Here is a 144179-nt window from a genome sequence, read left to right as displayed (position 1 = left end):
ATATTTTCCTTTAGGTGCTTTTGAAAGAGTATAGGATTTATTTACACTCTGGGAATAAGAATACTGGCTTAGAATGACTATCGTAATAAATACTCACCCATGAAGTCTATGACTTAAAATAAATCAGAATTGGCCAAAGATGAAATAATAGCTCCCAGGAAGAAAGGGTGATGAGAAAGGTAAGTTCATCTCCTACTTTTCTGTTAATTTATGGTGCACTTTTTGTGGGTAGTGATTTGCACATGACTTTTTAAGAAGTGTCTTCTCCAAGCAGATGCTTGAGTTGTCTAATCTTTTGATTTGGAAAGTAACAGATAATAAAACTATATCAGAAATACATGTGGAGAATCTAAGAAAATACTCAATCTGTTTTGTCCTAATTAAGTATGCCAAGTGTAAAGATACTGAAAATACTGTCGGTTTGGAACACCCAGCAAACAATAATATATCCTTATCTGTATAAATCATTTCCTGGCCTGAATTCTGAGGGGAACAATGAAATTTTACATATTTAAATCCTTGGTGGTACCTCCTCAAAATTTTAATATAACAAAAGAAAGAAAATCATGTTTTCATCCATTAAATGGAATATTTGAAAATCAGCTACAAATGATTTCATAAATCCTATCAGTTCAATTAACTGGTTGGAAAAAAATCATATTAACTTGAAAGCAAATGTTAATAATTTCAATAGCCAATTAGGACTAAAGAGGAGATGAGCCTTCTCTGAGTTTCCCCAGGATGCAAGAACAGTCATGCAAAGGCTGCGCCTCAACTTGGCCCACTGCATTTGTAAAGCAATAGTTTAGACCTAAGCCATACCATTTGGAGAATGCCTCTACATCTTACTTAGATATGTAAACAACTACCATCTGTCAGCACACCAGGAGACACAAATGGATGATTTGGTGCCAATAAATAATGACCTTGTCAAATATATCACATCACATCATCAATGCCAGGCATGAATTTATAGAACACAGTAGACTCAGCGATTCATGTAACTCCCTCCTCCTGGAATCATATGAAAGGAGAGGTACCTAGAACTGGGACATCTCTCTCTCTCTCTCTCTCTCTCTCTCTCTCTCTCTCTCTCTCTCTCTCTCTCTCTCTCTCTCTCTCTCTCTCTCTCTCTCTCTCTCTCTCTCTCTCTCTCTCACACACACACACACACCACACACACACACCACACACACACACACACACACACACACACACACACACACACACACCTGGCATCAGACCTGAGCAGGCACTAAGGACCTACAAGTGGCAAACTCCTAGCTCTGTCCCTGAGGCTACAGCTCATCCATTCGAATCACAGTCCATTTGGATCCAGCAGGATGCAACTCTGGAGCTGAAATCACCTCTGCACCTTGGATTCTCATGGTTTCTCAGAGCTCAGCAACTCTGCCTTTTGCCCTTACCTGCTTTAACCTCTCCCGTGTCATTGTGAAGTGGGATCTGAGAGTGGCCATTAATCCTTCGGATTGGGAGGAAGAACCTCTATTGCCATTGGCCGAAGCTGTCAAATGATCTCAGTGGCACTTGGCAAATTAATAACAAGGAAATGGGCAGAACTTTGTGGATGTGCTGTTATTTGATAAGGTCTGGCGTTGTGGGAAAACACAAACATGTCCCTCTATTTCTGACAGAGATCCCTCATAACAGAAACCATGATTGAAAATTAGTTGATCAGTTATAACCCAGGAGTGTGGGCTATATAGCCAAAGTTACACTTGTTACCTTGAGGGGAAAGAAATTAATTTATTCACTGGTATTTGAGATGGAATACTAAGTTAAATTTCGGGGGGGGGGGAAATAACTAGAATCTAAATTTCGCAGAGTTGGGCAGCACTTTTAATTTGATTATGTTCCATTTTTCATTTTCAGTCGCTCCCACTGAAATCCATTAAGACAGTAAATAATTGTATAAATGTAGCCAGTGTTGCAAAGTTAATGAGAATTTTTAAAGATAAATTCTAGCATATGCTTTCCCTACAATACCAATGGATTAATAACTAACTAGGGAAGTTACTCACAGTTTGGCTGTCAGGAAGAATTATATAAACTAATTAATAGAAGACCTTGAGGAACTTGGGCTCATTTACAATCTGGATGAAAAGAGGAGAGAAAAAGATAAATAGATGCTTCTATGTATTCATTTGTTTCTTTTTATTTAATAAAATATACAGAAATAAAGAGAGGAAGTCTAATGACATATTACCAAGACAACGCTTAATGCCGAAAAGTCTATGACTCCACCTCTAATTAACCATCAAAAAGCTGGACTGGAGGTATGGCTCAATGGTAGAGTGTCAGCCACACAAGCACAAGGTCTTTAGTCAAAAAACCCTAGTAGCCCCCCCAAAAAACCAAGATATCAGATTCAAAATATAAACCGAGCTGATACAAAGACAAATTAGTAACTAAAGCAATTTAAAAATTAAATTAGAAGTGTAAAATTCTAAAACATGTTATCTCTAACTTCAATTACATATATATATATATATATATATATATATATATATTCAAACTGATAATCACTTTAGAAATCATCTTTAAATTGTGCCAAAAATCATGAGGTAGTTATATCCTTTGATAGTATCATTTCATTCCCTGCAGTGTTTTTAGGAGAACACAGTCATGAAATCCAAGTTTAAGAAAAGTGAGGAAAGTAATGCGTGGGGAGAAATGAGGGAGAATGTGAAAGAAACAACATTGATCAAGGTGCATTGTATTCATATACTATTTCGTTGGATGCCACTACAACTACTTAAAGATAATATTATTTTATTAAAAGAAGCAATATCGATCTGCATTGCAGAATGCATTACTACTTAACAATGAAAATGATTGATTAAATTTTGACCTATTACTTGATGACATATTATTGAGCAGTAATTAAATGGTTATTTATGTGCATTCTATGGCAAGGTGTGAGAAATATTAAGGGAAAAACAATTTTCAAAAACTGCAGAAAAGCCAGGTGCTGGTTGCTCATATCTGAAATCTGAGCTATTCAGGATTTCAGCTGAGATCTGGAAATGGTAGTTCAAAGCTGGCCTGGGCTGGTATCATATCTTTCACCTGAGAATCTCATAGGTTAATAGATATTTGCCAGTCAATCTTAAATGAACACTGTGGTTTTTCATTTTAGAGATTATAAACCATGCGTGAAAAACACATAAAAGAAGAGGACATAATAATACAAATAAAACCATTGGTTTTTTCAAAGGCTTTGAATAGATTTATTAGATGAAAATTGCCTTTAATAGACAAAAGTTTGCATATGGTGTAGTCATTGAAAAAAAAGTACATTTCTACCTTGGGCCTTCTTTCATATCTAGATTCAAACAATGCAAAACACAAATAATGTACACACTAAATGAATTTGTTATTCATGCATTTTTAACTTTTTGGTGACATCTACTGCACAAAAAGGAAAATGCTAGGAATTCTCAGAAGTGAGAGTTGTACAGCCCACAAATATCCAAATTTCTATTTCTTTTATTTTTGTGTATACAAAATAATTGTATTTTATGTACAAAATTATTTTTATATTTCTCTCTAATGTTAGATAATTTTATTTTTAAGGTAATGTTATTTAAATAATCTCCACATGTGTTGCCTAAGCTGGCAAACCATACAAATTTTAAAGATTACTTCAGTATAATGACTTGGCCAACATTCTGATCAAATATTAGAAAAAATGTTAAAGTGCATGTTGTGATTGGCTTATATTTAAATACAGCTATTCTGAGGTTTAATTAAAATGCCATCAATATTATAATATTAATATTGACAGCAGCCTTTGATTTTTTTTCTTTTAAAGTTTGAAAGCTGGGCGCCGGTGGCTCATGCCTGTTATCCTAGCTACTCAGGAGGCTGAGATCTGAGGATCACGGTTCAAAGCCAGCCCAGGCAAGGAAAGTCCGTGAGACTCTTTTTTTTTTGGGGGGGGGGTCCAGTCTTGGGACCTGAACTCTGGGCCTGGGCGCTGTCCCTCAGCTTTTCAGCTCTTGAGCCACAGTGCCCACTTCCGGCTTTTTTTTCCTTTTTGCTTATGTGGTGCTGAGGAATTGAACCCAGGGCCTCATGCATGCAAGGCAAGCGCTCTACCACTGAGCCACCTTCCCAGCCCCAGGCTTTGATTTTTAATGGGCATCAAGCATCTAATATATTTTCAACTTTACTTTCTGTTCCCTGTTCTAGATATAAAAATATAAGAAAAATTACCTAGAATGCAAAAAGAGATGATCATCTTATGAAATGGAACTCCCCCAACAACACCTTAATAATTAACAATAAAATTTAATTTTTTTAAAAAGGGAAATAAGTCTCGTTTATACACTTCTAATTATACTCCTCTTGAATGCTATCAATGGATACTTTTATCATTTATCATTATTCGTCTACAGTACTAGCCTCACAGGACTAATAAAATTAAATCACCTTTTTATCTTTTTAGTTGTAGTCTCTAACTTCAAATGAATATAGAAAATGTTCGACTGAGAGAAGAAATAATGAGCATATTTCACATTTCTAATTTTGAAAATGTTGGTATAAATTTGGTGAGATTTCCAGCTCTGCAGAATTGGTAAGTAGAGACTAAAATGACAGGGATAGATCCATGCTGTGTGCTATGTACTTAGCCTGCAGTGCTGGTCTGGCCTAAGTGGCACCCTGAGCTTGTGGCTACTGCCATCTGCTGACAGTTTCTTGAACCTGACACCATTTAACAGTGATTTTTGACATTTGTTCCATCTGGGGTACTTTGGAGAATTAAAAGTATATGATTCTTTTCTTTTTACATAATGATTCTTAAAATATTATTTCTTTTCCTTAAAATGAAAATTGAGTTTCTGGGTGTAAACTTAAAAGAAATTGTAAACCTACTTATCTTTTCATTAAACTTTTACATAAATAATAGTGGCATCTAGTTCGAACACTACACCTCTGGAATGTTCACAGAAATGTATAAACAATTTCGTCAACTTCTTTAATTTTTGGCTTTATTTTTATTATAAGTATTACAATAAAAATATTTTTTGAGATAAGTAAAAGGGTGCTCACTATGTTGCTCAGGCTGGTCTCCTAAGGTCAAGTAATCCTCTCACCTCAGCCTTGAATTTCTCTCTCTCTCTCTCTCTCTCTCTCTCTCTCTCTCTCTCTCTCTCTCTCTCTCTCTCTCTCTCTCTCTCTCTCTCTTGGTTGGTTGTGGGGCTTGAACTCTGGGCCTGGGCGCTGTCCCTCAGCTCTTCAGCTCAAGGCAAGCGCTCTACCACTTGAGCCGCAGCGTCACTTCCTCAGCCTTGAATTCTTTTTTTGAGGTACTGTGGGTTTGAACTCAAGATCTCACACTTCCTAGGCAGGTGCTCTACTATTGCGCTGTGTCTCCAGCACTTTTGTTTGGTAGTACTGGGGTTTGAACTTTGTGCTTACTGGGCTTGCTCTACTATGGAGCTCGTTTTGAAATAGGGTCTTATTTTATGCCCCCAACATGCACTTGAACACAGTGATCCTCCTATTTTGTGCTTTTTTACATAGGTAGTATAACACAGACATACTGCCACATCCAGTTTCCTCCAATGATGTGGAGTCTCACAATTTGGGGGGAGGGCTTGGGGAAGAGCTGGAAAGCTGGCCTAGAAATGTGATTATCCCAGACAAACCCACACACACCCAGCCATTGGTGGATGGGATTTCATGAACTTGCCGCACAGCCGGGCACCAACCACTAGGTTGTGACCCAGTGGGGCCCAGTGAGGACCATAAGCTTTCTTATGGTTAACAAATCTGAGTTTGTCTTAGTTGGCACTCCACTATAAGACATAAGTAAGAAAATATTCCTTCGTGAATTCCAATCTACCAGAGATATAAAATAAATGATACCAAATAGTATCTTCTTAATCTTTTTCTCGGCATTCCAGTCCAGAAATCTAGTACTTATATTCATTTCAATTGAGTTATTGGTTTCCAGTCCATTAATAAAAGTAAATTGCTATTGGCTAAAATATTTTTCCAACAATGATGTTAGACAGAATACTTTTTTAGATGAATTGATCACTGCTGTGGTCTTGTGTAGTAACAGGCTTAGTTATGAAATCAATTAGCCTGGAATCGAATCAAATAATGTCTATGGATAACCATACAAGTTAATTGAGCTATATTTTGTTTGGATTCTCATAGCAATTCTGTGTCCTTTGAGTATATCTCCTTCTTTAAAATGTAATCTCATTTATGTGAAAGTATTTTTACCCTTACTTTGAGTTTTCTTATTAGATCAAAAATATATTTTGGAGGATAGAAACAGAAACAAAGAGAACTCCTATTAGAGATGCATGTGATGCACCACCGGAATGAATTTCCTTCAAAGTTTGGTATCAAATTATAGAATCGTAAAATACCAGTAATATTTCTCAAGACATCTTTTTTTTTTTAATTTTATTTGAGAACATACTGTACAGAGGGGTTACAATTACATTGGCAGGATAATGCATACATTTCTTACCAAGCATTGCAGCCTCCTCCTTTGTTTACCCTTCACCTCCCTTCCCAGCCTCCCCCCTCCCCCCCACCCATTCATACCCCCCTCCCCCCACACACACCGACATTGTAAAGTTGGTTTTGACATGACATTTTGTACTTCTCATTGTTGCAACAGGTCCACCTGAATCCTTAAACGACTTGTTTGTCCCCATCTCCTCCACATGTCATACTGACATCAAATATAGTGAAAGCGGGGGTTACACTGTGGGGGAGGGACATACAAAGCAACAAAGAAATAATCTTATAAATGCGTTAGAAACACATGCATGAAAGAAATGAAAACATTAAAATACATATTTAAGGGTTCATTTTCCTAACATCACATTATCTGACCTTTTCCACTTGACTCATACCTATACTAGATATTGCAAATAAGGGAAACCATGGGACCTATGCTTCTTTGGGCCTGGCTTACTTCACTTAATATAATTTTTTCCAAACCTTTCCATTTCCTAACAAATGGGGAAATGTCATTCTTTCTGATGGAGGCATAGAATTCCATTGTGTATATATACCACATTTTCTTGATCCATTCATCTACTGAGGGGCATCTGGGTTGGTTCCATATCTTAGCTATGGTAAATAATGCTGCAATAAACATAGTTGTGCTGGTAGCTTTAGTGTGGTCTTGTTTGTAAACATTTGGGTAAATGCCCAAAAGTGGGATTGCTGGATCATAGGGGAGATCTATGTGAAGTCTTTTGAGGAACCTCCATACTGCTTTCCAAAGTGGTTGAACAAGTTTACATTCCCACCAACAATGAAGTAAGGTTCCTTTCTGTCCACATCCCCTCCAGCATCTGTTGTTGTTAGAGTTCTTGATTTTTGCTGTTCTAACTGGAGTGAGGTGATATCTCAATGTTGTTTTGATTTGCATTTCTTTTATGGCTAGGGATGTTGAACATTTCTTCATGTGTCTATTGGCCATCCTTCTTTCTTCTTCAGAGAAGCTTCTCTTTAAGTCTTTCGCCCACTTATTTATTGGGCAGTTGTTTCTTTGAGGATTTGTTGTTGGGTGGTTTAATTTTTTGAGTTCCAAGTATATTTTAGATATGAGACCTTTGTCTCAAGACATCTTTAGAAGTCATCTACTTGATTTGGAATGTGCTATACAGAGATTGTGCTTTAGAACAGCAAGAGTTGTTGCAAAACTTGCCCACCAAAGCAGAAGTATCTGTGAGGACAAACTGGTTTCTAGCCAAAAGTGGATGCTGGAACCCTTAAACCAGACTTTAATGTATTCTCAGTACAGACAGCCTGCATGGTTGGTTTTGTATTTTAGGCACAATTTAGAGATTACTACCTTCATGCAATAACCCATTCTACTTTAAAGTAGTTATAAAAATGAACTCATAATGACTATAATATTAAAGTTTTTTTCAGTTGTGGAGCTTGAACTCAGGACCTGGGCATTGTCTCTGAGCTTTTTCTCTCAAGGCTAATGCTCCACCATTTGGGGCCATATTGCCACTTCGGTTTTTTGCCAGGGCTGGTTTTGAACTGTGATCCTCAGATCTCAGCCTCCTGTGTAGCTAAGATTGCAAGCATGAGCCACCAGTGCCCAGTTGATATTAAACTTTAAAGCACAGCAAGGATTTGGTATGATAGAATCTCTGTACAACACTTTCTATGTGGTTATTTGAATTCAAATTTTCTTCTGTCATCAGGTTGCTGAATTTTCATGTGGCCACTAGAGGTCTGCCGTGCCTAACCTCAGGCGGTGCTGGCCTTGGAGAGCTTTAGAACATTTTGGAGCCAGCGGGATGCAATCATCCTTTCCCGGTAAGGGGAGCTGCCATGTGCAAGTTAGGGTACTGTTTATAAAGAGAAGAGAGTGCTTACTTCTCCATCTCTCCTTGTACGTAAGACTCTCTGCCCATCCCTGGTTCTATCCGCTTTCTCCATCATTTCTTGTTGTCTCTGATTTCTGTCTTCTTATTGGCTTCCTCCCACTACCATTTTGGCTTGTTAGTTGGGTCTCTCATCCTTCACTCTAATCCTTTTCTGGCTGCTACTCTAAGTACACGGTACAGTGAAGGTGATACAGAGCCTGAACCTTCTCTGCTCACTGCTCATGCCTCCTCTCACAGCCCTGGAAGCTGCCCAAGCAAAAATAATAATAATAATTCCATCCTTCGTGCTCTTTCTTTCTCCTCTCATGGAATTGTTTACAGTGTCCAGGACCTGCCTCCAAGGTGGCTCTAGACTCTAACCATTCTCTTTCCTGCTTCACTTTCCTCTGGCCCTCATCTCTTCTCATTTCTGTCGCTGCTCAGGATGCTGAGATCTGAGGATCAAGGTTCACAGCTAACCTGGGCAAACCAATGTAAGAAATTCTTACCTCTCATTAACCAGCAAAAAGCCAGGACTGGAGGCAAGGCTCAAATGATAGAGCTTGATACCCTCGTTCAAGCTCTTAAATATTGACTAAGCATAGCAAAGTCCTTCTATGGATGCCTCTGGGAAAAGCCTTTCCGAGTCAAATTATTTCCAATGGAATGAACATCTGAAGAATGTTCTAGAAAAGACTCATTTTAACATATTACTTGATAGGGAAATTAAATTAATATCCTTGCTCTCCAAGTAACCCTAAACATTTTTAGGAACTTGGTGTGATGTGTGTATAAATATATAAAACATAGAGCTTTAATCAAAAGAAATCAAGATAAGCCAATATCCAGCTTCATAAAAAAAAACAACTATGAAAAGGACAGCATAGGTATCACAATTAAAGTATCCCAAACAGAGTCATGCCTCTGGTATAGTGTGAAAGTCCATTTTAGTCTTGGGTACACGTTTAAGAATGCTGTGGAAACATATCATTTCTCTTCTGTTGATAGTCTTTTATATAATAGGAGAAATAAAGATCCACTCTCTGATTGGGAACATATTTTTAAAAAAGGATTCTTTAATTTCTAAACTATTTCGGTCAAGTACCACTTGGCAAGTTCTTCTATGAATAAGGACTCCAACAAAATTAGGAAGTAAAAGTTCACATGCCAAATGAAGAGGAGAAATGGGAAATGCAATAAAAAAAAAAACCAATGAACCTACTACTACAAAATTAAGAAAAGTGAGAGAAGGGATAGGTTGCAGGTGGGGGGGGGAAGAATTTTGAAAGTTTGACACTGATAAAGATGCACTTGTATTCATAAACTGCTTTGTTAAGTGGCCATGCCTTTGTATAATTACTTAAAGACTATAAAAAGAAAGTTCACAGGAATTTCTTGAAGGACTTCCAACTTGCTAGCATCCTACTATCTAAAGTAAGACCATCAAAGTTTACTAAGGTAACAAATCGAATACTTGACTAATCATCTTAATCTTTTCTCAATTACCACTCAACTATAACAAATAGCAAGGATCAAAGTATACATTATATGGTGTAGAGAAATGTCATGGTGGGTCCCTTTTACTACATACAATTTTATACATTCTGATTTTTTTAAAAATCAAAGCCAGCATTGCTTGCCCAGGAGAACCACAAGCATTTGTTGGAAGCAAGAAGAGGCTGATTTTCATTTTCAATTCCTTTCAAGTGGCCAGAGGAAAATAGTCACAAATGGGCACCAACAGTGTGATTGCAGCTAACTAATGCTCTCCCCCCGGCAGTTGCCTTCCTGCTAATTCCCACGCTGCTTCTTTGTATCTGCTCTATGACCTAAAGCAACACCCAAGCATCTGTGAGATGTCAGCCTCGACCTAGACCAACAGGAAGAATGTCAAGGACTTGTGTTTTACAACGTAGTAATCCAGAGATTTTGTTGTGGTTGTTTCATTCAGAGATTCTATTGTTTTTTCCACCTGTAGCAAACCAGGGAAATGAGACTTTAAAATTATCAATGTTCAATGTAAACAAATCATTTGGGCTCTAGTGGCTCTGTGGTGTTTTGTGTGTACTTTACTCATGTAACCTTTGCACGCATTGGCCAGTTCTGGTGTGATAAATAAGATAATCTGCAAAAGTAAAGTATGACATCATCACAAACACGATATGATGGAAATGAATATAGTAATGGCAGGGAAGTGGACACCTGAATAGTTTCATTGAGCAAGAGTTATTGTACATAGATTATCAATTTTCCAGGAAATGGAGAGTAAATAGAATACAGTTAAACTATAGTAAGTACAAGTCAACTCATTTGGCTGACAACAGTTAACTATGCCACACTAGTAATTATGAATATTGGCTCCCATCATTTAAAAGTAGATCCAGTAAATGTAATGAATGTCAGCTCTCTGACATAACCCGAAAGTTGGTCATTCCCTCAAATTCTTTTTTTTAATTAATAAGGTTTTTATTATGAAAATACCATTCAGAAGGGTTACAATTACATGAGCAAGGTAATGAGTACATTTCTTATCAATCATTGTTGCCTTCTCTTTTGTTTCCCCTTACCATCCCAGCCCTCCCATCTCCCCCCCAACAAATTCTTGTTGTGCTATTATATCATTATTGTCTCTTTCTCATAAAAGAAGTATAAATGTAAATTTTTGTAAGTCTCATAACTTGTGCTTCTTAAATATTTTATATCAGAGAAAATAAAGTACAGAAAAAAATCAGCCTAGCAATAATTTTCATGCTGGCGTAGTAGAGGAAAAACACATTTTTTTCCAGATTACTTCTAATTACTATTATATGGTGTAAATATGAACTATGGCCTAACCCTTGTGGAAACAGGGTTTATTATTTATTATAGTTCACTAAGATTTCTCTTCTTCAACAAACTCACTGCCTTTGAAAGCATGATATCCTAAGACACCACGAGATGATTTTATGGTGTGATGGTAAATTCAAATGATAGACCCTTGTTGAGAAGTTTCTTTCTCAATGTCATGACTTCCATTCTTACCACTGAACTTCTCAGTGAGAAAGGGAGAAAGGAAGGCAAGTCATATATAATGCATAGATCCTGGTTCTGAACTCCTCAAGATTATAACTTGCAGCAATTGGAGTCTGACTGACATTTCAATAAAACAATTTTATCCAATCTGTGCCTGAACTAACTGCCCATAAGTCTCCAGCCAAAAGTGTCCTTTTACCATTCCACTAGACTGAATTCTGCCTTTCTGCCATCTTTGTAAGGTGGCAGTAAATTCAAGTATTCCGGTTCACCAAGGCTAAACAATAGAATTAACTTCAGCTCCTTTGTCATTGCTATAAGTCACCTGATCCTTTCTCCTAGGTATCCCTAAGGTTTGGCCTTTTTCTCCTCTACATGTGCAGTGTCTTACTGCCTCTCCTCAGATGTATTCCAATAGCCTACCTCCTACAGCTCCCAGATACAGCACATGTGTGATCCAATCACGAAAACTGCTCGGCAGAAATACAAGTTAAGTCACGGTATTTCCCCTGGGAAAAATAAATATTTCCTTGTTGCCTTTGTAATGAATACTCCATGCTCTTCCTTAGAGTAAGTGGGCTGGCATTAGCTGAAACTATTACTGTCCCTGAGTTTTCCTCTCACACTAGAATCACTTGTTCAGACTGAGTCAGGAGCATTGCACACTTCCTCAGCTTTCCCTACTCCCTCAACCTACAATTCCCTCTCTACAGATCCCATCTTGTCCATTAAATTCTGTCCCTTGGGTTGCCTAACCTGAATTTGGTACGTATTTCATGGACATCGGCAGCTCAATGTCAGAACTGCGTCTTACTCAACTTTGTCTTGATGGTCTTGTCCTTTAAAAAAAAAAAAAAAAACATGTTCACTTATTATTGTCTGAATCACAGAGTTTTATAGATTTTCTGTCTTGGACAATTAGAAAACCTGACTTCTAGACCTCAGCCTGATCCTCCTTAAATCTAAATTCCTAACTGTTTCCAGAATGGTCCACTAAGCTTTAAATAACCTTGTCATTCCAATTCTTAAAATGTTACAGTGATCCCTGTCATTCTTTCAAGTCCTCAAATTCTTGAAAGACTTTATGAGCGAGTATAAAAAGGCAGATGAGATAGGCACTATAGCTTGGCTTTAGAGTACAATGTAAGAGCCAATTAAAACCCACCTGCTTGCATATACTAAGTGCAAATTAGCTTATGCACTTTTTTTTTTTTTTTTTTTTTGTCGGTTGAGGGTCCTGACTTCTGGGTCTGGGCGCTGTCCCTCAGGTCTTCAGCTCAAGGCCAGTGCAATACCACTTGAGCCACAGCGCCACACTTACAGCTTTTTCTGCCTATCTGGTGCTGAGGAATTGAACCCAGGGCCTCATGCATGCGAGGGAAGCAATCTACTACTGAGCCACCTTCCCAGTCCTTAAGCAATTTTTTTTTAAAAAAAGAATATAGTAATAGGCATAAGGGCACATTCCTGTAACCCTGAACTCAGGAGGCAGAAGAAGGAGATAAATATTTCAAGGCCAGTCTGGGCTTCACATAGAAACTCTGTCTCTAAAGAAACAAAAAAGAACTACAAGATGAATAAAAGAAAATAAAAGATGTGAACCAAACAGAATTCTTCCTCTTTTGCTATTACACACCATCCAACAAATGTCAGGCCAACTATCCCAAGGTATGGTCATCCGGGCTTACGTCTTTGGTTCTTCAGAGAGAAAAACTTCTCAACACTGCTCAAGTGGCTACAGATGAATAAATCTTCTATGAAACAAGTCCTGCCAGATTCTTCCATCTTCTGGTGCCAATAATGAAGAATAAAATTAAATGGCATAATGAATCATTCAAGCAGGCATGATTTCCATAGATACTATAACCATATCTTAGAATTCTTTAGGACAACATAAATACTTGTTAAGTATAGCTTTGCAAGTTAGATAGTTTCTGTCAGAACCCATCAAATCATCAAGAACTCATAAACAGCCAGGCACCAGTGGCTCATGCCTGTAATCCTAACTACTCAGGAAACTGAGAGCTGAGGATTGCAGTTCAAAGCCAGCCTGGGCAGGAAAGCCCATGACACTCTCATTTCCAATTAACCACCAGAAAACCAGAAATGGTGCTGTGGCTCAAGTGGTAGAGCACTGGCCTTGAGCTGAAGAGCTGAGGGGCAGTACTCAGGCCCAGAGTTCAAGTCCCACAACTGACAAAAAAAAATGGTGAGACAAAAGACAAAGGGAGAGCCTATGTAACATTGATACTCACAAGACAATATGTTGGAAATGATCTGTATAACTGAGGGGGAATTAGAGGGTAGGAAAGAGGGAGAAAAATGAGGGCGGGGGTAACAAATTAGACAGAAATGTAATCACTACCTTACGTATATAACCTTATGTACATCACCTTGACAATGAAATTTTTAAAAAATAGAATGCATAAACAAGTGGGCACTGCTGTTGTTTCAATAAAATCTCATTCACAGACTAGCCTGCCACCTGTGGGCTATATTCTACCAACTCTTGTTTAAAAGTAAAGTGTTTCCCTAAATAGGACACACATATATTCACAATATTTTTGCAAATTAGCATGTGATTATTTGAGCTATATAATATGTCTTTTACCTTCATAAAGATAGATAAGATTCACTACACATTAACTTGTCTATAAAATAGGATGCATATTTTAACTATATTGTGATCTCCAGCCCTTTCTGTATTCTAAGAGGTATCTGATTCATATATTCATATATTCTAAGTTTCCCCTTTTTGGGGGATTCCCAGCTTTTAGTGATCTATGATTTGTGAGGGGTAGGGGGAGAACTTCATGGGGTTGTGGTAAGGGTTATGATGTGTTTGTGGAGGGGATGAGGAATATGCTGTGTATGTTTCTTATTAAACCAATCATTTTCCCCCACCATAGTTTAACTCTGTGGCTGCAGATAGTAATGTGGTTTATACAACCAAATCCAGTCACCTAATTCTTCAACATTACTGTTTTCACCATTGAGATTTGTGCCCAAGAGATAGACCAGTATTAATCTTATTTCCTGTACAAATGCATAATCTAGACATTTCCAGAATGATTACCTTCATTAGAAATATTGTCTATCCTTTTTCCAGATAGATTCAAGAGGAAGCATTTGTGTACTTAAGTGTCTTAATAAGAGCAACCACTGGCCACCATCATTGCAACTTCTATCCTTTGTGAGTACTGTGAATACTTCAGACAAAGTACTAGCAGTATTTTCAGTATCAGTATGTAGTTTCCAAGACTTACCTTGGTCCTGTAGCTGATTGACACAGCTGGACTGAAAGCCAAGCAAGGATACCTCCATGATAATAAAAATGAGGAGATATTTACAAGATGAAAGACAAAAGTGTGCACTGAGGAAAGGGAACAGGGAATTCTCTTCTCCCATCTACAGAAATCGGCACAGAGCCAAATTAATTTCTTCTAAAATTGAGGTGTATGTTACATGGTCATTAAGTCTGAGCTCAGAAATAAAGTTGACAGCTAAATTACAGGCCAGAGTCATGGCTAAGTACCTATTGCATAGCCTTTACTCACCAATCTATGTATAGAGCTATTTCTGTGTTTAATGCGTTAATCTGATCCTGGCAGCTCTACCCAGGAGGAGCTCCAGACGAAGCCTGAGAAATCAATGGGGGAATTGTACACAGACCAGGTCCAGGAGGTAGGAAACCAGGGTAGCGTCTAGGTTCCCAGCAAAGACAGCAAGCTTGAATTGGGCCTTTGATATGGCATCAATTAAACTCGACTAGCATGACAGCCAACAACATTCCAGTCCTGGATTTGTAGATTGACCTGTGTGTCCTCCAACCACAACTTGAGTGGGTACAGGCAGCCTTTTCTTCAACTTTTGCAAATACCTGGTTGATCAAGTTTAAAAAAAAACAACCTGATATACAAATAAGGGAGGATAGCATGACCTGACAATCTCTAAATTCAGCACTCAGACTAAATATACCACCGTTACTTTGGTTGTAAAATCTCCTTTCTGCTCACATTCTGATCAAGAATGCTAGAGTTGCTGCAGAGATATTTAGTAAAATTTGAATTTCAGGTAAACAGTCATGTAGAAGTATATTTCCTGCAATACGTAAGATACAGATTGGCGAAGGAATGACTCATTCTTAAACCTAAAATTCAAATTTAACTAGACATTCTGCATTTTTCTGGCATCTCTAACTCTTAGTCAAACACAAAAAATGGAAAAGGGTGAGATTTTGAAAGGAAATGTTAATTATTGGATGGATAAATTGTTACTAAAGTTTTCTAGGCTATGGCTCATCAACAACTGAATGAACTCAATTTATTGCATGTTATATAGACTCAAATTCCAATTCATAACAATTGGAAAAGGCCAGTTTAAAATAGTGAAATATTTTCATATGATGAATTTGTGGGAAAGATATCCTTACAGAATCTAGTAAAACCTCTAAGCACTCAAAAGTATTTCTGCGAAGAATGAGTAGGATCAATTGTCATAGTTGGCATGGTTGTTAATCTCACTTGAGGCAGATAGTGGCTTTTTTGACTAAAAGAGAGAAATAAGCATTTAATATTCTTTCAGGGAACATTGCTATCCAGCAATGGAGAAAAAATATAATGAAAAGTGATTAAACAAAGATAAACAAAACCAAACCCTTTTCTTACAATTGACATAAGATAATAATGCCTAATATTTCATTTAACACTTACCATTGATCATACCTTTGGATTGCCCATTTTGTTAAGTATTCTATATGCAGCATCTCTTTTTGTTTTCTAGTCTCCAGATTAAAGATACTCCTACTGTCTCCATTGTATAGTTGAAAAGTCACACAGAAGTAGAGCACAGAGATTTATCTACTAAATTAATCATTAGAACTATAAAATCCTATGTCCTAGCCAATATATGCTATCATCTTCTACAAGCAAAAGATCAATCTAATTTGTACTTAAAATAAGATCCTCTACAATTGATGCATGGATCATGAAAATGTGAAATATAGCTATACATGTGTATCTAGATATAGAAATGTATAGAGATAGATATATATGAATTTCATTTACTCATCAGGAAAAACAATGTGCTATTTACATGGAACCAGATGGACCTGGAATAAAATAGGCACATGTTTTCTTTCATATAAGTTGATCTATAATATCACCTTATATGAAAAACACACAGGACCCTATGCATATATACATGATGAAACTTACTAAACTATGGTATAAGTCCAAGTGGATTTCCATGGCTCATCTCTTTGAACAATTAATGTCAGTAAGCTGAAGCATGTTTTGTCTGGGGGAGGGGAGGAGAGGGGTTTAATGGAAGTGGGTTGGGCAAACAGAAAGAGGAATGAATACCGTCACACTACTCCATGTACATACGTGAAAATGGACCGGAAAGCTTGAGGATAGCGGAAGCTGGGCTAGATTGGAGCCAGAGGATGACAGATGGTCAAGATGCATTGTGTCCATAAATTGGCATGTCGAATTGAAATTATAACATAGAGTAACTAGTGGATGATAATAGCTATTGTTTATATAACTATTTAAAGATAATGAAATAGAAATAGGTTAGAATAACAGCAGAAGGCTGAAAAACTTACAGAGTCTTCTTCATTCATGTATAGGAAATACATAAAGGAGATAAACTAAGATTTTATAGGGTTTATTATTTATACTTGATTGGCGTTTGGTCTGACTATAACATGATAGAAAGGAAACTGCATCCTGTATAATCTGTCAATGACCTCAGAGGGACAGGCTCTCCCGGTGGAGAACCTCTGGTTTGGACAGATGCATCATTCTAATAGATACAAGTGATTCATTAGGCTGCCATATGTTGAGAATATTAATTGAGACTTAAGGTTCAATGCGATAGAAATGGCATTGTTGTCATTAATTACCACTGTGGAAACTGGCTTGTATTCCAGTGGTTACCAAGCACCCACCGGGCAGAGTTACAGTACATGTTAGAAAAACATCTTTATGTAAAACAAAAGACTTCATTCAAGTTGTCCGTGGTTTAGTCAGCAATACAATTTGGTATCCAAGAGGATCAAGGTACGTAGGAAATCAATAGACATCTTTGTGTGAATTTATGAAGCACTTACTACTTTGACATTAAGGCTTTCGTATCTAACATAATTTTAACCCCTGAATGTATAAAGTCACAAAACAAGACCCTCTTTCTCAGGCTGCTGGCTTCAAGATAATTGACAGACAAGTAGAAATCAGGGAGAGAATAATGAACCATCATGATCTTGAATGTAATGAATTTCTGATTAGGAGGCATGATCTGTCTTTAAGTTACAGCCACAACAACAGCATCTATTTTATGCCTGAATTAAGAATCTACAAAAAGCAGGGTGCCGGTGGCTCACACTTGTAATTCTAGCTACTCAGGAGGCCAAGTTCTGAGGATCATGGTTTAAAGCCAGCCAGGGCAAGAAAGTCTGTGAGACTCTTATGTCCAATTAGCCACCAGAAAACCGGAAGTGGCGCTGTGGCTCAAGTGGTAGAACTCTCACCTTGAGCTGAAGAGCTCAGGGACAGCACCTAGGCCCAGAGTTCAAGACCCACAACTGACAAAACAACAACAACAAAAAAGAATCTACAAAAATCCCTAGCCCACAACAGTTAGCTGCAAACAATCACCACAATGCCTTGCAAGTTTATAATACTAAAAAGCACAGAATTTATACTTCATTTAGGTAAGCTGGATCCAAAAGTGTAGAAGAGAGAGGACAGACGGTGTCTTCTAAGCTGCTTTTCCAGGCTCACTTTTTTCTTGAGAAGTACAGGGGAAAAAAAAACAACTTCAAATGGCCTCCAATTTTATATAAAAGGATTCGGGTCAGCAGAAGGGTTCAGTGTGAGTCAGGGATTATAAAAAGGTCTCAGGCAGCTAACTTTTAACTATTAGCAATTCAAGAAGTTGTCAGGGGATCAGATTTTAAAAGGCTTGCTGAGTAATAGTGAATGTTCATCTGATGCTAATGCAAAGTGACTTGACATCCCGTAGCTACATTTCTCATAAACTCTGGTATCCTTAGCACATGACCCCAAAAGTAGCACCCACAAGAGGACATGCAACAAAGCTGTAATATGTAGGGAGCACTACATCCTGAATATTTGTGTTCCTCCAAATTCCTATGTTGAAACCCAGCCCCCAAAGCAACAGTGTTAAAAGCTGAGACCTTTAGCACATTACTCTATCCTAATGCTGGTGTCTTTGTGAATGGAATCAGCACCTTTATAAAAGAAGCCTAGGTGGACTAGCTTGCCCCTTCCACCATGGTTAGACATACCCATAAGGGGCCATCTGTAAGAAAAAGGCTGTCACTACGCATCAGATCTGCTGGTACTTGATCATGAGCTTTCTAGCCTACCGAACTGTGAGAGATACATTTCTGTTGTTTATAAGCTATCCAGAATATTGTATTTTGTTATAGCAAGCCTAGCAGACTAAAAATACCTGCCTCATGACAGAAGAAGGGCACTGAAAGAATTGTCCATTGGGAGTCAGCTACCTAGCTGTTCACAATGAGAAAAAAAAAGAGAGAGAACCCTGAAAGAAAATATATATCATTTTTTAGAGACCAATACAGTTCGATCATACCAAAAAAGCACAGGGACTGAAGAGAAATGGTCAATCAAATATTAATATATTTTTTTTTCTGTCAGTCATGGGGCTTGAACTCTGGGCCTGGGCGCTGTCCCTGAGCTCTTCAGCTCAAGGTGAGAGTTCTATCACTTGAGCCACAGTGCCACTTCCAGTTTTCTGAGTGGTTTATTGGAAATAAGAGTCTCACAGACTTTCCTGCTCGGGCTGGCTTTGAACTGCGATCCTCAGATCTCAGCCTCCTGAGTTGCTAGGACTAAGGCATGAGCCACCAACGACCGACTTTAAAATATCTTTAATTAAATTAAATTTCTGGGTCCCGGTATTCCTTCAATAAGTGGATTATTAATGCAAGATTTATTGAATGTCAGACTATTAAATGACAGATCAGCATAGGTAGCAAAGGGACAAGGAAGGTTGAAAGGGGAAGTTAATTGTGATACATAGATTTCTCTATCTTCACTCTAAAGTACCTATAAGATATTTTGTTTTTTGTTACTTGACAATTGTTAGACTGATTAATTAAGGTATTTCTAATTTATTCAAAATAGCATTGATTAAATTTTGGAATAAGTCTTGAGAGGAACCCTGAAATAGTAACTGTTTAGTGTTCCACTCATAAAAATCATCTCAAAACTCGGTGATTTGAAACAAAAAGAAATCTTCAGTTGAGACAGAGCAGGTGGTGGGTAGTATCTTGATCTGCTTAGGTTAAGTAGACTCAGTTCAAAGACTGGATCTGAAATTGTCTAGATATGTGTTCACTTCCATAATTAACAGTCAGCACTAGCTGTGAGCTTGGACCTTACCTGAATTTTCAACCAGAATACAGACACTGTGTCAGGCATATAGCTCCAGCACACAGACACACAGTACTTCCCTAGCATTCCTGTGACCCTGGGTGAAATTCCAACCCTCCCCCCCACCACACACACACAGAGGAACTGACACACTGGCTTCTCTTTATGTCTTGAGCTCCCTTACAACATGGAGGCTCAATTCTAAGTTCAACTATCTAAGAAGTGAGTGAGTTGGGTGGAAGGCAGACAACCTTTAGTGATTGAGCATCAATACCCTTATTCTGTTTACTCATAGGGATGATCACCAATGCCTACCTAACCCAAATTGAATAGAGAAATAGACATTCTTAATTACCTGTACCACAATCCTTCCATCTGGGCACATCACAAGACCGGCCTAGTTAGAAAGGGAGGAGAGATAGACTCTTCCTGAGGAGAAAATAGTAAGGTTCTACAAGAAACTCCTGATCTTGGGAAACTTGCTTTGGCCATTTTAGGAGAATTCAGTCAGCTTGCCATGTTTAATAAACATCAAACATGGTAACATGTGAAGAGTAAAGTCCAATCTTATTTAGTAGTAGAGAAAACTTAAAATCTTTCCCAAGTGGAAGGAGGAGAAAGAAGTATTATTACCTTGCTTTTGTTGGTTTTCCAAGGTTTTACGTCAATGGGGATTTTGGTCTAGTGGTTAAAGGGAAAGTTTGACCCTTGAATATTATGGGTGCATCTCAAAACAGAAGATGAGAATATAAGTGAAATGCTCTTCTCTTTGAAGCTTATTTTAGAAATAAGTAACAGATGAATCACTTAATAGCTTTATGGTTATATTTTTATTGACTCATGACTCACCTTGAGCTTCTATTTTTCAGGAGGAAAAATAATGTCCTTCCTTATCAGTGATTTGCTCTATTAGTCCTCATGGGGAAAAAGAGGGTTTTTTTTTTTTTGCCTTATGCTTTATTCTGACAAGGTAAATAGCTCTTGGCCTGCTCTTTAGAAGTGACTCAGATACTCACTTGGGAAGATACATTATTTTTGCAAGCTGTATAGATTCCATCTGTGAGATTATGTCTACAGAGACATTATTATCTGAAAGAGTTAATGTTCTTTATCAGCACATGGAGCGTGTTGCCAAGGAACAATGTGATAACACACAGGGCACCACCCGAGGGACACCAGAGTCCATTCTGGGACTCAGAGTCCAGGATCCGAAAAATGAACGAGATGATATCTGAAGTACCTAAAGATCTGTGCCACTATCAAAAGAAAAGGATGATCCACACATATCATGACTTAGTTCTTTTTAGTCATAGCATTTCCTCCTCACTTATAGAACCCTATGTCCAGCTCAACATCATCACCTCTAGAAATGCTCCTGAGGCCTTGTCCTGCTTCTCCAACAATAGAAGTACTGATGTAATGACTCACTGCTCAATTCAACCTGGTGTTGATAAATAAATATGTAATGAATAGATATTACCTAGAATTCCTAAGTCACTAAAGATTCAACACCTAAGCAAGACAGAACTGCCTACTCGTTTTTAAATATACTCATTTGGCTATTGGTGACAAGAAATATGACAATAGATTCTGCTAGGAAAATCAAACTACCAGACCGGGACTTTTAAGTGTGCATTTTGGCATTTCAAAAAGGTTCCATTTTATGTAGCACTGTGTTTGCCCAGAAAACCAACTTCCTTGGTAGGAAGGTAACAATATCTTAGGTCAGATGGGAAATGCCATGAACCTGTGTATCTGCATAATAAACACGTTTAAAATTGGAGCTCACTGAAGTTCCTTCAAGTCTGTGATTCTGCAGATAGAAAGCCTGCCTGTCCGTGTCACATTTTAGAATCACTCAACCTCAGAACCTGGGCAGTTATATGGTGTGGAGAAGGGAACCCTTGCTTGTTCATCTTCTCTTCAGTGAGTCTTCTGAAGCTGCCAATACTTAGAGATTCTCTACAATGAACCTCTAAATAGGTCAATTAGGAGAGACAAACAACAACAACAAGGAACCATGACAGTGTTCTCCAACCACATCAACCCAAATAACTCTGCCCTTTCAGGGCTGTACTGTAATTACAGTATTACAGTAATGCAATAGCAGTAGGAGTATCTGGAGGAGATCATTAGAATTGGGTCTTGTATCCAAGTGTCCAGAGCTCGTCTTGACCCTGAAGGATAATATGTTTCAACTCCTTTTCTCAGGATGTCCCTCTCACTCTAAGGCCCATGAAGGCATCGCTGGCAATTCTGGGAAATGGAGAAGACAAGCTTCTCAACAGCCACCTCGGTACCGAAGGAGTAGCCACAGGAATACTGCCCAAAACCTCTTAGTGAAATCATATAGGAACCCTGTCTCAACCCACAAAAAAAAACTATTTTTAATTTAAAAAAAAACACATTGAGGACTGAGAATGGTGGCTCACACCTATAATCACCGCTACAAGGGAGGTAGAAATAGAAGGAGGGTGATTTGAGGCCAGCCCGAGCAAAAGATAGCTAGGTCCCATCTCAGAAAAACAAATGAGGTATAGTGGCCCATGCCTGTGATCCCAGCTAGGCAAACATGTGGGAACCTATCTGAAAAACAAAGAAAGAGAGCTGGAGGGCATGGTTTAAGTGGAAAAGCAGTTCAACAAACACACGCTTGAGTTTGCCCCAGTACTGCCAAAAGGAACAAAAGAAATGCATGTTGGTATTGACTAGGGAAGGGAGAGATGAATGAGCACCAGGTTTCAGTTGGATTCTGAGAGAATTAGAAACATTGGGCCCAGGATTTGCCCTTCCCTGGTGTAACAGAACTCAGCTCTTGAGTTGAGATGGCCACGGTCACATGACCTCAACAGTGAAATAAGGTGCTGGACAAGTTAAATAAGTTCTTCCATGTTTCCTTATCTGAAAATAGCAGGATGTTGTGTGCAGGTTCGTTGAAAAGGTCAAAAGAATTCATGCATGTAAAATGTACATAAGACAGTCTATGAGCACAATAAAGTGATCGACACGTGGCAGTTACCTTAGTAATTTCAATAATATCAGTTTAAAATTGTGCCACACTCATTACTAGTCGTAGATGAGTGCTAGCCTCTGTTTATTTGCATTTGCCCTTAGGGTCTTAACATTGCCACTGCTGTCTTTTAAATTCTTAAGGCCTGAGGTACAAAACAGCCAGATATCAAATAAGTAGATCAAAGTCTAGAAATAAAATAAAATTTATTTCTTTTCTGGGGGAAAGAAATATGACATGCATGCTTTTTTTTTTTTGAGAATAAATTCCTCTCTCTTCACATCTATCCCCCACATTTTTTTTCACTTCTCTTTTTCTTTGCAACCTGGCTTTGCCAGGTTGAATTCTATGGGCACTGGTTGGAAGTGTCAGCTCTTGTAGGAGAATCATTTGCCATGCACATGGTCCCTTCTGCAACCTCATGTGTGTGGAGTGACAGCAGACAACTCTCATTTGGGGGAGCTGAATCTTTGTTTTTAGTAACTCCAAAGACATCCAACACTCATGTTCTCTACATTTCTAACATGACTGTAGCAAAGCCGCAATGGCTACCGAGTTAGCTGGTGAGGTAAATTGGAAAACCCTTGTCCATAGAGGCTCTCGGCCAGTGAGAGGAACAACTCTCAGAAATCATTTTGCCAAAGTTGAAAATACACCCATGGAACAAGACTACCTGCCTTTTGCTCTACAGAATGTAATATGTTTAATCTTTCCATCATTTAGAAAGCAGACAATCTTTGAGTAGTCTTTGGATATTTTATTTAATAAACAAAACCATACCTGCCAGGGATTTTTTTTATCAATACTGACTGAGGGTATAGGACACAAGTCCTAATTTCCCAGAACATAGTTTATAATTGATGCACGTCATACTTCCATGAATTACAGCTCAGGAAGATTGTTTAGAAGGAAAGTTCTCAAGACATGGATTCTGAGAGAGCTGGTCTTTCTCATGGCTACCCATGACAGACACAGTTCACCCAGCACCCATATCCTGAAAAGCAGAGCCATAAGTAACCCAGGCAATTTGTGTTAAGAGAACATTTCCATTGAAGTCATTTCAAATGAAGAGGCCCACACAATGTACGTGAGCCTTCTACACACTACACACTTAATGAAGGAATACCGGTAAATGGGGAGTCTGGGAAGGACCATGTTATTGGGCAAGGTTGCACGAGATGTAAGTTGTGTGGTTATTTGGGCTGTTTCAGACAGGCCATCTTCCAGCTGTGACCAAATCTCTCAGGACTCCTCTGTACGTGTTCTGCCTCTTTCCCAAGCCCCTTGATACTCACCCAGCTGTTCAGTGAATAAGCCAACTGAATCAACATGAGCTATATTTACTGCAAAGTGAGAGACTATCAATGCTTGAGATAGCAGTTGGGAATTCTAACATCTGGTAGCACCAGATGATTAAGAAAGGCATTTGGCAAATCAAAATAGGTGAAGCTTAGGAAAGGCAGCTGGCTTTGTGGGAATCAGAATTCACCCAAGCTGGTGAGAGAAGGAGCAGTTTCGAGCAACGGCAGAATTGTCTTGATTATTTGCAACACTGCTCCTTCATCCTCCGAGGTGCAGATGCTAGACAAGGCAATTTGTGTTGCTGAGTGTGTATGAAGACATACCATGAGATGATCTTTCTCTGCCCGAAGCTGAAGATGAACCATCTCTTAGTTGTACTGAGAGCCTCTGAAGGGCTCTCCTCAAAATGGTTTCCTGTGAGAATTTCAGTTTCTCCTTTGAGGACAACTGGCAAAAATGAATGAAGTATTCAGCAGTCATATGAGATAGAAGGCAGCCTGCTCACGTGTGTCCTTTTGAATGACCCTGCTAGAAAACATAAAATTCCCACCTAATTCTCTCTTTTGGCTTAATGTATTTATGTTTGTTTGCAATGATCTCATACCAAGCAACACCAAACAGAGCTAAAAAGGGCTGGGAAGGTAGCTCAGTGGTAGAGTGCTTGCCTTGCATGCATGAGACCCTGGGTTCGATTCCTCAGCCCCACATAAATAGTGGTGTTGTGGCTCAAGTGGTAGAGCGCTATCCTTGAACTGAAGAGCTGAAGGACAGTGCCCAGGCCCAGAGTTCAGAGCCCACAACCACCACCACCACCACCACCAACAACAACAAAATGCACTTTCAGCAGGTTTCAGAGATCTCTCTAGTAGGAGTTAAAACTAGGGTCTGGGGAATTCAGCTATCTGATGAGAAAAGAGAAAAGGGTTGGAGAGAGGATTTTACTGTCATGATCTTAAGCTCACAGATTGGGATTTGCCTGCTCAGCCTTCTTTTCATGAGCAGCTGTCCTTCTAGTGCCCATAAAGTGCTGTCTTCAGGGTCTGACCATGGCTGGAGAAGTGATCAAAGCAATCTCTACATGGCACCCCACTCCCTTCTATTCTTCTCAAAGCTAGAACACTGGAATGGATGAATCACTACTTAGGAGAAGGAAGAAAGCAAATCTTAATCCACAAAGCCAACGTCACTCTGAAAGTTTCTGCCTTCTTGTCTTTATGCTAAAATCAAGAATTCACCCCCCAACAAGTTACATTAAAACTACATCCATTTATCATTTAAAAACTCAGATTAGGTCCATTAAATGATGGAACTATTCACTTCAGCTGTTTTGACTAAGGAAACTTTATGCCCTCAAAGCGTTTCAACCTGAAGCCCTGCAAGATTATTCATACAGTATTAGAGATGACTATTAAGGCTTCCAATTCCATTTCTTTGGCAAGAATATGGTTATTCATACATTATTAAGCATTTTGAATTTTTGCTGATGGATACTTTGTAAATGCATGTTATGCTGGGGTACTTATTTATGCTAAAAATGGCCTCATTGGTGATAGTTAGTAACCAGTTTTAAGAGTTCAGATATTTTTCCTTAGGTCTTATTTACCAAGATTTCGTGACACCTTTTACTGAAAAATCTCCGTAGAAATCTTTTTGAGGTTATCTCAACACCAAGGACGGAGGCATCCAAATGTGGCCATCTCCTTACACATGCTCTATGCTCTCTATCATCACAAATTCCAATTATTAATGACTGTAAGTACTTCCTGCTGACTGCTAGAAGTGGGCCAGTCCCTGTGTTAGATGTTGCATAACCATGGATTCATTATCCCATAAAACATTTCTGCCAAATAGGTTTCATTCTGCTGTAAACCAAGGCTTTAAAAGGTTGAGTAATTTGGCTAAGTTTAGCCAGAAAGCAAAGAGCCAGAATCAAACCAGAAGGAATGAGATTTCTACATTTATATCCATTCCCATATCCACTTCTCTGCATCAACAATCCACAGACTTCTCAAAAACTTGAATAATTTTTATGTATTTCAAACACATAAGACTATGACGTCTGCAAGATGAATAACTAACTAGACATGGATATGAATAATTCATCTGCTGATTTAGATATTCAAATTATTTTGATGCTTACTTCAGCTTCTTGGTCCATCAAATTCTCAAATAACAAAGGTGCTTGTTAGATCATTTAGTCAAAAAATACAAAATTTTGGTTCAGATTTCTTGCTTCTGAGTATTTCATGTTTTTGCTTTCTCTCTACCTGTTCTTTTTCTTCTTTCAAAACTGCCTATTTATCTGTAAACTGAATGCTTGAATCTAGCCCCTTCATCGATTATCTTTTAAATCACAATTTCCATTTTGTTTTTTTTTCTCCATGTTGTAGATTGTAGACCGATCTGATCTTTCAGATGATAACTCAGTTCAGCAAGGCCCTTTCTCTTTTCATGTCTGCTACTGTTTTCTGGTCACACATTCATTCAACAAAGGACTACTAAGCACCTACAGTGTGCCAGGGTCTTAAAAAAAATATCAATGAGAAAAACAAAGAACTTCCTTCCTAGGCAAGGCATAATTTCAGGCAAAAAGGCAGCAAATCAAAAGTAAGCCTTGTATGTTAATTGTATAATGCTAAGTAGTAAATGTTACAGAAGAGAAGCAAAAGAACTCAAGGAGAGCTTAACAAAGCAGGCAGGTGCTAGAGTGTGCAAGAGACTGAGATTGGAGGAACATAGTACCCAGCAAGTGATCACATCCCTAACTATCCTCATGACCAGATGTGTCCCTGTGACCCCTTTCTGGCCAGTGAAGAAGAAATAGTGAGTACAATCCAAGACTAAAAGGAGGTGGGATGACCTCTCTTCTCTCTGTCCCTCAGTTGAAATATGGATGGGGTCACTGCAAACCAGTAATTAGGGCAGAGAAAACAAATAAGTTGACTTTGTCCATAATGTGGGACAAGATTTGGTTTGGAAAGAAACATGGTTGGAGAAAATGAAACTGATGGGAAGTATTGTAAGAAATAAAGTATAAATACTGAGGAAGGGAAGGAGGGAATGATCTGAGGTAGGTAATCCCCTGGGTGGCTGCTATTCCCTGTGAAATAAGGACCTACAGCAGAATGGAGGCGCAAAGTCACACTACATGCTACGTGCTCTCATGGGCTCACTTTGTCTACAACGAAGTGGTTTTGACAGATGGAGACGCATTAGGTGGGTACTGTAGTAACTCAGATGAAAGAGGGAGGTTAGCTACAGGCAGAGAATGCAACTGGTGGAGGTGAGGCACACACTCACTCATTTTAGGTAAACCACTGGCACCCTGGCAAACTCACTATGGAGGCCATGAGGACTAACAGGCGTACGCGTGACTGCAAGCATTTGGGCTCGAATGCTTAGAAAAAAGAAGAATGAGCAGAGACAAGGAAGTCAGTAGGCAGCCCAGGTATTGCAAGGGAAGAAAACGAATTCCGTTTGGGTCATGCCAAGTTTAACACATCTATTGAATATTTAAACGGATGTCAACTCGGCAGTTGGATATTGTAACAGAATTACCATAAACTTAGTGGTTTAACACAACATCAATTTATTACTTTATGGCTCAGCAGGTCAGGTGTCCAATATGGATCTCACTGGGTAACATCAAAGTGATAGCAGGACTGAATTTCTTTTGGGAGGCTCCAGGGGAAAAGCAATTTCCTGCTAATTTATATGTTACCCAGTTTGTTTTCTGCATTCACAGGGCTGAGGTTTGCTTGCTGAGGAGAGCAATTCCCAACTACTGTGGCCACAGCAGGCTATCTCCCATATTGAAGCTCGGAAAGTGGCAACAATAGGTGAAATAGATAGTCTTTCTCATTCTTCATTTTTTCCCCCTTTTTTCTCCATTTTTTTTATTCCATAGAGTTCTTTCAGTAACTATATCTCCTTTTGAAATTTCATTCTTTAGGCATAGTTTTCTTGGTCCCACTAATTCTGCTTCAGTGGCTACTATCTGGTCTATAACTGTGCTTGGTCTACGTGTGTGTGCATGTGTGTGTGTGTGTGTGTGTGTGTGTGTGTGTTTGTGAGGTGGGGGGTGGCGGGGAATGTGTGTTTTCATTGTCTTTCTTCAGATTTCAGTTTATGTGACAACTAGTTGACTCACTCCATTCTGGTCTGGTCTGGTCTGGTTTAGTGTAGGATAACACAAGCAGGTAGCCCAAAACCATAGCCTCTTCTAAATTTTACATAACAGTTCTATTTGCATCCAACTTCAAATCTACTGCTAAACCAGCCCAAGTTGTTACTCAAGTAGACAGCTAGGAAGGAAAACAGATTTTAGTAAATTATAGTTTGCCCTAGCTTATAATATTAAAATAACAGCTTTCCTGGTTGCTCATTAAAGTGTTTTAAAAGGCCTCACACCTCAGCATAGCATTGCATAATACCCAGAAAAACTCACAGGGAAATTTGTCTTGATGATGGAGCACAGACATGGAGCTGGAATGTGGGTGGGAGGAAAATGCATACCCAAAAAGTAGAATAATTTATCTGCAAGAGATCATGACTACAGCAAAAATCATAACCTAGATCAGTTATGAATGAGGTAATTTATTTCACACTCTTCTGGAAACTGAAAAGTTCAAAATCAAAGCATCCAGCCAATGATCACATTCCTAACTATCCTGATAGTCGCGTGTGTCCCTGTGATCCCATTCAGATCAGTGAAGAAGAAATAGCAAGTACAATTCAAAGCAATATCTGTAAAAGGAGGTGGGATGACCTCTCTTCTCTCTGTCCCTCAGCTGAAATACAGAGATAGGTCATCTTGGATCAAGAATTGGAAATCTCAAGTTGAGAAAAACAAGCAAAAACAGAAGATAACATCAACCCTCCACTACCTACCTCAGATTTTATGTGGAAAAAAATGATTTATTCTATCTTATCTGTTAGTGACTTATGGGTTCATTTGTTTGTTTTATTATCATTTGTTCCCTAATAAACTTAGGAGGCCTTGGATATCACTGTTAAGAACCCAAAAATCCTTCCTTCAAAACAAAAACAGCAGCAACAATATTGGTGCTGGAGAAAACCTAAAATCCAGGTGAACAGGGTCTATGTCAGACTTTTCTTGGTTTTATTTTGATTATTTTACTAAAAAATATTGTGGTTACTGGTATTAAACCCAGGCCCTTGATAAATAGCTAGGTAAATGCTCTAACATTGAGCTACAGCCTTAGCCCTAGAATTAATTTTATTTAGAAAAATATAATGTGATATTTACATGCCTTAGTGTTATGGAATGTGTCATATTGCTTATACTATTTTGCCACTAGAGGTAAAAGTAAAATTGAGTATCTTGTCTTGGTAATTCTAGTCTTGAAAAATTTATCATTTTTCCCCCTGTATTCTAGCTAGGGTCTAGGTATTTGGTCATGCTTCCTCATTGGAATTTCTTGTTCATTGGAAGCTCTTCCATAATGAGTCTATTCTTGCTACATTCAAAGAAAGTATATAGACTTATTTTTAAGTGATAGTAACTTGTTTTGATGTCTAAATGTAACTATGATTTGTGGTTTGGTTACTTTGGATGGGATCCCAAGACTTACTCACAACAAACCTTTGAAAGAAAATAATTTACTGTCTCTCAATAATAAATTTAGGCAAGAGGACTTTCTTAGCCGCCCACTTTATCATGCAGTGATTTTTTAAATTCTTTTTTGTGAATTGCTCTAGCTGAAAAGATTTCCTACTTCTATTTTGAACATAGTGAAGAAGCCAAAAGAATGTCAAGGAGTTGGGAGAAGGCCAGAGTTCAGGTATAATTGAATGGTTGAAAACAGACCAAAACCGTAAAGTGAAAAATGCTTCCCATACTCTTTGAAAGGTCTGACTGTTCAAGCTTGATTCATACCCTAAATTATGTCTCTTTACTGGATCTTATTTTTTGATTGTTGGTCAAATAAGTTGAGTCTTATCCAGCCTGTTAACTTATCTTGGAATGTCTCTCCTGTATTTAATACCAACATGACCACACTCTATCCTGAGATGTTTTGTTTCAATACTATGTTCCCGAGAGATAACAAAATTCTAAGAATCCCCACGTTTCAATCTTCCTAGTTAGCAGCCCACCCCTAGTGTTCTATAATCTTGTCAAAGCATCAGCCTATGGATTCTACAGCCGTTCCACTATTATCCTCCATGTGGAGCTTAAATTTTATGGACTACCAACCAGATAATTTAATGCCAAAATCTCAACCATTTCTTCCTTTGTCTTCCACATCATTACCATGTAGTAAAAATCTAATTTTTGATTAAACTTGGCTAATACACTCAAGTGTCCTCCTACAACCAATTTTCTCTGGAGACAAGCAGAATTGTACTCTTATCACAAAACTCAATCAGCAAACAACACTGCCTAGAATGGTTCATTATACCATATATCCTATGCATGACAATCCCATCCTTTCCTCACTCATCCTACCTCTGCCATGAATTACTTCCATTTAGCTAAAATCTGTTCAGTTTTTCCAGACTTTCTAACATAACCTTTATATACTGACCCCTACCCTGCTCCAACTTCTGCTCCATTTCTCTGCTCTTCTCAAGCAAACTGTTACTCTTGAGTTGATAACTATTTACCAGATAGATATCTATTATTTCTGCTATTTCCAGATAATGATGAAGTCTCAGTCTTTGTTATAATTCTCTGCCTACAAGGAAGAGTATGCATAGCAATACAGTTTAGGTAAGTTAAGATGTGTGGTTCATAGCATGGACCATGAAGAATCTAGACATAGCCTCTTAGTATTATGTTAGGCTGTAGCATAACCAAGCAGACAATATACCTTAAAATATACAACAGAGGGTTTTGGAGGAAGCTTTTAGAATTCATGGTAAAAGGTAAATATGAGTCTCTCTAAGTTCTCTAAATCAGCCGTGGACAGTGGTATTATCTTACTCTATTGGCATCATAGAATGATGTTGGCACACACACACACAAAAATCACACTAGTTATCATTGGTTCTGTTGTGTCCCTCCCTAAAGAAGATTGAAGTCCTAATTCCAACACCTATGAATGGGACCTTATTGTGAACAAGCCTTTGCCAATAATCAAGTGAAGATGAGAATTGTTTTAATGTGGGTTCATGTCCAATAACCTGCGTCTAATAAATAGAAAGAGGACTTTTGTACACAAAGACAGACAGACACAGAGGGAAGAGGATACAGAGGCACACAGAGGGATGACAGTAGCCTACAAGTCAATAAGTGAACACCAACCATGGCTAGTAAGCTGCCAGACTGCAGGAGGGAAGAGTGGAGCTGCTTTGGTTTGCGTTTCCCACAATGTGCTGAAATTTCACTCATTCTGTGAGCAATTTAGAGAATGCAAAATGAATATGACTATGGCAGCTAGAGGAGAGGCTCTTGGAAATGATTAGGGTAAGACAAGGTCCTTAGAGTCCAGTCCCCCATGATTAAATCCTCCCAGCTTGACAAGAAGAAGGGAGGAAATCTCTCCCCACCTCCCTCTCTCTTGCTTTGTGATGCCCTGTACCACCAAAACCACCTGATGCAGTCCCTCAACCTCACAACTGCCAAACCACAAGGCAAGATAAACTTTGCTTTTGTTAGAACTTCATCTGTGCTAGGGTGTTCTTAGCAATATACAATGGACATATCAGAAACAAAGCGCCCCTCTCAACCCTTACAAAGAAAAGAATCAGCGCTACTGACAACTTCGATTCAGACTTTCTGCCTCGTAACTCAGATTATAAACTTGTGGTGAGTAAGCCTACAGATTTGTGCCTCCTTATTAGTGAAGCTCCAAAAAGCTAGTATAATAGTCTTCACGTATTCTTCACTATTTCAGGATCTCCAGGGCCAGAGTTCATGAGAAAGAGACAAAAATCAGTTATCAGTGACAAGGCATGGATTATAAAGAAAACAAAGAAGTCATTTAACACTGGAGGAAACAACATTTTTCTTTGCTTCACTTTCTCTGCTTCAGGTTTTGAAAGAAACCTTGCATTATTGTTATCATAAACCTTGCACTGTTGTTATCATAAAGTTAATCTTAACTTTAACCTTAGATATACCAGTCATGGGCCTCATTGCTATTTTCAGGTGGGAGAACCATTTTCCACCCATTTTCATTTTACGAGCATGCAATTTCATGTAATACTTGCTCTATGCCCCAGGATCATTTTTAAATGTGGTAAGTTTGTACAAGTTGAGAACAAAAAATCTATCTTTAAAGCTATTACAATTATTTGGAGGTCGTCAAAACCCAGATCAAACTTTAAAAAATAAAATCACGAGTAATGGCTAACAGATTTCTCTATCAAGGGAAACTGTAGGAAAACTGTCATGGCTTAAACTTACATATTAAAATATTCAAACATATAATATTCCCAAAGAGAAAGTCTTTGGATGTGTGTGAGAGAATGGGAAAGAAAGAGAGAGAGACAGAGAGACAGAGAGAGAGAGAGAGAGAGAGAGAGAGAGAGAGAGAGAGAGAGAGAGAGAGAGAGAGAGAGAGAGAGAGTACCCTATGTGCCAAAGCCAGTAGTAAAGATTGAACTTAGCACCTGGGAGCTGTACCTTGGTTTTGGTTTTTTTATCTTTTTTTTTATTGCTCAAAACCTGTACTCTGCCACTTCAGCTACATCTCTTCTCCTGGCATTTTCATGGTTAATTAAAGGTAAGAGTCTCATGAATGTTTTTGCCTGGGCTGGCTTCAAACCATGATCCTCAGATCTCAGCCTTTTGACTTGCTAGGATTACAGGCATGAGCCATTGGTGTCTAGGAGAAAGAAGCCTCTGAAATCAGGCTTGTTATGAAGGGTCTGTTCCCTTGCTCTGTCCACTAACCTCTTGACTGCAGGCCCAGTCTGGTTTGCTCACCTGTTAGGGTCTCTGGGGGAGATCTGACGCTGGACTCTGCACGAATCCAAATGGACCATTGAAAGCAGTAGAACCATAACATGAAATACCAACTACAAGTAGCTTTCTTCTTCCCAATAATCGATCATTGATAATTATGTTACTGTATTATATATTGGCAATTATATATGTGTGTGTCAAACCACAGATAACATACTTCTCTAGAAAAATCCTTGGAAGCAGAGTATCTCTTGCTCTCAGAATTTAAAACTTTCAAAAATATTTGAGCATGAACAAAATTCCCTTCTGGCTCTGACGTCACTAAGGAATACATTTACTCTTAGTCACATTGTTTTGGTGCAAAACATTCTTGCTTCTCTCTGTGTTCATCCATTTCTGTTGGTTCTCAGTCTGTGGTTCCTGTTCATCTCACCTGGCACCATTTAATGCGACATTATTGATTCCTTACATCAAATCCTTATAGTTTGCAGAAATTTCTAAATCTTCAGTAATGTAGCTGCTCAAAGTTTGCTCTAAGTACCCTTATGTGTTATTTGGGGAAGGATGGTATGCTAGTCCTTAGTATTTTACCAAAAAGTTGGCTTTTTTGGTTTTCTGGGGTTGTGCTTAGAGGGACAGGGGATGTTTTACATTTTGCAACTGCAAATCAGGACCCATCTAAAGTCGAGAAAATAACCCAGGAGGTTAATTTTAGATATTTTTGGAAAGCAGGAGGAGGAGAGAGGAGAAAAAGATGAAAGAAAAAGGAGAGAAGAGGAGAGGGAGGAGGGAAAGGGAAGAGAGAGGAGAAGAGGAAAGAGTAGGAAAGGAAGGGGAAGGGGAAAAGGGGGAGGAGAAGAGAATAAATGTATTATTATGTGTCAAAACTCAATAAGCTTTTGTCAAATTTTATTAAATTTAGTACTCATGTGATAGCACCGAACAAAAGGTTTGCCTAACATCCCAAAGCAGAAAGGTATATGACATGACTGGGTCCTGTACTGAGATGTCCTAAATATGTGGAGAGGAAGGTACCAGTAAGGAACCCAGGACTGGTGTCCAAAACTGCCGATGTGTTCAAGCTTTTGAGGACTTTGGCTCACGTGTGAGTTTGCAGTTCAAAACAGAGCAGGTATACTCAGTACTCACTACTAGTTGCTGGGGATGACACCTTAGATCCTAATGGTGTACTCTTTTGCACTAACCTAGTTCCATGGAGCCATCTTGCTCCAGAAGCATTTTGGGAAAGAAAGCATCAGGGCCCAGGGCTGCACAGCCTTAATCCTGATTATGCAGAGGCAGCAGGATTGTGTAGCTCAAGCCTGCGGGAAAAGTTAGCAAAGACCTACTTCAAAGAACAAGCTGGGCATGGGAATACACATCTACAGTCCTAGCTACACGGAAAACATTAAGAACAATTCCAGATGCCATGATTTATATATTGAAATGGGTGTTTGCTGAGGCAGAACAGCCTAGGGAAATCATAGACTCCAGGGTAATAAAGAAGAGTTTGGAGGCATAGAATTCCATTGTGTGTGTGTGTGTGTGTGTGTGTGTGTGTGTGTGTGTGTGTGTGTGTGTGTGTGTGTGTATAATTTTTCTTGATCCATTCATCTACTGAGGGGCATCTGGGTTGGTTCCATATCTTAGCTAAGGTAAATAGTGCTACAATAAACATAGTTGTGCTGGTAGATTTAGTATGGTCTTGTTTGTGATCATTTAGGTAAATGTCCAAAAAATGGGATTGCTGGGTCATAGGGGAGCTCTATGTGGAGTCTTTTGAGGAACCAATGGAATTCTATACCTCCATCAGAAAGAATGGCATTGCCCCATTTGTTAGGAAATGGAAAGACTTGAAAAAATTATATTAAGTGAAGTAAGCCAGGCTCAAAGAAACATAGGTCCTATGGTTTCCCTTATTTGCAATAACTAGTATATGTCTGGGACAAGCAGAAAAGGTCAAAAGCTATGTACATATAACCAGATAAGATGATGTTAAGCGAAATGAACCCTAAGATAGGGACACAAGTGGTTTTTTCTTTCTTGCTATTGTTCCTAATGTATTTATAATTACCATGTTGCTTTGTATATTCCTCCCCCATGGTGTAACCCCTGTTTTCACTGTATTTGATATTGGTGCCTTCTAGCTTGGGGAGGAGAAGGGAAAAAACAAAATGTTTAAATAGGAATACAGATTGACCCATTGTAACAATGAGATGTACAAGACACTACGTTGAAAAATCAATTTTACAATTTAGGCGGGGTAGTTGTGGAGGTGAGAAGGAAGGGAGGGTAGGGGAAAAACAAAGGAGCAGGTAACAATGCTTGGTAGGAAATGTACTCATTACCTTACTCATGTAATTGTAACCCTCTGTACAGTATTTTTACAATAAAAATCCTTATTTAAATAAAGAAGAGTCTGGTTGGGGACAGGACGCTTGCGATGCCTGAGCCGCAGGAAAGGGGCATGGAAGTGGAGGGTTGGAGGACAAGGGGAAAATGAACAAAACTTCAGTAGAGACTCTGCTGTATCCTGCCTGTCTCTGCTTCCCCATGTGGTTGACTTGAGCTCCAACCTCGCCCAAATTGAGGGTGGGGGTGGGGAGGGAAATGTGGTCCGCAAAAGGAAATTCAATATTTCATTTAATTGAATACTATAGCCTATGGCCTTTGACTTGGCAACTCCAAGGTGAGCTCCTGCCAAGTGCCATTTCCAATCCAGATAATGAGCTGCATCTATTGCCTAACACGTCTGCTTCCTGCTTGGCTGTAAGCAGAAACGTTGCTACAGGGTAGAACAGACCACTCCATAGAAAGGGAAGCAGATGGTACTGGCTGCTCCATAGTAAGACATCTAAGATGGGAAAGCCTGTGTAAGGTAACAGTGGGCCTCCCAGTTTTGGAAGAGTATTAGAGGAAAAGTAGAAAGACAGGAAAGGTGAAAGATAAGGAGTCAGAGACATCATGAACAATGGCACATGGAAAACTTCACCTGCCCTCCCATGCCTTCCCAGAGGCTGGGCTTTGGAGTTCGAAGCATCAGGCACCTCTCACACTGTTACTGGGGACAATCAAAGAGTGATCACAGAAAAGGTTCTCTTAGCCCTGGAGAACACGTGATTCTTCTCAATCCCTTGTTGTATAGAAGACTTTTCTCTGTGTTTGTTTATCCCTGAGGCAAACATCACTGCTTCTTAACATAAACGTATGCAACAAAAATGACATATATTGAAGAGCAGTGCAATAATCAGCTTTATAATATTTAGACGTATTATTAAAATAAATATAGAGGGTGGCTGGATCAATTATGAAGGAGAATCCAGGACTACGGAATACCAACTGATTTTTTTTCTGTTCAAATTCTCTTCACATCAAAAGCTGCAAGACAAATCAGAGATAGTTTGTTAGAGAGCAAAAGATGGAGAGGAGAGAAGGTTCATCAACTGAGCAGTCACGGAATAATGAAGCTCATTTTGATTCTGATAAAACTGGGGAGCTCTCAGGCAGAGACTGCAAATTGCAAGCGAAAGGTCGCTGAAGCCAGCCTCATTACAGAACACATGACACCAGTGCCTCTCCCCAGTGTGCGAGAGTTTCTCACACAATCATAGACCAAATGATCAAGACACTACCAGCCACCAAGAGAGTTTCTGTAGCATACTTCAGGGCCATTATAGATGTTTAATGATGTATCTTTTACATTTTCCTATAGTGATAGAGCTCTTTAACAACAAAAAAAAATGCTTCCATATTGTCTATTACTTCTAAGCTTTAAAAAAAAGTCTTCTATGAATCTCTCAGAATGAACTTTAGGAGTAAGTCAAACCCAAGTATCAGATACCATCAGAAGGAACTAGATCCAAACCACGTATTTACGTTCAGGCTCAGAATATTCTAACATGGAAGATAACATGGCCCATCTTCTCTAAGAGGGCCATAAATGACTCAGGGAAATTCATTGGAATAAATGACTACAGTTGCTGGTGTCCTCCTATAAATGTGAAGGGTGCACATTCAGAGGTGGTGGTGGTGAGCAAATTAGTCAAGCCTAGATGTTTTCTAGATTCCATTAATTTCATAAAGTCACCAGTTGCTGGGCACTGGATGGGCCCAGATCTGTAATCCTAGTTACTCAAAAAGATGAGAGCCAGAGGAATATGGTTTTAAGATCAGAGCAGGCAAAAACATTCAAGAGCTTCTATCTCCAAAATAACCATCCAAAAGCAGAGCTGGAGGCATGTCTCAAGTGTTAGAGCACCAGCCATGAGCAAACAAGCTAAGCAAACACAGTCCCTGAGTTCAAACCTAGTCCTGCCAAAAGAAGAACACACACACACACACACACACACACACAAAATCCCAGGTATGCATCTAAAAATAAATCCCCTCAAAGTTCATTTAAAATGCAAATCTTCATCATTTAGCAAAATAAATGCCATAATGTGATGTGTTTCCAGTGTGCAATGTGAATTAGAACTCAGAAAGTAGAACAGAGTCCCAAAACAGGGAACAGGAGTACCATAAAGGTGTAGGGGAGAGGAGACTTTCCTTTGAAGATCAAAGTGAAAGTAGGAAAGTAAGAAGGGCTGGTATGGACAGAGGCTTCAGAAAAGAAAGGAAAGTAGGCAGGCCCAGGAAGGCCCTTGTCTTAAGTTAGTACTGGCCTTGACTGCAGAATGGCTAGTTTAATTGGTGTCTTGATCCCACAACCCAGCCTGCATTTCCCAGTAGGAAACCATGCCGATGGTATTGCTTACTTGATAATAGGGGCCCTTTCATACAATCGTCTTCTCTGTCATCATGCTGCTTCATGATGGAAGCAATGAGATGCCCAGAAGAGATTAGAAAACCATCTTTAGTAACTGTATCTTCAGGTCCGAAACTGGAATACTTCTCACGAAAGGTGTTGACTGAGTTTCTTTGGATCATCCCGTCTGTTGCACATTCATCTCCTGCTGCAGTGCCACCAAGACCTACTGTAGAGGACGCCATCTCTCCAGGGAACCCTAGTCATTAGCAAACATCCTGGGGGCCCCAGCCATTCTGGTTCTCCTCTAACCAGTCTCCTGTGCTCCAGTTTCCCAATGGGCTGACCAGGACCCAGGTCCTGACCTGAACTTCACTTTAAAAGTGGTCCTTTCTCCTGTTCCCATTCCCTGTCGTTCACAAGCATCACCTCCCCATAAAGCTCTCTGCTCCAACCTCCCCCTTATCGTCCACCTCTCAGAGGATCCAATTAAACTGCAAAATGGACAAGCTTCATCTTACAGCTGGAAATGGAATGCTTCTTAGGAGAAGGAATATGGCCCTGTGGTAAACCACTCACAACATCCTGTCTGAAGACAGTATTTTGTTCTCTTTCACACATTGGTCCACACAACAAAGCCAGATGTTAAATAAGACACTATAGTTTCTAGAAAACATTCTAGGTATTCAGAGGGTTTTGAGAAGACAGAGCCTCTGTGGAGAAAAGGACATCACACTAAAAATGCAATGAGAAGACAAGTTTATAAGTCCCCAATGTAATCATAAATGTGAAATAGTAAATGTAAATAGTAAATTCTGACAAAGAGCAGAATGTTACATATAAAAATTGAATAACTCATAGCCACCATAACAATACCTGCATTATTATCAACTTAATGGAGAAAAAATACGCACCAGAGAAAATTAGGGAGAGCCCATCACAGACCACAGACCAACTATGAATCATTAGAAATTCAGCATTACTACAGGGTTGGAGAATAGTCCATTAGTAGCATATTTGCCTCAGATGTACAAGGCTCTGTATTTGGTCAATAGCATTGTCATGATGATGATGATGATGATGATGATGATGATGATTAATACATTAAAGCTTTGCTAAATTGCAGTAGCCTGAGTAGGCATAAGGAAAAGTTGCCTTATGTTCCATGTAAAATTAATTTGTACATAAAAGTTTACAGCCAAAGGCACAAAATGTGAAATGACAGGAGTCAGACCTAGTTTCAGCTCATTTACACACAACACAGTAAGCTGAAATAATGAAGAAATTCCAAGGCTTATCTTTGTCATATCTTACTGCCTTTCTCAGTTGCTTTCTTCAGTTGCTAGCTTGATAATGATATTCAAATTCAATCCAGTTCCCTAACCTGTCATGCTCAGACCACTGAGCCCCAAGGGACCGCATCAGCCCTCTCCCCAGTGCCTCCTGGGTATTTTCACTACAGCTTTGGGTCCAAGAGACCCACTGGCCTCCCCAGACCTCCCCAAATCCCTGCAGTCACTGGGTGGTTCTCTTTTCACCAAAGATCCCTGTCAGATGATGCTAACACTCCAAATATACCAAAATCAAAACACAAAGAAGGTCAGGTGACTATTTCTAGTTGTATGAAAAGCATAATCCATAGGAAAACTCCTAAAAATGCCACAGAAATGGGTTAGCTCTCAGAAAAATGCTTCACATAGTGCCTAATTGACATAAAATGTAATCACTTTACTAGTCATCAAAAATAACATCAAGCGACAAAGTCTTTAGTCGTGCTCTGCTCCAACGCTTTTAACAGCAATAAAAAGAAACACGGCAAGTATTCTCAAACCTGCTCTTGAAGGTGGATCTTATAGCAGTTTTTTTTAATTAATGTCATTTCATTCATCAGCACAATTTTATGCACTAATGCTTCTTCCAGCAATCATAGCTAATGAAAAAAATGTATAATACAACCCAATATTTAGACAGGAAGATGTCCATTATTAAGTTGTCACTGGAAAAAATGAGAATAATATCAACATCCAAATAAAAAAATGATCATCCATAATTACAGCAGAACTTCTAGAATATTATATATAAGGCATTTGAATAATAGGAAAATGCTTTAATTATTCAATCAATGTAAACACACACACATGCACATACACACATATATACATACAAGTGCATATATATGTATATACACATATATAACATATATATGCCTATATATGTGTATATAGTTTTATACTTGTATTTTTATCAGTCCTCATTGATCTTAACTATAAAAAATACCGAAATGTTATCTGTTGCAGGAACACAGATTGCTTATCTCTAATTTTTTATATTCTGAAACTTTTAAAATAAGCAAGTATTCACAATTTTTTAACTTTTAATTTTCTACTTATTTATTTAACATGATCTTTGGATATTTCAAAAAAGAAAACATTGGGAAGGACATGCTGAAAGTTAAAAACAAATGACTACAGATCTGTTTTCTTTGGCTAATGGCATGTTTGTGTAGATTGGTTTTGTTGCCAGTATTGAAATGTTAGAGAATTTCTTATAGTCTAAATGTTGTTGAATGTCTTGTAGTCTAAATATAGCCATGTAGTCTAAATGATCTAAATGTCTAGGCTTTTTCAAAAAATCAGGTCTCTTGATGCTGGACCCAAATTCCTACATGGTAATAATCATGGTTAAGGGTGAATAGTCACTGGTCTTTTTCATGAATCTTCCTGATCCAGCCTGCTCCAACCCTCATAGGCAAAATGACTTTGCTAGCAATCCCAAGGAGACGTAATGTTTTACGAACCTTTCTGTATTCCTCATGAAGAATGCCAGCAGTACCAGGCCTCCAGAGCGCTTCTGCTTGGCAGCCTGGAGAAGGACACATTAAGGCCTGCAATGTCTTGCTGGTAACAGGTGCTCTCTCTCTTTCTCAAGACGTCCAAGCCGTTCTACCATCTGCCTCTCTCTCCAATTCAGAGCTTGTTACACATGAGCCGAACAGCCACATTTAATCTGCCCCTAAGTCACCTCCATCATGGCTGAGCTCCGCCACCCTTGGAATCTCCTATTGCTTAACACTTTCTTGTTTGGGTTTCACAAGCTCCCAATTTCCTCCGAAAGGTTTTGCAATTTTTACATAAATCGTCTGCTTTTTCCGACATTTCACCAGCTCTTGAAGGCACATTTTTTTCATTTTTTGTATTAACCTGCTTTGTTATTAAGCAGAAATAATATAAAGCTAAGAAATAGCTGTATGGATACAGGCAAGCTTCAATAGCTATAAATATGATACCATAAATTATGATATAGATGAGATAATAATATCATATGCAATATCATATATTTGATACATTATATGGTAATAATATAACATATATAATCACTTATGATATATCATTTTATATATATATCAGTATATATTATATACACAATGGCTGAAAGAAATGATCATTTGTAAAACATACCTTTATTTTAGATATGTTAAAACCTAACTAATTCATGCATCTTAAAACTGATTATATAACTGTAGAAGGAAAATGTCTCAGTTAACAAAAATATGAAGAGGTGTAAGGTTGGATTTCACGTCACAATTTATCTTGCATCTACCATAAACTAATCTCTCTCTCTCCTTTCTCTCTCTCTCTCTCTCTCTCTCTCTCTCTCTCTCTCTCTCTCTCTCTCTCTCTCTCTCATACAAACACACACACACACACACACACACACACACACACACACGAATGGGAAAATCTGAAATAAGAAATGTGTTACTATAATTACCTTCAAATATTAGAAGGCCATTATTGTAAAAAGCATAGTTATTTTACTTTGCTCTGCTTTGTTTATTTTTTCCTGCTTCTTTGGAGGACAAAGTGAGTATCAGTGAATAACTTTGAAAGAATTTTCAAGCAGTTAGATATAGAGTTAGTGAAATTTATCCTATTAACGTATTTTAGTTAATGTTAATCTTTTATCAAGGATAATTTAATAAGATTCCAATGATACTGAGAGTGTTAAAGTTGTTGGATTAAATATTTATGTTTTATGAAATGATACATTCATGTGCTGTGAAATAATTCATAGCAGTCCCTGGATATATGGGGATTTACATTTATGGATTCAATTAACTACAGACCAAAAATATCCTTTAAAACTGCATAGGTACTGAACTTGTGCACTTAGTTCTTTGTCATTGCTCCTTACACAAATAGTGTAACAACTATTTCCACAGCACTTGTATTCCATTAGGATTACACATGATGTAGAGATGATTCTGAACATAAAGAAGAATACTCATAGCTTATGTGCAAACACTGTACCATTTTGTATCAGGGACTTGAGCATCCTTGAATTTTGGTATTTGCAAAGGGTCCTGAAAGCAATTCCTTGATGATATGTGGAGAAAACTATGTAGTTTCTAAAGTAGTATTGGGCATTATTATTTAAAAATACAAATGGAACTCAATTAGAAACAAACTTTTACCACATTCGTTTTACAATCCTTAAAGTTCGGTATTCTCTAATGTTGCTTTTTAGTACTTTTCCTACTCCCACACTCATCAGGTTTGATTATCCCCCCACCCCCACTAACACAATTTTAATGGAGTTCTTATGCACTGTGCTGTTTTATTGCCAAACATATTATGAGGCACTTACCAGGCACAAAGTACTCCGAGTTTATTTCAGAGAGGACACATTAAGGTCAGGAAGTAATCTATTTAATAGATGAACTTACACTAGAGTGTATTGACTTACAAATAGTATAGCAAGTATGGAGTGGGTTGGGTTTAGAACCTGTATCTTCAAGTCTACTCAGCAGCATCACCAATTTTGCCTACAGAGGAAGGCGTTTGGTTTACTGACTTGCCAGCTTTCAGAGCTTAGCAAAATGATAAAGTATTGGGAAAAAATGGTAGGAAAACTTCATTTATCAACTTTAAGAGATCGCATCTGGGGGACTCTGGAAGTAAACTTGTCATTCCACAAAAATAATAATAATAAAACAAAATTAAGATGTACTCAGAAATGAGGACATTTCATCTAACACAAACCGGAAGAACAGGATAAAAATGATGTATGTCTTAATTATCTCAAAGTGGGGGGTGGGGGAGCAGTGAATTGAAAGAATGCGGTGGAGTTAACAACACATTTCTCATTCACGTTCCCCTTTTATTACTCTGATGAAATGCAGCTTATAGAACCACACATGCCGGGCTGCAGAGAAAATTCTAGAAAGGGGTGCAATGTCACTTATAAATCTTGACATTTAAGACTATAAGCACAAAACATTGTGGGGCTTTCTTTCCAGGTTTCAGTTAATTGGGGAGAAATTCAAACTCCTCCTCACCAAGCTATGCCTGAAATGGAAAATAATAATACAGTGCACAAGAATCCCAATGCCTTGTTTAATAGGGAGAGGGAAATAGGTAATCAGGAAAAGAAGATTGTATCAATAAAATACGTAAAATACCTTCCACCAAGTTGACACACTGAAATTTTAGATTTATGAATTGTAGCCTGGAGATTGTTCCTCTTCAAACAAAAGTTCCCCTAGTATTTACTGGTTCTGATTTTTTTTATGTTGATAGAGAATCCCTTCCTTAATAGAAATACACCATCACTGTTGACTTGAAGAGCCACCATGAGACACTTAGGTCACTCCTACCCAAGGTAGCTTAGCCACAGCATCCATGATATAATTATGAATTTCAAACAGAATTAAACCTTAATAACATGCATCACACTGACACAAAGCTATACCTAGATGAAGGGTTCTCATTGTCCAGCAGCTGTAGGCCCTGTGGAGCAGCCTCCTGTCCCATTCTAGTAGTGGACACGGTAAGGCCCAAGGCACAGGGACATGAGGTTATTCTGCTGGCGTCATTTTCTAAGTGAGCTCCTTGGCTGCTTATGATTTTCACAGGGGCTCACAGTAAATCTTCGGAGCCCGAACGATAACTGATAAGAATGGCTGAGTCATATTTGTGTTTATTTTCAAAGCCATTACAATGATTTATATCTAGGGAAGAAAATATAATAAAGAGAGACTCTCTTAGTTCCCCATCTCCTCAGGACCATCCATTTTAATTGCTTGTTATTATTTTGATTCGAAATATAATGATAGAACTTTCAGACTTTCTCAAGGCTCAGTATACTTATCAAATGCTAAACTAATGTGTTGAAATATTCTCTGAGACAGATCTTTGTTGTAAATACACAGTTCAATGTGATTAAGTCAAGTTAATTAGCCAACCACCAACTCAGAAACGGAATGGCAACAGTAGGTGATTTTTTTTTCTTATGAGAATACTGAGATAGTAGAGCAGTTTAAACTTTTGTTTGGATATTCAAAATCCTGTTGTTTTTTACATCCTTCATCTGAGCCATTTGTACTTAGGATAGAAAAGTGTTTTAAAATATATGATTCAACCTGGAGCTGATGGTTTGTGCCTGTAATCCTAGTGACTCAGGAGGCTAAGATCTGAAAATTGCAGTTTGAAGCCAGATGGAGCAAGAAAGTCCCTGAGATTCTTATCTCCAATTAACCACCAAAATATGCTAGAAGTGGAGCTGTAGCTCACATTGTAGATCACTAGCCTTGAGAAAAAAGCCCAGCAGCAACAACAGGACCAGAATTATATATTTTTATACACACACACACACACACACACACACACACACACACACACACACACACGTGTGTGTGTGTGTGTATATATATATATATATATATATTCTACTCATTTATTGCACATTAATGAGTAACTGCTATCTATCAGAGATTATTCTTATATCATTAAGGATTAAACTGTAAATACCAGGAGATACAATATGAATATAACAAATATAAGCAATTCAAGAATAAATGTTCAAAAGGTGCTCAAAAATTAAATAAAATTAAAAGTACTAGGTACAGACTGATGATGAAACGATTCATTCGTGTCTCCATTTGGACCCCTAGATTAGAGGTGCCTTGATAACCATCTTGTGCCAGGACTACCCGGTGCTTATTGGCCTAGCACCTGGTATTAGAAGTTGAAAGAAAAAGTACTACATTGCAATCAAAGAGTTAAGCATGTTACTTAGTTGAGTATTTTGCAGCTTAGTTTAGGGAACAAAAAAAGACGACATCTGGAGAATTTTAGGCCAAAAAAAATCTATGTAAATACATTGTAAAAGAATAAATGCATTTTGCAACTTTTATGTAGATACTTTACCTAATGGAGGAGGAAGTGGTTTTAAAAGTGTTTACTGCACCATGTCCCATAGCGCCAAATAGAGGACATGATTTTTTTCAGTCCAGCGAACTGAATTTTAATGATGCACAGATCTCAATAGAAATGATGCATCACTCGGTTCTAAACTGTTGACTAAACGCTTCAAGATGTCTAGCTTCATCTCTCTGCATTAAAAAAAATCACATTGAAATGACATAAAGAAAACAAGTTCCGTGCAATCTTATCGGCCTGGGAAATACATCCTCAGCACTCTGGAGCTGAAATGCGTGTCTGACGAGGATGAACTGATGGAGAATGACAGAGCCGAATCATCAAGTGATAAATCTGAGGGCAATGGTGCCCAGAAAGGGAGAGCTAAGATTGTTCTTGCTAGCTCTGCCACTTTCCTGCTTCCAGAAACTGGTACTCAGCAGCTGCCTTCCAGCTACCATCACAGGGGAGCTCGTGAAAATGACAACCCAAGAAATGAAGAAGTACCATGATATGTAAGGCATATAATGTGTTCAGCCATAAAGGGCCAAAGCCCATGAAGGTGCAAAATATGTAAGAAGCATTCCCCAAAATGAAGTCAGCTTGACCATATTTCTGCTGTATGATCTCTCTCTTTCTCTCTCTCTCTTTCTCTCCCTCTTGCTCTACATCTATATTAATTTCCAAGGCAATATAAACTTTTCTTTTACCTTTGAGATATTCTTCTGTTACCAAGAGCAATGTAAAGAATCAACATAGAATAAACAGACAAGAAATGTTCAGCAACCTTGAGGACAATCAACATGAAAGAGAGCTCATAAAATTCATAGACAAATAATATTCCAGACAAAGACACAAAGACTGAACTTTTAAAGATAAGCCCAATGAAGTAACTTTCATAAGATTCAAAGGGATAAGTCATCTATTAAGCATGAAGCAGCTAAGGAAAAAAAATTACTAAAGCAATCAATAAGTAGAAAGAATAGAAAATGAAACACAGTTGACAAATCAATCTCAGATATTTTCCCCAGGATACCAGGAAAATATGAAAAAAGAAAATCAAAGTTAAATGATCAAAAGTATGAGACAGAGAGGTGGTTTCAAAGATCTATAAATTCTAACATTGATCGGTAACATGTTTCTCTGGAGAGGGAGACAGACAAAGGAGAAGAGGAGAGAAACACACACAAAAACAGTTAATCAAAAATCCTATTATTCAAAAACCTAGACTGTATTTTGACTGTATTTAACTATATTGACCTACCCAAGTCAATATAGTTAGTCAAGTGGATCCCAAAGTTTCCACAGAAAAGTAAAAGACCAAGAAAAATAAGCAATGTTAGAAATCATGTCAAGGAATTCCTTTCTTTTCTTAGATTGCAGGCCATAATAAGCTAGTGTCATTAAGATAGTGAGGTCCAGGACAAAGAAAGGCAAATAGGCTATGGAAAGTGGCAGAAGCTGGGCATTGATAGTTCACACTTGTAATCCTAGCTCTCAGGAGGTTGGGATCTGAGGAGGTTGGGATCTGAGGATCAAGAACGGTTGTTCAAAGCAACCTCAGGCAGAAAATACTATGAAACTCTTACCTCCAATTAACCACCCATAAGCCAGCAGTGATATATACCGTTGCTGTGGTTCAAGTGGTAGAGTACTAGCCCTGAGCACTTAAGCTCAGAGATAGCATCCAGGTTCCAAGCCCCAGTATTAGAACACACACACACACACACACACACACACACACACACACACACACACACATACACACACACACACACACACACGTGCACATGCACACACACACACACAGGAAACTAATAGAGAGCCCAGAAATCAAATTGGGCATTTAGGAAAACCTGGCACCTAACTAAAATGGTACAAATCAGTGGACAGGACCCGACTAGTCACTCAATGATAGAGATCATTAATAAACCATGAAGGAAATAGGATCCCAACCTCACTTCTTATAATAAATTGTGCTATATGTGTGTGTATGTGTGTATGTATATATGTATATATATATGTATATATGTATGTATATTCGTATCCATCTGTTAACACACTGTAGAATCTTACCCTGCATTAGAAAAAAAAATGATATTGCATCATTTGCAAAGAAATAGAAGGACCTGGGAAAAAATCATGTTAAGTGAAGTAAGTCAGGCCCAGAGAAATGAAGGCTGTATGTTTTCTCTCGTATGTAGAATCTAGAATTAACAATACATAAGTAAACACTTTAAAAAATAGGATACCTGTCTTATTTCCCACTTGGACAAAGACTTGAATGTAAAACTTAAAACGTTACATTTTCAAAGTGAGTTTAGAAATAATGTATAGACCTAGAAAGTTTATATCCTAGAGTTTTAAGTAGGAATTGGCTCCACCCTTTAGGGGATAAATCTGGCCACATATATTTAATATCTATGAAAAAAATCAAGTGAAAATTGTACATGTATCCTAAGATTCTATGTATAGATATTTACCTTCAAAAAAGTAACACATATTCTCAATAAGGTATTATGAAGTTATTTAAATAACAAAAAGAAACAACCATCAAAGGAAAAATAAACAGATTCTGATATATTCATAAATTGTGGTTTAACCATGAAAAAATATGTGAGAAATTAAAAAAATAGAACCATATGAATCAACATAAATAAGTGTAAAAAAACAAGCCATATAATGTATGTACTAGAATACTATCTGTTTGAAGACATAAAAATTGTGTCTGCATCTGCATCATATCATATAAAAATGTATATGAATAATGCACTTCATTTTGTGGTAGTAGTTATGAGAAGCAGAGAGAGTAGGATCCAAGTGGAATACAAAGGAAACTTCAATTTTTAAGTCTGTAATTTTTTCCCCATGTGTGTTGAAACTAAGACAAAATATCAAGATTTGACAAAATGGGCTTATTTTTTCTTATCTTTTTCCAAATGTGTCTTTATCTTTTGGCCATGTTTTCATATGTTTAAATTATGTCATACTAGTCAAATATCTCACACTTAACAAACTAATTTTATAATATCATAATAGCTATTTTATAATTAATTCAACAAAATTCAGTGTATATTTTTTGGGGGGGAAGGGGGGGTCCTGTCGTGGAGCCTGAACTCTAGGCCTGGGCGCTATCCCTCAGCTCTTCAGCTCAAGGCTAGCGCTCTACCACTTGAGCCACGGCGCCACTTCTGGTTTTTTTCTTTTTGCTTATGTGGTGCTGAGGAATCAAATCCAGGGCCTCATGCATGCAAGGCAAGTGCTCTACCACTGAGCCACCTTCCCAGCCCTCAGTGAATATTTAAAACAGCAAGCAAATCAATCAGCAAAACTTGCAGCTAGCTCCAAATAAGGTTGCAGTACAATTTTATGAACATTACAATCAGAAGAGTTGAATTGTCATTTCTTCATGTCTCGACATGTTCTTTAAAAAGAATTAATTTTCAAAATGTATGAAAGGCTTCAATTCAAAGAAAAACAATAAGAAAGCAAAGCACATGAAGAGACAATTAAGAAATTAGCAAGAGGAGGGGGATGTGTGTGTATAAAGAGAGAAAGAGAAAGCAATATCTCCCAAATAAAACAACAGCATATTTAAAGAATTTAAGCTGCTCCTCACTGTTGACCAAAGTATGGGTAAACACTTTACCATTATTGGGATGTTAAACATGCATGGTAAATTGTAGGCAAATAGACTTGTCCAGTACTGTTCCAAAGCAGGACCTTTCCCACACACACCCAAAACTTGATGGACAGTGTTACCTGAAAAAATAAATAAAAATTACAGGTATCCAAAATACTTAACACTGGCAAAGTATAGAAGATCTACCTGGCAGTTTACAGTACAACTACATTATAAATTATATGTTGGAAATATATATTTCATATAACAATTATACATTTTATATAAAAATAAGGACCTATGAGCATGTGTACTGACATGGAGTAGTCATTATAAAAAGCATTAAGGGCAATTCTCTTAACATAAAAAAGACAAAAAGATATATGTCACCTAATTATAATATCTAATCATGACATAAGAACATACATATTATAATATCTCACACACACACACACACACACACACACACACACACACTTCTCTAAAGAAAAATACCAAACCCACAGAGATCCCTGATCAAGAAAGTCAAAGGCAAAAGCTACTCTCTCATATGCTCTACACTGCATGTATATTTTACAGCTTATGACTTTGAATAGTTTTGTAATTAAACATGTGAAATGTTCAAAAATAAATGTCATGTTTTGATTATTCATAGGCAAATACACAATTAGCACTTTATTTGGCTTTACCTATGTGAATCTGACCTTAGTAGAAATATGCCAGAGAATTTTAAAGAAGCAATAAGGTTGACCTGTAACCTATTGTAGAATTCACCTTTCACTATTTTTTAACTTAGACTTCTCTGAGCAAAGGAACGCTCTCCAGGATAGCATGACAGTCTCTGGAGATGACTGAGAAGTTATGTTCCCTTTGAGAGAATGATGCCAACTACCTCTCACTTCTCACAACGGTTCTAATCATTGCTAATGTTTTTCCCATTTCACAAAGGCATCATATTCAGAGAGATTCAATAATGCTGAATTTAGAGACCAGGCCATTTGGGCCCTAGGATTTGGTTTATCAATGCTATTCTCTGTAGCTCTCCAGACTCAAATCTTACCTATATTTTTCTTTTTGGTGTCATGTGTGTGCCTTGGTAGCAGCTGGATTTACTCTCCACTAAATCATTGTGTGATCAAGGCACTTAAGCCCTTTAATAGACTGTGAAAATAAATTTAGAACCAACTGTCCATGCATGATATTGCTAATTTACTCACTGTACCAGAAATAGTTACTTTCAGCATCGGCTGCGCGCTACACCCTGCCGATTGTTATTTTGGTATTCTTTCATTCTATTGACTACCCTGGCAGCTACACTTCATTTGGAGTGACAGTAAGTAGTACCTGACTTTTCTCTTTTGTCATTGAGCATCAATATTGATCCCTTCCCGAGCTCAACACTCTTAATGTGATTGAGTATTTACTCCTAGTCTTCACTTGAGAGTATGATAAATGAGAATAACATTTACCAGATTCTAAAAACTCACAAATTCTGGTGAAGACAAAAATGGATGGAACGTAAGAGATGTTATTTCTGAGAACTATTTCCTTCCATTAAGCTGTGGTGCAAACGGTGGTGCCTCTCCTCCACTGTTAAACTCTACATCAGAAACAAGATTTGTCTCATCCATCTTCCAACTGAGGAAAAGCCAGAGGGGACAACTAGGCAGATAAAGATAGGTAGAAGCCTGGCAGAAGATTCTGGAAGACAGAAACCATGTCCAACACCACTGACCACCCTGAAGCAGGGGAAAGATGCCCCTTTCCCTCCCAGTAAGATAAAGATGCCCCTTTCCCTCCCAGTAAGATACCCCTCCCCTTGGGGTAAAGTGGTCAGAGATCCAAGCAGACACCAGACCGCTGATACTCACTCACCATAATCAGACTACCGGCTTCCCTTCTTGCCCCCAAGAAGTCTATACTCTCCTCCTTTTTGCCTGGGAAGCAGGTGGACGGGTTCTTACATGGCAGAAGGTGGCTCTCCACAGCCAGGAGTTCTAACTGGGGACTTATACCAACCTACCAATCGCCAAGAGGCTATTCTCTTGAGTGCCTTACTCTCACCTTCAAATAAATGTCACCCCTGTTCCTACTTTTCTTGCCTCATCATTCTTTACTAGTGGAGAGAAGAAAGGACCCCAAGCTTCTGGGCAGAATCACAACCAGCTAAGTGCTCGTCCATAATGCAGGTCTCTAGGCCAACTCTTTGAGACCACAGCTCAATCACTGACGAGCTGCCTTGAACTCCTGGGTTCTAAGAGAATCTTCCACATGTATATTGCCCATATACAGTGAGGTAGTAGTAAGTGCACCTCATTTTTAGCCACTGGTTATGATTTATGGTTCACATCACCATCAAAATTTAGCAACATCTGAGAACTTGTTGAATAGTAAAAGGGAAATTGTAACTCTCTGAATTTTTTTCCAAAACAAGCTAGTCCTTAACATCTGGCCTTCTGATTTCTCTGCCTTGTTCCCCTGAAGAATGGCAGATCACATGCGCATCTCCAAGCCATTATGAGGAAGTACACTCTAACTCCAGGTTGCTGTTGCTTTCAACGTTTCTCCATCCGCAAGGGAGTAATGAAAAACAGGTGTGTAGAACCACATCTCATCCCTGCATCTTGATTCTTTTATCAAGACTAACTACTGAACTTGAAGAGGATGTTCTAGACACTCCAGATGGCTTTGGTGCATTTGGTTGCTGAATAAAGGATGAAGGCATTCCCAAATCTTCTAGAAGCATCTTGAATCTTGCAAGTGTATGATTGTATCTCACCTAAAGATAAGCCTTTCTTTATATAGTCTAGATCCATACTCTAGAAAAAAATGGTGTCCTAAAGCAGCATAGGCTGTGTAGATCATGCACTCAGGAGCTGTCCAGCTTCACTCTTTTTTTTTTTTTTTTTGCCAGTCCTGGGCTTGAACTCTGAGGCTGGGCACTGTCCCTGAGCTTCTTTTGCTCAGGTCTAGCACTCTACCACTTGAGCCACAGCGCCATTTCCATCTTTTTCTGAGTATTTTGTTAGAGATAAAAGTCTCAGGGACTCTTGCCCAGGCTGGCTTTGAACCATGATCCTCAGATCTCAGCCTCCTGAGTAGCTAGGATTACAGGCGTGAGCCCCTGGAGCCTAGCCTACTAAATGGATTTTTAAGAATTAAAAGTGGGATGAAGAATTCTAGGAGCTTGATCTTCTTAAGATCAAGTTTTGACAGACTAAATTTAATTGTTCTTAAGAAAATCATTCTTCCTAAAATATTAAGGATTATAGAGCTAAAGACAAATAAAGCACAAGGGTATTTATTTTCTAACCCTTCTTCTGTTGGCCTAATGTCTCCTGACTGGAGACAGATATTATCAACCCAGAGATGGTACCAGCAGATGCCAGAGAATGAATGAGCAGACTTCCCCCATAAATTTACCTTACCATAGCCCCTGCCTTTGAGAGGTTGGAATTGCTTCTTCCTTTGGTTTATCACTGCTCTAGGATTTATGGCTCTTGTTAAAATAATATTTAAGCCAGGCTCCTAAGCTATTAGTTTAAGTGAGTTATTTTCTAGAGTTACTTTGTGCCCGTATGATGAATTTATTTCTCCTGTGTTAATCTGCCTTTGGGATACCTCAATTACCAACTTGAACAAATGTACATACTTCCTCCCTTTTTGCTCTTTCACAGAATATTTATCTTTTTAAAGGAGGAAGATGAAAATTGCATATTTTAGACATGGGCTTAATATATCCTCTTATAATCCCTCAGTGAGTAAACTCTGTGATTGCTAAACTGTACATTTCTTGAGAACAGAATTTGTGACATTTTGACTGTGCGTCATGCCTGGCTCTAATGCACTGTAAAAAGTCATCACCAATGGATGATTGCCAATTCAGTTAAGTTGGTTCTTATACAGCAATGTTTGATAAACATAGGGCTGGATTCAGGACTGGCTGATTAATAACCTGCAAGTTCAGACCACCTGTATGATTGACTTGTATGATTTGAGGGGCACAAGGCTTTTGTTTAGGGCTGAAACAGAATGAGATGTTAGAGGGACAGAGCTGGTTAAGACAGAACTGGTTTAAAGCTTTCATGCTCTCTCTCTCTGTCTCTCTCTCTGTCTCTCTGTCTCTCTGTCTCTCTCTTTCTCTCTCTATATATAATATATGTATACAAATATATATACATATATATATCCTATATCCTGTTTGAGGAAATAGATTTAGATTCTGGGACTCATGAAGAGAGGATTTACAAGGTTAGAAGGTATGTTCATAAAAAAATATCTGAAATGGTTGTAGGCACAAGCATTGGGTTTGTCTGGGTCAATGTAACCATCTCTCCTTAATCTTATTATTGGTCACTGAGTAGGTTTGGCATTACAAAGGCTTAGGGGAGCCATGTTGATGGATTCCCAGTGTACTGCAAAGAGTGCTGACAGCCAGAGGTCATAGTGATGTGACCCAGTAAAGAACACAAGCCCACAAGTAACACAGCCTGTTTCCCAGAAACAACAGTAGAGACTTAGTCAAAAAGCTGAGTCCTCCAGTATCAAAAACAGAGGTTAAGGCACCTGATTCAAACACTAATGTTAGTATGACTTCACTGTAACAGACTCTTAAGACCTCCAGAAAGTCCATCACATATAAATAGTAAATTATCATTTATAAAAAGCAATGAATTATTAAAATCTTAATGAATATCAAGTTCTTTAACACAGTCTTTATTGTTTAAACTTTTTGAAAGTCCTGCTGTTTTATTATGAATAAAGCTAGTTCTTTTTGCCCATATGCTTTTTTCCAAGTAAACACTGGAAACTTTAGTAAAGCTTTTAATAGTAATGTTATTTGGATTTTTATTTTGTTATTTTGCATATGAACTTATTTTCAAGAAAATATTTCTGCCGGGCGCTGGTGGCTCACGCCTGTAATCCTAGCTACTCAGGAGGCTGAGATCTGAGGATCGCGGTTCAAAGCCAGCCCGGGCAGGAAAGACCGTGAGACTCCTATCTCCAATAAACCACCAGAAAACCGGAAGTGGCGCTGTAGCTCAAGTGGTAGAGCGCTCGCCTTGAGCTGAAGAGCTGAGGGACAGCGCCCAGGCCCAGAGTTCAAGCCCACGACCGACAAAAAAAAAAAAAAAAAAAGAAAATATTTCTTACTGATTCAAATTCTTCATGTTTAGTACAAGACAATTCTCTTCAAGATATACTATTTGTTTATCTACAAAAACAATTTCTTAAAAAGTTTATTTCTAAGTTATGTCACATATTTTGATACTATTGTAAATGGGCTCTAGATTTATTATATTTTTCAAGTAAAGATAGTTAGAATAATACATATTTGTTGTTAAATGCTTTTCATACATGACGTTTTACTGAACATTTTATTGATGTATTTTAGCTTAGTTATATATATTTATATATATATATATATTCATACTTATATATAAATATATATTTCTGGTGTTTCTTCATCTAGAACAATGGTCATCACATTTCCAAAATTTATGTAACATTCACTTATAGGTAAATGTTATACAATAACAAGAACCTGTAAAACCTGTGGGAAAAAAAAGATGATTTGGCTGTGAGCAGATAAAACCATTCCACGTGGTAAAATAGAAATAATTTGGATGTTTTGTAACTTTCTCATAATGATATTGAACACTGGAGAAGAGAAATCGGAAGGAAGGAAGGAAGGAAGGAAGGAAGGAAGGAAGGAAGGAAGGAAGGAAGGAAGGAAGGAAGGAAGAGAGGGAGGGAGGGAGAGAGGGAGGGAGGGAGAGAGGGAGGGAGGAGAGAGACAGATTTATTAATTAATCTATATATGAGAAGCTGAGAGGAAAGATACATGGAAAAATGATGGGCCCTGGGACAGCACCATAATTGAGAATACCAGATCTTTTCCTGAAACCATATTCTGGAAAAGACACAAGCAATAAATGAACATGTTACCTGTAGTATCATGAGTGGAATATAAAGGCAAGATGTTGGGTGCTCAGAGAGAGTGGCTAATGGGAAAAAAGTAGTTTCCTTACCATTTCACTTGGAATCAAGCTTGAAAACATGACGTAAGGTATGGTGGTAATGTTCGACATCAGCCAAGGCAATGAGTTCATATATTTGATGTCTGTTTATCTATAAGAGCCAAATTTCACTGTCATGGTCTCAGGTACAGTTTAGTTCCTCATGGGAATGGGAGAACCATTATTGTTGAGGAATTGAGGCTGAAAATTAATGTAAGTCCTTAGAGCCAAAGCAACAAATAATAGGGGAGAAATTAATTTCAGTTTCTACAAAGATAGCTATAGTTCTTTAAGTAAAATCAACACATTGCCAATATTTATTGGAGTTGGAAGCTGATTAGAATTGACTATCTACACCTTTACATAGAGATGTCGAGCATATACATAGAACCAGCACCCAAGATTTGATTCTGATGAGCTTGCTCTTCTCACACAGAAACAGAAAAGGCTCCAAAGATTCAGGAAGAAGACTCTCACAATCTCCCAAATGATGATGAGAACTGCTTTTTACAGAAATAAAAAACAACACTGCTCTTTTCCAGTTAAAGACTTTTCCTTCAGAGAATTTAATTTTGGAGAGCGAGTAAAGGAATAAAGAGTCTGTCTTTTTGGAAGCAAGACATCAACTTGAATCAACCTATTCATTAATAGTTTGAGAAGTAATTTGAAAACTCTACACATCTTAGTTTACTCATCAGTAAAATAAACTAGTATGATTTTTGCAAAGATTAAACAATGTGTGTGATGTGGTAGATTGAAACTCTAAAATTTAGATTTAAGGAAAGCTAAATGTTGGCTCTCGTTTAAGGAGATCTTAAAAATGTTGATTTTTCCATAGGCTATTGACTCACATTATTTCATCTTTAGATATTTGTTCATGTTCTTCCTCTTAGGAACAATTACTGCAACACTTTCTTAGATTGAGCTCTGAGCAGGAGGTAGAATGGAAAAATAGGGATTTTTAGGTTGAGAATCACATCCATTTTGATAATAAAATGAAACGTGATTTTCACAGAGAGTATCCATGAAAGGAAGGCTCTCGAAAGGTTGTGTATTCTGTCTTGGGAAAGCTAGAGAAGCAGACAAAGCAACTCTTCTTCTGGAAAACTTCCCTGGATTCTAGAGGAGAAAACTTTGGGCCTGAAGTTGAGGTTGGTGATATGAGGACAGCACATATAAAGAAAGGACAGGAGAGGCCACAGAAATACAATCTAGGCAGGGGCCATAGGCTTACCAAAAAGCCAAGTATTTGTTTAGTTGTGTGTCACTGAGCAGTCATTAAGAAACATACACTTTTCATTATGCAATTTATTTATTTGTCAATGTCAAGTTGTTTTAATCTGTTGTAATATTTGTTTATTTATTAGTAACTTATTTTTAATTATCTTGAAGTAGTTGTACAAAGGAGTTGCCATAGAACAAAACAGTTTGTGACTATAATATATCTTGATCAATGTCAACCCTTTCAACATTCTCTCCTATCCCTGAAATGGTGTAATTCCTTGGAAAAGTGAAGTCAAAGTTCAGCAAAAAATAAAACACCAGGTAGCAGAGCTGGGAAGGTGGCTTGGTGGTAAAGTGCTTGCCTCACATGCATAAGGCCCTGGGTTCGATTCCTCAGCACCACATAAGCAGAAAAAGTCAGAAGTGGTGCTGTGGCTCAAATGGTAGAGCGCTAGCTTTGAGCTAAGAGCTGAGCCTTGGTAGATCAGAAAGCATTGATCTGTGGTAGAGATGCTTGCCACCTACTGGTACCTATGGCAGGAGTTTGCAGCAGGATGAGCAGTGGCAGTAGAAGAAAGATGTCAGAGCATTGAATGAGAGCAGCATTGGTAAATGGGCAGCAAGTGTGGATCTGAACTCCAGCCACTGAGAAACAACATGAAGTCTCCACGAACCCCACCATGAGGAAAGAATGAAGAATACTGGGGTCCCCGGATGGATGCTGGGGAAGAGACAGGCAAATCGAAGAGACATGGTTGCAATGATCACACAACTCTGAAATGCTCCCTGAGCACTGTGTAGTCCTGCAACATAAGGGCTCATGCATGCTGGTTTATATTTCTGAGGTACCTCTGAAGCTTCTGAATGAATTCCTGTCCATTTCTTCCAAGTTCTCGCTGCCCTGGTAATAATACCTAGGAGGCCTTGCATTCAAAAGGTGACGAGTCTCAGAATTCTGACTTTATGCTGTGATGCCCAGACCTCAAGATTGCCAATGTATAACTCATATAACTCACTTGTGGGAATTTGGCACAACAAAGAAAAGCCCCTGGGTATTTTGGAGAGGATGTGTTCTTCCACTTAATTTACCTGCATGGCTTCTGAAGGGAAGTAATCAGGAAGCCATTGAGACATGTATCTCTGAAGAAGGTATTCAAGAAAAAGACAAGCAGCTTATGAAGTGGAACTACATATTGAAAAAGATAGCCCTTTCTTCAATCAAGGAGAGGAGCATTTATTACAAAATCATCCAAGCCAGTTTTCTAAGTAAATTGCTTTTTCATCGTCTTTCTTTCTTATTTTTTTGTAATGGGCTAGCTTTATATTCTTAAAATGAATGGTTCTGTCTTCTGAGAGATCATTCTATATTTTAAAAACCCTAAGAACATTTGAATTATTCATTTAACTTTTTTGAAATACCAGAACTCTAATTTAAAGACACTTCTAGCTATTTGGATTTTAACATTTTATCAGTCAGGACAGAAGCCTCAGAAAAAAAATATATATTAATAATATTAGCAACAAAATGAATTCACAGAGTACTGAGAAATCATAAGGAATTCATAAAGAATAATAGCATATTTTAAAAAGTGAATCCAGCACATTCGTTCACATATCATCCTTCTTGTGAATACATAGTGACAATGCTTTTGTCTGTTAATGATTTACTCAAGTTGATCTCATATAATCTTTCAAATAGCAGCTAGATTTCTTACCAAAAATGCCACTTAAAAGAAAAAAAGCTCAGGGCTGGGAAAGTGGCTCAGTGGTAGAGCGCTTGCCTTGCATACATGAGGCCCTGGGTTTGATTCCTCAGCACCACATAAGCAGAAAAAAAAGCCGGAAGTGGTGTTGTGGCTTAAGTGGTAGAGCGCTAGCCTTGAGCTGAGGGGCAGCGCCCAGGCCCAGAGTTCAGGCCCCACAACCAGACCCAAAAAAAAAAAAAAAAAGAGGAAAAGAAAGAAGTCCAGTTTATACTGCTTACAGTGAATGAGCTTGGGAAATTTTAAGAAAACTAGAAAGAAGTTTTCTGTTTTTCTTCTGTGAAACTATATTTAGTTTTATTTGTTTATCTTCCTGGTTACTTAATTGAAATGTGCACATAAAATAATCTGATTTCTTGTTTACTGATTGATCTCCATCTATGAAACAGAAAACAAGGGCAGGCTCTCTCTACCCTTGGTATTCTCTGAGCTCTAAAGGACACTGAATTATATTCATATAAATTATCCAGTGGTAAATAATAGGGCATAGGCTTTCTGTGACCATTAAGATTTATTGTTATACCTAATTCTGAGAAATAGCAATCACTACAGTTAATAATATACAGTAACACAATGTGGGGTTTCTGCTACTGGTCTTTCTTAGCAAATAAGGAGAATTGGAAATAACATTAAGCAAGCATTGTGCCTTGAAAGTATGAGGAACACTTGAACAACAAAAAAGTTTGTCTAAATTCTGCTTTTCTATGAATTAGGGTTTGTTCCCCCTAGGGTTTATGAGGAGTCCTTGCTCACAATATCAGGAAATCGGATCTGAAAAATACCTTTTTAAGAAATGTTCTTCTTATTTTCACCAGTCTTTCTACTTGTCAAGAGCTGCTACCAAACACAGAAACCCCCAAAGTCCAATAAACAAAGCTAACAGAACAGAAAAATAGGAATTAAGATTCCATGAAATCCTCCTATTTCAGCTTTGGTTGGGTAGGGTAATGGTGGACCAAGTGTCCTAAGGAAATTCAGAGAATTTAGGAGGGAGAAAGAAATGTGACATTATAACTCTCTCTCTCTCTCTCTCTCTCTCTCTCTCTCTCTCTCTCTCTCTCTCTCTCTCTCTCTCTCTCTCTCTCTTTCTCTCTCTCTCTCTCTCTCTCTCCCTCTCTCCCTCTCTTTGTCCTCCCCACCCCCTGTATTCCAGTTCTCTGACAAGGGACATGCCTATAGTATATTCTAGAATAAGTTGAGGCTCAAATGCTGAGATGACCGTTAAAACATTCCAGTAGCCATGAATAGATCAGCACTCCTAACTTCCTGTTCACTTCTCATTTCCTGTATTTACAGTCCCGGGAGGACGTGAAAGGTCAGAACAATAACCTAAATAATGATGCTGATATGATATTAGGGTTAGAAGGAATGTGGTCATCTAGCCCAACTCCTGTTTTCCAGATGAAAATCACCAAACAGAGATAGAATGTAATTTGTCTTAGGTCAGACACAGGTCAAAGAAAAAGCAGGAGCCAGAGATGTTGTAATCATTTGTGTTTCCTACTGGAGCCTGGAAGGTTGAGGTCAGATTCTGGAACCACACTGACTCTTTGTCTATCCTCGAGAAGCTTTGTGTAGGTAAACTTGCCCCAAATGGGATGGATAAAACTCTTCCAAAGGTCTGAATAATGAATATGTTCAAGATATTTCTGAAGTACTCATATTAATGACAACTGCCTTTGGAAAGAAACCAGAGTCACCAAGACTCCAGCTTCTCTTCTCTTGCTGTATTTCAAGGAATAGAACCACCCATCTGCCCTAACTCAAGCAGTATAATTAGATACTAGATACAAGGTATACAGATAGTTACATACCAATAGAAAATAGCATTTATGAGATGCATTGCAGCATGCCTCCAATACATCACCCTTTATCTAAATAAAAAAAAATAGATCCTAGTTGGTCATCAATGCTTAAGGATTAAGAAAAGGAGAATAGTTTAATGATACATAGTAGACACATTACATATGACTCTCACGTGTATTTCCTTGATGCTCCAGAATCCAGAATTCCTAGGCCTCTGAACCCTTTATATTTTTTCTCAAGCCAGTTTGCACACTCTAGTTCCTCTGAAGTGAGTTCCATTAAGTGAGTTCTACCTCTCTGCTGGGGACCACACTGTATGCCAGAAACACATTGTGCCCCATCACCACACTGTATGCCAGAAACACATTGTGTCCCACCTCATGGCACACAGGTAAGTCCTCTGCTGCTCACCTTACAGACCATGAATCTGAAAAGCTCAGAATTTTCCCACAGCCATAGAGGTAAGAACAAGGATTGCTTCCCTTCGTGTCTCTACTGACTCAAGTGTTCTTTACAGATCTCTCTTCTCTTCAAACCATACTCTGGCTTACAAAACTCCATCCTCTGTTTCTATCGCATCTAAATTGAGGACTTATGAAAAGATGCCCATCCTCAGAGAGAAAATCTTGGCCTGGCGCTGGAGCTGGGTTGTTTCGTTCCCATTTGTTTAGATCTCAATAACAATGAATTGGAAAAAGTCAAAATACAATTGTGTTTGTATCTGTGCATTTTTACTTAACTTCTATTCTACATTTATGGGGCGGGGAGAGTAAAATCCGCATTACTAGACTCTCAAACTTGGCAGGTCGTGTGGGGATCTTGGTGAGATAAGCATTTGAGGGGGCTGAAGAAGACATTTGAGCAAAGGAAAACTTGGAGATTGAAGCTTGACACTTTTTTAATAAGAATAATATTCAAATCCAAAAAAGTGGAGCAAAAATAAGTACTAACTTTGGGCTAGAGTGGGAGAAGGAAACAATAAGATTAAAAAGGTTTTAGAAATACTAAGTAAGATAGAAGGAATGTAGGAGGTGATGAGGGTGATAGTGTGTTTGACAGGGTGGAGTTTGGGTATAATTATGAGTGTATATTTAATAAGATTTAAACGTGAGCTGTCAGAAGAGTGGTTTCTAGGTTAGAATAAGGTATATGCAGAGACTGAAAGAATTAGAGATTTATTTCTGTCTCTTAACTCCTTGTAAAACCTTATATAATAGTGCCAACAGACCAGCAATAAACATCGGCCTGCCCTTCACAATAAAATGGAAGTTGATCTCATCCAGGGCTATCCAACTTTCACGTAACATTGAGAAATGGACTAAGAGGAATTGGGCTTTGTGTTCTGGTTGAGAATAATGATTGAGTTGATAGTCCCACATTTAAAATGTGTGAAAATAGTATTGCAATCCAGTATTACCTTTCTCTGATTCAGTGATAAAAAGTAACTCCTATCTTTACCTTAGTACGAGTGGCCTTATTTATTTCTTATTTATTCTCAAAGGCAAGTAATGGAACAGAATGAACTAAACCTTGCACAGTGCAAGCATTCATACCTGTCAGTCAAACAAATGTTATCTCCAGGCTCCAACTATAATGTTACATACCAAAGACATAGCATAGGCTTTATTGATATTTTAATTGCAGTGTGAAAACTATTGATAACAACAGCCCTGAAATTTTGATGCAGAGTTCTAGGAGGCAAATAGGTAAGACAGACACATAAGTATCTGTGGAACAATACAATCTTGATTAAGCAAAATACTTTCAGACTACGGAAATTTTGAATATCCTTTTCCAAGCTCATCTTCGAATATTTGTGATCATTAGAGTTTTCTGATGAATTTTTCTTATAGATCATAAAATTAACAGTTGGAAAAGGAAACATGCAAAGAATAAAAGTAAGCAATTCTCTTGCCCTTGATCCCTCCATTCCTACCAACCAGCCCTACCTCGAGGTCCCTACAACAGCCTTTCACCTGTTTGCATTGCAGCTCATGTATGGTATGAATCCACTTATCTGAAGGCACCTGACAATTTTAATGCTATTTTCCAACCCTCAGGTGGCTATGTATTCCACAATATTTCATGTACTGTGCCTTCATAATTTTCTGAGATTAAACACCAAAGAGATCCCTTTGCATTTCAGAAAAACCCTAAGAAAGTTTAAATTTCTCTTTCATGAGATCAATAGAATGTATGAGGAAAGTAGTCTAACTTTTGTCCACTGACAACACGAGTATGAAATCAATCCTTCTTCCTATGGATAGAATCTACAAAGGGTCCTAAAACTGAAACAGAAAACTCTTGGTGCCATCTATCTTAACCTCTGTGGGTTAATATTGCTATTAAACCAGTCCAGAATAAAGCATGTCTTTTCAGTACCTTTTGTCTGTCTGTGTGCTGGTAATGGGAGTTGAGCTGTCCCTTCACTTTTTTGTTTGAGGCTGGCACTCTACTATTTGAGCCACAGTTCCACTTTCGGCATTGAGGTGGTTAACTGGAGATAAGAGTCTCTCGGACTTTCTTGAGCTGGCTTCAAATCAGGAACCTCAGAGCTCAGCCTCTTGAGTAGCTAGGATTATAGGCATGAGCTACCCACACCTGGCATTAAACATTTATTTTAATATTTTTGGTGGGACTTAAACTCAGGACCTGGGTACTTCCCCTTAGATTTTTCACTGAAAGCTAGAGGTCTACCACTTGAGCCAGACTTTCACTTCAGCTTTTTGGTGGTTATTGGATAAGCATCTCACAGGCTTTCCTACCAGGGCTGTCTTTGAACCATGATCCTCAGATCTCAGCCTCTTAAGAAGCTAGGATTAAAGATGTGAGAAACTGATGCCTGGTTTTATATTAGCAGTTTATAGATTTTTTTTTACTTTAGTGGTGAATTTTGAGACATAAAATAGCACTCTGTGTTACATAGACTTTCCTTCCCCTCTTATTATTATTTCATTCCTAGGCAATAGAGTCTAAAACTACTAACAGTGCCACAGGAAAACGATGGTATTTTATTCTTATGCTTTTTTTCTGAGTTTCCCACAGTGCCATCACTGGGTTTGTTGCTGGAGCAAAGTCTCTGCTTCCATTAGCACTGGAGCATCAGGGCTTGTGTAGCAGCTACAGTGCAATCCAGGTAACATTTGGTAAAGAACAATGCTATGTTCTTGTTCTCTCTCATAGGCAGAATCAAGACTTAAGAAATGATTTGCATAAATGTAAAGCAGGGACTATCTGTGGGTGGAAGCCAGCAGGAAGGGGAACAAGAGGAAAGAGTAGAGGAGAGAGGATGAAATTATGTACATGTATGAAAATAGACAAATAATGAAACCCACCAGCATTGTTTGAAGGAAGGGATAAGAAGAGTTATAGAGCGAGTGGATTTGATTTTTAAAAAACACATAATGCATATATACAGAAATATCACAATGAAGCACTTTGTATAATTAATATATGCTAATTGTTAGTTCAATGAGCTCCTTTCCCATAGCTTAGCACGCCCCTTCCCCTCTCCACAGCTTAGCATGCTCCTTTCCTAGGCAACACTAGGCCCATGTAGCACAGGCAGTAAATAATCAGCCTCCAATCCCCCTTTGCCTTGAGCTGGCACTGCTCTAGGGAAGCTACCACCATAGAAGGCAGCAGAGCCCCGTAGAGTGACCTTCAGCTCTGAGCAGCTGCAAGATCCCTTATCTACTACTTGGGCAGCAGCCATCAATCCTAATCCACCATGATGAAGCCCCTGGTCCACACATCCACACCGGGGTCTCTGCCTCCTAGCCCCTTCTAGCCCCGCTAGCCTCAGTAGCTTATATAGGTCACTTCCAACAATAGCCAGCACTTCTCACTCCTCTCTGTGAGAAGGGGTCTTGCCGGCCCCTTTACCAGCAATAAACCTTTTCTTTGTTCTTTGTACCTGGATGTCTGCATGGTTTTCAGGCAAAGTCTAAAATACTCTAACACTAATCATCAAAGACTCTTCTGTATTGTGTGATTTACCTATGAAAGCCTAGAGCATCACAAAAACAGCAAAGCCTGACAACACACTCCACACAAGCAACAACTGTAGAGCTGAGGATGTAAGACAAATAGGACGTAGTTTCTGCCCTTGAGGGCTCACAACGATTACTCCTGACCAATGAAGAGGTCAATAATATGATCACACAGTCTAATAAAGTAGATGTTAGGAGTGAGTTGGGGGTTGGGGGAAACAGGAAGTCAGGAAATAGACTCCATATTTAAGAAAGCAACATGGACAGAAATCCTGGCCATCCCAAAGAAAAAGCCAGGCATCCATAAGAACTTGGTGAACACTTTCTGTGGAGAGTGAAATTGCCTTGCAGCATTTCTCCTGAAGGAAAACTGTGAGCGAAAGCTCTTTACTTTATATAATATCCAGCCTCAGGTATCTTAGCATAGCAATACAAACGGACTAAAACAGAAGCAGTGGTCCTTCCAGAGAGACTTTGTACAGCCTGTTCCAAGTGTCCACAAAGATGTTCCTAGATAATCACCCTGTCTACAACGTTCAAGCGTTTCCTGGTACAAAATAAAATACCCACCAAGCATCTGGTTGAGTGGATCCTTCCTTACTAAGCGATCAGATACACAAAACATTACAATCGCCTGATTTTATTGTGTCCCAGTCTTGTGCACAACCCTTTTTACCACCACTTCTGTTCTCTCTCCTTCTTCATTCCACTAACACCTGTCCACCTTAAAGATGTCTCAAGAATCCTTGCTTTTCCCCAAACTACAGCTGTCCCATGTCCCACAAGGCTTTGTGCATAGCCCATGTGTGTTTGGAAACCAAATGCTTATGTTTCTTTCTTTCCACAGAATTGCAGAAGGCTGTGTATCACGGTACCAACTTTATATCCTCATTGTCCAGCACAATCTGTCATGCCACAGAATCTTAAGAAAATCATTTACCCAGGATTTGCAATGATGAGAAGACTTCTTCTTGCTTCATGAAAATCAAAAGGAAAAAATTGATCCACTCAAAGTTTTCTGGGCAATTTTAATGAGAATTTGGCAAATCACTTTGTTCTCACAACTGTTTCTGAATCATAAGAATGCAAACAAAATTATTCCTTGAATCATGCATAATTAATAAAATGGCTATTAGAGTTGGATTATTTTATTTAAATAAATCATGAGATACAGCACCTTTAAAATTCTTGTGTAATGTTTGTGCCCTATAGTACATTGGAAACCTTGAATAATTGATGTATACGTCTTAGTTGCATCATTTATAAAATTTAGAACATAATTTTATTTCAAATAGGATGTTAGTATTTGTTTTTAGAACATAATTTTAATTCTTAAACTCTGAGTCATTTTATTGCTAAATTCATGATCAGATAAGCCTGGTCTAATTACAACATTATTACTATAGGGAGAAAAGCTCCACTTAATACTGTGTGCTTTATAATACACCCACTACTAAAGACTTACGAGCAACATGGAGATTCCCTCTAGTAAACAAATAATTAGACAAGTTATTCCTGGAAGTAACTAATTGAAGCAAGTACCCACGAAGTGATTACAAAAATCAACTTTTTTGTTAACTAGACATTTTCTGCAATCACCTTTCATGTGTATTAGATTTCCATAAAATCTGGATGCATTTTGACAAAGATAATTCTAGAGATAACCTTCTGTTTATAAAAATAGAAACATACACAGATCTTACAGATCTTATATACCTGTGCATATTTTTGATGTAACAGGTAACAGAAGAATAGAACAAGAAGAACCATTGTTCTCTGAAGATTCAGCATCCCCTATCATGCTAGAGAGCTACTGGATGAGTGGCACTTTCTGTTCCCTACAATGAAGGAAATGTCATTTACATAAGGTGTAAGTTAACAAACATGCACACTTGTATATACTGAGTTGCACAATTTTATTACAACCAGCTAGACTTCACCAATATTACACTCTAAGCCTCTCTAAAAGAAAGAGCTAGAAGCTGGTTGACTATTTTAGGCAGGCTTTGGGGGAATGAAATACCTGTGCTGTGTTTACATAAACCCATGTTTCATTTTGTGGTTTGTTTAAAACCAATTTTGTTAGTTGATCTGCAGTGTAGCCAAAGTCTAGAAGTAATTTGGATTAGAAAAAAAATGTGCAAGAAATGAACATGAAAACCAGAGTATTTAGAAACAAAAAGCACAATAGATAGTAAGGGGGGTACTAAGACTTGAATTTGTGCCCCATGGAGGTTTATGTGTTGAAGACTTGGTTCCCAGGTTGGCACTACTGGGGATGATGAACTTTTGGTAGGTAGAACCTTATGGTAGGTCCACAAAAGATGCTCTCCCCCTTCTCCTCTCCATCCGCACCCCCTCCTCTTTCTCTCTTCTTCCTTGACTTGTTCCAACACAGGCCTTTAACATAGTCATCTACCACCTTCATCCAAGACCCAACCAACAGCATCACTTGAACATGGATTTGAAACTCCAAGCTGTTAGCTAAATAAACCTTTTCTCTTTCTGTGTTATATATCTTCATCTAGTAATATAAAGCTGACTGATACAGAGGAAGAAAAAGATAGGAGAGAAAGGAAAGAAGGGAAGGAAGGAGGAAAGGAGGAAGGGGAAAAGGACAGAGGGAGGGAAGGAGAGAGGGAAAAGATGAATAGAGTAGAAAGCAGAAAAATAAGCAGATGTCTAATTTCTATGCTTGTTATAATTTCCCAAAAATCCAGATGCAGTCAGGCAGAATCCAAATGAACCTTGTTTCTCTTTTCAGTCAATGATATTTGTGAATAATATATTATATATTATCCATGTGAATATAAATGTGTCAATGTGGTTAAATACATGTGTATCACATGTGAACTACATTATAACAGGATGTTCATACACCTACTTTATGTTCCTTTACCATCAGAAGCTCAGTATTAGTTGTGGCGATAAGCCTAAAAACAAACTGAGCAAACCCACCTCATAGTATGTGTTGATGTTTACATCCTTGCTCAGAGATTTACTGACTAAATTCTGACCACTAACTTGGGGATAGAAAAGTTGATTCTAAAAAATATTGCACAAAGAAAAGTGGCAGAGCTTCCTTTTTCTGCTGTGATTCTTTTCTTCCTGTCCTGAGTATGGTTTGTAAAGATATGATTTGGGAGAAACAGCTGCCATTTTGTAATTGTGTGGCAACAATTCCATTGTGAGCCCAGTAATGAGTAAAATTCAAGGATATAAAAGAAAGAGAAGTTATGGTCTCGGAGCCCAATGAGCAGCCTATCATAGAAAAGCAATAAGAGATACACCTGAATTAACCTGAGAACAATTGCAAAACGTCTTACAGTGGTACTCAGTGCCAAATATCAGACCCAGTGGCAGTCTTCCAGAATCTACTGTTGGTAATTCAGCCTGTCAATGACTCTTGCCAATCCAGCTAAACAGAAGAAGTTTTTAGGAAACACATGACATTCAGAGAAGGTTCTAAAATTCTTGTGCATTTAAAACACATTGTTCCCTTGTTTAATACCAGGAACAAATTTCTCTTGGGAAAAAAATGCACAATAGTGATGGAGTATTGTGTCGGACATTGGGATTTTTTAATAAGTTTTTTATTGTGAAAATACTGTACAGAGGGTTTCGTTACATGAGCAAGGTAATGAGTACATTTCTTATCAAGGATTATTGCCTCCTCCTTTGTTTTTCCCCTACTATCCCTTCCCTCCCACCTCCACAACTAAATTCCCCTCCCCCTCCTAAATTGTAAAGTTCGTTTTTCAACATAGTGTCTTGTACATCTCATTGTTACAATGGTCAACCTGTATTCCTATTTAAACATTTTGTTTTTTCCCTTTCCCTCCCCAAATTATACCAACATCAAATGAAAACAGGGGTTATACTGTGGGGGAGAGACATACAAAGCAACAAAAAAAACACATGGTACCTTATAAATACGTTAGAAACAATAGCAAGCAAGAAAAAAACACTTGTGTCCCTATCTTGGGGTTCATTTCGCCTAACTTCACCTTATCTGGTCATCGGACATTGGATTTTAATTTTGGTAAAGCCAGCCGTGAGCTGTGTAAAAGTTCCTTAACCATTTGAGAGTTTGATTTCCTAATGTGTAAATTGGATATTGATTTCAATAAGTACTTTCAGGGCATATAAGAAGCTTTTGAGACAGTTTTAGATGATAGAAAATATAGCAATGAATGAAAGATACAAAACTGTTGACAAAGAAAGCAGACATACAATTTTTAAGAAGTAGATTAATTTATCAAGGAATAGTAAATTGACAGAGAAAAGAATGTGAAGCAAGGAAGAAAATATGACTGTGAGAAGACATGGCTAATTTGATAAATTACTAAGATGTAAACCTAACATTACTATCCTGTTGTAGATTACCAAATCAAAACCCCTTGGTTTGACATTTACGATCCTTCCAATTTACCTTTGAATGTTATGTCTGCTCACCTGTAGAAGCCTCGCTTCCAGATAAAAGGTCACTTCAGCAGATTCACTCAGCAACTCACCATGCACTTTCCTTGGTTTTTGCTCTTTAAATCCTGTCCGAGTTTATTATTTTTAGTAAATTCTATGTCCTTGATGAAATCATAAACTTCTGTATTGCCAGCATCTTCCTAGAAAGATTTTGAGCAAAGAACAGAACTGTGTCCAATTGTGTTTATTGATGCTGTTTGATGCACGTGTTGAATGTTCATCCCTCTGAACACTACCACTGCAAAAACTGGGTGCCAGACTCAATTTTGCACAAGTTTTAATTGCTTCATCTATCACACATGGTGCATAATGGAGTCACAGGATTTCCAAAGCCTGTTGCATTGCTTAAGAAGACTTCTAGTTATACCTAGAACTTCCCTTAAAAATCAACTCCATGTAGAGCAGACAAAAAAGAAAAAATACATAGCCCTCAAATCCTGTGTGTCCACACAACCTTGAGAGTAGTCTTGCTGATATGCACGTGTCATTGTTGTTTCTTGAATGACTTTCAGGTGATAGCTTTAGCTGAAAGAATTTTCCAGCACTTTGAAAAAATGAGGCAGAAGAGAAGGATGAGCAAAATGTAGCAAAAGCTATGGGATCAGCACTAAGTGTAGTTGGGATAGGCAGATTGGTGGTGCTACAATGACACTGACTTCCTAATCCTTGCAATTTGGAAAATATTTTGCCTTAGATGAGAGAAAGGGCTTTGCAAATATGGTTGAGCCAAGACTGTTGAGATGAGGACATTATTCTAGATTATTCCAGTGGACCTAATCACAAATGTCCTTCTAAGAGAGATGCAGGAGGATCAAAGTCAAGGAGACGAGACAATAGAAGTAGATGTTGGAGTGATGTGGCCACAAGCCAAAGAATTCAGGCCACCTCTATGGACTAGAAGAGAGAAGGAAGGAATGGTTTTTCCTCACACAAGTCACCAGGAGTGCAAAACCCTGGGCTGGATGACACCTTGATTTTTAGCCCTACAAGATCCACTATTAGACTTCTACCTTGCAGACTGTAAAATGACATGTATGGTGGTGCATTAAGTTTGTGGTAATTTGTTTCATCAACAGCAGGAAACTAATACAGTAATATAGTAAAAACAGCTATCAAGTAGAACTTGTTACAGCTTGAATAATCTCAGAAAAGTCACTATTTCCACTTCTTGTGACATAAAGAGAAATTATATCTGCTTTACTGTCTTGATATGAGAGCAAATCAAATTCATGAGAGCACTTTGTAAAGAATTGAATATATAGATACAAGATATAAAACTCTTGCTTACACTTTAAGTTTTCTTAATAAAGGCATCAGCCCTTAACACTCTGATACCATAACTATTACACCATAGCCACGCGAGCAATAAAGCTGTTGTTTTAGAAGTGGCCTAGGCAGGGGAGATCACCCATCACAGTCACAACCTTCTCGCATCATCTTGAACTGATTTGCAATCATGTTCAAAGACCAAGATACAGTCTGCATAGCATCCTCTTTGTGTGTGTGTGGGGGGGGGGAAGGAGGGAATAAGGAAGAGAAGAGGTAGTACTAGGGCTTAAATTTAGGAGCTGGGCACCTAGCATTTTTGCTCAAGGTTATCTCTCCACTTACAGCTGTACTTCCAATGTGTTGGTGGTTAATTGGAGATGAGACTCTCATGGGCTTTCCTGCCTAGGCTGACTTTGAACGGTTATCTTCAGATCTCAGCCTCCTGAGTAGCTAAGATGCCACCTTCAGGAAGTAGCTGTCAAGCAACAGCAACCCATGAAAGAAGCTTATTTAACAACCCTGTCCTAGTCTAAGAAAGTTTGGCCCACTGGCCAAACTGTAAGCCAGTTCAAAACACAGATCTTCAGGCCACCTTCAATCAGCATTTCCACAAGAGCCCTAGGTAAGTCCTGGGTGTCCACTGGTATTTCTTGGAGAGGTTCAAACCCCAGCTGTGCAGGTTACAACTCCTAACCTCAAGACAAGTGTCTAAAGCCTCCATTACTTCATCATCTAAGGGAACAAAACACAGCTCAATAGGTGTTGCGGGACTTAAAAGGCTGCATAGAAAGCATCCTTCTACCATGGCAAAATATTCAGTTAATAACAGAAGTTCTCCTTGTATTATTTAACATCTCCAATAATGCTGAAACCACTCTACTGTTCCATGGAGTGTTGCCAATAGGGATGCTTTCCAACGCCATCCCCTCAGATGCAGACTGGGAGAGGAGTGTGGGAAAGGTGAAGGGCACTTTCAGCAGGCCAACCCCAGACACCCAGGAGATTGTACATTTGCAACAACAGGTATTCTCCTGTCTTTCAGATCTTCCTTGCACACGACTTCATTAGAAACAAACTATGATCTGGGCGCCAGGGGTTCATGCCTGTAATCCTAGCTACCCAGGAGGCTGAAATCTAAGTATCTACCATTGGAAGCCAGCCCAGGCTGGAGAGTCTGTTAGACTCTTATCACCACTTAGCCATCCAAAAAGCTGGAAGTGAGGCTGTGATTCAAGGGGTACAGTGCCAGCTCTGAAGGAGTGGGGGGGCAGGACTAAAGATCAGCACCCAGGTTGTGAGTTCAAGCCCAGGACCAGAAGCAAGCAAATAAGGAAACAGAAAGAAAGAAAGAAAGAAAGAAAGAAAGAAAGAAAGAAAGAAAGAAAGAAAGAAAGAAAGAAAGAAAGAAAGAAAGAAAGAAAGAAAGAAAGAAAGGAAGGAAGGAAGGAAGGAAGGAAGGAAGGGGAAGGAAGAAGGAAGGAAGGAAGGAAGGAAGGAAGGAAGGAAGGAAGGAAGGAAGGAAGGAAGGAAGGAAGGAAGGAAGGAAGGAAGGAAGGGAGGGAGGGAGGGAGGGAGGGAAGGAGGGAGGGCGAGCTGCTGGAGTCTAGACCGTTTGGCGTGCGGTGACCCGCGGGAAGCAAGGGCCAGATTCCTGCGGAGTCGCCCCCCCCCCGCCCCCCACCCCACCCCCAGGTCTCTTCCTAAATCCCTTCCTTAACTTTCCATCTGTCACCGGTGTTCTTGTAGCCGAACCCCAACCTGCCAGGCCCCGGCCCAGCTCCCCCAGCCGGCGCGCAGCAGCCTTCGCAGCCAGCCCTCCTCCCGGCTCCCGGCGCCCCCAAAACACACCCACCCCCGGATTAGGTCAGGCCGGGGAGGGGGCTGGGGGGCGGAGCTCAGCCCGCACCCAGCCGCGGCGGCCGCCGGGGAGGCTGCGGCGCGCGGCGGCCAGGCTGGGGCTCCTCCGCCGGAGGGCGCACCCAGGGCCTGGGGCGGGGCGGGGGGGGTCCGCAGCCCGGCGGTGAACCCCGGCCGGCCGCGCGGGCTCCGCGCCCCGCAGCAGTCCCCGCCCCGCCCGCTCCAGCGCGCCGCCTCGGCTCCGTGCGCCACGATTTCGGATCTCGATCGCGCCCAGCGGTCTCCGGGACCCGAGAGGGACTAGGACCCCAGCTCGCTCTCGGCCGGCGAGGGGGGCCGCTCCCCCCCCACCCCACCTCCGAGAGCCGGGGACCCGAGCTACGCGACGGGAAGCCCGCGCCGCAGCCAGCGCCGCGGCGGCCCCGCGGCCCCCGGGGAACGGCGCAGGTAGGCGACCCGCGGCCACCGGCGCGCGGGGACGGCGCCCCCCGGGCCACCTCCGCCCGGCGCCGGCCCGGGGTGGGGGTGGGGACGCGGGGTGCCGGGGGAGATGGCCCGCAGGGACTCGGTCCCGCATTTTGCGCGGGGATCCTTTGCCTGTTGCTCGATTCCCCATCCCATCCGGTGCCCGGGAATGGGGGGGGGGGCTGGGGGGAGGGAGGGGCCGTCTGCGCCCCCCTCGCAGGTGGATGATTTCTCGGCAAGGTCATTGCTTCCTTAAACTCTGCCTTTGAAGGTAAACCGGGGGAGATGCGGGTGATCTCCAGCTCTGTCAATAATCTAATCTGCACACTGAATATTCCTAGAGGGGCGTGCATGTGCGTGCGTGTGTGTGTGTGTGTGTGTGTGTGTGTGTGTGTGTGTGTGTGTGTGTGTTCTCTCGTTTTTCCCAATGCGTTTCCCTTTAAGGTCAAAACACTAGTCATACACAATGTCTGTGCATTTCCATGTGTGTGTGCGTGTGTGTGTGCATTTGCATGTGGAATGGGAGTTCTTGGAGGTGGGTGGGAAGAGGAGAGGAAGGGCGGCGGGCAAAGGTTGGTAAAGAAAAATAAATGCAGAGAGTCGAGCCCTGTTCAGGACCCGGGGGTGAACTTTGGAACCACGTTAAATCAAGGGTAGAGACGGAAGGTAATAAACACTCCACTGCAAGCAGGTGTATTAGGAAAGGTTGGAAGAAAACTGTCATCTGATCCACAGGGCAGATCTTCACACTACCCCAGCGAATGGCAACAATCTCAGTCGCAACAATGGACAGCCGCACGGAGGGGGAAAGGAGGGGTAGCTGAGAGGCACTGGGAGATACATCTGGGGAGGTAGAAGGCATCATCAGGGGCCCAGGTTTCCAGGCCTTCCTTGGGGTGGGGGGGGAGGACGCTGTGAGACTTGGGATGGTAGGGAGTTCAAGGTTAATTTGCTGTGAAAGTCCAGAACGCATCAGAAAAGCTGGAAGAAAGGCAAGGGCTGGGAGAGGGAGGAGGGCCAGAGCAAGCAAGCCTTGAGTGACCACCCAAGTGGCAGTCATCGCTTAAGAAGGTGTCGCTTGCTCCACTGAAAGCTATGTGTGTGTGTCTGTGAAATATTTTTTTTCCCAGCGCGTTTGTGAAAGATTCGTTGGTCCGTGTTTTTATTTCATTTTTGCAAGGAATCTGGGTCATGGTGGAACTGGAAGAAGTGTTTGCCACACCAGAAAGCTGGGGAGTGAGAGTTGATTAAGGCTTAGCTTCATGAAATATTTACACATCGCATGCGTGGGCTTTTGTTTGCCTCTGTTGGTACTGGTGCACATTTTACTTTGATAATGCTCTGAATGTACTTCTTCCCCAACAGAGCTTTTTTTCCAGTTCAATACTAATTTTTGTTTTGTTTTGCTTTTCCATTGTGTTCACCATTTGGCCTGCCCTGCGCAGCCATTGTAAGTAAGAATAAAGATACCAGAATCACAACACAAAAAGGAAAATCTCTATTGCTACCGTCAGATCCCTGGAGATCTCATGAGAATTTTTCTTTCGTTCTTTCTTTTTAAAATAGAATCACAAAGAACATTTTTTGGTCAAAGGTGTGGGTATGTATGTGTGTTGTGTTCAATGGGAGACCATATTGATTCATAAACGGGGGGGAAAGTAGTAATTACGATCCTTGTAAGTCTGGATGTTAAATCAATCAAATTTATTTTGGAAACAGAATGGAGGAACTCATGGGAAAAAACAAGTACCAGGGTGTTGTGGTTAGGGTGAGTCTTCACCTAATAGCTAACTAGACTGTTAGGAAAATGAGTAGGGTAAAGTCATGAGGACACAGCTTCACATAGGGGAAAATGACAAGACTGGAGTATTGTATGAATCATGCCAGTTTCAATTGGAAAAAGGGGGGATTCCAGCAAGCTGTTTAGAAATGAGTGTTCTGATTGCCTCAGAAGACTTGCTCGATGTAGTTAATTATTTGTTCCTGCAATCTTTTTCTTGATTATGCCTCAAAGCCTCTTGAAAGAATCTATTTAGATACAGCTATCCCTCATTTCCAGGCACAAAGATCTGCAGCCTGCAGGAAAAAGCACTAAAATATCAGTGGTTAAAAAAAAAAATCCCAGCATCGTAAAATCTTGGACTCAGACAGTGAGGATGCATGGCTTCAGTCCCAGCATGCTCTGGGCTTCTCTCACAGACAGCTGCTTCTGCTCTTTATGTACTCATTCATTCAGTCAGTCACTTGTTCATTCATGCATTCAGCATTGAAGTAGACATGTCCTCGAGGGTGGAATAGAAGAATGAATGAGAAGGACTGGTCTCAGCCTACAAAACCTAAAAGGGAGATGGACAGTAACTGCTAGTGAGACCGAGTTGTAAAAGAGGCAGGAGTCGGGCAAGTTTTGCTTGGACCTCAAGGATGAGGGGAACTCACCTGACAGAGAGGAGAGGAAAGGGCCTCCTGGTATATGAAACCAAATACACAAAGAGCCTGATATAGGGATCAAAGTATTCAGAGGCCAAGGAAGACAATTGTGTGGACATGTAAAGGTGGAAAGATAGAGACACCAAGGGACACAGGACCCAGCCACAAGCTCGTCTAAAAGAGCCGCTACCTCATCTTATCACTAAGCCATTGCATCTGGAGAGGTCAAGTCAGCGCACTCATTTTGAAGCTCTACATGATACTGGTTGCCCACATTTATTTCCAACAAATACCTGAATACTATCATGAGCTTGGTTGACATCTACTTAGAAGAGAGAGAAAAGTCATATTTCACTGTGCCTGGATTCTTTCATCGATGAAATATCTACCACCTACTTTGCATATTGTGCAAGTAAAGAGAGTGGGTCAGTAGACATTGACATTTTAGAAGTGACTTATAGAAATGTATGGAAATTTTTTAGAGAAGGACACGATCTTGCTATATAGTCCAGGCTGGTCTCAAATCTTCATCCCCTAGGCTCAGCCTTCCAAGTTCTGGGATTACAGGCTTGTGCTACACTCTGCTAGAGAATCTTATTCTTTATGATAATGGTGCTCAAGAGAAAACAGAATGGAAAATAATGAGTATACCAAGCTTCTAAATGTCCTAGATGATTCTAGAAGGCCATGTGATGGTACCAAAACCTGAATGAACAAATAAATAACTCTATAACACAGACTAGCAAAATCCTATAGACTCATATAATGTTTAGATGATTTTGTTTGCCAGTCCTAGAGCTTGAACTCAGGGCCTGAGCACTGCCCCTGAGCTTCCTTTGCTCAAGGCTAGCACTCTACCACTTGAGCCACAGTGCCACTTCAGGCTTTTTCTGTGTATGTGGTACTGAGGAATTGAACCCAGGGCTTCATGCATGTTAGGCAAGCACTCTACCCCTGAGCCACATTCCCAGCCCCATGTTTAGATGATTTTTAAGTGAGAGAAATAGTTGTAGCGACCCCATAGTAATTAGTAAATGCCCTTCTAGAAATAAACGTTTCAAACTGTGGGTCCCAACTAATCATCAACTCATTGTAGTCCATCTGATCAGCAATTTTTTTACAGTACTGGGGCCTTGTGCTTGCTTGGTTAGCACTGTTCCACTTGAGCCACAATTTCAGTCTGGCTTTTTAACAGTTCTTTTGGAGATGGAGTCTTTCACACTCTATGCCCAGGCTTTGAACTGTGATCCTCCAAATATCAGTGTCCTGAATAGCTGGGATTACAGGGATGATATACTGGCAGCTGACAGCATGTTTATTTTTTGAAAAACAGAATAGAACAGCCTAGCATAGTAGGATAATCATTGTTCGGTTTTTTTTTCCCCTTGGTGATACTAGGTATTGAACCTTGGACCTTACTCTTGCTTGGCAAGCTCTTTGCCACTTGAGTCACCCACCCCTAATCCTTTTGGCTTTTAGTTTGATTTGCAGATAGGTCTCCTGCTTTTGCCTGCACTGGCCTCAGACTACAGTTCTCTTATTTATGCCTACTGAATAGCTGGTATAGAGACACACATCACCACACTCAGTCTTGGAACTTGTCTGTTTGTTTGTAGGTAGGTACGTAAAGGACTATGATGGAAAACAAATCTCCTTCTGGACCCATCATGTTCTTAAAAATCCCAGGAGCCACTGCTTGAAGTGATAGTACAAAGAGAAGCTTCCAGATTGTAGGAGGCCAGCAGTTGGCTTCAGAGGATTGATACACAACTGCTCATGAAGTATTCTGAGCAGTGGAATGGCCTCATTATAAAGGCAAGACTTGTGGCTTACCAAATATGTGGCAGAAAAGAAGGCAGAGAGCCAAAGTCCTTGGGGACTGAAGTGGTCAGGAAGGCTTCAGGAGAAAGAGGGAACTTGGGCTAGTTTATGAGCAACCCTGGTGGGTTGTGAAGATGAACCAGTTACATAGAAGGAGGAAACCAAGAATAGGGCCATGGGAGGTTTGTCTAGGAATCATCTAGCAAAGAAAAAAAGGAAGCCAAGTGGAGAGGACATAATGATAATGGAATTTCTGATTACATTGAAATATTACTCAAGTTGTTCATTATTTCTATGAGTTTTATTGCATCTGTTAAAGGGAATTTTAAATATAAGCATGTGTGTAGCTCATAATACCAGATTATGAGTTGTTCACCTCCTATCCCCACCCCACCATACCGTCCATGGCAAGAGCAGCCTCTATTCATTGAGCAAAAATCCTTACTACAGTGCACGGTCATTAACTATAATCCTCCCGACGTACAAAGATCTATGGACTCGTTCATCTGGTCTATCTGCTGTCTTATCTCCCGTATCTCTTCATTTCCTCCTCGCCTCCCCAAAGCTCCTGTCTTATTCTCTATTTCCTTTATGCATAGCCTTAACTGTTTGTTAAATTGTTAACTATGTTATACCTAAGAATTGTTTTTCTAATGCTGCTTTTTTTTAAAGAAAGTCAGGCAAGAGTCATAGGCATCACATCATAAATCTCACATTTCCCTACCTATGTTATATCATTTACAATCATTTGCTGGATAGTCTTTGATTCAGTTGAGTTTGATGATTGAATTGTTGAACCGACAGGCTGCACCACAATGGCGTATGATTATCTCATTTCTCAGGACATGACTGCAATCACTTGGTCTTGACACCGGAAGAAAAAGGGGTCACCCAAGTTCAGCACACCCTTCTATTCTCTGCATCAAACTCCTCTCATGAGCAAAGTCCCAGGCCAATCATCCACAGTCCTGGGAAGATGAAACAGATCACCCAGCAGCCAGGTCTTGGTTCAATTACTATATAGTTTTGGGTGTGTTTCTATGTTTCTAGAAGTTGCCATGGTTCTGTTTTGCTATAGGTAGCCCTGTAGTTATTTTGAGAAGACACAGTCAGAGAAGAAAGTCTTTGTGTTTCATAAAACTTTCTTGGCTTTCTTCCAGCTCTTGCTGTCTTTCTTCCGGAAATTCTAATTCTGTAATCAGTGCTGCAGTACTAACACCTTTCTGAATAAAGCTCCAACCATAGCCAGAAGAGTAGATATGCAACTCATCATCTTGCATTGGTTGATTGAAAGCATAGTTAAATACAGAAATTTGCTTTTTTCTGTAAAGATATTCTGGATTTTTCTCTCATCTTCCTTTTCTACTCAGAGTATTTAAACTAGTGGTAACCTAACTTATTTGCATAAGAGTCAGGTTTGGAATACTAAAAAGCAGTTTAGAAACCACATTTGAATTGAAAAGACATTTACTAAATTTTATGGGGGAATATATATATATATATATTTATTTATTTATTTACACTTTAAAATACTGACTCCCTTGAGTACTAGTGAAAACACTGTTCACAGCTTTTTAACTGGACATATTAGAATTAGCACACAGTAACACTTTTCTAATTTCCCATGCCTGTAATTAGATTATCGCCTTTATTTTGAAGCCAGTAGCATAATTTGGGGCCCACACTATTATTACCAGGAAGTAATAACTGACTGGTATCCAGAAGGTCACATTCATTGACCTCTGCAATGCAAATCCAGACCTGAATCTGGAAGTTAGATTTAGCAATCTGGTTTTGTGGCGATTTTTGTGATTTGTTTTGGTTTGTTCTCTTAAGATCCCACAGGATTCCCATAGCCAGATTTCTGAGACCATTGTGCAGTCCTAGCCTTTATTAACAAGGAAACAAAATGGATACAGATGAATCCCTGGGAAGCTAATACCTTCACTTAAATCACTAGTTAGATCAGGTTCTAACTTGCTGATTCTTCACTGAACATCTGATGAGGAGAAGAGAAACAGGATCTCAAGGCAATGTCAGAGCGTCCCCTTGGTGAGGGGTTGGGGAGAATCAAAGCATTTATCCTCCAAATCTCAGACGCAGGGAAGTCAGCCTTTCAAAAATGGCAGTGCCTGGTAAGGGAAAAACAAAGGAGGAGGCAACAATTTTTGATAAGAAATGTACTCATTCCCTTGCTCATGTAACTGTAACCCCTCTGTACAGTATTTTCACAATAAAAAACTTATTTTTAAAAAATGGCAGTGTTGTGAGCTCCACCTCCACCTGGAGGGACAAAAAGGCACAAAACTTGTTGGGATTGCTGGGAGATCTGATGCAAGACATATTTTTGGTTGCACACAACATATTTCACTTAATTCTTGGATTGTAAACAGTGGATATCTTATTATCTTATTCACTGCTAGGAAGATTAGTTAAGACCAGAGTCTCAGCCTTTAGGGAGAAAGGAGAGAGAGAGGGAGGGAGGGAGGGAGAGAGGGAGAAGGGGGGGTAGAGGGAGGATGAGGAGGACCAGGAGGAAGAGAAGAAGAGGAAGAAGAGGTGGTGGAGAAAGAAGAGGATTTTTTTAAATCTGCATCTAGGGAATAAAATTCTACAAAGTCACAGTCATCTCCTGGGACCATAGTGCTGTTTCTAATTCAGTAAGGGACAGCTGGACAGAGATCTCCAAGGCTTCTTTTTTTAAAAAAAAATCACATTAGTATTGAGTAATTTTTCTGAAAAAAATAATTTTCTGGAAAAGATCTCTTTTTTTAAGCATGAATTGTAAATATACGCCCTCAAAATTGGAGAGCTAGTTTATGGGAATAATCAAATGCTATATGTTGATAGATTCCCATTTGTTGTTTTGAAAGATATTGATTTCTAAACAGCCTAAAATTAAAATACACATCTTGTGAGAGTGGGGAACTTTTTCAAGGAAGAGGCTTTAAAATGTACATACCAAAATGCTGGAGGTAACAAAATGTCTCTTCTAACTATATTATCTGAATCATCACAGCAGCTTTTGTGTTTTGATCCTGAACCATTTTTTTCTGAAATGTAATAGATTATGCCCATATGCCAAGCAGTATTAGGATTCAAAATTTTGCATGGACTCCAGGTTTTAATTATGAATTATGGCTCTGTAGGAGACAGATACTTCATATCATATTCAAGGATTTTTGTTTCTCTTCCATTTTAGTCTGTGACATGAATGTGCTTTCCCATCAAATGCTTTTTTTTTATTGAGATTGTTGAAAAATGCAAAACAACTTTGGCTCATTGTGGGTTCGCTTTGAGTTTGGTCTTTGCCTTTGCAGTTATATTACATCATTTTGCAAAGCTCTGTCCCTCACTCTTAATTAGTGTCTCCAGACACTCAAAGCTTATAGCACGGTAACTTCAGGAAACCCTCCATGAGGCCTGAGACCTTTGTATAATACCTTTATCCATAGCATGCATTTTTTTATTTATACTCACTTTGAATGCTGCTCTAAGCCTGCCCTTCTCTAAATTTGTCCATAAATTATTTCTCCTCAAAAAATGCAGGTCAAAGGAAAGCAACTAGAATTTTCAATTGTTGATAAGAATGTTAATCAGGGCTCTGGTTAAATGAGAGCACCGCTTTGCTTGCACCCTTGAATGGGTGCCAATTGTTTATAATAAATGAGTGTGAAGGGTGGTTCTTGTCTTCTTGTTGAAGATATTTGAAAACAGTCAGAGAGCAGAAATATGTCTGTGTCCGGGCCAGGGCTGAGCTCTGCTGGAGGAAGACACTTTTGCTATCATGGGGAAGGTTTCTTGCCTGTGCATAAAGATGCTCAGGACTGAAGGAAGCTTTGCCTTAGACAGTTCTCTGCACCCCACTTTCCTGCCTGGGCCTCCATTTGGGAGATGTCTGTAGCAGCTCACAAACTGAAAACTGGTAGTCTTCCAGCAAGAAATCTGTAGGTATTTGCTTTTAACTAAGCCAATAATTAAAAATCTGAAGACCTATTAGAAGAAAGGAAACACAGAAACACATTCTCCCAGCTGGAGCTCGAGACACAAGAAGAGCATTTGTTACCTGTAGCTTCATATCAAGCTTTCCCTGTTGTTGCCATGCGCTTGACCTTGGGGCTTTGTGTAGGTCACCTGTACTGGTGCCTTCACTTGATTGTGTTGCCTTTCTAGAGCCCATGGTTGACTTTGTGACCTAGAAAAGTCCATGAACATACTCATGAAATTGCTATGTTTCTACAGAGCAGAAAGGTAGCTCTGAATACAATTAAACTCCCAATAATCACTGTGAGCCTTAAACATGCTGATGCTCAAGCTATATAGATTCTGTTAAAAAAAAAAAATGAAGGAATCCCAAAAGAGTTGACCTGTTCTTGTAGTAACACAGTAGTGGAGGTTTTCACTTGTTTGCTTATTTATTTACTTTCTTACTTTGAACCGGAACACATAGGGCAAGTAAAAAATATTATTTTAACGATAATGAATTCTTTTCTTTACCTTCAAGACCCGTGTCTAAGATTTTACACTGAATGGTCTCATCCGATATTGAATGCAACATATCTCTCGATGTGCAAGTCTTTAACCTATATTAAGCATTCATAGCTGCTTGAAAGGCCAGATTGCATTCCAGTCCTTCAGGTAAAGGTGCAGTGCACTCAGTAGGGGGGCAGTTGGATAAAGCATCAAAGTGGGGAGCAGGAGAGGTGAGAGGGACACAAGAGAGGGTGGAGGAGGGGTAGACAAGATCAAAGCACACACACACTATATATATATATATGTATATGAAAGTGTTCCAATGAAACACATTATTTTATATAATTAAAAGAAAAAAAAAGCAGGGTCTTGGCGATTCATGCCTGTAATCCTGGCTATTCAAGAGGCTGAGATCTGAGGACTGTGGTTTGAAGCCAGCCTGGGCAGGAAAATCTGTGTAACTCTTAGCTCCAATTAACCTGCCAAAAGCCGGAGGTGGAGTTGTGGCTCAAGTGGTAGAGCACCGGCCTTGAGGGACAGCAGCCAGTCCCTGAGTTCTTGCTTCCAGTACTAGCACAAAATAATAATAATAATAATAACTAAATAATAAAGGAAATAGTCTAGAGTGGTATCAGTTCATATTCCAGTTTGTCCGGACAGCTGAGAAATGCTCACTTAGTCATGGAAGTGGTCCACATGGCAACTCTTGTCTGAAGACAGTCAGATCACCACACGTGCCGGACACATGATGCCACAGAACGCCTCTGCTAACGTGGCTTCCATGGAGGCCACTGGCCCAAGTGAGAGTTGATGTCTTTGCGCAGCCATAAAGACAAAAAGCCCTGTGAATGCCTCAAAAGGCTGCAAGCCCAGGCCAATCTCTCCAGGATAGGACACTGCCCCGTGAGGTCCCCAGAGTGCTCCTTCTTCCTCAGCTTCTGCTGTTCCTTCCTTTCCTCGGGCACACCTCACTGCCAGCCCCGCACGCTGCCTCCTACCTCACTTCTAAAAACATCCTCTCATCTAATTATTAATCCTGAAGTGTCGGGCTTCACACTCGGAAGACAGTGCTAAGAATAGTGCCAACCAGAGCTAACGGAGGACACGGGGGCTCGGTGCTTTCTCATTCCTTGTAGGAAAGGAGAAGTACTTGGGTATTCCACATCAGGACCCCTGAGGTGGACTGACAATATATAAAAGGCCATGCATGAGTGTTAAAAATTCTTTAAGCGTAAGATCTTTTCTTGGTGATTTCTAAGTAAGCCAATCTGAACTATTCTCAACCTTCCATACTTGTGTAAGATTCCTTTGTTGACAATTTGATGCTGCAAACTACAATGATAGGCCTTTAAAAGATCATCCTCCTGGGGTTTGTGGCTTTTGAGTGGAGAATCCACATCTCAGGCAGCCTCAATTGAGTTGGATTGGGTTCAGAGTGTGTGATCCTTCTGCCTTACAAATTAAAAAAGAAATACCCAAAGCAGTCTTTATCTGGAAATGGGAAGGAAAGCTACTCTGGAGCTGAGGTATAAAGTGTGAAATGGGCTGATAGAAGGACCTGATTTAGGGGAAGTAAATCCTTTGTGTCATGGAGTAAATCTATATAGATCACTTGACATGAATGTGAAACCTTGTGCTGTCTACTAGGGATCCAAAAAAAAAAATTGAAACCCAGGCTGTTGGACTCAAGTTAACAGCCAGCTCAGCAGCTTTGCAATGGGCTGTTTTCCCGGTCAGAATCTCAGGCATTTCCCCTAGTCCTCTGTGCTCATCAGCAGCCCCGATGCCCCTTCCCACCTCCCTTCCTTCCCTCCTTCTTGCAGTCCCAGTGATTCAGATTCATTTCCCTTCTTCATCACCCCCTCACCCTCATTGCCACCCACACTTGGGTTCCTTCCTTCCCCAGCCAGGCCAGTCTGAAAACTAGAAGTCATTTTCCTATTATTCTTAACGTCATAGCAAATAAGAGTGAGACACATGAATTTTCAAGGGCAGTCAAGTGACCAAGACAGAGAAATGGTACCAATGTTCCTGGTGTCGGCCTGTAAATACCTTAGGGGACCCCTAAGGAAACAAAGAATTTTTTTTTTGAGATTAGTGCAATAGACATTAGACAAAGTGCTATTGGCACTCTATCATGGTTTATGAATTGTTTGTGCACATTAGCATACTGTAACTCTGTCTGAGGCTGATCAGCTGGGAGCTTTGTTGGGACCCTCGTGGGTCACCTCCATCTTGGGACTGACAGTCTCTCATGTGTAGGTCATGCATGCATTCTAGGTTGCTAGAAATGCCCAGCTGTTTCCATAGGAATTCCTGGACATACTCCAGACCCTCCGCTGGGCCTCCTCTCCAGGCCCATGACCCTACATGTTCAAGCGGTAGCTCCTGCCTCTGTGCTAACAACCAGGTGAATCCATCTTTGCATATATGCACAGACTTGAGAGGGGATCCTTTTTGCTTTGAATCCCAGAAGGCAGTAGCTTTAGCCACAATGGTTACCTCAAACACAAGGAGAAGAAGGAAAATAGGGGCAAAAAAGGAGCTGGAGGCGAAACAGAACCAGCCAGGCACTTCACCAGCTTGGTTCTGTGGCAGTTGTGAGCTCTAATATATCACACACACACCTTAAAAGAAAAGAATGAGGGAGAGACTTCAGGCTGAGTTACTCTTTCAAAACTTCACTGGTCGTAATTGACTGAACCCACTTCTCATTTCAACAAAACTAGGAGGTTTCTACTGCTATTCTCTCCTCTTTAGAGATGAGAAACAGATTGAATAACTGGTTCAAGGTCCCGCAGAGAGCCATTGACCAGACTATATGTAGATTCAGTCATCCAACTTCAAAGGCCAACTGACTCACTGTGCTATGATGTAGTATTCTGCTGAATATTACATATAATTTCAAAGACATTAGCAACATTGCATGAACATATGAGGAATATGCACATTTCATTTCATGTTACTTTAAATAGCAAAGCTTTTGAATTCATCAGAAGACATGTTTTAAACAATCAGGGTGAGTTCAAGGACAAATATTTGAAGTTAAAAACCTCTAAATCATTGTACTGGCAAAAACAAAAATTGGCAAACATGACTTCTTTATCAGAATATCCAGGTAACACATATGCTCAGCAAACAACATTTCTTTGCTTCTCAAAAGCAAAACTAAGAATTTATCAGGGAATCACGTGCATTGAACATGCATACACGTGCAGAAACACGTTTGTGCTCACACACATAACCAGAAAAAACAAGCATGTGTCTTTGTTTAACTCCATCTACGGACTTTGGACTTAGAGACTATTTTTAGAACTAGTGTTTCCGTGATTGATGTTTTAATCATAGACTCATTTACTGAGGAAAGTTGAGCAATTCTTTATGATAGCTTACAGCTAAGTGTTCTAGGTGAAAATTGAAGAGCAAAAGAAAAGGTAATTTATGCAGAGGAAGCTCATTTGCAACAATTTCTGTCTTAAAGCTACTGTTCAAACGCATTAGTATTAACCTAAACTTAGCTGTTTTGGATATGAAAATTCAGTATTTTTTAAAAAATCATAAATTCTGTACTCTTTTCTTTTTAGTTCTTTTTCTTTTCAGTTCTTGTTTGGGGTTAAAGCAATTAATAGAAGTCATCTCTAGGCATTATTTTTATTACTGAATTGACTTGTGTCATTTCAAACTCCCCACATTTTGTTCCAGAGGGCATTGCTTGGCCAGGTCAGATTTCTGGCAGGTTCCTAGGCTCAGAGTCCTTGGGTTTTTGTTTTGTTTTGTTCTTTTTTTGATGTTTCATTTTTTTATTGGTCATGGGACTTGAACTCAGGGCCTGGGTGCTGTCCCTGAGCTTAAGGCTAGTACTTTACCACTTGTAGTCACAGCACCAAGTCTGGTTTTTGGAGGTAGAAGTCTCATGTACTTTCCTGCCCCAACTGGTGATCCTTACATCTCTCAGCCTCCTGAGTAACTAGGATTACAGATGTCAGCCACCAGTAACCGGAGTGCCCTTGTTGCTTTGATAGCTCTAAATATATTTATGGAAAATATCTCAACAAATTTAAAAGTACACTTTTTAAACATGTTTTATGGGGGCAGGAGGGAGGAGAAGTATATCTGAAATGTCAGACCTGTGATTTTACAGGTATTATTTCTTAAGACTAGGTTAGTACTTGAACTAGGGCACTAGCCAAAGTCAGTTTCATAGACAATATCACCTAACACAAAGGTTAGTTAAGAAGCACATAAGGCATGGTTCATAAAAGTACAACAATACAACAACGTCACAATCTATGAAATTAGAGCACAGAGTCATGTCATTGCTCAAGGCCCAGCAGGTTCTTTCTAGAAATGAGAGAGTTGATCCAAAAATCCCTATGAGCACTTTTAACTCCTATGGCCACTTGCTTTTTATTCATAGTCTCACATTTTAACATTTCATTTTGGGGCCTGTTTTCTGACTTTGAGGTCTCTTCAGCCTTTCTTGCAACTTAAGACTCTTCTTATCTCCCCCTCTGCATCAACATCCAGCCTGCATGCTCTCCTTGTTTGATGAATAAATTTGTTTAAAAAATAAATAATAACAACAAAAAAAATGCCTCTGGAGATCTGATGTTCTAGGTCATGTGGCCACGCAAGACAGCTAGAGAGTTCCAGACCTATGTCATCCATGTTAAAAGAGTACACACATCTGTGATTTACATAGATGCAAAAGCCCTTTAAAACCCTGGTCTTCTGCCATAAGCTTTCCCCTGTCCTTCCTGGATGTTCTTGAGTGGAAAAGTCCCTTGGTTGATAAAAATGCACTATGGAAGCCCAGGTTGTATGTTTAAAGCCCATGTTTACACGCTTTGAATGAGATGATACATGAGAAGGAACAAAATGAAGCTTTCTACATTTCATAGCTAGAAATATCTCATTCTTAGACCATGTTGGATACAAAAGGGAAAAAATTAGCACTTGTATGGTGTAGGACAAGTTGACACCTCTTTAGCTTGAAAATTTTTCCATGTCTGAGTCAAATGAGAAGTTGTAAAGCCGGTGAGTTCCTGTGGGGGGTTTTTGAAACATCAGCTACTTTGAGAGGAGTATCAAGTTTCAGCCGTATTTGTGTGTTGTTCAATAGAATTTATCCCCAAACAAGTAGTTAAGGTGTAACTATTCCTATGACTATTTTTTCCTTGGGGATTTGTCCTTGAGAAGCTCTGCTAAATGTCTTCAGCACCTGAGCGTGGGTGAGTGTAAATCACCTTAAACATTTATGTCATGTCAGCATGACTGTTTACGCTTGCCAGCGTAAACCTGAACTACTGAAGAGGATATAGCTGTGGTTTCCTGTTGAGTTCCTACATAATAGTGAGAAAATCGCGAGGGTGTAGTTGATTGGGGCTGTTTACTTGAACTGCTGCTCTTTTCAGTAAAAAAAATAAAATGAAATAAAAACAGGAAGGCAAAAACTGTGCCCTTGACTTGGATGATGTTTTGTCATCCGTGTGCCAATCTGACAGATTGGGAAAGATAAACCACCCTAAAGGACCCTGAACTCTAAAGAAATGAAGTTTAATATGGAAGAGTTAAGCTGAAAAAGTGCAAGTTCTAATGCTCCATAGGAAATGTACTCATTACCTTACTCATGTAACTATAACCCTTCTGTACAATATTTTTACAATAAAAAATTTTTTTTAAACATTTTAAAAAGTGGAAGTTCTAGCCAGGCACTAATGGATCACGCCTGCCTGTGTAATTCTAGCTACTCAGGAAACTCAGATCTGAAGATCGAAATTCACAGCCAGCCCAGTGAAGGAAAGTCCATGAGACTCTTATTTCCAGTTAACCATCAGAAAAGTGGAAGTGGAGCTGTAGCTCAAAGTGGTAGAGAACTTAGCCTTGAGCAGAAAAGCTCAGGGACAGTGCCCAGGCCCTGAGTTCAAGCCATACAACCAAAAACAAAAAACAAACAATAGAAAATACAGTTCAAGTTTTCATGGTAGTCCTTACTTACTCAATGTGATAAAAAAAAATTGGAGCTGTGTCCACATGCTTAATGTTTATATTTTAGACATGACTTTACCTGTAATTCACACGTGTTCCTGTCTTTCCTACAAAGCACATTGAACTGCAAGTGATCCAATTCATAAAATAAGTTAACAATCCAGAGTAAGTCCTAGTTAAAATGCTTGGAGTCCATCCATCAGTCCTCTATTTCACCATCCCAGACATTTTATCCGGCACATCCCTTCCTAATTCAAGAAGACAAAAGGCTATTCTATAGATAAAACCCAAAACAGTGAACAAACATGGAAAAACCCATGTAAAGCAAACAAACTGCATCATTTTATTAAAAACGTCTTTGCTATTCCAAAATTGGTATCACTAGGCCATACATACTAGCTTAGACTTGAGATGTATTCATGGTGTCGCTGACTAAGTTGGTCTCATTGGATCATTTTGAGAGATGTTTAAGGAGCATGCTACTTGCTCAGATATTGCTTCATTAGGTCCTGTTAAAAGAAAAGTGCTGTCCTCATTCTGTGAGGGCTGAAAATGAAACATACTTGAGTCCCTAACCAAAAAAAAGGGGGGGGCTGCTAACCTACCATGAGAGATAACACATGCTTCAATAAGTAAACTGCAGTAAATCCTGCAGCTGAAGTTGAGGTTTCCTGGTTAGGGTCAGGCTGTGGAGAGGAGGCTGGCATCATGTCTGCCAAGGATATCAGGAAGGGATTATTTTCTGGAGAGTAGCATATGTCTTTGAGCATAGACTCCTTCAGCCTTCCTCACTGTATTTCCGGTCACCACCGAGCCAATCCCTGACATCCTATTGATATTTGAGTGCTTTGGGATTCATTAAAGAAGGAAGGATGAGCTAGGAGCTGGTGTCTCACACCTGTAATCCTAGCTACTCAAGAGGCTGAGCTCTGAGGATCGCATTCAAAGCTAACTGGGGCAGGAAAGCCCATGAGACTCTCATCTCCAATTAACCACCAGAAAACCAGAAGTGGTGCTGTTGCTCAAAGTGGTAGAGCACTAGCCTTAAGCAAAAAGGCTCAGGGACAGTGTCCAAGCCCTGAGTTTAAGCCCCATGACCAACAGAAACAAGGAAGAAAGGAAGGGAAGGGAAGGGAAGAGAAGGGAAGGGAAGAGAAGGGGGAATGAAAGAAGGAAGGAAGGAAGGAAGGAAGGAAGGAAGGAAGGAAGGAAGGAAGGAAGGAAGGAAGGAAGGAAGGAAGGACAGTGAAAAGTCAAGAACACATTGAGAGAGTCTCACCTAAGCCAATGAGGGTAGGAGTGCATACCTGCAGTCTCAGCTGTACAGGAAGCAGAGGTAGAAGACTATAACCCAAGACCAGCCTGGGGATGAGATCTTATATGAAAAATAACTAAAACAGAAATGGTTTGAAGGGTGGCTCAAGTGGAAGAGCACTTGCTTATCAAGCAAGAGTCCCTGAGTTCAAACCCCAGAGCAAAGGAGAAAGGGAGGAAGAGAGGAGAGGAGGGAGGGAAGAGGGGAAATAGGTAGAAAGAGGAAAGAGGGGATAGAAGAAGAGGGGGAGCAGGACAGGGAGGGAGGGAAGGAGAGTTTAGGGAGAAAGATTTCAGGGAAAAGTGAAGTGGTCATTCGGTGGCACTGAGGCTTGAACTCAAGTCCTCGTGCTTTCTAGGCTGGCACTCTACCACTTGATTCGTACCTCCAGCCTAGACGTTTGCTGGTTATTTTTAGGATAGCATCTCACTTGCTGCTCAGACATGCACCTGAACCACAGTCCATCTACTTTGGGCTTCCTCTTGTCAGTGGAACCTCACACACCTATCTCAAGGTCCAGCATCTGTGGAAAGGGAGTTTCAGATGTTTCTGCCTCGGCTGGCCCGGAACCTCCCAATCTCAGCCTCCTGCATAGACAGCTGGGATGACAGGCACATGCCACTGCTTCCAGCTTTGAGCTGAGTTGGGGCCTTGAAAACTTTGTTCTGTTCTGACTAGCCTCAAACTACAATCCTCTGAACCTCAGCCTCCAAGTACAGAGGATTACAGTTGTGAGCCACCAAAAACACCCTTTCTGTGGGCTGGCTGTGGAAAGAAAGGAAGAGACAGTGCTAACTGCAGTCTCTTATATGCAGCGAGTTTAAAAGTAGGAGCTGGGACTACTTCTAAGTAGGGTATTGTCATTCTCCTTTGCATGATCCTCTCACACCCTGAGAGGCTTCTGTGTGATGTAGGCTAAACTGGCTGTAATAGCATCTACTGACCTTTAAAGGGTGACGTATAGTTCGTCACCAGTGTAAAAGCTGCACAGTGTTCTGATGGAGCGTTTTGTTTTTCTGTAGCTCCTACAAGAGTGCCCTGAATGGAAAAAAAAAACAAACAAACAAATTTCGCTCATTCAGGCTGAAGGTGAATCCTACCACCGAACATAGGATAAGGACAGCAGGCTATTAGCTTCCCTCCACCCGCAAGTAGCATACATTGAAACTAAAAGTCCATGCATTTGGAGGGCTGGGCATGAAGGCTCCTGTCTATAATCAAGCTACTCATGTGGCAGAGATCTGCAGGATCATAGTTCCAGGCCAGCCTAGTCAAAAAAGTTAATGAGACCCTTTCTCAACAAACAAGCTAGGTGTGGTATCACACATTCTCACCACAGCTATGTAAGAGGTGGGGGGGGGGGCGCGGGGAAGGAGGGGGAATGGCTCAAGTTGCCACACACACACACACACACACACACACAAGGATTAATTTATAAAAGGTTAATTGACTCAAAAATCATTAGTAAAGACAAAAAATTACATCGAATACTGGTGTATATATAATGGCGTAGATATCCATGTGTGCATAATTTCTTATGAATGAATGACCAAGGCAGCATAGAACAACACCCAGCCATTCCATTGTTCAGTCATCCATTTGTTTGACTTTGCTGTAAGAAGATTAGCCTCTCTGCTGTGGTTATCACAAGATCCTGTCTGAATTCACAAAGAGAAAATGTTAAGAAAATCTTTCCCTCTCTCCCTCCCCGCCCCCGCCCCCCTGGGTCATACATTTTTATCTGTCTGAGAACTGCCACTTTAAAAATGTGTACCATTGAGAAGGTATCACAGAAAAAACCTGAGGACACCTGCAGTTGCTGGGACAAACTGTGCTGAGCAAGAACAGGCTTCAGAGCTCTCTTCCCAACCCTTGTCCTTGACGTGCATTATCCCATATGTAAATGCCGGGCAAGAAAGTCAACCCAAAGCATTTTGTCATCATCTGATGTGTTTGCTGGCTTGACATTGAGAACAGCGGGAAGGTTCTTCAATATTTGCAGAGGTCCGACAAAACCAAGTTGTCATGGAATTAGTCTTCTTAGTCTAATGATATATTTATGATGAGTTTTCCAATAGTCAAGCACATTTCTAAACACATCCACACATCCTTTTTTTTCTCTCTTTCAGCCCACCTTTCACTTAATGAAGTCATTCATTTTTCTTCTTCACCGTGCAGAGCTTTGAGATCATTTCCGGAATTAAAGCTGACTTCTTAACGAGGCTCTGAAGTTTACCTGTGTGTGGTAGGCTGGGGCCTGTGCAATCATTTCTGGAAATAAATTCAGCTTCTTAATACAGCACCGAAGTCATTCCACAGTACATACTGCCATCTATCCACAGGAGACCTGGGCCTTTGAAGTCAGTATTGGAATGAAATCCAACTTCTTAACATGGCACTAAAATGTATCCAGAGTAGACATGGGCCTATGAAATCATTCTGGAATCTGATCCAGACTTTCGATGTGGCGCTGGAGTCTATCTACAGCACACACTGCAGTCTATGCTCGGTAGACTTGGGACCAGAGCCATGACTCCCAGCAAGTTTCCATCTCCGCCACACACACATTTATACCCTCCCCACTCAAGCACTCTTCCCCATACGCTTAACCACTGCCAGAAAACAATGGACTTTACAGGCCATCGGGAGTTGATAGCTTTTGTCTTCGCCTGTGCTTAAGCTCTCTCTCTGTCCTAATACTCAAAACTCGATTCAAATCAAATCTTCTACTAGGAAATATCACACATGCCAGCTTGATCACTTTACATATGCTGATCACAGGAAACTAACTGCTATACCATACAGCCTCAAACTTCTAGTGGCTTAAGGAACTAAAATGTGTGTGTATGTGAGAGAGAGAGAATGGGGGGAGAGAGAGAGAGGGAGAGAAAGAGAGAGAGAGAGAAAGATGGTCTTTCAATCAGGACCTCCCGCATGCTAGGCAAGCACTCTACTACCAAGCTATATCTCCAGTTCCTTATCTCCTGTTAGTATATATGTTTAAAAAGATTTATAAGTACCTTTATAAAAAAAAACTTTTTAAGCTGGAGCACTTGGGAGTATAGGAATACTCCCATAGCTCATTCCTCTACATGTCTGGTCTCTGAGATATTCTTATGGGTGATTCTCCCCATTTAGAAGACAGTGCACAGATCATCTGTATCTTTATAGAGTCCTTACAGAACATAGTCCAATGCCCTGTGTGTAAGGAGCACATATATATATATACATGTATGTATATGTATATGTATATTGAATTCAGTCAATTTTCCATTGAATTCAATAGTGAATCTTCCAAGATTCTGAGGCTAGATTTCAAAAAGAAGTATTTTCCTTTGTAAGTATTTTTGTGGTGTTCTTTTTAAATCCTTCTAAGATTAATGGTTGTTACTTTATAAGTGTCCAGATATATTTATTAAAATATGAACAAAAGCACCTATTTCTCCCGTCGGTACTTAGTGACTTTTCATTGTTGGATATTTTTTTTTGTTTTTTTTTGCTTCTTATTCTTTCTGAAGAAGCTCCTGGAACCTGCAACAAGGAGTAAAAGAAAAAAATTAGAAATGCGTAAAAGTTGATGTGCATTGGAAGTAGAAATAAACAGAAATGGGGTCACATTCTAAATAATGTGAGGAGGAACAGCCAAGAGAACTATTGATTCCTCATCCCATTTTCTGCCATCGCATTCCCTGTCTGTGTCCACTTCAGTGTGCATACAGGTGAAACATTGAGACATTTCCTTTTGAAAAATTATGGAGAAAAGAGATACTCATAGGAAAATTGGGGGGGGGGAATCAGCAAAATGCAGTACATTTGGATGACAGGACAGGGACTTGAGAATTCTCAATTCAGCCTGAAGTCTCCCACACATGTTCAGAATGGAAATGCGCAGTTCTCAACGTAGATCATGTTTGTTTGTCTGGGATTATGGAGTGGATGATGTAGGAAGAGAGAGGTGGGGAATGGGTGATGGAGTAGGAAGGTTGACCTACTAGTGGGTGACTTTGCACCAGAAAGAAGGCCCAGACTACAGCAGCTCCTCGGGCATCCACTGGTGGGCACCAAGCTATCTTGGAAGCACTCACAACAACCCTACGAGGTGTTTGGATTTCTGTATAACAAGCTTCCAAGAAGCCAGCAGTTAGACTAATCTGCCTGACACCAGCAGCTAGCAAGTGGCATAGTGGATTCGAACCTCAATCCTGGGATCCTAAAGACCCTGCTCTGCCTGCCAGCGGGTAAACATGGCCTACATGCAGAAAACGATCATCAGGGCACAGGGAACTCTGAACTACACAGCCTCCTCCCTCCTCCACAGTCATGGGCATTGACATGTGACCTCGTTAATATGAATTTCTAGACCCGTTCCTTTCTCCCTTTTCCTGTTAGCTGTATTCACAATACTGCTGAAGTCACCTGAATGGCACCTCTGCCTCCAACACCCACGAGCCTGCCTTCCTTCCCTCCCTCCCTGCCTTCCTCTTTCCCAGGCTGCTTGGGACCAGGCCCTTGGTAGTCTCATTCTGTGACTCGCTTTGCCCCCTTCCACAACAGATGGCTGCCTAGCCACTGAACTGCTGGCAACGCCCAACTTCTCTTTGTTCCAGCCCCACCCCACCCCACCCTCAGCCATTCCTCCCAGCCAGCTGTCCGCACATCTGTTCTAGTGTTATTCCTGCGCACCTGAAGTGAACTCTCTCCTCTGTTCCCTGCCCCGCCTCAGGGGCGCTGGCCTCTCTTCCTGTTCCCCAGAGCCACAGCGTCCTCTCCTGGTACCCTGGTGCCCTGCGTGTGAATGCCAAGGGCTTACTGCCCGGCCCTCCCGTCTCCCTTTATTTCTGCCTCCTCCACTGGCTAGGCTCTCCTAAAGGGAGACCTGGAGGGTTGGGTCCATCCATGTGTACTGTGACCTGGTGCTTTGGATTGGCAGCTGATCTTAATGGGCTAAGAAGTCTTTCTTCCTTGTAAAAGTCAGGACGGGCCACTCTTCTCTGCTCCATCCTTAAAATCTTCAGACCCTGAGATTGCTTTTTGCCTCTCCCCAGCACATGCCAATCTGTGAAGAGGGAGATGGAATCTTAACTGCTGGTTGTGGCTCTTTACAATTAACCACGGGCGCGGCACATAGGAGATGGTACGCATTTAAGCAATGTCCCTAAAGTAATGTTGTTTCGTGTCTAGTACTTAAGAGCCTGTTGAGGTGCATGAGAGTGATTAAGAAAAACTCATTACCTCAAGGCCTTGCGTTTTTCCCAACTCATAGGCCTCAGCTCAGAGTATTGGCAAGCAACAGGTCAACAGCCTAGGCCAGCTCTGCCCATTTTAATCACAGGTCCTTAGGCCCAAGCATGTGTGGATTGGCCACCATCCCATTGAACAAAACTGTTCTACCATCGAGGGTAATATAGTCACATGCACAGCAAATAGCCCAACTCATGAATGCTGAGAAATAAACAATTCTAGCTTCTTTTATTATCTTTATTAGGAGAAAGCCACCAATTTGGAGGGTCAGCTAAGGCTGACACTGAAGTCCCAGGAGAGCAAGGGGGCCCACCCACCTTGGGAGATAAAAAAAAAGTAATGTTTAGCTAGTGCCATATTTTTTAATTCCTTTTGTTAGCATGTCTTATGCAAGGAGATTTCAGACTAAAATGTACTTTGATCATATTTATTTCCCCTCCACCACCACGTTATACTTTCTTCAGCCCCACGCCCTCTTGGAAATTTTTTTAAATGAATTTCATTCTGAACTTTTCCTATGTGCATATAATGTACTTCAGTCACGGCCTCTTTTCTCACCTTCTCTTTTCCCCCCTCTCTCTCTCTTTTGTATTCATGTCTTTAAAAAAAGAAAAAGTAGATCTAGATTCCACATGAAAGAGAACCCATGCAATATTTGTCCTTGTGAGTCTGACTTATTTCACTTAATATAATGATCTCTGATTTCATCTACAGTCCTGCAATGACATAAGTCCTTTCTTTTTTATGACTGTATAGTATCCATCAGGTTTATGTACTATATTTTCTCCATCCATTTTTTGGTTGATGGGAATATAGGCTGATCCCAAAACTTGGCTATTGTGAATAGCAGTGGGATACACGTGGATATGTAACTCTCTCTTCTGTATGCTGACATATTCTTTTGGGTATATGCCGAGAGTAGTAAATCAGAACTAAGTGATAATTCTTACCAACAGTGTAAAAGGATCCATCACTCCACCTGTACCCTGCTCACCAACATTTCTGTTGCTTTGAGCTGGAATCTTAGTGTTGTTTTTATTTGCATTCTTTGTGCCCAAGGACACAAATGCTTCTTCATCAGTTTATTGGCCATTATGCTTTTTCTTCTGCAAACTTTTCGATTCATTTGGGGGTTTTGGAGTTTAATTTTTTGAGCCTCTTCTGTGTTCTTGTAAGATGCATATCTCAGGAAGATTTCTCTTGCATTCTATAGTTTCACTTAATGACTTTTTTTTAAATGTGCAGGTGCTTTTTAATATGATACAATCATGCTTACCAATTCATACTCTTGAACTAGTGGAGTGCAATTCAGAAAGTTGGGGCCGATATGTATATCTTGAAGTGTTTGCCCCTAGTAATTTCAAGGTTTGGGGATCTTATGTTAAAATTGTTGACCCACTTTGAATTGGCTTTTGTGCAGGGTGGGGAATGATAGTGGTCTCTTTTCCTTCTTCTACATGTGGATCTTCAATTTTCCTAACACTATTGGTGGAAGAGGCTAAGCTGTCTTTCCTCCAGCATACTTTTTTGTGAAGAATCAGATTAAAGTGCTTGTATTTCTGTCGTGTTCTGCACAGCTTGGATTATTTCCTAATGAGCTCTTAAAAACCAGAGGATTTAGCCCAGTCAAGAAGGGTGGTACTGAAACAGGTGAAAAGTCAATCTGCAAGGTTTGCTGTAAACATTCCTGACTTCCCCTTACCGTATTTAGATACTCACATGGTATTTACTTGTCTTCCAGACTACTATTCCAAAACAAACTCATAATAATTACTGTATTCTTTGGGGTATCAATAACTGTCATCATTGCTAATAAGTAAAATTAGCATCTGCATTTTAACAACTATTCTTTTCTGTTCAAGTAATTTTGTTGGCAATACAGTTCACATTATCGTTCTTATGTGAGAGCTTATTTTTCTCATTAACTTACATCCACGCTGCTTAATGATTTGCAATACTCCATTTGAAGGAAATAAAATTACTCTTCTTTGGAGACATGTTGCCATTCACTAAACATTAACTAGAATTCTTTTTCTTAAAAACTTTTTTTTTCTGGCCAATGCTGGGCAAGATTCTGGGGCTACCACACAGCCACCCTTGCCACCCTCCTGAAACACTAAACAAGAAAGGCAACAGTGACAGCAGAGCAGGGCATTTTAATAGAGATGTGCATTTGTACCATGACAGAACTGAGAAAAGACATTTAGATCAGGACAGGAATGGCTTAGGAATAAGACGCTTTCCTAAAAGAAGAAAGGCTATTGATCTGACGTCAGCAAGGCAATAAGAGTAGGGACAGTATATTAAATTCATAGAACTGCCCCCAACAAAATACTACAAAGTGTATGGTTTAAAACAATGGGAATTTATTCTATTCCTGTTCATCAATCATCTATTGGAAGAATCTGTTCGGCACTCTCTCCTACCTGTGGGTGGTGGCCAGTACCCCATGATAGATATATCCCTCCAATTTCTCAGTCTTCGCAGGGCTTATCTTCTTGTGTAAAAAGAATATTGCACTTATCATCCAACCTAGCCTAGTGCAACCATTAAATAAGATCGTAGTCCCAGGTCCCAGGTAGACCTAAATTTTAAGGGACAGTATGCAGCCAGTATAGAGTACATTTACAAAACAGAAAGCCACATGGATTAAGGAGGCATCTTTGCTATATCTGAGCCACCAGTGAGCCTTGCCAATGGTTGGATCAAAAGCAAGGAACCCTCATGAGAGGCCCCAGGCTTAAGTGCTATTAGAAGACTCACTGCAAAGGAACTGGTGTACCAAACTCAGGAATTTGAATTTCAGCATGAAATGTGTGGGTACCATTGAAGGATTTTAATTCTGGGAGTTAGATGATCCCATTTGCATTTTAGAAAACCTCTCTGGAAGCAATGTGAATTGAAGAAGCTTGGAAGCACAGAGAGATTATTCAGGAAGTTCTTGAAATAATTCTGGCAAGAAATGATAAGAGCCTATCTTATGTGAGTGAAGGGAGACCAATGAAGAGTTAGATAGAGAAAGGACTCAGTACCAAGAAAGCATTTATAAGACTTTGTTGGGGAGGGAGGGGATGCGGGGGGGAGGGACAAAGGAGGAGGTAACAATGCTTGATAGGAAATATACTCATTACCTCATTCATGTAAGTGTAACCCCCCTGTACAATATTTTTACAATAAAAAAAATCTACAAAGGACTTGGTGAATCAAGTTCTTTCCTTGGATTTCCCTGTAATAGGAATTGTTTGTTCCCCAAGCATCTCAAATCTGTTCCTCCTCTATTTAAGGCACTCCCTTTTCTTCTTGGGGACTAATTCTTCCCCTTGGTGCTTGGCCTTCCTAGAGCTGTCAGTCAAAATGCCCTGCTCTCTCTTTTCAAGGGTCAATTGGACTTGCCTCCTAGGACTTTTGTCCTGAAGCCTTTAAACTGGTACAAAGGTGTTTGTTTACTATTATCATTATTATTAATATTATTCACATATGTTCCTATTATTTCCTGTAAGTCAGCCCGGATCATTTTCTGCTAAGTGCTACCACCATAGAGTCTGAATGGATACCTCCTTCTTATTCCAAATTACTAACATTTTATTATACTGAACTTGAAAATATAGACAAAATTAATATAATTTCCTGGAGATTGATCATTTGTGACAGTTTGGACAAAGGAGGAGAATTTGAATAGGTGATTATGGTTATGGCAAATGGATGAAAGCCCTTGTTTGAGAATCAAATAAAGGAAGTTAACAAGAAATGTTAATGGCATGTTTGAACAAAATTTTGGAGAATGAAAATCTGGGGGAGTTATTTTTGAAACGTGATAGCTCCACATTGGCTTTTGGAGGGGAATGAGGCAGATATAACAGGTCCTGTCTTTGTAAATTTATTAATGCAAGGAAACTGCGGTGACCTTTGGGTCAGAAGTGAAGGCTCCTGTCACTGCGTGGCCTAGAAGTTAATACTGTTCATTAATCTCAATTTTCTAACTCAGAAAACGCTGATAATGAGTTTCAGGGTACTTGCTGCACAACAGTATTGCAGGCTAAGGTGGGTACTGTGGCATGAATTTGGTTGAAATATGCCCCACAAAGGAGGATCTCAGATGTGCTGAAGTAATAGAACTTCCATGAGGTAGCGATGGTCCTTTCTTCTTCTATCATGTCCCAGAAAAAGATAAAAAGCATAGATACTTTCTAGGGACCTTGATTCGTTCCTATGAGAAAAGGTTGTTAGAAAAATCCACATCCCTGAGGCTAGCTTCCTGGCTCATTGTGTAGTCTATTCGGCCATTGTGAAAGCAGAAAGCAATGGAGAAAGGGGCTGAAGGCATGGCTTATGTGGTAAAGTACCTGCCTAGCAAGCATAAAGCCCTGAGTTCAATCCCTAGTACTTCCAAAACCGGAAGGAAGGAAGGGAGAAGTGAAGGACGGAGGGAAGAAAAGAGGCAGGGAAGGATCCATGCCATCCAGGCTTTTGGTAGAGAAATGGAAAACAAACTAAGACAACAGATAATAAAACAGGATTCAGGAAGATCATTCAGGGATGAATGAGGTTATGGGAAACCCAAATAAAACTGAATTTCTGGCTTTTAGAGCTGTGGAGGAAGAGAGACCCAAGATAAAGTAGGCAGAAAACAAAAGAGAATTAATAGACTGTGGGTCACACAGGGCAAGAGAAGCATGTATTTCAGATAAGAAATATGCACATGTTGCTAAAAGATCTACTGAGATGAAGGCAGAAAGTTGTTGGGATCCCTCCAAATCAGGGTCTATAGCAGGACATCAAATAGGATCTAGAGCTCAATTTGGGTTCTGTGGATCACGTGGGAGGCAACTCATTGACCAAGGGCACAGGAGGCTTAAAGCTATAAGAGCAGAGAGTGGAAGAGGAATTTGATTAAGACGTACATATCAACACATGCTGAAGGTATCCAAAATTCATCATTCAGATGAAAAATACCTTATGTTATTTGTCCTGTGGCAGAAGGATTGGATTGCTCTGAACTCACTGTTAATTAAAGCAAGAATGTCCTCCAATTCATTTCTCTTGAGGCAGGTAATGGGCACAGCATCTTCCCTTGAAATTGTCTCCTTGGTGTAGGTTAATTGCAGACATTATTCATTATGGAGCTGAGGGGTCCTCAAAATATATGACATTTCACCTCCCTCTCAACCCCCCGTTAAGATCAGATAGGCAGATTGGGATTTGGCTTTTCTTTATTCTCTATGAAATGAGAAGGCAAACATGATCAGGATCCCAGACATCCTCATTGTGGCATCCAGGCTGGTGACATAGACAAGGACACAGGCAAGGTCTGCTGCATGAAGGGACAGAAGGATTGCCAAGAATTCCTCCTCCTACACCTCTTTGCACAGTGGCTCAGAAACAGGTGATGTGGAAGGAAGGCTGCTTTGTCCATTCCTCATTATTTCACTAGCCAGGCACAGAACTGCCAGAGCGAATCTTCTCCACCTGTGATGGAATTGTTTCAAGTAGGAAAAGAGGAGAGCTGTCCTTCTGTCCTTTATCTCTGTGTGGATTCCTTGGTCTACCATTCCAAGATACCCACATACAAGGCCAAAGAAGGTGATAACTCCATCTAGCACTGAATATCTACTGGCTCTAGGCAAAGTGTTTTCATTAGCTAGAATATAGTTTTAGCATATATTAATTGTACAAAGGGATTTCGTTGCAGTATTTCTATACTATCTTTTGAGAAAATCCCTGTATTACTCTTTCTTGCCCCCTCTGTGTGTGTGTGTATATATGTGTGTGTGCGCGCGCACGTTTGCGTGTGCGCACCAGACCTGGGGCTTGAACTGTCCCTGAGCCTTTGTGCTCAATGCTAGCGATCTACCACAGTGGAGCCACAGCTCCACTTCTGGCTTTACTTACTTTTATTTTTTGGTGGTTAATTAGAGATAAAAGTCTCACTGACTTTCCTGCCCAGGCTGGCTTTGAACCGAGATCCTTGGGTCTCAACTTCCTGAGTAGCTAGGATTACAGGCATGAGCCACCGACACCCAGCTCCCCTCCCCCTTTGACAGTTAACATCTGTTTGGATACATGCATGTGAAGTGCCTCCTTCTTGCCTATACCCTGTCACCTCTCTGCTGCCCTCCTACATCAACAATCCCTATTTTACACCCAGGTCATTCTTTATTTTCATTTGTTTAGGTTTAAATTCTGAATATAAGAGAAAACATGCACTCTTTCTGAGTCTGTTTTATTTTACTTAACACAATGATCTCCAATTCCATCCATTTTTTCCCTGCACATGACATAATTGCATTCTTTCTTATGGCTGAATAACACTCCACACACACACACACACAGAGTGTATGTGTGTGGAAATGCCTTCAGGGACACTAAGAAAATTCACTAAATGAATGCAATACGAACATGGACTTCAGGAGATTTAATCCTTTTTAGACTTAACAGAAAGGAATTGTAGGAGCAACCTAACTGGAAGAGGCGGCGGCACAGCTAGTCATCACTTTTATTGGCCTGTAAGACTATAGTTTCATAAACGATGTGTTTCCTTGGAGTGAGTTAGACAGTGGGGGGGAGATGGCAGAGGTGTGCGTGGTGTCTGCGTCCACGCCTGTGTGGACATTCATGGATGTCTGCTGGTCTAGCTTATTCCTGGTGCTTTGATTATCTTTCCAGACTTTCCAACTTCCTTCTGGTTGTCTTGCTTTCTCTCTTACAGCATCTGTTCTATTCCATGGTTTTCCAGAAGTGTGAGACCCTCAATAACATGAATGTATCTATCTTATTTATATTTAGATTCTGAATCCCTGCACAGAGGAAGCACTCCACTTATTAAATAAATGCCTGGCTAGTGACAGTATTTCTTAATTGTCTCAATGTGACATAGGGATTCTTTTAGGTCTCATCATTTATTGTTACTGTTATTTCCTTCGCTTCTCTCTTAATTTGAAATGTCCTTTTTAATTCTGACTTACACAGACAATAGTTTCTTGTCCACAGAGGAGCTGTTAGGAGATGTCAATTGAATTCGAAATATTGGCCCTTCCCCTGATTTGAATGGCTATAAAAGCATAGTTTATTACCACAACATTAAGGTACTTAATTAGAGACTATCATGCTCACTTATAGCTTTTGATTGAATTTGTCTTGTCTCCTCAAGTGGATTGAAATCTCCTTAGGGGGGAATAAAAGCAAAACCTCTATGTATTCATGATGCCTAATTTAGTGACTTCACATTTTACAGGCTATGAAGCAGGAAAGTAACAAGTTGTTTGATTCCTCTTCCCCCCCTACTTAAATTATAACTGACAAGTCCATCCCAAAGATCCTGGCCCCAGCAAAGAAACCAATTCATCCAGATTCTCTCATGCACAAAGCAAAAGGGCAGCACAGCAAAAGAATGTCAGAATTTATGAGCAGAAGAGTATCGGAATCTATGAGAATACTGGAGGAGTCTATGACTTGGCCTCCTGTTGAGTTTCTGTTTCTCTAATAGGAGCAGAAAAGCCTCCACAGCCAAGTTCCATGTACAGCTCTCTACTCCCAAATATTGCTAACAGACACTTTCTCATCATTCAACATGATTACAGACCCAAGAGGGGGAACCAAAGCAGAAGCCCCACTCTGGTACTTGGTATAAGCTAAAAGTAAAATATCATGAATAAGCTTTGGGCACTGTGGGGTCTCCCACTGAGATCCTCACCTTTGCACATGGAAGGTGCCTTGGCCAGAGGAAAGCAGGTTGGGTCGTGTCTTGATTTTAATGAGAATCTGAATAGTTGGGGAGCTGGAGGTGTTATGTCGGGCAGGGCATGAGGAGTCAGGGACAAAAGGCCATGGGATCCACCAAGGTCAAGAGGAACAAGCAAGGACAAGAAGAATATTGGTTCCTAAAGCTCAGCAGTGCCTTTACTGGTGCTAAATATACCCTGCAGAAATTGAGATTCAGAGGCACACTGATCATATGTAACACAGGATTTTAAAATGTAAATGCAAAAAAATGCAAATGCAGAACTGTGGAAGTTTACTTCTATTAGCTTGTTATTTAACCACCTTCTAGCCCTGAGATCCTGCATGCTCTTTGCAATTAAAATAAGCTTGAACTTGAAAGCCTCCAAAGATGAGTTGCAAAAGAACAAGAAATCAGATTTGAGTGTCAGGCAAGCAAAGTAGATGATTAGAGCTAGCTTGATTAGAGAAGGTAAAAAAATAGTAAAACCTAAATATTTTAATAACCTCTTGTAGAGAGAAGTTCAAATGAAAAAGATAAACTCTAGGCATTTTGTGAAACCAACTGTTTTGTAATGTATGGTATTTTATATGTTGAGAGTGTTTCACTATGTAGCTCAGAATAGCCTTTCATCAACATCTTTCTGCTACATCCTCCATAATGCTGGGATTACTGGTGTCTGCTACCATACCTGGAAAACTTGGTTGTTGTTTTTTTCTTAGTGGTACAGAGCCTTGCCCTTTCTAGACAGGTACCCTACTACTTTAGTGATACCTCTGGTCCTTGAATGAAAAAAAAAAAACTTTAGCTAAGTGCAGGTGGCTCACACCTGTAACCCTAGCTACTCAGTAGGCTGAGATCTGAGAATTGTGCTTCAGCCCAGGGAAGGAAAGTCTATGATGCTCTTATTTCCAATGAACCTCTAAAAGGCCAGAAGTGAAGTTATGGCTCAAGTGGTAGAGCACTAGCCTTGAGCACAAAAGAGCTTCCAGGTCCTGAGTTCAAGCCCCAGGACTGGCACAACAACAACAACTCTATATTTAACCATAAACTATCTCAATATTTTAGAAAATTGAGGGACTACCTTCTCCAAGTTCTAAAATCAGTATTTCTGAGAGTTATCATGGATATAGAATCATGCCAAAATAATAACTTTTAAAAACAGTAATTTGTAATTGCTTACCAGGTATATTTTAAGCATCATGCAGTGTTTGACTCACATTATTTCACTTAAGCTTAAGTGAAGGTAAATTTCATTAAGTGAAGGTAAATTTCATTCAATGACATCTTTTTTTCTGAAGCCTTGGAGAAAAGGAGATGGATGTACAACCTTGGAAAGGTTTCCAGTGCGATGGTTCAGAACACATTGCCCTGACATGTTTTAGGCTGATGGAATTTGGAGAAGTTAAAAATACAGGAAGGAAGCCAGACCCTGGTAGCTCATGCCTATCATACTAGCTACTCAGGAAGCTAAGATCTGAGGATCACAGTTCAAAACGAGCCCTGGCAGGAAAGTTGTGAGACTCTTATCTCCAATTAGCCACCAGAAAACCGGAAGTGACAGGGTAGCTTTAAGTGGTAGAGCACTATCCCTGAGTGAAAGAGCTCAGAAATAGTGCTCAGGCCCTGAGTTTAAGCCCCATGACAGATTATGTGTGTATGTGTGTGTGTGTGTGTGTTTACATACAGAGAGAGAGAGATTCTTGGACCTCCTTCATCTCCCATGAAATGGGACCTCCTGTGGAAAGTTCCCTCTCCATCCTAGGAAGGAAAAAGCAACCCTTTCTCCTAACACGAAGGGACACAGAGGTGCTCCAGTTGAATCTCTCTCAGTTCCCACTCTCCCCGATGAGCTTCTCTCCCACCATGATTGTTGGTGACTTTCCACTCTCCATCAAGCCTAGCATAAAAACAGACTTTACCATCTCCTCATTTCTCACAAAGACTCTATTAAATACATGGTTACGCTTTTCTCTAGATAATCTGCCTTTTGTCAGTCCAATTCATAGAACCCCAGCTAGAGGACCTAGAGAGGGAATAAAGAAAGGAACTCCTTCCCCATTCCAGGCATAAACGACTAAACTTACAAACAAGTACATGTGTGTGCACATGGGTTTCTAGAGAAAAGATCTTCACTTCTCATTAGCTTCTTGAAGTCAGGTGGCTGAATGAGATGAGTCTTTATGAAGAGCAATTATTGTGAAGGTTACAGACATTTTTGAATTGCTCTATTTGCCTCTCTTAGCTCAAATTAGTAATATGGTTTAAAGCCTACATGTTCTAAATAGCTCTTAACAGAGCTTGCTGTGGCCGGTCTTGTTAGATGACATTTCTTGGCCCCATCACTCAACTCTCTCCACTTCATAATAGCCATACGGAAGCCACATGGCTTCCAAAGATTTGGTGAAATCCACACTGAACAGTGTCATTGAATATAGGAAGGCATTTGCTGCCCCAGATAATCATCTAATCCACTAGGGAGTTAGAATCCAAATGTTCAAATTGTATTTGACAAATGTGTTTCCTGTTGTATTTGTTTGTTTTCTGAGCCAGTACTGTGGCTTGAACTCAGGGTTCTTGCTTGACTTTTTCCATTCAAAGCTCTTGCTCTACAACTTGAGCCATACTTCTATTTCCAGCTTTTAGCAGGTTAATTGGAGATAAGAGTTTCTCACATTTGTCTTCCTGGGCTATCTTTGAACTACCATCCTCAGATCTCAACCTACTGAGTAGCTAGGATTACAGGTGTGAGCCACCACCACCCAGTTTTCATACTTCTTATGAGTCCCCCTTTGAACCTCTTGGGTATTGTCCAGTTCTGTTTACAGCAGAGATCAATGAACTCCCAAGCTAGGCTCTCCTTGGTTTCTAGAAAGTGTCAAACAGAAGAACTGGATTAGGAGAAAGGATACTGATCACTCCTCATGAGTCTTTTGTTGAAACAGCCCTTTTAATTGACACTCTTGGTGCTCCATTTGGAGCAATGCCCTTTGCTCTTCAGTCTTGAGAATTTGCTTCATCCACAGGCTGATAGAAAGAAGCCACTTTCTCCCCTAGTGTCTTTGGAGGGAAGGGGGCATGAGGAGTTCTTTTCCTAGCTCATGGTCATTGGGGGATTGAGTCACCTCTCCTTACAGATGTGCACTGGCAGGAGCTGCAGGGTGTCCATCAGGTCAGGAAGGAAAAGCCTGGATGGAGAATGAGTAGTGTCTCCTCTCTTACTTATCCTAAGGTTCTTCGTCTTTGTCACCTAAAGACTAGACTCAGCCGTCACAGGGCGGTAGATGAGGGACTTCCTGAGACCCCTGGAATATTATTCTAATGTCACCAAAGGCACACAATGCCATCTTCCAGAACCCCGTCTGCTAATGCCAGTTCTAAAGTGCCTGCAGTATTTATTACAGCCTTGAGTTCCTAAGCGTCCTGCTGACGGGAGGCCGCCCAGCGGCTCTGAGCTTTCTGTTTGATGCTCTTCTCACCAGCACTGCTTTGGAGAGGAAGTTACAAAGGGCTGGGATTCCCTACGGCCTGTGTTCTTACACGTGGCTGTCTGTTATGAAAATACACAGTGTGGTATCGCCGTGGAGCCCACTGTTTCCACAATGGGCAGTGGAGGTGTCAGCGATCCACAAGTTGGAGTCTTCAAGTGACCAGGTGTGCCTGTCAGTCATCTAGGCTGTCCCTGGATAGTGAATCACCTGAAAAACCAAGCAGGAGAGGGGAGCGAGCCAGTGTGTGTGAGAGAGAGAGAGAGAGAAGGAGAGAGATTAGATAAATAGAGACAGATATTGAGAGATGATAGATACGCAAATTGAAAGATGACAGATCAGATAGATATTGATAGATACTACATATAAGTAGATAGAGATAAATGGGAGATACACAGATGGATAGATGGCAGATGAGATCGAGACTGATAGATGTTAGATACATAGATTGAGAGATAATAGACAATAGACCTAGATTTAATTTTTTCTGTCTTCTTCTAGAGTTGCAGTTAATAGTAAGAGTTCAAACACGCATCTTCATTGAATCAGTTCGACAGGAATTGCAGATACCCACCCTTGAGTAGTTACTTAATCTCGGAGCCTCAGTTTCCTAACCTGTAAAAGATGGATCATGTTTACCCTGAATTCTCACTGCAAAACCACGCTTTAAGTCTTTGCTGGTGATTTTGTGAGTAGAAAAGTACCAAAGAAATGGGTTAACCAGGGAACAGTTCCCATTAGACTTAATGACAGACTCACGTTAAGCTACCTTTAGCTGCTGTGTGACTTATGTCTAATTCACAAAGAAGTCATAAATCTACAGAGTGTCCTTGGAAAATCCTATGTCCTAGAGCCTGAGTCACTTGATGTGGTTCTTCCCATCAGCACAAACATCTAGACGTTGCCATCAACCTCCAGATTTCAAAATAGCAGCCAGAAAGGAGACATCTGATTTTGTTTATGAAATGTCCTTCCTATTCACAAAAGAAAAAAAAGGAAAGATGAATGAGAAAGGAAAAAAGGGAAGGGGAAGAGGACCCCCAAATACCATACACACACACACACACACACACACACACACACACACACACACACACACACTGCAGAGAGATTTGTTCAGTCTTAGGGACTACCTGTTTGCAACCTCATATTTAGAAGTTATTAAACTCTCTCATAATGGATTCCAGCAGATGATAATGACATATACTTCTCACTCTAAACCACTGAATATTTGTACTTTTAAAATGTTCAATTTGAGTCGGGTACCAGTGACTCACTCCTGTAATCCTAGCTACTCAGGAGGCTGAGATCTGAGAGTCATGGCTCAAAGCCAGCCCAGGCAGGAAAGTCTGTGAAACTCTTACCTCTAATAAACCACTCAGAAAACCAGAAGTGGTGTTGTGGCTCAAGTGGTAGAGCGCTCACCTTGAGCTGAAGAGCTGAGGGACAGCACCCAGGCCCAGAGTTCAAGCTACGTGACTGCCAAAAAAAAAAAAAAAAAAAAATGTTCCCATTGTCTGAACCAATGAAGACTAGGAATTTCTGCCATTTGGTGGGTGAGGAAAGAGGATGGGGTGGGAGCCATTTTAAAGCTTAGAAGAGTTGATCTAGACCTACGAGGGGGCTGTGTCTTCCTCTCCTTTTTTCTTTTTCGTTCCTCTTTGCAACACTAAGCTTTGAGCCCAAGGCCCTGCACTTGCTAAGCTGGTGTGACATTGCTGGGCCACACCTCCAGCCCTGTTTCCACTGGTTCTGTTTACGCCAGGACCTCCCTGTCTCCCAGGCATGGAGAGCCCTAGAGTGCTGTCTACCTACTTTTAAGTTTCCTATTGTTACTAAAACCACAGGCCATCCATTGTATCCAGCTTCTTTCTGTGGAGATGGAGTCTCAAAGGCTCTTCTGCCCAGGCTAGCCTGATACCGTGACCCTTCCAGTGCCAGCCTCCTGTATAGTTTGGGATGACAGGCAGGAATCACCATACCCAATTATGGGTTGAGAACTCTCTCAAACTTTCATGCCCAAGCTGCCGCCTTCTCAGCCTCCCAAGAAGCTAGGATTACAGTCATTGGCCACCAGAGCCAGTCTACTGATTGTCTACTAACAAAGCATGAGATTTGGAGTTCACAATTAACTAATCAATCCGGACTTTTTATTTCTTGATTGTTGAGTTGATGGATCATTTAGCCTCTACTAATAAAACAAATGAATGAAAACAAACTTTCCAAGTTAAACTGACACTCTCAGTTGTGTGGTGGGGATGTGGGAGTAAACACAAGGACTTCTGAAAGTTCTCTGACATCCTCTTCATGGAAGTCTTTTAACTTCCAGCTGCTGAACTTTGAGCTGATCGTATTTCATTTGGCAATTGGCTGTAGCTGTGTAACAAAGAAGACATGCTGTTCTCCTGGCTTTACGAAACCTACCAGCTTTTCTTAGTAGGTGTCCAATGTTTTTGGGTTTTAGTTTAACTTATATAGTTACCTAACCTGGTCTAAACCTGGACATGGATTTAAATCAGTAAATATGACACCACTGTTTTCTGACTTCCATCAACAACATCATTATTAATTGTGTTTTCAACAGATGTTAATCATTAAGCTTCCCCCCCCCCACATATACAAACACACACACAAACACACACACTTACCAGTTAGCAGTATTTGTGAAGAAAGGGTGCATTTATACCAGTAGTAACAGGACAAACCAGTGTATGGAAATTACAGCACAAAGGAGAAAGATGGCCAACCTGTGGAAGTTGCTTAAAAATAGAAAAGAGGGCGGCCTGAAGAAGGGTGGACTTTTGAAGATGAGGAAGGCTGACATTAGAGGTAAGGTATGATAAATGCAGATCCAGTAGAGAGAGAGGGGAAACCTGGCTAGGAACCAGAAAAGAAAACAGAAAGGAAAAGAAATTCAGTGGGAAACTGGAGGAGTAGTTTGAAGAAGCTGGAGGAAGTCAGGATGGGGGGATGGGAAAATAGTCAACCCATTAATATGAATAATGAACTTAGAGGGATAAACTGGTTGACAGGAGGATAAATTTGATTTACTGTTAGATTTCATATGATAATAGACCAGGAAAGAGGCATTAAACCAAAAGATAAAATACATATTTTCAAAATCTAGACTTAACTGGATTTGACTTGGTTTTATTTTGACATTTTGCAGTTTGAATTAAGATTGTGTTGTTTGGTGTATTAACAAGATTAATATTTTATGTACAGGCAAAGAAGTGGGAGTCTTGAATGCTGACACAGGAAAGCTGTTTAGAAATCATGTAATCCATGTTGCCTAGAAATCATTTGCCATTGATCTAATTTGGACCCCAAAAGATAAAGTAATTAGCCTGAAGTAATAGAGCCTATTACCAACAAATAATATTGAAACACGCTTATTCAATAATTCTGGTCCCTTGTTTTATCTATATGCTTTATCTTAAAAAAATCTAGCCAGGCAAGTTGGCTCAAGCTATAATCCTAGCTACTTGGGAAGCAGAGATCAGGATATTAGAGTTCAAGGCTACCCCAGGCAGAAAGTTCTGGAGATTCCGTCTCAATCAATAGCTACACACAGTGACATGCACTTGTCCCCCAATGATTTGAGGAAGCACAAGTAGGATCAAAGTCCAGGGCAGTCTGGACATAAAGCAAGACCCTACCTTAAACGCTAGTAATCTAGACACCTGCAGCTCTCAGCTGTCATCCTAGCTATTCAGGAAGCTGAGATCTGAGAATCAGAATTCGAAGCCAGCCTGAGCAAAAAAATCCCCAAAACTCTTACCTCCAATAAACTAGCAAAAATGCAGAACTGAAGATATGGCTCAAGGAGCACAGTGCCAACAGTGAGCAAAAAAGGTTAGCAAGGTAGTGAGGCCTTGAGTTCGAGTCTTAAGAAAAACAATCACAACAGAGGGTTGGCAGCATAGCTTAAAAAGTAGCACATCTGGGGCTGGGAAGGTGGCTCAGTGGTAGAGTGCTTGCCTTGCAGGCATGAGGCCCTGGGTTCGATTCCTCAGCACCACATACACAGAAAAAGCTGGAAGTGGGTGCTATGGCTCAAGTGGTAGAGTGCTAGCCTTGAGCTGAAGAACTCAGAACAGTGCCCAGGCCCAGAGTTCAAGCTCCATGACCAGCAAAAAAAAAAAAAAAGTAGCACATCTGCCTAGCTAACTCAAAGTGCTGAGTTCAAAGCTCAGTAATTCTTAGAAAACCAAAGTCTATACACCAACATTCACACAACTCTATATAACTATATGCCCTAGGTTATATTAGATTTTCCAGTATTTCTTTCCATTGGGTAACTCCACCCACACAACACACACACACACACACCACACACACACACACACACACACACACACACAGCCATAAGCCCTCTCATTTCATATGTCTCACCATAATTATTTTTAGAAATTCCATACGCATATGCATGCCTGTTTGTGACTGTGTGCATACATCTGGAATGTCAGAGGTTATGGCTTGACCAAAATGAAAATGTTTATGCTTTTCTTCTTCCCCCACCTTCTCATTAAACCCTACCTTAGGGAAATCCTTATCAATTGAAAAGATGAACCTACCTAATTAGCTACTATATTAATTAGCTACTATATTAATTTCTCACTTTATCACAGGGATATATCAGGAAGCACCCTACCACTCACTCTGTATATATGGATAGCTTGTTTATAGTCTTTGCTTCTGCAAATAGTTCTTCAATAAACACATTTAGATCTGCATCCATATATGCTAGTGCCCTCATTTCTCTTGATAGAGTTGATTTCACTAAGTCAAGGACATGTGTTTTTAGCTTTAAAAACCAACATGCCTCACACCTATAATCCTAGCTACTCAGGAGGCTGAGATCTGAGGATCATGGTTCAAAGCCAGCCTGGGCAGGAAAGTCCATGAGACTCTTATCTCCAATTAATCACAGAAAAAGCCAGATGTGGCACTGTGGCTCAAGTGGGAGAGCACTAGCCTTGAGCAAAAGGAGCCCAGGGACAGCACCCAGACCCAGAGTTCAAACCCCAGGACCAGGCAAAAAACAAAAAATAAAAACAAAACAAAAACAAAACACTAAAATGCTTCCTTAAGAAAGATGTAGTGGTGCACATTTGCACCTACAATTAATAAAAATAAATGCATTCTTTCATTAACTATCTCCTTAAAAAATATTTTGAAGTCTTTGCAAGAAGAGTTAGAATCAAATAAAATCTCATTAATTTATAGGCATTCATTGGACCTCAAATAAATTTGATGGTATTTTCATAAGTTGGTTGCTTGGATTTCTTATCTGGTAAGCTGTATTTCCTATTTTCTTACCCATTTTTCCAATGGATTGTTTGGTTTTCCATTTAATTTTAAAAAGCTTTTATTTCATTGCCTACATTTTTGCTTATCCTTAAAGTTTGCAAATGATTTTCTCTCAAATCTATTGTGTTTTTATTATGTCTTTTGTCATATAAAAGTTTTGAATTTTATTTCCTTATTTAATGTAGTTCTTTAGTATCTTTATGTGTTCATTTGTAATTTTTGTCTTGTCAGAGAAGCTGACTACCTCAGCCTAGGTTGTATATCTAAGTTCCTAGATTTTCCTACAGAATTTTAATTTACTTAAATATGTATTTTGCAGTTTAATCATTTACCTGTCTAAATCCATTCAGGGTTTATTTGGGGACTTGTATAAAATAAAGATCTTTCTTTCTTTCCTCATAGATAAATATACCAATTCCTCTTATATTAACTAAGCCAACCTTTTCCCACCAAATGTGAACTCTTCTTTTGTCATACATCAAATCCACATTTATTTCTTGACAATGTTAGTTCAGATATCTTTATCTGTTCAGACTGGTTTCAATACTAACTGATTTAATTATAACAATTTTGCAGGATTTTCTGATTTCTGGTTAATCAGATTACACAAATGACTTTGAAGATGGTTATCAAATATAATTAGTTATATTAAAACCTTTGTGTAAGCCAGGAACTCGTGGCTCATGCCTATAATCCTTGCTACTCAGAAGACTGAAATCTGAGGATCACAATTTGAAGCCAGCTCAGACAGGAAAAGTCCATAAGACACTTGTCTTTGATTAACCAGCAAAAAATGAAAGTGGAGGCATGCCCCAAGTGGCAGAGCACCAACCTTGAGGAGGAAAAGCCCAAGCAGAACCCAATACACCAGAATAGTATTTGTGTAGTTCTTTTTAGAACATCTGCCTTCCCAATGTTGCCTCCGTAGATGTGGGAAGACATTCGAATGTGCTTGTAGGAGCTAAGAAAAAAATAGCAGCTCAGCCTGGTCTTCATTCTTCCATGGGGTGCCGTATTAATGGTACTCTCTCTTTCATCCCCAGGCTGGTCCTTGTGTTCACTCTGAGCTCACACTGCTGCCCAGTGGAGACACCCTTGGAGGGAGCATTCCGACGTATCCTAGGAGAGGAATTCGATGGGGACTGTTCCCGACTCTCTGAGATCCACTAAAACCACCCTGATTGCATCTGCTGGGAAAGAAGGGACTGGAGGAGAATTACAAGCCGTCCCCTCTCCGCAGGGTGAGAATGCCAATGGCCTTGCTAGAGCTCCAGCAACACCACACCTCAGCCTGGGCTCAGCCCCGGAGGTCCTGATGCAAACCTGTGAGCATGACACCCCTCAGCCAGACATGTCTTCTGGTTTGTTCAACCAGCTGGAGAAAGCATGTCTCACCTGCAACTCTCCCAGTGACCCCCAGCTACCAGGAAGCAGCGAGCCCACCGCCCCATCCCCAACATCTGCAGTAGGAAAAGATTTTGGGCACTCACCCTACACAATGCCAGCCAATCAGCACACGGGCCAGGCCATCCTAGGTGATCAGCCCAATGCCACTGGCTCACTGGTCCCTAAAGATGCCTCCATGAAATCCCAGAGCACCACCACGGAGCAACCGGAGAACAACAGTGCAACACCGCCACCAAGCAACAGAGAGCCAGCTGAGAACTCAAGTCTCCCTACTGGCGACACCTGTGGCAACAACAAAGAGATCGCATCTTGTGATTGTCCTTCTCCAGATAAACTCCAGGAAAGGGTACACACTCCGAATGCACCGGCCCAGGTGTGGAGTCATTCATCCTCTCCCACAGGTGCCCGGGAAGGGGAAAGTCAGGTCTCTGGTTCCATGAAGACACCCTGTAACCCTGCAACAAGAGAGGGCAAAGTTACAGAGACCAGAAAGCCCTCTGCCACCCTCTCTGAGAGCCAAGGCTTCACCGCTGAGATACCTCCACTGTCGCAGCTCACTAGCGAAGATTCGCCATGTCCTCAGGATTCTAAGACCGAGCCCACCCAGCATCGAGTGTCCAAGTTCAGAGAAGCCAGTACGATGACCACCCAAGCCAATCCTGAGCCCAGGGAAGTCCCCGGCAGGGCTCAGCAAGATGCTGAGGTTCAGGCCGTGGCCCTGGTGGAGAGCAGGTCGGTCTCTACCAGCCCCAGCATCCTCACCGCCTTCTTAAAGGAGATCCCTGCCCTGGAGCATCTGGAAGCACAGGAGCAGCTGAGTGTCATCTGCCACGGCCCTGGCGGTGGCAGCCATGTGTTGGAGCTCTGTCACAGCACCCTGGGCCCCCAGGTGCCGCCGGGACCCTGCCCTGCCATCCAGCCACCGCTGCCCACCCATGCCAAACCTGCAGCTGCTTCTGCAGGTTTCCAAGGAAACCACAACCCAGCGAGCCCATCCATCAGCGTGGCCTCCAGTCCGACTCAGGATGGGAGTAATCAAGAAGAGGGACAATCAGCGGGCATGACTCCAGCGGGGCAAGACCGAACCTCCACTTGGCTAGCAGGGACTCATTCTGGCTCTCAGAAAGCTAGCCTGGTCGACCAGATGTCCCTTGGTGCCAATGCCCAAGATGGATTCAATGAGGGACCAGACACCTGTGAAGCCCAGGAATCTGCATTTGGAATGAAAACCACAAATGACCATAAAACAGAACCACCTGGCCAACCATCCATCTCCTGTAGTCCCCCCGCCAGCAAAGATGGCCAGGCCGGGGCTTTGGACCCCATCCTGAAAGGAGGTGCAAAGGAAGGGACCCGGGCCTCACCGCAGATAGGAAGAGAACAAGAGTCTGCAGACATGAATACCCCAGAGGCCAAACCCTTATTGCTCACTCCTCAACCTCAAGAGAATGCAGGCCCAGGGTCCACGGCTAATAAGAAAGAACCCTCCCCAATAAGAAAGACCCAAGAAAACATGTCAGAAGACCCCAGACAGGCCAGGCCAGCCGCCAGCCTGAGCCTACCCCCCGACTCCCTGGGGGACTCCAGCCCAGGGTCTGGCAAAAGGACCCCTTCTCGGTCAGTGAAGGCCAGTCCCCGCAGGGGCAGCCGGGTCAGTGAATTCCTCAAGGAGCTGAGTGTGACCGCAGCAGCCGCTCAGGTAGGGCTCACCCCGGGAGAGAAGAAAAAGCAGCTGAGCCTGGACTCCAAGGTCCAGCTGAAGCAGTCCAAGCGTGTGAAGGACGTGGTGTGGGATGAGCAGGGCATGACCTGGGAGGTGTACGGTGCTTCTCTGGACCCAGAGTCCCTGGGAATCGCCATCCAGAACCATTTACAAAGGCAGATTAAGGAACACGAGAAATTAATCAAAACACAAAGTGACCAGACCCGGAGATCCATTTCCTCCGATACTTCTTCAAATAAAAAGCTCAAGGGAAGGCAGCATAATATCTTCCAGTCCATGCTGCAGAATTTTCGTCGCCCCAACTGCTGTGTTCGCCCAGCCCCTTCTTCTGTGCTGGACTAAAAGCATACGTGGGGGTTGGAGGGAGGACAGGGGGATTCATGCATACATTTATGGTATTCCTACATGTGTCTGTCAAAGCTGACTTCGTTTTACTTTTCCTGAGGAAACAGGAGAATGAAGCAAGTGTGACCTATAGGAAAATTCTATTAAAAACTGTTGGATCCCTTGACTTAAGTGCCATACCAAAAACAAAAAATAATAATAATAATAATTAAAAATTCATTTCCACTTGAAAGCAAGAACACGAGGAACAATCTTCCCTGAAGGTTTTGCAGTCTTGATGGAGTAGAAATAATATCTGCCAGGGTTTTTTAATGTGATTTTTTTTTGCATCTAAGAATAACATGACCAATATACATGTATCATTTTGTATTACTGTCTCTATTTATCATGTAATAGTATTTCCATTAAAGTCTCTGCTTTATATTGGGGGGGGGGAATAATACTATTAGCAAAAGCACTGTTATGATTTCCAGCCCTTTTGAAATAAGAATGTTGTTACCACAGAAAATTTAAGTAGAGAATAAGAATCACAATGCAAAATATTGAAACAAATTGAGCCTATTCCTAAGTGATATAATCTTGAATGACAGCACTTAAAATTTGTATATAACAAATATGAATTAGCATTTGTTAACATCTGAAGGAAGTGCTTTTTATATAAACCTTGGTATAGCTCTGAATAAACACAAGAAGGTTGAATTAGGGAAATTAGCCAAGCTTTCAAATATGAATAACATCTATATCAAATACAGATTTATACATACACATCTTTTCTCTGTGATTCTAGTCAAATTAAATTCCTATTTTCTTACCCTTGAGAAAAGATATGAAACTGGGTTCCTGAAAAGTCATCAAATTACAGATTATTATTGGTATATTTTATGTTATACAGGTGTGGAGTAATATTCTCCTGAAACTAGTTACTAAGGTCCTGGTAAGGAATTACAACTAGCACATTACCAAATACTTGTTTTGTTGTGTATCCCCCCTATACTGATCAAAGGAAACTTTCATGAGTAACAAACACAGTATATTTAATCTTGCTGTAAACCACAAAAAATTTGTGTTCATCTTTTGATTTAGTTTACTAGCATCTAATAGCAAATCTGGACAGCACCAAATTGAACACCTGAATTTCTTATGTGTAGACTCATTGCTAACATTTAGGATCTGGATCAAAAAAAAATTCTGAAAACATTTATTTTAAGAGAAATACCATCAAATCTCAACTTTCAGACCCAGTCAAAGAGGTCTTTATGAGCTCATGGTTTGATTGGTGGGTGGACAGTCCCTAGAGAACCAACAACCTGCCAGAGCTCTCTCCTCTCTGGAAGACAGGTTAGTCCCAGACCACAGGGGTTTCCTCCATAGCACTGGGCAGAACTACCCAGATTCATTGCAGGGATAGAGCGCCATTAAAAGATCAGACTGTTAGATGTTGGAGGAGTGTTCGTTGTCTTCTCTAAACTCATTCTCCTGTTAAGTTCGAAAAGAGTATCTGTCTATGTTTTCTTTGAGGACTCAAGTCCTCTTGGCACAGTCAAGCTACACTGTCTCCTGTTTTGTGTTTTTGTGTGATGTATATGAGTTTTGCAGATTCTGAACATATGTGGGGAAAATTTAATGTCTAAACTTTCATACCACAGCTATACTGAGGACAACCTGGATTAGCAAGAGAGTCTGATTTCTTTCAAATCAATTTAACTGTATAAGCAGCCTGCATAAGGAGACAGCATTGCCTGAGACTGGTAATTACAGTTGCTATACTTGGAATTCTTAATGATTTTTTTAATAAGGCACATTTTTCAGTTTCTTTCTAATTGGCATCTAGTAAGAATGCTATCTAAAGTAGAAATTATCATCAAATTACCAATCAGATTGCTATTAATGATTAGAGATTTAGTCTAAAGCTCTCTCTTTTGGCTAAGTACCCATTTGTGTCAGATGCCTTCAGCAGAATGCAATCCATCGCCTGTCACTCAACTGGCTGAGTCACACATGAGCACCCATGTTGTATATATACAGAGAATACCTGTGTTCACAGCAGGGTCCACTCAGATGGTGGGCCAGAGATGGTCCTCTCCTAGGATGTGGCTAAAACAGGCCCTTGCTGTATTAAAATAGGAGGGGTGAGAAAGTAGATGTGTGTGGCTCAAGTGCTAGAGCATGAGCCTTGAGCAAAAAATCCAGGTAAGAGTGAGAGGCCTGGAGTTTAAACCCCAGGTCTTTATGACCTTATAATTTTGAGCTCTGGTGGCTGGAAAGTCCGTTGATGAAAGACACCAGCCTCAGTTGAGCCTCACTCCTATCTAGGAGAAGAGTGATCCGCAATTAATTAGCTAATTATTTCCTTAAAGTGGAAAAGAGGAGAAAGAATTCAGCATCAGACAATAATCGTCTTCAATGAAGGCTTAAGAGGATTGTGGACAAATTAATCAGCCCTGCTTGTTTTGTAGTCGGACCTCTCAAATTAAAAGTTTTAAGCAAAAATGCTTAACGTAATAAGTTTGATGTTGTTTGGTCCTAGAACAAAATTCTAGAATTCTACAAGACCTTTCTTGCTTTGTTACTGCTTAAGTCATACAGAACAGTTTTTAGAAACAGAAACAGCAATACATCATGAAATGGTTGAATAAGATAGGAATCTATTCAAGACAGTGATTTTACATTATGATATCTACCATAAGTTACCCTCTGTCAATGAAACCATGCTTTAAATTTCTTCTTCCCACTCATCTTTGCACATTAGCACTTCATTTGAGTTGTCCTGTATTCCTTCAACAAAAGAAGTTGCAAAATAGCTTTCCTGAACACACTGAAGTTATGTACACCATGTTTTACCTCCAAAATGTGTACTGGGTTGAACATGGGGCTTGTCCTTAGTATTTTCTTAAATGTACGATTTGGATGTTTTTAACACAACTCAGTTCTTGAAGTACAAATGGGAAATATTTTCTTAAAGCAAGAAATTGAAAATATTTCTTAAACCCAATAATAAAAGAAAAGAGTTGGAATCCAGCATCGGGAGATTATTCAACATTTAAAGTGTGACCATGCTATTCCGTGTTCCCCAAATAAACATGAGAAATTTTAATTTGAGTTGTTCTGTTTTCTGACAAGAAACAGAGCATGCCCACAATCGTCATATGTTTATCTTGAATGCTTTTCTTGTTATGTCCCTTTTGATTATTGGGCTTTGATGCCACAAACCAACCACATTACATATAGTAAAATGCAAATCAAATGTACTGTTTTGGATCAATGGCATAAATTGGACATTCTGTGAAGTCAATATTAACCAGAAATCTGTATTTTGTGTGTGTCCCAAAGCAAATATTTATAAAAATGTATTCGTATGTTTTCTTACCTTAAGGTCAGCTATATTGAATATAATTGTATCTTTGATAATTTTTTAATCTTGATGGTTGTCTAACATGCATAATCTTCGATGCCAATATTCATTGCATTCCAGGTGTTACATCAAAATGAAATTGTGTCATACCCAGTATTCTTGTATCTCATATGCCTCTAGGTTGGATCCTTAATAGGAGCTTGCTGTCTGAACATAGAAAGCAGAGGAGAAAAGTGCTATTGGTTGAATTCCACATCTATTGTTCCTAGATTACTTCGATGTTTCTTCTCTCCTTTCGGGAACTCTTTTTGTCCTGGGGATATTTGTATATAACACACCAAGAATAGGACACAATATGACTTAAAATTTTGTTTACAGAGGACCTATAGGAGTGTGCTGTTCATGTGAATCTAGCCTTTGCTGTATCCCCTGTGTGAGAGAGTATCATCCTTTTTTCATTCTACATATTGTGCCTGTGGTTTGTTTTTTAAGTGCTCATTTCTACAACCACATAATTCACCTTTATCTATAGCCAACTTTTTTGGCACCAGTATAAAGAAAAACAAATGCATTCGGATAAGGTTTTCATGTTCTTATTGCAAATTGGACAACCGTAGCCTTTTGTAGACCTCTACCTGCCTGATTTGCTAATGATCTACAATGCTGCCGTGGAGACGAGGCTGTTTGCTTCCGCCTGCTTTTTCCCAAGTGGTGTTTGAGAAACGAAGCCTGTGAATTTCCCTCTGTGATAATCACACAATGAGCTCAGCACTTCCTCAGATAACTAAGCTGACCATCTCAGCCTACGCCTGGTGTTTTCACACAGGGAACCAGAAGTCTTTCCCTCTCTGCTTTAATATTTGCTGTTTCACCCCTACAACTGAATATATTTTGTTCTGTTCACCAGCGTTTCCTGATGCTGATGTCATTTGTGGTCCTTTTAGTTTGCTGTGGCCACCTGCAAATAACAGCAATTTAGGCTCTCTGCTGTCTAGCCTGTAACTCTATTCTTTTTACTAAAAATTCTACCACAGGATGATCATTAGAAATATCATCTGTGTGCCGACTCATGAACTTGAGGACAACTAAACCATTTTTGGAAAATACCATTTTTTTGTAAATACTGAAACAAATTTCCATGGACTTTATCTTACTCTTAGGAAAATTAAAAGAAAGGGGGAAAAAACACCTTGACTACAGAAATCAAATACGCTCCATTTGCAATGGCCAAGGATATAAATGAAGATGGAGTGGAAAAATTCTGTCCCACAAGGAATCAGTAACATCTGCCAGAGGTCATTACAGCTACTTTTAACTGCGAACACTCACCAGCTAAACTACTCACTTGCCACAACCAAATAACCTCTCTCAAAGTAAATCCAGTACATCTGTGCATATGTGTATATAGATACAGCAACAAACCCTGCAACATTCCTTCTGGCTATTGGGAAAATCAAGGTAATGATCATTACAAAGACGTTTACATAACCATGGGACCTGGTGAAATGATTCTGAGGACCAGATTGTGCCACATGACATTATTCCCAAGTCTTTTTTGAGACCCAGATATCTAAGATACTAATCATAAGAATAAAGACTGTTGCCTGTGAAAGTATAGCCAAGCAATAATGTGCCAAAAAAGAAGCAGTGAAACCAACAAGTGCATCTTTTATGGGCACACCATTATTTCATTGTGGTTTGTTCTGTGAAGACTCACTCTGACTGTAACCCAGAATATAAAATAAGCAAAGGAATAATTTCTGCTTTCTTGGGGGAAAAAAATGTTTGAGAGCTCCTGAAAGAGACACAGCACTGATGAGCATGAGGAAATATACAGTTGACATCTCTGTTTTCATGCTATCCAAAATAGAAGAGGAGCCACTAAGAATCTTGCTGGCATAAAACACAAGATAACTCCAACTAGATACTTGGTCCATTGAAAGGGTAAAACTTACAGTAATTACTCTTTCTGGATGCTAGCTCATCAGAGAGAAATTCAAATAACTCTTCCCAGAGACTTGCCAGCCTTACCTATGGAAAAAAATAGGCTCCCAAATGTAAAATTACTCAAACATGAGAACTTGTATCAAATAATGCCTTACAGAAACTTTTCCATGGTCATTTCTAAATACTAATTCTTCATCAGATGTCTTTCTGGGGTTCAAGCTGAAGAGTATTTGGCTGACAAAATCTAAGGAATTAAAATCACATAATTTACACTGGAAAGGACACTGGTGATCAACCAGTGTGGTGTAATGATGAAGAGAAACTCAAGCGATTTAAGTGATTCCTGGAAAATTAAATAGCAGAGAAATGCTAACTTCCCTCTTGATTTCTTAAATAGGGGAGATGTTAGTGGTTTATTTCTGGGGAGACAATTATAGCTTGCTTTTTTTCCTTTTATATTGCTGCTAGTATTACCCTTTGTTATGGGTTGAAAGTGAAATCGTTTCTTCATTAGCAAAATCTTGAAGCAGTTAAACAGTTACTTTCTACATCATATCATTGCTTTCAGGAACCTGCAAAGGCTGTATGTACAGCAAACTATGTTGGATAAGGAGAAGGGGTGTAACCTATCAATCGGCATCCTTAATCATGTTCATTTAGATTTCTTAGCATTTGTTCGAGATCACAAATTTGAGTATACTGTCTTTTTTCATGCGTTTAATATTTAAAACCACCTTAGTAAATCAGGAGATTGCAGTATTATGCTCCTACTCCTTAATCCCTACCGGAGCCTAATTCTTGCTTTAAGAGCATCTAGAGATACTTTTATTGAGGTTGAAAAAAGTCAACAAGGCCTGAACACTCAAGAAAACTATATACTAGTAATTGCTAAATTTCTAAGTGTATTTATCTCTGCTATACTAATGTGTGAATAATATGTCATGTACAATCCTGTAGCTGGCTGTGGAATGTCAGTAAGTGTGTACAGTCTGTGAGTGATTGGTTTGCTAATTTTATGTGTAGAAGAAAATAATATCATGCTGTATCCTATTTAAAGGCCAATTCCTATCATTAAGTGGGCACATATATGAAAGTAAATAAAACAAACAATGTGTGCATGTGTGTTCAGTTATAGCATTTATCCTGTCATTTTTTTGAAGGTCAGAAAGGGCTGTTTTTATTTTGTGTCTTTATCATCTAGGAGAGTAGATAACATAATTACCATAAAGGCTACGTTTAGTAATCAGTACATTGGCATATTAGTAAATATGCCAGGGCTAATTACCCACACCATTAGTCACTGGTAAGGTCAATTCTTTGACCGCTGGGTTGATTTGCATTCCTCACACCTCATGTCTGTGTCAAGCGTGTGACTAGAATGTACATACTTTTGGGTGTGATTGTGTACATACCTTGTATGAATTATCTAAATCCTCAAAGCTGTTGCAGGAAAACAGGAAGAAGCGGTTATTCAGAGCCTCAAAAGGGCTAATCAAGATGAATTTTTGCTTTCTACACATAAAAAAAATGTATACTTAGCCTAACTGTAAATAGTTAATCTACACAGCTATAGACACATAAATGCATTTTATTCATACTGGTATATTTGAATAAATCACATATTAAAACAACTAATTGATAACTTCATCTTTCCATGACTTTTCTATTTTACATCTCTGAATATTGGACCAGAAGCTCCCCCTTAAGTGCTGTTACTGTCTTGTAGCAGATTTTGTGATTAAGAAAATCCAATTCCCTTTGGCTTCAAAAATCTAATTAGCATTTTACTAAGACTCATGCCTGAGCAGCCTCAAGTATTAATGCTGTTCTTAATTTTATATCTGGAAATGACACATACTGGAGAGAACCATTTACATGTTGAAGGCTTCATTTGCACATTTATTAGTGTGTACATTTGCACAGGCTGATAAAAGCCCTATTTCTTCTTGTGGGGTAGGGGAGATGTATAGCTAGATTTTCAAAGCCTATATAATCACCCAGGGAAGAAAACAATTGCAGGCATTGTCCCCATGAGACTAGCCAAACAATTTTTCCAACACCAAAGCTCTAAATGAAAAAAGAAATTCCAGCTGATGTTAATAGGTTAATAAGACATGAGGAAATAGACATTCCTTAGGAAGACCACAAATACTAAATTGCTATTATTGAAATGTGTGGACAAATAGCAAGGTCTGCCACTAGTAAGCTAAGATCAGCAAGGGACAATATTTTTCAATTTATCAAAAGGAAGGAAGGGAGAAAGAGAAGGATGGAAGGATGGAAGGAGGAAAGGAAGGAAGGAGGGAGGGAGGGAAGGAGCAAAAAAGAAGGAAGGAAGAAAAGATCCAGAAGTCTGACCCGTTTCCTACATCCTAGTAGAATTTGATCCTGATTCCTAAACACTAAAAACTGTTAATAAGAATGGAAACATTGAAATCAACCTTTGATAGAGAATTCCAATACAAAAAAATACAAATATGATCACTCATCAGTAAAATGTTAACCATAACATTTAAAAACATATTTATGTTTTAGAGAATAAATGTAATGCCTTTATATCTTATGTAAAATAGGAGGTTAACCAGCTTTTAGAATACCACATTGGCACCTACATGACAATGTTTTATAATTCCTAAAAATATATGTGTTTATAAGGGCAGTGTATCTGAAACTTTAATAGTTTATCAGCATTTGCTCTTGTATAAAGAAATACATATACCTTTGAAAAATGTGTATTAATTTAAATGATGCCCAGAAAATTATAACTGTCAATATGAGAATTGTCTGTGCATATTACTCAGCCGAGAAAGATTCAAAAGTGTAGTATAATATTAAATCACTTAAGAAACAGTAATATTCATAATGGAGAGCCTATTTATAAATGTATCAATAATTAGACTCTAAAGTTGTATCATCATAATGTCTATATATAAGGATCATAAAATAGTTCATTCAAGAAGGTTCTCATCCCCTAGTGATCAACAAAAGTTCATTTCTAGAAAATAAAATGGAATGTTATGATTTATACAAGGATAGATGGAAAATTTTGGAATTAAATATACTCTCACCTCCATGTCAGGTTCGATTTTTGAATGATATTTAATATACTGAAATTCAACTTGACTTGGTTTTATCCTCAAAAAGTCTAGAATATGTGTTTTTGCATTCCACTTTCCATAATAAAAGTATAATATAGAATAAAATTTGCTCAGGTTTGTGTTGATGTTATAATTGCTGCTGCTGTTATTCTTGTCCTTCGATTTCTGTCTGTTTAGAATGCATTGATTTTTTTCCCCTTGTGATAGATTTCTTCTAGGACTCTGTGGTGGTACTGGAAGATTTATAACAAAGGCACTTTTATTCTTTCAATTAACATAGAATTCCTATAAACTCAATGATATCTCCAAGGTATCAGAAGGAGTCTTCTCTGTGCCTGATGGTTTTGTGTGTGTGTGTGTGTGTGTGTGTGTGTGTGTGTGTGTGTGTACACATTCATGTTTTCACTCATGTCTGGTGAGAGTGACAAGAATTATCATGGGAAACACAGGTTGAAAGTGTGAAGGGAGGATCAAGCACCTCATCTCAGGACCATCCAGCTATCTGCTGTATGGTTGTAACCCACTCTGTCTACCCCTGAAAAAGTAAATCAGGATCCTGCCATCTCAATTCTTAAGAGGACATAGTCCAGCCATGCTCTTGATTCTACTGGACCATTAACAAAATCAACACTATAATTTGATTCCTTGTTGCTTCTCAGAATCTGCTTTCCATTTGTCAAAGAACTGTAGACAGGAAGAAATGCAAGATTTATAAATCCCAAAAAAACTCAAAAATAGATTTAGTCAATTGTCTTCCTTCAACTAATGTATATCTATAAGAGAGAGCTATCTCAACTCTAAATGGCACTGATACTGCCTCGATCTAACTCTTACGTTAGATTCCTTCTTGACAGCATTGCATACAATGTATTTCCAGACATATGAAGTGACATTCACAGACATACTAATGGGCACTGGTCATCAGGATGGTGAGGATAGATTGCTTGTAGCTGTTCGGGTGTTTGTTCCATCAGGTGGCATTTCTGTCAATGGTCACATCTTCACTTTGGAGAACAGAGGAGCAGCCTTTCAGCATCATCTGGCCTCACTGGACAGACCAAGAAATCAAGCTAGCTCTGATTTCTTGTGAAGAAGGGTCTGCTCCTTGTGAACTTCCTAGGATCACCTTCAGACTACCACACTGTGTTTAAACCATCTGGACTGCCATCATAAACTAGATAATTATAAGACACAGAGATTCATTTCTCATGGCTCCAGAGGCTGGGAAGCCCACTGGTGAGGGTCTACTGCCTGGCACACAGACAGTGCCTTACTGCATCCTCACACGCAGCCAGGGGCATGGGGTATCTCTCAGGCTTCTGTGATAAGCGCATTCACTCTACTCTGGAGACTCTGCCTCCATGACTTCCAAAAGCACTCCACCTCCATCAACCTGGAGGTCAGAATTCCCACACGAATTTGAGGGTAATACAAACATTCAGACCACATGCAATCCACACTCACAATCACGAGTGCCAACATGACTTAATTGCTCTCAATCACATTCTAGTCTAATGTATGGCCTTCTATAGTGTTTAGACCCTAAGAACTATCTTAACTATGTTCTCTAATTGGGTTTTTCTGAATGTATCATGAAGGACAAATGTAGTTCAAATTCAGATTGTCAGGATGGAAGCTGAAAGTGCCTGTTGAAGATTTGGGTAGGAGTATTAGCATCTCAGGAATGATACTTGCCTATGCCTTCTTTTTTAGTCCCACTTGACACCTTTCAATCAAACTATATAAGAACCGGCTTATCATAAGCAGGATATTGCTGCCAAAGATATCATGAGAATTTAAAAGCACGAAAACTTCATGAAGTATTGGAAAGTTTTTCTCTGTTATCTATGTTCCTTTACCCAAAGTAAAAACAAAAAATAATAATTTCTATGTGCGAACATTCTGCTCAGCCCTTACACATGATTCTTAAGCTTCAGTGATACATCGTATCTATGCACATTGGTTTTCAGTCATTTTGTTTCCAATGGGAGATACTTGAGATATATAAATTAGATGATAAAAGAGAATATAAAAAAAGAATATAAATACTGTTTAATATTCTGGGTGGGCATCAAAGAACCCTGGGTCCAATCTCAACTTTCAGCCAAATATGTGGAATCTTTGAGGCTTGGGTGGGGAAAAACAAAAATTGGGAGAAATGAACTACATACAAGGAAAATTATTTTTGTTCCTTCCCTTACTCCTTTGTGGTTTTGTTTTCTTCTTTGCTCGAACTTTATCACTCTTGTGCTAAAAGTTTGGAACTTTGCTCTTTTCGTCTGCAGAACAAACATTTGATAAATCTAGATAAATTCTAAGAATGGTTTTAAACATGACAGTGGGACACATCAAATTTTGACTTTAAAAGTCTTTGCGATTTGTGTTTAAATCTTGAGGGCAACATACCCAAGCACTTACACTTGTCAGATTTTTAAGAATTAGGAAATGGATTTTGATTAACTTTGTCACATCTATCAGATATGATTTCTTAAAATATGAAGTTAAAGACTAATAAAAAGAATTTCACCAGTTCAAAAAAGGGAAGGGCAAGTGGAAATAAAAAAATAACTTTGATACATTGAAATGTAGAAGTTGGAAATGATATAATGAATCCATAGGCAAATTAAGAGATGAGTCATCCTACTAAGTACTACAATCTACAAATTAAAGGGCAACCAATACAGAGAGAACAATTAAACTCTGTAAGCAAGCATCACTTCACTAACAAAACTCTAGCCCTCACAGCTCTATGCTGCAGGATTCAAGATTCATAGAGGTGCACTAGACCCCCATTGGAGGTTTATGAGATATTATGTCGCCTGTAAGAAGACATCTGCAGATCAGAGTCCCTTACTGATGAGGGAGTCTAGGGATGAGACTACAGGAGGAAAATAGACAGAGAATCCACAGAAAGTACGGGAGAGGACATGAGACAGAAACACCTGCTATACCCAGAAACTTTACCACTCAGAAAAGTGTGAGCTTTCCACTTCCCCTTTGTCCCTCTCCCTGCCAGGTCTTCAGCCAGGTTATTCATCAGAACCTCTAGAAGTAGAAAGAGAAAAGAGTCAGAATTGCCATCCTTCACCCACTGACTCTTGTATTAGTCAGGTTTGTGCTATGCTGAAATAGCTCACACAGGCCACTCAGGAAGAAGAGGTATACTGTATTAGCTCACATTTTCAAAGTACTGGCCCTGAGCCTTTCAGTTCTCAAGTGTGTCAAGTCATGGGTGAGTAGCAGTGGTGGAGGTGCATGTAAGTGATATGACCAGGCAGATGATCCTATCTTGAGCTAGGAACAGAAAGAAAGAGAATGGACAAGGATGGGCCTGATTCTGTTATAACAACCCTATCATAGAACTACCAAAGAAAGACCCTCCACCGACATGAGAACCTCCAGCAAGGTTTCACTTACCAAAGATCCTACCATCTCCCAATACTGCCTCCCCAGAGACCAGGCCTTCAGGCACAATGGACCCTTGAGGGACACCAACATAAAACCAACCAACATGGAACCAACCACAGAAGCCAAGAAGCGAGGGTCAGGGGGAAGACCCTTAGATTTTAAACAAGTGTTAGGTTACTATTTACATTGTCATTACACATACCATGTTGAATGACCCATGGCTGAATTAAGTGGTGAATCTCAAAGTTTAAATGGATGTTATCCATCAAGATGTAGTTGCTGTCATTCAGCTATGTGACCAATTTAGCCTGAAAGCAGCTGCCTTTGCAGATCCTGCTTGTTTAGAGGTCCAGATGTGACCATAGATTTTTACAGGTCAGCAACAACAATGACTTAAGGAGGGTCAAATGGAGAGGAAAGTCCACTGTAACTTACTTGGAACCAGTAAGTAAGATTTTAAGATGGCATCTAAGATTTCCAGGCCCCTGGTGATCCTATTTTCTCTTGGTTGTTCAATTATTGCTAGATATAATTCAGATCCCAAACCACTGGCCTTAAAATAGGGAGCTTATCTAGGTGTGACACGATCTCATGAGCTCTTTAGAAAAGAACTCTCCTACTGGTCATATAAGAAAAAGTCAGACAAGCTCCACCTACTTAGCCTGGAAGAAAGCCAACCAATGTAGTAACCTGCAGTAGCAAGACTACATTTGCCACAATGGCTGATACCCTCTAGCACCTGGCAGCAATAACCAGCTGGACAGAAAAGAGAAACCCAGTCCTATAACTGCAAGCAAATCAATTCTTCCAACAACCTGTTCAGATGAGAACTGTATCCTTTGACCACCATCTTGGATTTCAGCCAAGCAAAACCCTGAGCAGAAAAACAACCCATATTGTGCCAACTCCTGACCCACAGAGATTGTGGGATAACAATTTTGTGTTGTATGAAAGTGCTCAGTCGGTGGTAATTCACTATAGCGCAGTAGAAAAGTAACAGCATGGTTCCATTCAACTATGGATTCAAAATGACCAAACATCAAGGACCTGCTCCTTCATTTGTTCTCCAAATGGCATATAGACCCCTCCATCCTAAAGTATGAACTTCACTGAAATATTTAGTGGTAGTATTCATGTATTCAAGTGCTGAAGTCATTTTAATATTGAAGCAAATATAAACTTCTTGTACTGTGTATCTGCCATTTCCTGTTCTGTGTCCTGGGAAACTGACTTGTAGACAGGCCTTTGCCAACCTGCTAACATTACATTCAGAACCAGAGACACTGGCTGGAGATGGGTGATCATTAGGATGCCAGATACTGTGTTATGAAAACCTAATGCCTTTCTTCTTATGAGCTAATTCATCCTCCTATTGGATGTTATAAAGTAGTTCTATTAACTCACACTACTAGAGAACATTGAATGCCATTAATTATTTCTGATCCTTGCCTTTTATGCCCTGCTTCACAAGTCGCATGTTGCTTATCGAAAGTACCATCTTTATTGTCTGGATTGTTTTTATTTTCTCTATTCATGGGTGTCAAAGGGGGTATTTAGGAGTTTGATACTGATAAGCCTTTTCACACATGATAGAAGACAAATCCACTATTTACTGAATGCTTTACAGATATTATCTTATTGTATGTCTTGCTATGATTAATGCATCCCTATTCCCATTTAGAAGATCAAATACTGGAGCAATTTATTCTTGACCAATACACCGACAGAGCAACAGTTCAGACCTAATCTGTTTTCAAGCCCACAATCCTATATTTTTGCTTAGAAAAAGCTTAGAATCCAGACAGAAACATAAAGAGGCTTCTTGGTAACCAAAATAAATGTCAAAGTCCATGTGCTACAACTCATTAACTCACCCCAAAGAAATCTCTGGCTCTTAATCAGAGTCTATCATTGTAATCCTAATCACAATTCCAGATTATCTACTTTCTAAATCCCTTGTTGGACAGGAAAAAGTATTTTTTTAAGTTTTAGCAAGGATTTGCTTTAGTACAACAAGGATAAAGGGAAATCAAATAAGAGGAAGAATGATTTCCCACTTCCTCATGCAAGAAATGGGAGTTAAAGACTCAAAATAAAGATTTCTCTGTGGCTTCTATACTTCTAGATCTGGGTAAACACAGTCAGATCATGCACCTCATGTTATTCCTTAGACAATGGCTCTGGATGGGTAAAACAGATGAAGCCCACCCCAAACCAAGGTATTGTTTAAGGCTTCTTTTGCCAGATATGCCTTTCATTTCACTTCTACCACTTCAGGAAGAGTTTTCAGATTTACCATTTCAAAGGAGAAGGCAGATTTAGAAAACCCCTCTATGTCTCTGAATATTATAATTAAACATCCATAAGTAAATGTGGTGGGTGAGGAGCTCACCTGCTTTTCTTAGCTCACTTGTTGGTTTTTAACTTCGGAGTCTAGCCCTATTTATAGCCATTAAAAATAATGTAATTTCCCTGTCTCTTATCTATCCTGCCTCAATGGAAACAGTAATCTAAAATCAAGGAGGAGGAGAAGATGTAATTAACAAATTCAAAATAAGAGACATAAAAGCCACAGAAGTAAGTCTCACAAACTGAAAATAAAACTAGCAGCACAAGACTATTTAGAAGCAAATAGTTCCTTGTAAAATCACATCAATGTAATAATGAATGTCCATAAATATTTAGAGATGTGCTTATCATCCTTTTCCTCTACCTCTGTTAAATTTTTCCAAAGATAAGAGTTAGAGCTATGTTTTTTTCATTTGTACTACTTTGTTTTTTCTTAAACATAACTGTCTATCTTAAGTACCATTACTGGGAAAGATGGTTGGTTTTGTCCCAGTATAAAACCTGAATTTAGAAGAACATCTAGGATTTTGTGTTAAAGGCTAAGCATACTCGACATCCACATTTTATAGAGTTCAAAAGAGAACAAAGCAAAACAATGTGCTAAGATCCTATCTAACAGTTAGTAATGAAGCTTTTTCAAATGCACAGGAATAATGACCTGAAGTGTGTAGTAGTGCTTCTCTCCATGAGGTGGTAGGAGATGGAAGTAGTAAATAACCCACTTTAAACATGGGAAGGGATTGGAATAAATATTTAATCCAAGAACATGAACCAATATACTATTACCAAGTAGCTGATTTATGGCGTTTTTTGTTGTTGTTTGTTAAATTATGCCCATCTTCCAGAAGGGAACCCTACTGCATTGTTCGTGGGAGTGTAAACTTGTTCAACCACTTTGGAAAGCAGTATGGAGGTTCCTCAAAAGACTTCACATAGAGCTCCCTTATGACCCAGCAATCCCACTTTTGGGCATTTAACCAAATGATCACAAACAAGACCATACTGAAGCTACCAGCACAACTATGTTTACTGCAGCATTATTTACCATAGCTAAGATATGGAACCAACCCAGATGCCCCTCAATCCCACTTTTGGGCATTTACCCAAATGATCACAAACAAGACCATACTGAAGCTACCAGCACAACTATGTTTACTGCAGCATTATTTACCATAGCTAAGATATGGAACCAACCCAGATGCCCCTCAGTAGATGAATGGATCAAGAAAATGTGGTATATATACACAATGGAATTCTATGCCTTCATCAGAAAGAATGACATTGCCCCATTTGTTAGGAAACGGAAAGACTTGAAAAAAAATTATATTAAGTGAAGTAAGCCAGGCCCAAAGAAACATAGGTCCCATGGTTTCTCTTATTTGCAATAACTAGTATATGTCTGGGACAAGCAGAAAAGGTCAAAAGCTATGTACATATGACCAGATAAGATGATGTTAAGTGAAATGAGCTCCAAGATAGAAACACAAGTGGTTTTTTTCTGTCTTGCTATTGTTTCTAACTTATTTATAATGTACTATGTGCATTTTTTGCTATAACCCCTGTTTTCACTGTATTTGATGTCAGTGCCCTGCATCTTGTATATACACTTCTCTAATTCAGGGAGGGGAAGGGAAAAGACAAAATGTTTATAAATAGGGATACAGTTTGACCCATTGTAATAATGAGATGTACAAGATACTATGTTGAAAAACAAACTTTACAATTAGGTGGGGTGGGGCGGGGTGGGGGTGAGTGTAGCTGTGGAGGTGGGAGGGAAGGGATGGTAGGGGAAAACAAAGGAAGAGGCAACAATGCTTGACAGGAAATGTACTCATTACCTTGCTCATGAAACTGTAACCCCTCTGTACAGTATTTTTACAATAAAAAAATCTTTAAAAATATTATGTCCATCCTCGTGTCTACCCAAGATATACTTTTTTTTTTCCAGTCCTGGGGCTTGAACTTCTGGGCCTGGATGCTGTCTCTGATCTTCTTTTTGCTCAAGGCAAGCCCTTGAGCCACAGAGCCACTCATGCATTTTTCTGAGTAGTTTATTGGAGATAAGAGTCTTATGGACTTTCCTGACCCAGCTGGCTTTGAACCATGATCCTCAGATCTCAGCACCCTGAGTAGCTAGGATTACAGGTGTGAGCCACCAGTGCCTGGTTCAAGATATATTTTTAATTAACTTATTCATTCATGTAAGTGTCTACCCAAGCAAAAGAAAAAAGTATACCCATAGTAAAGAATGGACAGAAATATTCATAGGAACACTTTTTCACTAAGGTCAAAAAGTGGAAATAACTCAAGTATCCAGGACACAAAATGTGGCATAACCATAGAAGATTAACTACACAGCAATGATAAGAGAAAAAATTACTGATGTACATTAAAAACATGATGAGAAATGTTTGAAGAGGTAGACATGGTTACCCAAATTTGAACAATGCTACCCCATAAGCATGTACAGATTTTAGGTGGCAGTTAAAATGTTTTCAAACATTATGCTCAGAGGAAGACAGACAGACATAAAAGGGCCACTCCTGCATGATTCTATCTAAATGAATTATCCCACAAAGACAAAACAGAAAGATCAGAGGTTGCCCAAGTTGGAACAGGAAATTGAGAGTGACGGCCTTTCTTTCTGGAATGATAGAAATGTTCTATGGGTAGATCATGAGGAAGATTGTAAATATGATACATCCTCTTAGTTCAGTCTAGGCCTTCTTCCTAAAATGCTTTCAAAATAGACTAGCAGGCATCTATTTAAATAATACATTTCCATTTTTTAAAAAATTACATCACTTTGGTGGGGAGGGAGGATTGGGTGGGGGGTGGGGGGAGGCTGGGAAGGGATGGGAAGGGGAAACAAAGGAGGAGGCTACAATGCTTGACAAGAAATGTACACATTATCTCGCCCATGTAATTGTAACCCCTCTGTACAGTATTTTCACAATAAAAAAATTACATCAGAAACATTCACCTAAGTCCCTGAGGAAATATAAATAACAGAAGGGTCTTGAACTTGCCCAAGTTCAGTGTTATGAACCAAATGAGCACGTTTGCAGAGAATAGCAAATATCTCACTATCTTTTACTTTTTTGGTGAGTAAGTTCTGGGAAGGTGAGTCAAACATGCTACGTGATTCATGCAGTTAATAAAACTTTATCTTATACTTGAAGTGTTCTAAGGAGGGAGATCGGTAAATATGGTACAGTAAAATTTCATGGAATTGCATGTAAAACAAGTGCATTTCCCAGCATACAGTTGCATCTCAATAAAACTGTTTCTTAAGCATAATAGATTTCAATTTCCCCCCTCTAACATTTTAATCGCCTACCCACATTATTCAAAGTCCTCATGAAGTGTTTCTTAATTGAAGCAACACGTGACTATGCCGTTCATCTCCTTCTAGTTTGCATAACTGTCAGGGGGAAAAGGAGAAACTTAATTACCTGAAAATTACTCTCATTATCATCCCTACCAATTTAAACAATCAGTGTGGCTATGAGTAATGTCACTAAAAAAAAGTGTGCCTTTGCAGTTCCATCAACAACAGAAACCAGGACATGAACTAATGGACTAGGGAGCATGGTAACAGGTGAACATCCAACTTAGACTCTGTCTCTGCACTGAAATGGGCTATAAGATGTCCACACTTTTTATTGTAAAGCCAAAGAAAGGACATTAACAGTGGATCTTTTATATTTAAAAAATCATATAGTAGTTATTGCAAATAAAGGAAACCATGGCACCTTTGGGCCTGGCTACTTAATATAATTTTTTCCAAGTCTTTCCAGTTCCTAACAAGTGGGGCAATGTCATTCTTTCTGATGGAGGCATAGAATTCCATTATATATATATATATATATATATATATATATATATATATATATATATATATATCATATTTTCTTAATTTATTCATCTACTAAGGGGCATCTGGGTTGGTTCCATATCTTAGCTATGGTAAATAAACATAGTTTATTTATATAAACATATGCAATAAACATAGTTGTGCTGGTAGCTTTAGTATGGTATTGTTTGTGATCATTTGGGTAAATGCCCAAAAGTGGGATTACTGGGTCACTAGTATATGTCTGGGACAAGTAGAAAAAGGTCAAAAGCTATGTATATATGACCAGATAAGATGAAGTTAAGTGAAATGAACCCCAAGATAGGGACACAAGTGGTTTTTCCTTTCTTGCTATTGTTTCTAATATATAAGGTACTCTGTGATTTTTTTTGTTGCTTTGTATGTTCCTCCCCCACGGTGTAACCCCTGTTTTCACTGTATTTGATGTCGGTATAATTTGGGGAGGGGAAGAGCACAAACAAAATGTTTAAATAGGGATACAGGTTGACCCATTGTAACAATGAGATGCACAAGACACTATGAAAAACGAACTTTACAAATTAGGAGCTGGGGAGTGAAGTTGTAGAGGTGGGAGGGAAGGGATGGTAGGGGAAAAACAAAGGAGGAGGCTACAATGCTTGATAAGAAATGTACTCATTTCCTGGCTCATGTAACTGTAACCCCTCTGTGCAGTATTTTCACAATAAAAAAAAACTTCTAAAAAAATCAGCCAGAAAAATATTGCATAAACTCAGTTCTATACTGAACATATAAAAGTCACATTCATAGGAACAGAGTAGAAAGAGAGTGCTAGTAATGAGGCAGGGAGGAGGTGAAATGGCAAAGTGTTGTTCACTGGGAACAAATTTTCACTTCAATTATGAAAAAAGTGTCTCCTTTGGATAAGTCTAAACCATAAAGACAGATATAATCCCTGATTTCCAAGGCAATGCACCAAACGTTACCAGAAACAGAGGCCAGCAAAACTGACCTCAGTCCTTGTAGCCAGCAAGAAAAGAATTCAGGCGAGACATGAATATAAGTAAAGGTGATAGAAGGGTTTGTTAGAAAAAGAACATGCCGGGGAAAGAGCACATGGAATAGACCTGCCACAGGAAGACAGCACAGCAGCTCAGCCCAGCTCAGCCCTCCAGGGCCCATCTTCTCCATTACAGAGACTGGCCTTGGGTTTCATAAGGAGAATTAGATCCTTGAAGAGGACCTTCTTTTGATGGGCCTTCTGCTTCCTATGAGATTGTGATGCCAAAGTTTGAGTGGCCTGTCCTTATCTCTTCATTCCTTTGTCATTACAAGGTTAGCCCTGAGCATGACATGGAGACCACAACTGAAAATTAAAATAAAAAGGACTAGACGCATGCTTTAAGTGATATAGCAATTTTTTTCTTACAGAGCACAGGGTCCCAGTCTCAAAATCTAGTACCTATAGCCACAAAAGAAGCACATATTTATACTCCACCTAATTTAACTCATTGAAATTTCTTGTTGACCTACAGCAGACAGGAGCAAGGGCTTTTCTTCTACAAAAGCACTCAGTCAATGCAAAGTGTGACATCATGCCCCAGTGGCAGCTCACAATTCCTCAGGATCCTGGGCCCAGCAGGCTTGGGTGGAGACGCTGTTGAAAATCCACAGTGCTTGCAGTGCAATGCTAATATCCTCACTTCAGAATCGCAAAGCATCCCTTATTTATTCTAACCCCAAGCTATTTGTGCCTATTGTGCTTCGGGAATTACAATTTTGTTTAAAAAAAAGATAATGCTGGAATGCCAAATGAAGCAAGAGGCCAGTTTCATTTACTTCTGTATGAATATGTTAAACATGTTCGCTGGTGTAAGCTTGGTTATTCTTTCACTCAATCACTCTTTTTTATATTGGCATATATACAAAGAAAATTTCCTTCTGACATTTCTGTGTATACAGGCAATGGATTCCAATCCACCCCTGCCACTCACTTACCCTTTCATTAAGGGTGCTTGGACCATTTGTTCTTGGTGGCCATGAAGATATACAGAAGATATACATACAGAAAATACAAAACATGGTGAAACTACAGCCCCTGCCCTAAAAGAGGAACTCATCCACTCTGGAGAGACAGCCTGATAAACAGCTCATTAGAATGCAGTGCAAAATGTGCAATAAGAAAGATGCTTTAGAACTTTGTGGATCATAAACAAGCCTATCAGTCTGGAAAGGAGAGGCAAATCAGACCAAGCATGGCATCCTTGGAGAGAGAAAGATTGGCCTGACTAAAGCAGTCATCTCAGCCACAGCTACCACGGGAGTTGTTGGAGAGCCTTATAAACACTGAGTCGGGGCTGGGAAGGTGGCTCAGTGGTAGAGTGCTTTGCCTTGCATGCATGAGGCCCTGGGTTCGATTCCTCAGCACCACATAAGCAGAAAAAGTCAGAAGTGGTGCTGTGGCTCAAGTGGTAGAGCGCTCACCTTGAGCTGAAGAGCTGAGGGACAGCGCCCATGACTGACAAAAACAAAAAACAATAAACCTGATTCCCAGCAATCACAGTTACCCTGAAGTGTTGACTAGACACCAGGACTTTTAAGAGTTACAATATTCCAAGACAGTGAGGAGAAGACAGCTAATCTAAGGCTGGGCCTGGTGGTACATACTTGAACCCCTATCAGGTGACAGGCAGGAAGATCTTGAGTTTCAGGGGCCTAAGGGAGTCATTGTGCTGCCTTTGGGGACAAAGGTCCAAGGCTGAAAAATAATATGGCCAGGTCTGGGTTGCACATAACTTGCTCTGCTAGCTGACTGGACCCATGCAAGAGGGGAACAGAGCAGAAGCTTAAAACAACATTGAGAAGAGAGTCCTCCAGGTCCTCCAGGGAGTCTCATGAGATGGACTTGATATATTCGTTGCATGTAATGAGTGGGAGAGAAAGAGCAATTTGGTGAACAGGTGGATGGAGATGAATTCCTACTGAGACGGTGAGGATAGTCCTGACAGCAGGTTTTAGAAGAAGTAGGATGCTCGGCTTGAGCACAATGCATTTGAGATGCCTGTGGAGAGGGTTCAGGTGGAGAGGTGGCATTCGGCCATCTGGGCCAGGTTTCAGCGTGGGTGAGAATGCTGACGGGAACTCACTCAAGGTTGCTTTGTTTTAGTTTGCTTCTCAAGCAGCGTATAAACAATGCAATGACATGGATGCCATGGCCGATATATTCCTCGTTGTCTCCCTTTTATGTTATGTGGGGTGTGGCAAAGGCAAAGCCTTAGCCATTTGCATAAACATTTGTTCACTGGAACAAAAGAATTACAGATGTTTGAAGTTGCTGAGTTGTGCCTCTCAGCCATGTCCCTGCCCAGTAACTCACAGTAACATTTGAAGTCACAGTTGTGCTGTGCCCCACACCACAATACAAAGTCCTGATGTTTGGGTTTAGAGCTTTGAAATCCCTCTCATCTTAGCACCTTAGGGAATACTTGATTTTCTCTTGTTCTTCTTTTTGTCAGTAGTGAGGCTTGAACTTGGGGCATGGGTGCTAGGCTTGAGTTCTTTTTGCTCAAAGCTAGCTCTCTACCACTTTGAGCCACAGCTCCATTGCTGAGTTTCTGGTGATTAATTGGAGGTAAGAATTTCAAGGAACTTTCCTGCCTGGGCTGGCTTTGAACCACGGTTCTCAGATCTCAGCCTTCTGAGTAGCTACATTTACAGGTGTGAGCTACCAATATCTGGCTAGAGGCAATATTTTTTTTTTATTGTGAAAATACTGTACAGAGGGGTTACAATTACATGGGCAAGATAATGAGTACATTTCTTATCAAGCATTGTAGCCGCCTTCTTTGTTTACCCTTCCCATCCCATCCTCCTCCCCAACCCTCCCTACCCAACCCTCCTTCCCCCCCCCTACTTATTAAGTGAAGTAAGCCAGGCCCAAAGAAACATAAGTCCCATGGTTTCCCTTATTTGCAATAACTAGTATATGTCTGAATCAAGCAGAAAAGGTCAGATAAGTTGATGTTAGGGAAATGAACCCTAAGATATGTATTCAAATGTTTTTTTTCTTTCATGTGATTGTTTCTAACACATTTATAAAATTATTTCTTTGTTGCTTTGTATGTCCCTCCCCCACGGTATAACCCCTGCTATCACTGTATTTGATGTTAGAGAGAATATTTTTATTTACCCAAGTTAGGTTGGCTTTCTACAGCTCTGAGGTTGTTGTTATTTTTCCAATGATCAGATAGAGGAAAACAGAAAAAACTAAGGAAATATCAGGAGATGAACAAAGCAAGTCAAACTCTGCCACACAAAAAGCCATGTATTAGTATTCGATCTATACTCATAACTGCTCTGAACCATAATAGATTAAAACAATTGTATTGCTATTTTTCATGGTTCTAAGATATAACTGATCTCAACTGGGTAGCTCTTTCTTGGGCTCTTTCAAGAGTCATCTCTCCAGAGACTGTGGTGCTAGAATGAACAAGATACCTGCTCACATGACCAGGCCTTAGATGAAGGTTTTGGTTGGGGACTCAGCTGAGTCAAGACACCTGTGGATATTGAAGGATTGACCCCCACACACACACCCTATTGTCCCAAGCCCATACAGATGCCAGGCAAAATCCCAGGTATGTGTGAACTTGTTTGGTGTGCTGGCAGAGCAATCCACTAAGCCCAGCTGTAAACCTCCCATGGTGGGCCCAACTGAAAAGCCCCTACCTCCCTCGACCTAATGGCTTTTTCATTCACCTCTGCCTCCCTGCTCCAACCTCCTATGAAAACCCAGCTCCTGTCCCAACTCTCTGACACAATCTCCAAACTCGTGGGAAGGTCGGCACCCCTCACTGTTCTATCTCAATAAACAGTCTTTGCTTGTGGAAGATCAAATCCGGCCTATTCCCTTTCCATGCTCCTCCATTTTCCTAACAGCTATTCTAGCCACATGGCATGGGCTCCCCACTGCCTGGCAGCTGGTAGCAGACACTGCCAGGCCAGGTAAGGGATATGTGCCTGAACCAGCCTGTGCTCTGCCATCTTCTCTCACCACAGCAGGTACAGAGACTTCACACAGTCAGGGAGGAGAGGAGACAGACTTCCACGTCTTGCTGGGGTCACACTGCAGGAGATCATTTTATTCTCATGTGGAAAATTCAATGCTCCCAGGAGGACTGTGGACAATGTAATCTTCCATAATTAACAAATAGCACAGCACTGTTAGGAAACCTGTTCCCTAAGAAGCATGGCATATCAGGGAATATTTGTTAATCCTTTTTGCTGCTCCTAAAATACTTTCCATAGAAAGAAAGCTATTCCTAAAATAAGGCACAAAAGTAAAGATCCTTCCCTAGCAGCCTTCTCTGTTTGGCCACTGCACAGAAGCTACCCAACTATGGGATAGCACATGTCTGTATAATGAGTGCTCCGTGCCTTTCCCAGTTTAACCTTGACCCAGGAAAGAGGCTCCATAATGAAGACATAGGGCCATTAGCTTCATTTTTGGCCCAGATGTTGGCCAGAGTGGAGTCTTAGAGCCTAGACACTTTCTCATTCCTGTTCATGTCTTTGTATCTGTCTGAGGGAACGGTCTACTCCAAATAGAATTAAAATGCTTTCAGTGGCAGTGACAACTGGCAGTCACAGTGACCGCAGCAAATCCATTTTTAGTGAATTGTGTTCAAAAAACAGATCACTGGGGCTTGAGAAGTACATACAAGAAAGGAAGGGAGAAACAGACAAATTCATGAGAGCCATGGGTTGAAGGACCCATTTTAGACTTGAGTATATTTCCAAGAGAAGGGAAGAAGAGAAAGAAACATTGAAGATGCAATTGGAAGAAAAGACATTCCTTGCCTAGGTTTCCATGGAGACAGAGGGAACAAACAAAGATCACAGATCACAGTTAATGAATTGTCTTGGAAGGAAGGAAGGATGGGAGGGAGGAAATGGAAGGAGGAAGGAGAGATGTCATTGGAAATGCAAAGTGAGTATCAGATTTTTAACTTCAAGTTTTATTTAAATTATCCTCTGCTTTTTCTTGAGGTGTTCCTTTCCTCGGGGATATTTGCAGGGATAGTGGAAGACAGCAGAGGTGCCTCAAAGATAAACTGCTCCCAGGTTTCTGTGATTGAAAGCAGGAACTAATAAGTGGATTGGGCTAGGTCATTGTCTGGGGGGAATCTACAGCAATACAGCCCTGAGTGGTAAGTTATTAAAATAGGGTGTTATTTAGGCGCTATATGCAGCTGCTTTCTCTTTTGAGATGCTAAAGAAGATAGAGACTATTCATAAATTAGTAGATAGAATTCAAGGGAATGTCTAGCAAAGGGAATTCCTAAAAGTTACCTATTTTTCCCTGTGTTTTGAATAGACCCAGATCATAACTTTACATTTTAGAATAATAAACAGCATTCTTTTTAGCCACTCAAAACCATAGTCTAAAGATTGTGGGTTATCTGACACCATAACCAGCTATATTCTCTCAGTTCAGAAAGTATAAAAAGTGTAGGTGAGAGCCAAGCACTGGGGATTTATGTCTGTAATCCTAACTACTCAGGAAGCTGAGCTCTGAAGATCACAGTTGGAAGTCAGCTGGGGCAGGAAAGTCCATGAGACTCTATCTCCAGTTAACCATCAAAAAGCTAGAAGTGGGGTCTGGGAATGTGGCTTAGTAGTAGAGGCTTGCTTCGCATGCATGTAGCCCTGGGTTTGATTCCTCAGGACATAAACAGAAAAAGTCAGAAGTGCCACTGTGGCTCAAGTAGTAGAGTGCTAGCCTTGAGCAAAAGAAGCTCAGGGACAGAGCCCAGGCCCTGAGTTCAAGCCCCAGAACTCAGAAGTGGAGCTGTAGCTCAAGTGGTAGAGCACTAGGTTGAGAATAACAAAAACAAAAACAAGGACAACACCCAGGCCCAGAGTTTAAGTCCCAAGACTAGGATAGATAGATAGATAGATAGATAGATAGATAGATAGATAGATAGATAGAGAGAGAGAGAGAGAGAGAGAGAGAGAGAGAGAGACAGACAGACAGACAGACAGACAGACAGACAGACAGACAGACAGACAGACAGACAGACAGACTCTAGGTAAGAGCCACCATTTTGAATCTTTACTTCCATTTCCTCTCTGAGAAAACTTTTTCCCATTTCATCTATTTCTCATCACTTTTATCTTGTTATACTAAAATAAATCCTTGCTAAAACTTTCACCTTGTGAGACACCTTGAAATGCTCTTCAGGTGTGGATCTCTAGCACCTGTGAATTTGGGCAGACCTTGGAAACTACTGGAAGCCCCTCACCTATCACCAGTGACAGCACTGGTGGGCATATAGTTCCAAGGAAACTACTGTTGAGGAGGAAAAAAAAACCATGAGTGCTCAGGGTACATAGAGTTCAGTGCGGCAGTGCAGATGCTTGATTTGTTTTCCCAGAATGCTACTCGACTTCCACTAAAGACTTGCCACTTGTCAACAAATCAAAAATGTTTACTTTGTCACCTGTGCAGCTAATTCAGCTGTGCACCTGACTTCCATCTTGCCTTTGGGCTGCCTCTTGCTTTTGAGGAGACAGATTTTCACAATATTAGAAAGACACTTAGCAATGTTAAATACACAGCAGATCACACAATGACTGAACTGACCAAGCTACTCTGCATCCCCTGACAATATTGGAGTCTACATTTTGAGGTTCTGACTTTTTTCTTACTATTTATTTGGAACCGTATTTAGCCAAAGCTGTAGATCACAAATCTTCAAATAAAGAAGATTTACTGTGGTCAGAGACAAAAGCAAGGAGGTAAACCAGGCAGGCTTTGGGACTTCGACACATCTTGAGTGAAGTCCAGATCATCACCCTTGGTCTCTGAAAGTCTCTCAGGAGCTGACTTGAATTCAGAGAAGAATAAGTGAATGTCCAGGGCACCGAGTGCTGGGACACATATTTTCTTCCTGTGAAAGGAAAAATAAAATGGAGAAAGTTGGACTAAAATCATGGAGCTTCCGGTTTCAAGTTGCCCCATAGGTTTTGATCCTGAACTAAACTCAGCAACCACAATAAATGGTGGGAGACCTCACGGACCAGGCCTACCTATGTCCCCCTGGAAACTCGCACAACCCCAGGACAAGGACATGGTCAGATTTCTCACAACTCTGGTAAATGGGGACTCAATGGCTAATTCATTATTCCATTTGGAAAGCAAACAAGAAACATGGAAAAACTATGCCTTCTGCCCCTCTACTTACTCATCCCTACCTGAGTAGTGTCCAAAAGTATATAGTTAAAGGAATCTAGAGGAAGATTTTCTCTTTTTTAGAAAAAAATGCAACAGCGATACAAGACCCTATGTTGGAAATGAACTTTGTAACTTAGTGGGGAGGGGAGTCAGAGGATGGGAAAGTAGAAGAAAATGAGGGGGGGTAACACAGTTTGACAAGAAATGTACTCATTACCTTACTTATGTTACTGTAACCCCTCTGCACAACAAAATTAAATTTTCAATAAAATTAAGTTACATAAAAAAGAGATTTGGCATTAAGTTTTTTACAAGGTTTCAGCTAAGATTAAATGGGACAGAGAGAAGTAGAAAGGCATGTGGAAAGGGGAACTAGGGAAAGTTCTGTGAGGTAGGGCATTCTGACCATCACTTCCAAACAATGTGTAAAGGCCCCATTAAGAATAGAAAGCATGACATTTTCAGTGTTAGGTGGGCAAATGGTTAGTCTCTAGCAGTATTCATTCTGTTCTAGCCATGGAAAAATGGGTTGTTAAAACCAAGCATGATGGTATATCCGCCAAGCACTTGGCAGGCTGAGACAGGATGACAGTTTGAGGACAACCTGGACTATTTAGGAAGTTTCAGACAAGCCTGGACTTCCTAGCAACACCCTGCCTTGAAAAGAAATGAAGAAGGAAGAGGCAGAGGAGGAGGAAGAGGAGGAAAATAGGAAGAAGAAAAAGAAGGAGGAGGAGGAAGAAGAAGAAAAAGAGAAAGAGAAAGAAGAGGAGAAAGGGGAGGGGCAGGAGGTGGGAGGAGGAGGAAAAGGAAAAGGAGAAAGAAAAAGAAGAAAACTGAGAAAGAGAGAAAGGAAGGAAGGAACAAACAAAAGAATGAAGGAAAGATTACTGTATTTTTGCCTGAATTAGGGTTTTCTCAAAAGGCACAGCAAGAGAAATTTATACAAAGCAGATAAAAGGTTGTTTTCACTAGCAACTGTGATTTTCAAACTGTAACCTTTAGGAAGGCAGGTAGAGGGTCAAGGGGGAAAACTTTACCCCTCCCCTAAATAAAGTAGAAATCACAACCATGCAGTTTTCTGTGGACTCAGGGTTGTTTTCCATGTGGCATGGTTTGTTTTAAAATAGAAGAGCCCTTCAGCCATTTTCATGACAGTCCAATATAGTACAGATAGTTCTTCTTCAAAGCTTTCTTCTAAAAATGACTCATGCATCAGGCCGCTTTTCTGGCTTGTACCTCTTCCAAGCGTGGAGAGTTTTACATCTACCCAATAGAAAGGAAAAAGTACAGAGAGCCACAATCATTTAAGTATCTCTGAGTAGAAATAGCATTCATGCCCACTTACAGCTCTACTGACAGGGACTGATTGACAAGGGTAATATCTTCCTTTGTCCTAAAAAGTGGGAATCACAGAGCCACATAGAATCACCATTCCAACAGAAGTGGAAACCTAAAGATTTCTAATGAAAAGCCCAATGACAAAGTATCCAGAAATCTTTGAACCTTTTGTAAGTAAGAGTGAAACTGCTGGCTAGATGGCTGTGGTTTGCACCCCAGATTCTATTAGCTTCTGAAAGACAGAAGTTAGCTGAAGAGAGTCAGCTTTCTCAAGCCATATTCCCATGTAGTCCTCAGGTTTGAAGAGGACAATCATGCATTTGCTCCTTACATATCTGTTGACTAATTATCATATGGTGAACGCTATTGTAAATGTGACAGGCAAAGATCCTATTATAAACAGGTTTGATCTGCTGGCCAATAATCATCATAGCTGTGTGGGAGAGTTGGAAAGTACCTTTAGATATTAAGTTGATGAGAATTCACCTACATGATAAGACAGTTAAAGAATACATTAATAAACCAAAAATAATACTGACAGATGTGGTCTACTTGCCTGGACTTCGAGCATTGAGAAAGTCCATCGTAGCATCAGAGTTCAGTACATCAGAATTCAGCTTCCCCTTTCAGTCCATGTTCCTTCGCTCCTCTAACATCCACAGAGTGCATGTCCCATGGTCTTGCTCTAGGCCAATCTCCAGCTCTTCAAGAAAGCCCAGCTTCTCAGTGGGACTGCCTATATAATTTGTGAAACCAGAGCAAATGCACCTGCAGGGATCTTGTTCACCCATTAATCACTTCAAGAAACCAACAGCAGAGCATTCAATGATGCCACTCTGATAAACGCACCACTCTTGTGACTCTTCTGGTTCCCCAGCCATGAAGCTGTTCTTGCCATAGCTTATATACATTTTGCTATGTTTTATTATAAGAGAAAAGTGGAGAACTCAAGCAAGGTCTGGACCTATTGAATAAACAAAGGGACGGGACAGATCATTTACAGTCAAGGAACACCAAAGGCTTCATCTTGACGTAAGCTTCACAATGGTAAAATAGCCAAAGGCTTGGGACAACAGGCAGCCCAGAAGAACGCTCAACCCAACTATGACACCAAGAGATCTGGGAGAATGATGGCTTTTTTTGCACAGAGAGTAATATTCTATATCAGGAATGATCATTGGAATCAAGGCCCTGAAGGAAGAAGAGAACTCGTAAGAGTTCTATGGTTTTTCTACAGATGGCAGACCTGATCTCAGAAGAGAACTAGCTAAACTGTGTCTGGTATTGGTCAGTTCTGTTGTGTCTATTTTTTTCTGCTGGTACCAGTGTAATCATTGCAATGTTATTTTCCCAAAGCAGGATTGTGAAACTAGCTAGCCTAATAGTTTCTGATGCATTCTCCTCGTAAACCACTCCTGTATTAAAGACCAGCTAACTTTTCTTAATGAAGAGGGATGTCATTTTCATTGTAGGGTTATGTTTATGATGGTAGGTTCTTAATTACAGGGGAGATTATGGAGATGAGTGTTTGATTTGTTCTAGAGGATGTGATTGTGTCAGCCTCATCTGTTGTTTTCTTTGTTTTAAGTAAATGTACATATAGTTAAATTGCAGCTTCCATGGATTGCTGCTAAGCTAATTTGTGAAAACAGTCTGTATAATACTAGAGTTGCCTCTCTGGGTGTCTTTCATTTAAATAACAAAATCAGCAGCACGTTGAATGCCTTTGTTTTATCCAAACCACCAGAACCTTTGTCAGAGATATGAGGTAAGCACAAGGACACCAATAGCCAAATAGCATGCCCCAAAATAATGAGGCGCACACCTGCAGTGTTCAGGATCTCAAATTGACCATTCTCTTACCTAATACCACAACATCTACATGGCTGAATTGTCAGCTCCTCCCCACCAGAGAAGAAGGGAAAGTAATTGCTCTTGTTTCTTTCCTCCAAAAGAAAAGTTCTGGTTTCAAGTACACTGTCTACACTTTGCACACAGTCCTGCCCACCATACCCTACCACCAGTGGATGATAGCATTGCCCAGGTTTGCATACACCGCCCCCCCTTGAGTGCTTCTACATTTCACTTTTGCTAAATTGGATTTTTCAATTTTGAGAAAAATGGGTATTGATGTGTCCCTAATATAAATTTGCCAATGCAAAAACAATTAAGTTGAATGTAATGATAACAAGGCAATCAGACAGATCCAAATTGAGATACTATGCAAAATAACTGCCATGTGTAGCCTAGCTATTCAGGAGACACAAGTAGGAGGATCACAATCCAGAGAGAAGCCACAAGACTCTATAATGAAAAACCATTAAGGCAAAAAAAAAAGGACTCAGGACATGCTTTAAGTAGTAGAGTGCCTGCCTAGCAAGCTCAAAGTTCTGAATTCTCATTCTAGTAACTCCAAGAAGAAGGAAGAGGAGGAGGAGGAGGAAGAAAGAAGAAAAAAGGAGGAGGAGGAAGAGGAAGAGGAGAAGGAGGAGGAGGAGGAGGAGGAGGAGGAGGAGGAGGAGGAGGAGGAGGAGGAGGAGGAGGAGGAAGAAGAAGATAACAAGAACAGGAAGAACACAAAGAAGGAGAAAGAAAAATTGTCATTTTACTGGTGGCCCATATTACATATATATGAAACCTCTTTTTCTGTTCTGTAATCTTTCAATTCATACCTTTCCTATATACCTCCAGTGAGTCTTATCTTTGCATATAAAAGCTTGCTGATATCTTGGAGCTTTTGTGGAATATTCCAGTTGCAAGGATGCTAAAAGCTGCATGGAGAGCAGGTGGTGAGACTCACTGCTGAGTCCAGCCCTTTCTCCTACTATCTCCAGCAACCCCGTCCTGGGGACTCCCAGCAAAAAGAAATGGTGCACTCCACCAGGGCCAGGCCTGTGAGTACAACTAGACGTCACTGCTAGAGAACGCAGGAGCACACGGCTGCACACAGCAACCCCCAGCAAGACCCGTGATCAGCAGCCTTTTCTCTATGTCATTCTCTTTTCAAGAGAATGTGAATGCCTCAAGGATATTTCAGTATCATCTACAGGTTGGCATGTAGATTTCCACCGTAGGCTGGTATCTGGTCAGGATCTTTATCCCGATCTGGATTGCCCTAATTAAAGTTTGTGTGAAAAGGCATTAAAAAAAAAAGAGATGAGAAACAAGATGTCACTATAGTAAGGATGTCACAATTTGCCCATTTACTAGTGATCTCCCCACCCTGCCTGGAAAGTAAGTTTATATTCTGTGTATTATGTTAGTAAAGCTAAATAAAAAGGTCCTCTTCCTCCAAGTGTGTTTAAAGTAAGCCAGGGTAAATTACCAAGTGCTTATATATTTTTTAATATTAAGTGCTTATATTTTTTACTGCAAGTGATAGTCACTCAGATTTCCACACACACCCCAAAAAATGCAAAAACCAAAAAGGACAGGTGGCCCAGAATATTTGATAAAGCAATTTCCCTATCAAAGGCTCATTTTATTCTCCTTGTATTTGCACAGGAACCCTTTTTTATGTTTGCTTTTACAGCATGAGCAGCTAATCCAGGACCATATTTGCCTTCAGGCCAAAGACGTTGTCTAAGAAGACATGCATGTACTTCGCAGATCATCGAAGGTCATGCCAGCTTCGCCATATTACAAGAACTGTCTGTATGAAGACAGGCTTCACTTTCACTAGGAAGTGGTTTAAACAGATGCATAGCAGGGCTGTACCAATCTGACTGAATTGCAGTTCAGTAAGGCACAAGCTCAACCCATTTGGCCCTTGATGGGCGGCACCACTGCTGTCCCGCCCACTGCTGTGCTATCTCCTTTGAGGGTTTTTTTCCCCCTTTTTTCAAACGATCATTCAATCGTTGTCCCAAAGCTGCCATTTGACAAACATCTAACCGTGTATAA

The 144179-nt window shown here is 40.0% G+C and overlaps 1 protein-coding gene across 2 annotated transcripts; it reads left to right on the top strand.

Annotated features, from left to right (window-relative positions):
- Positions 1-71158: 71158 nt before the first annotated feature.
- On the top strand, positions 71159-121155 carry Gprin3 (GPRIN family member 3). 2 transcript variants are annotated; one of them, XM_070022278.1, is made up of 2 exons: positions 71159-71434; positions 110279-121155. In XM_070022278.1, exon 2 carries the CDS (start codon positions 110371-110373, stop codon positions 112705-112707), a length of 2337 nt encoding a protein of 778 aa, XP_069878379.1. In that variant the 5' UTR covers positions 71159-71434; positions 110279-110370; the 3' UTR covers positions 112708-121155. The 2 variants fall into 2 exon arrangements, with proteins under 2 accessions (XP_069878379.1, XP_069878378.1); XM_070022277.1 differs by lacking the exon at positions 71159-71434 and adding an exon at positions 104144-106751.
- The last annotated feature ends 23024 nt before the right edge of the window (positions 121156-144179 follow it).

This window comes from Dipodomys merriami, unplaced genomic scaffold (assembly GCF_024711535.1).
Source record: "Dipodomys merriami isolate MVZ:Mamm:240054 unplaced genomic scaffold, mDipMer1.0.p SCAF_15, whole genome shotgun sequence".
Taxonomy (NCBI): Eukaryota; Metazoa; Chordata; class Mammalia; order Rodentia; family Heteromyidae; genus Dipodomys; species Dipodomys merriami.
This window is presented reverse-complemented; position numbering and strand designations above follow the sequence as displayed.

Excerpts from the sequence above, each read along its gene's own strand:
- Gprin3 (XM_070022278.1), top strand. The coding sequence starts at position 110,371 with ATGGGGACTGTTCCCGACTCTCTGAGATCCACTAAAACCACCCTGATT.